Raw genomic sequence first — 121,896 nt, 5'->3', positions numbered from 1 at the left:
GCTGCTTACCATTTATCAAGTGACTGCGACACACGCGGCGTATGATTAATGCGACCAGCAAGGGAGCAGAAAGGAAACGAAAGGAAAGGAATGGCAGGCAAGAAGTGCTCCTTTTGGCAATTAGATTGCATTGCGATGCACGCAAGCAAACTGAAAGCAGCAGGAGGAGTAAGCTGAAGAGCTGGAGTCAGAGCGGGGGAGGGGTTTGACATTGACTAGATCTGGCTTTGGGGCTTCCCAAATGGCGCACATTAATCAGTGGCATTTATCGCGAGTCAAGCGGGGCTTCGACTCCGACTCCGACTCCTGCCTCGAGGGATGCTAACCTGCCTCGAGGGATGCTAATAACGTGCCATAAATTCTCAAGTGTGCCACCGATGCTGGCGACAACAACAAAGCGATTTGTGTGTGCCTCTGACCCAGCTCTAATCTGCGTGATCTGATCCACCTGATCCAACCCCATTGATTCGCCATTAGTCACATGGCCAGCATCAACAGGAAGGGGCTGAGAGCCCTGAGCAGCAGTGAAGCACGAGTAGCAGAAATCGGAGCACACAGCCACAGAGGTGGCATGACAGGGGGATGCCGGCACAGGATATCATTAGGCATACGGACGATTGGGAGCCGGCAGCCTAATTACACATTAGCATTTAGTCCCTGAGCGCGCGCTCTCAACGACATTGGGACTCGGCCGTCAATGTCATCCATTGATGCTCCATTGATGCCTGCCCCTGCCCCTTCCCCTCTCCACCCACCGACGATGCCATGCCTGATGTCGTGCAACATTGAGACTACAAGGGGTGTCCTTGATCCCCTGGAAGCTGAACCACACTGGTGGAAGGGCAAATGAAAATGCTCCGATTAAAGCAGGCAAACGATGGCAAAATGTTGCTATAAATGGATGCAGAATACCTTTAAGTGTGGATAGATATGTGAAGTATATCGAGTAACTATCGGGTAAGCATCGAGCAGTGTAGAATGAATAGAATGAACAGAATGACATCGGCACAAGGTTATGGTTTATGGTTCACTTCACACCACTGTACCCCCACATGGCAGTTAAGAACAGGACCAGCACGAGGACGAGCACCAGGACACTTGTACATTGCTCGCGGCGATGCTTATCTGACATGTCCCCCCCTGCACAGCGTCCCCTCTGCCACAGAGCGGACTTTCCCGCACTTGTGTCTCGATTTTGCATTTTGGTTTCTGTTTCTGTTTCAGTTTCAGTTTCTACCACACCGCTGAGGATACGAAAAAGGAGCCGCCACTCTCGCACTGCCACTGAGGGAAAAGAATCCCAAATCGGGAGTCAAATATTTCTCCAGCTTTCCTCTATTTCTTGCAGTGCAATTCTCAATTGCTGCTCGTGAGGCAGCAGCCGGAAATGGCTTGTTTGTACGCACACAGACACACCTTCGAGGCAGCACTTATACGTGTGTGCTTGTGTGTGTGTGTGCTACTCGGTGGGCGTGGTAAACGCCATTGTTTTGCTGGGCCTGGGCCTGGGCTTGGGCCATGCCGTGTCTTGCCATTTTCTGCCTTGGGGCATCTTCTACCCCAAAAAACTAAAGTCTGCTCAGCTCTTGGTTCCTGCTTCATTCCCTGCTTCATTCCCTGTCTGTCGCCCCATCGGAGAGTGTTTCCTAGCCGTTTCGCAGCATGGATAAATAAGCATCTTCAAGCCCATAGATGAATGTTAACACTCAGATGCCTTGTTCTTTCCCATAACCCCACACCAGCACAGGTGACGGCAGCTTAACTGCTGACTGGAATGATGCCCCATTTTTGGGGGCTGATGAAGCGCTTTAGTGGGTGGGTGGGGGAGGCACTGCTTGACCTTGCACACGTGTCCGGCGGGGTCGCCTCCTTTGGTCCAGTTAAGTCGTGTTCCCCGTTTCGCTGAGCCACGCAGTTAGGCGCCTGCCCAGCCTTAATCGCTTTATCATCAACACCTGTAAGAAGTGGTTGGCCTGGTGCTGGAGGGTAGGTTGGGATGTGGATTGGCATGGCGGGCTCTTTCCACAGTAAAGCCCACAGTCATGATGATAGCCAAGTGATGTGGGATTTCCATAGCACTCATGGCAGTCCGTTCATTCCGTTTAGCACTGATAGAACCAACGCTTGTTTGGGTTCCCTTTTCCCTTCTTCTTTTTCGCATTGATATGTTTACTCAGCCTCGGATAGGGTAGCACATACGAGTATGTGTGTGTCCTGGCTGTGTGTGTATACAGTTCCTGGTGGGTTGTGTTTGCATATTTCTTATGCGCATTTCCACGCGCCTAAAATAACGCCAAAAACGCAAATTGCACGGAGCCAAACAAACAGAGACGATGCGAGAAGCAGAGATGGAAGAAAGTACACTGAAGGAGAGATAGAGAGAGCGACAGGCAGAGCGAACGAGAGAGCGAAAAAGAAGTGAATTTCCAATCATCATGCTCCCCATTCAGCAGCCAACCAACCGCACAATGTCCTGGCAATTTGGCATCTTTTATCATTTACATGTAGAGCCAGGAGCGCCAAAAGGGAGCCGAAGCCATGGCTGGCACGGGATACTGGGAACTGGGAACTGGGAACCCGCGCTTCGGTTTCAATTTTCGAGTGTCATATTTATTTAGCAACTTGCTCACTCCCTCACTCTACTCCCTCGAGTAGAGGCGCCCAACTCCTCCCACTTGAAGCAAACAAATCCAAGCTGATGCCTGATGCCTGCCCGACTGGCAAACACAATTGGAATTTAAAAAGGCATTTTGGTATTGACAATTTGGCTTCAACTGGGTGGAGCGAGAATGGAAGCCGACTGGAAGCAGGAGCCAAAGAGCCAAATAAATTACGCAATTAGCCAAGAGTCAGGAGCCAAAGACAATGCTCCCGGGGGAAAACATTTTGTATGAGTGGGGAATACAAATCGTCAGTCAGTCATGGCTGCAATCAGCTTAAATCGTTTTGAACATTATTCGAACCGAAATGAATTATGCTCGGAATATAAAGAAACACAACAAATAATACAGCTGATAAATGGAGCAATTAAATATTGCAAATGGCTTACGAGAATTTATAGGAATTTACTTGTGGAATATCTTTGACCGACTAGAAATTGAATATAATTTGAGAGAGACTTTGTTGGGCCTGTAATGATCCAAAATTCATCGAATATATTCCAAATTTCAATGCAAATTTTCGATTTTCTGTGACTTTTTCTGGAGGTTTAAGTACTCTTAAATGGACTCTTAACAAATTGAATTTACCATGTCCAAAAAAGGCTTAAAACTATTCGCCGAATAAGTGAAACAAAAGTATAAAGCTCAGACTGAGCGACAAATAAAAGTTGAGCGCAGGGTTCAGGGTTCGCACAAGTGGTTTAATGTCTGATTGCGCTCCATTTATTTGTTAATTGAGAAAAATGGGGGTTCAGAGTGCTGCTCAAAGGTTGCTGCCACCCAATTCCGCTTCCAATTTCACTTTCATTTCCATTTGCTCCACGGCTTTAAAGTGAAAGCAGACAAAGACGGAGACGGAGACGCAGAGAGACGTGACCCAGTCCTCATCCCTTGCATTTCAATATGGATAGATAGATGTATTTCCATTCCATTCCGATCCATGTACATTTGCCATTAGCAGCAGCTTAGATTGCTGGGGGGTCAGATAAGGTCGGGTCAGGCCAGGTCAGGGCGTCGGGTCGGCACGGGTGAGCCTGGGTTTGGATTGGGTTTGGGTCGCAAAGGGTTAGATTTGGTTGCGTAGGGCTTGTGTTTCGGTTTGGCTGTGTTAAGGTCAAATAAAAGGACTGTGGCTGGGGCGGGACTGAGAGCTGAGAGCGGCTCTCAGACAAAGGAAAACGAAAAGCCAAACTACACAACCTCAAGGATTTATGAAGGAGGTTGCGCAGGGGTGTAGGGGGTGCACGTGCAACTTCATTGAGCAGGAAACTCGTAAAAACCGACATCATCCAGCCGAACTTAAAGATACAATTTGGGGATTAAGCCTGCTGCCAAACCATTCATGAAACACCACTTGAAGGTTCACCTCCTCTCGCTCTCGCTCTCTCTCTCGCTCTATCTCTCAGTAGAGTGGCTGTGGCGAGAGGACCTTCAACCTTTTGACTGCCCGCTCGCAGACCCTCCACCCCCACCCATACGCGTTCCCATGCCCTAAAGCTGTTCCCCCCGTACCCGAACCCGAACCCGAACCCAACCCCGAACCTCGATGGTTGGACGGACACTGTTTGATTTGCGTGCGAAACGCGTTTTGCATTTTGTTGATTTTGCTGTGGGTTACCTGCAGTCTGCGCCAGCGGAAGCCGACTCAGCCACCCCAGCGAGCCACACCGAGAGACCATCCGAAACACTCAAACCACTCAAGAGTTGCAATAAAAATGTTGGCGCCAGAGTGTTTTCCCTGCTGCGTTTTTTTCCCACTCTCATTCCCATTCCGAATCCCATTCCCCCAGTAACTCTCTCTCTTTCTCTCTCTCTGTCTCATCCATTCTGCGGCTTTATCGCTGTTTGGCCTTCATGGGCTTGGCCTGACCCAATGACTTGGTCTTATTTTTCGGCTTGGCCCAGACTCGCTGGCGTCGCAAGTCGGGGAGTTCGTTGCACTGGCCCATGGCCTAGTATCGCTCTGCAGTTTTGGGGGGAATACGGAGCACCACGGCCAAGTTTGACACAGCCCCACAGTGAGTGTTTTGATTCGAAGAATGCGCGCCAAATCCAAGCAGGAAGCCCCCCTACTGTCAGCGGACACCATCCCACCAGCACCTCTCAGGTGCACAAAGAGCCCGGGGGAGGAGCACGAGGCTGGGCAATCTCTTTTTTAGCTTTTGCGCATACATTTCCCCTCCAAGAAGCACGAAGACATAAACTTATTCAGCCAAAGCTTTAGCGCAGCATAAGCTGAGCTTATTCGAAAAAGCTTCGAGCTTGAAGCTGCCCGGCTGCGAAAAGCTTTTAGCTTGTGCTGGTACCTGCGTCTCTCGCAGCTTTCTGTTGGCAAAAGCTAACGGAACTTGAAATTGTGTTTGTTTGAGTTGCGAAAGCTCATGCCTCGCCAGGGGATCGTTTTCATGCGCATCCACTGGAAGCTAATTGCCCGCAGTTGGCAGAAGATGCAACGGCAGATGGGAAACAGCAGCTCGTTGCATGCAAGTCTTGATTATATAACACGCGGATAGGCAGGCGTACGTCCAGAAGAGTATACAGCACACAGACGAGTATAATATGGGTGTCCTAATCGAAACTGCCGACTCACTATGCTGCCACGACAGGTTGGGGCGCCCCATTAGCCAAGCACTTGCAACCCGCGCTACTGGAGGATGAAGCAATAGAAGTGTGCCGTGCCCCACCAGAGAGAGAGAGAGACAGCGACCCACTGAACCCATCTGGAGTTGATGCTGCAACTGAAGTGGCAGCGATTGCGTGGCATGCCACAAATGGTGTACATCTCGAGGATAGTAAAGAGGAAACGACTTTAGAGACTGCACGAGTAGAGCATCCAAATGTCAAACATTGAACACAGATTTTCATACACGATTATCTCTGTGCATTTTGTTTTTATTTTCGCAGGTAAATACATATGTACATAAGTACATGGATATGCTCTTAAATACATATTTAAATATGTAAATATGTGTAAGCAGACTTACTGTCGCTCCATGTTTAAAGTTCCACATAGCATGGAGGAGGAGCAGAGGCAATGCGACACCAGAAAAGGGCACTAGGAAGTGCTCACATTTGAGCTGCATTCTAAAGGGATAGCTAATAGATAATAGAGAAACCAAAACATATTGCCGTTTGGAAGAGTTGTTTATTCATCAGATGTCATGTCATCCTGAGTGCGCAGGCAAAGCAAATCATCGGCATGTCTGGCAGCAGCAGCTCTGCCCTGTGTGGAGTCCTCGTTCCAGTAGCCACAGTTCAGAGTGTACCAGTTTTCAGTCTGCTTGACAAAGCCATGCATCCAGGCCGCCGTCAGAGTTTTGTCCACATCCAGGCGAACCTCCTCCGCCGACTTGATCTCTAGCTCGGCCACATAGGCAACCACCTCCTCGAACTCCATCGGGCGGTGGAAGGCATTGAAGGCCTCGAGTATAAGGTCTGCATAAAGGTAGCGCGCCATCCCAGCCACGACGATCCAACAGCCTCCCAAAACGAAACGAAAATTTGGAGGAGCCAGAAATGACTTTGTCCGATAAAGCTACTTGGTTAAGGATTGATTCTGATCATGCCTGAACATATTCCATTCGATCATTAGAGAGGCTTTGCGTCTAATCCATTCCATAATGTGCAATCCAAAACCTGCAATCTATTCACTAAAGAACATGGATCTTCGCCGAGTTTCGACATGTTTTTTGGCCATCCATATCTGTGCATTTATCTTTATATTTATGCCTAACCATTTACCATATTCATATTCATATTTGTATCTAAAGTATTTTTGTATCTGCACATCCCTCGAATGTGCATATCGCAGCATGCATCGCCGGCGCCGTTTGATAAGAGCGCCAAACAAATTAATGACGCAAATTGGTCATAAAGTAAAAAGAATTGGCCAAACACCAGAGCCGAACCAGAGCCAATCACCAGCAACAACAAATACTGCGAACAGCAGCAGAAACAGTTACAGCCATGGCAATAGCCAGTGCAGTCTAGACGAGGCGCAGACCCAGACCCAGACCAAACCACAAACCTGGCCCAAACTGTCGAGCGTCATTTGCGGCTTAGTCAGCATGAATTGGCCGGGGTTGGGGGGTGGATTTGGGAGCTAATAGATTTGCATGCGACTCTGCACAGTGGACACGGGAGAGCGGAGTCAGAAGGTGGCCAACTGTGGGAATGGCAGGTGAGTGGTGTGGCATGGAGCTTCATCTTTGCCCAGGTTGCCCCACTGTGCGGCTCTTGGGGTTTTGGTAATTGCAATCTACACACTGAATATGCAAACAAGTCGCTAGTTATTGTCTGCGGCCCGTTGTTCGTGGTCCGTGGTCGTTGGTTCCGCGAGGTATTCGGGCAACAGGTTCTGGCCTGGGCCTCTCCGCCTCTGACTCTTAATTATTTCCATATTTTTGTGATTTATTTGGCTTTTCCCCTGCCCCGGCCGTTGCCTCTTGGCACCCTTTGGAACTCGAGTGCGCAGACTTTTAATTGCTTTGACAGCCATTCACTTTTGTTAGCCGAAACCCCAGCCGAAGCTGAGGATCCTTTTGCAATCGCACGTCTCCATCGATTGACCAAGAATGTGTGGGCCTGAGGGGCCATACAGTTGGCTTGTTTGATCGTCTGATTGTTGGTTCATGGTGCGGGAGGAGCGGTGGAGAGGCGACTCCTTGGCACACACACACACACACACACACACACACACACACAACTGAATTAATCTGAGTAGCCCCTCCCCCCTCGCATTGCCTAATTGCCTCTCTCTCACTCTCTATATTTTCATGTTAGTCACTACATGGGCAGGCCATCTAATTAAATTCTAATTAAATGCTTTACAGCTGACAGCTGGATGCCATTCAGGGTTAGACAATCCCAGCGCAGCACTTTTCAACACTGCCTGTGTGTATGGCAACAAAAATGTCACAAGGAGGAGCACAATTTCCCATAAATCTCACAAATTTCTGGATCAAGTTGGCCGTGACGTGACGTTTGTGGTGGTGTCAGTGTCCGTTCGACAAGCTACAGCTCAGTTCTCCATAACCCAAATCGTGTCCGGACGGCACACACAACACAAAAAATATCTCGGAAAAAATAAAATTTTCGGTAACAAAATTTTAGATCTGTTCAAAATTATTTGTAAAATATTTTCCAAGCAAAAAAAAACCTAAACTTTCGGCTGCACCGGTTCGCATTCGCGTATTTCGATTCGAGTTTGAGCCATCGCATTGCGGTGGATTGCGGTTGTGTGGAGGTGTCAAGAGGTGCCATCAAAGTCTGGTACTTTCCCTTGAAGTGCTGCTGGCTTTCAACCGCTCAAAATTGTTTCAGCGTTTCCCTTGCAGGTAAGTGCTGCAGGTGTTTATTTTCGGTGCATTGATGAGCAACGCGAGCCCACGGTTAGCTGAGAATATTCCCAGTTCACAACTCATAATCGAAATTAAAATTAAATTTCTTTGAGCAATATTGCAAAGCTAACTTGTCAGAGTTCATGTTTTTGACATATCTTTCGTATATCCTATTATGTCCCTAGATCTGACCGAAGGGAACGACTTGAGCAGCGACTTACCTGAAGCGAATACCTAATCGCAGCGAAAGAAGAGTTTGTTAGCTTTTCGCCATGGGAAAGAAGGGTAAGGGAAAGAAGGGAAAGAAGGGCAAGAGGAAGACCGCGGTGGTGGCACCAGTCGCAGCGCCGCCATGTCCGCCATGTCCAGAGATACCGAAGGTCATGTCACCGCTGGATCCATGCCCGGAGTCCAACGGCCCCCATGACGTAGTGCGCGCTCAGCCGAACCATTACCCGGCGCTCCTGCGCATCCCCGAGACGATGGCCGTGGTGGGGTCCGAGAACGGGTGCTACGACAGCATCTGCAAGCTGCTGCGAGCCGGCTTCCGGTGTGCGGAGCGTGTCTTCGTGATGGCACCCTGGGGCAACTATGTGGTGTTCCGATACCATAACAGCAGCGACTTCATCTACTTCCTGTACGACGGATGCACCTGCGACGTGAACCGCTTCCGCTACTTGGACCTGAGCTGCGGCACCGCCGGCTTCCTCTTCTTCGACAACATGCACGACGTCATCAGCTACATCATACACTCGCGCAAGACGCGCCTCTACCTGGAGAACCTCAACAAGATAGCCATCGACCAGATCGTGGAGGAGTATGGCGCCGTCACCTATACCCAGAAGGCCAAGTGCATGCGATTTGCCTAGGCACAACTCCCCTCTCTCCTTGACTGAAACTGAATAAACTCTGGACCCGAAGCCCGATGCCCAGAACCTGCCGGAAGCAGCCCAAAGAACATTGAAACAAAACCCCAAGCAAAACATAACAATGAATAGATATAATAGATAATAGTTAGATAGATTACTACACACTCAACAACTGCTTGCTCTGGCAAGTAAAACACTGATAGAAAAATAATAAAAATTGCCCAAATTGAACAGCAAATCCATAACGAGTGATTTATTCATTGATGGTTGTGCTCTCTTTTTCGAAATCATCAAGTAAAATGCATCACCATGGTTCGCTATTTTTCAATACTCACTGTACACTGTGCACGAACGGCAGCGTCCGTTCTTTCGTCTATCTATCCCACCTCCTTCGTTCTCGCGCTCTCTAGCTCAATTTCGTGCATAGCTCCAACGCTCTCTTTCTATTTCTCTCTCGCGCTCGCTTCTGCAAAGTTCTGCATTGCCCGTCGGTAAACTAACTGCTTTCGCTTGCAAATAAATTCTGCACCTTTTGTCGCATCGAGCCACCAAACATTTTGAGCAGCTAAAAGAAACGCTTAATAACTTAAAACTTTCTTTGTTCTTCATTCAATTTAATGCTCAATAATTTAAATCGCAAAGTAACATTTAATTGTAGCTAAAGTACATACATATGTACATTTATGTATAGTCTATGAGTCTCATGTATCCATATCCACTTGGTCGCTAAAGCACTGCAAAGACATCCGCATGCTGCTGCCGTCGATGGGAGGGAGATTTTGGGATTGGGCAAGAGAACAAAAGCGCAAACAAATTAGCCGGACAATGGCCACGTTTAACCCGCTGACTGCACAGGCATTGGAGCGTGAAAGCGCTTTGTGAACTCTTCTACAGAGACTGCGGAGACTGTAGACTAGAGAAACGAGCCAAGTGGATAATTGTGTGAATCTCGTTTAAAATACTTTATGATGGCGAAGAATGTAGAGCGCTCCTGCTGATCGAATTCCTCCCGCAGCCAAACGATACACTAAAATCAAAAGAATAAATCAAATTTATTTGCGAATTCTTCCTTTGTTTGGTTGTTGGTAGTTGGCAAGGCCCTCTGGGAGCTCGGGAATGAAGCTGAAAGGAGTTCAGAAGCAGTGGAGTTCAGGGACGAGTGAGCATTCCATCTCCATCATTGAACATCTCAATCCATTAGCTGCCAGCTGCCATTGGAGTTGTGTGTGCCTGTGTATCTGCATCAGCTTCTGCATCTATCTAATGTACCGATATCTGTATCTGTATCTTTATCTGTGTCTGTTTCTGTTTCGGCTTTGCTGTTGGTTTCTTTCGCTTGCAAGAGCAACCTTGCAGCTGTCTGTCTGTCTGTCTCTCTGCCTGTCTCTGTGTGTTGAATGTGCACTTTTGTGGGACAGGGACAGGGACTGCCATGTAAAACCTTAATAAATAATTATCCAAAAGCAAGCCATCGCAGTCGGAGCTAATAAACAAATAGCATTTGGAGCAGCAATGTTCAATGTCTCGAATGTCTTCCAAGCAGAGCACCGACAGACAGCCCCAAATGAAATCCGCACCGAAACGCTGAACGCTCAACGCTCAACGCTCAAGTATATCAGCCCCGTCTGCTCGTCCGGTGCACGGGGTTTTGGAGCAATTGATTTCTTGAGGCAAGTCAAGCAGCGCTGAGCTCGTTAATTAAAACAACAATCACTGCACCATGGGACAAACAGCAGGCAGCAGGCAGAAGACAGAAGACAGATCACAGAAGACCTCCGATGGCCCACACGAGAGACGCTACTCGAGTCTCACTCGAGCTGCCAGCCGTACTGCTGACTGTTTTTGTTAGGCCGTTAGATTGTAATTGAGAAGAACTTGTTTGCCACAGCCACACAGCCACATAGCCACAGCTGCAGACAGCCCAACAGCAAGGCGCCTCTTCTCATTCAAAGCCCACTGTGCGTAGGATGCTTCTGGGGCTTCAACTGCAGCGACTGCCACTGCTGCTGCTGCTGCTGCTGCTGCTGCTGAAACACTGGTTAATTGCAATCAGAAAATGGCCATAGAGCCATCACCCAAACGCAGACACTAAATGCAAATTCTGTGTGTTGTTTCTCCGGTCTGTTCTGTTCTGATTTGCTCTGCTCCGCATCAACATGGAATCCGAATGTGCATCGCATCTGATGTCGAGTCAGACAATGTCAAATGTTTGCCACTTGATTTAGATAGAGAGATATCGCTGACATGCGCACGAATAACTTGATTATTGAGTAACTAGAGGCAATCAGCATTGAATTCTGTCACACAGTTGCAAGCCTGGAGAACTGGTTCAGTTTGTGGTGTCGCAGCTGCCGCAGGAGCTTCTCCATCGACCCAATATTTTCTTCGTGGGTATTTATTCACTCGGAGCTCGCTTCTTTCACATTGAATTAATGCTCGACTGACAAGACAAACAGCCTCGGCAAAACGGAAGCTCATTAGGCTTTGTTTTTTCAAACGAGACATGGGCTGGCCCACACCGGCCCGGAGATGATCTCAGCCACGTTGGGCTCAAATGGAGACGCGACTTTTGTCCCAGCCACTGTCGCAATTAGCTAATTAAACGTTTTGTGGGGCTGGGGCTGGGGCTGGTCCCACGTCAATAGAAAATAATAAAATGGCAAATATTTACGCAAAGCGACATCACCGAAAAGACATTGAAATGCAGACAAAAGCTAACATTGCCGCAAACGCAAATGCAAACGCAAACAAGCAAAAACACATTTACAACAAAAAAGTAACAACAAATAACAAAGTAAAACTCACAAAATCAGTAAAAATATTACACAAAAAATACGAAAATTATTCAGCAGCATTTTGTTACAAATCGCGATAAGCGGCGGCCCAAACACGACGACGACGACGACGCGGACGACGATGATGGCGACAGGCCGCAGTGTTGCAGAGTTTTAGAGTTGAAATATGAAGAGCACCTCTGTGGCATGCAAAATGCCCCATGTTGTTGCTGTTGCTGCTGCGCTCGAAGAAAATGCCAACACAAATGCAAACAAAACTGAAAGAAAATAAATAAATAAATTCCACATACCTGCCCTCAGTTCAGGGTGCATGTTTTTCCCTCTTCTTGTTTTTTGCCAGTGTACGAGATGCTCTGGCCGGGTGACCCGAGAGTCTGAGCTTCAGTTCGACTCGCCATCGCCATCGCCATGGCTGCCTTTAGGTCTGGTCCGAGTCTCCGAGCCGCACCTCTTTGGCTCACACTCTCCTAACGGCCGAATGCCGAATGCAGACTGACTCAATCTCGATCTGCAATGATTTGCAATTGTCTCGCGTTTGCCCAGGCATTTGTATGTTGTTTTTATGCAAATTTATTCAGGCATTCTGTAGTCGCTGGACTTGTCCTTGATATGTGACAGTGCGAGGAGACGGCCACCGATGTTCCCCAGGCTCCATTTACAGCTATGCACATCTGAAGCACGGAAGCACATACGGTGCTGCCACATTTGGCTGCAACATTGTCCAGTCAATCTGTCAGTCCATCAGTTGGCCAGTCAGCGAAGGTGTCTTGGGTATGCATAATAAATGATTTGACCAGAAATTCTTGGCTGCCACAAGTCCACATCGATTGCTCAACGCACTCCAAAAGTTTTCCAATTTTTTTGCCACAGAATTTGGGCCTTTTCCTCTTTCCCTGCTCGGTTGGTCCCATTCTGTTTGCTGCGTTGGCGTTGCGCATAATTTGTCTGCGAATAGTTTGTTGGCTCCGATTTCGTTTCCTCACTTGAAGTCGGCCCAGGCCAGGCCAGGCCAGCGAGTAGCAAATTGCTTCCTTATTTGTGTGTACAATGCGAGTACTCGAGCTGCCTCTGTATCTGTGCTTAAATGGGGGAAAAATTGAAACCAATCAGCCAGCCAACCAGCCAGCCACCAACACATGCCTCAGGACAGTGGCTCGGGCAAGTGTGCGCACGCAGCCATCCAATGCAGAGGAAACGGTCTACAGTCTGTTCAGGAAGTACAGAAAACTCTACATATGGTGTGATAAATATGGAAAGTTAAACGAAGACAGTGACGGGGTTGTCTTGGCAGCGGAATATCAAAGAATGGAAACGCTTTGAGGAGTACGTAATGGAGAGAAGAAAATGGAATTATGACACGAAGAATACTCTTAGTTATCAACGAAACATAACCTTAAGGAAATCGGAAATTGAGACACAGAATCAAGTGTTAGTTTCCCCTCTTTCGCAGCATTATCGACCCACCACTGACCACTGTGCCGCAAAGTTGTTCTGAGTTGAGGAATGTGTGACCTGCACTTCCACATCCACATCCACTTCTGGCTCTGCTATTGGTATCTCCCTCTTCCAAGTCATGCTGGGAGCTCTACTCTGACTTCTCGGCTAAGATACGATCCAAGTGCTGTGGGCGTTCAGTTTTGGTTCAATTCGGTTCAATTGGCTCAGAGCTAACTGTTCGTTCGTTCGATCGTTCGTTCACTTTGGCCGCCCTCTAATCTTATCGCCCGAAATCGATCTCGAAAGCGGCTCCAAGAACTCCACTCGATTGTGGGTGCGCCAAACCGCCAAAAAGCAACCCACCCACCCTCTCCTGGCCAGCTCTCAGAATGTACAATGGATGCTTGGCGGGATTGATTATCGCGCTCTTTGAGTGGGCCTCAGTTTTGGTGTCCGCTGTCTGCTGTCCGCTGTCTGCTGTCTGCTGTCCGCTGTCCCATCGTCCATCAATCAATCACACTCGACGCGGCAATCAATGGCGGGGACATTGTGGGGCTTGTGGGTGAAAAGCCGAACCAAGCGCCAGGGGGGAGGTACGAGTACCAGAACGCAATTAAACGGTAATGGAAACTTAGTTTAATGGCAATTGTTGGTAATTTGTTTGGGCCGAATCGTTGTGTTTGTTTTCGATTCGGCTGTGATTTGATTTGATTTGATTTGGCTCTGCTCTGCTCTGCTCTCTACTCCACTCGCATTTTTGGCTCTCCGTATCGATGGCGCGATAATGCTTACCTTGAGATCATCGATGGCGGGGCTCTAATTGAACAGACTCAGAGTCGGAGTCAGAGCCCGAGCTAGTGCCCCTCCCAGCCCCTCCCTCCCCATGCCAATGGATGGGGATCGGCTGTGATCCGTTTAAAATGTATCTACAATTTGTACGGCATGTCCAATTGATTGACTGCAAATGTTTTTCTGGCTTCTTTTGTCTTGTCTATTTATTTATTGACTTTTGTTTCTGTTTTTATTACGGGTATGGGCATGGGGTATGGGGCATGGGGTATGGAGTACGGCATGCCCAAGTCATTCAACTGTCTGTCCACCTTTTATATACTCGTATTTATGTACAAAATGTGTGTCCGTCCCGTGTGGTTCGCTGACATTTGGTTTGAAAGTCAAGGTTAGTGTGCGGCGCAGCGCAATCGTGTAAGCCCAACGAAATTGTCAATTTGGCTTACATTGGGCATCGATCAATGATCAATACGCTATCGGCGATCTGCGATCAGCGATCAGCGTTCGACAATCAACGATCGAGAATGGAAAACGTAGAATTCTACGCTGGCGATGCCATTTGGCCGGGCTGTTGCCACTGACATTTCGTTGGCATTTGACAGCAAGCTGTGACAATGTTAGGACATTTATTATGCGATATGCGATCACTGCGATCATAGATCTCACATCTCACATCTCAGCTATCAAATCCCCAATCTGTGTTCTCCAATCGTCAGACTGTGTGGGGCGGCTGGGCACATGTCAATCGCTGGACTCGGAATGGCCAGCAGATTGATCTTTGCATCGTCTGACAGATCATCATTGGTTGGGTATTCTTTGAATTATGATCGCCGATTACTGGAACAGTTGCAAAAACCTTATGACTTGCAAAGTTCAGCTGTCCGTCTTGATCATCTTGAGCATCTGGCATTGATCGCTTTAAATGAAATTGTTCCCAGCTACAGCTTCATGCAGCTGCGAACCTTGAGCCGCACAAAAGACATCGAGGTATTACTGCACAAAAGTCCACAAAAGATCCAAAAAGAAGAAACCCCTCTTGAGCCCAAAAAAACAAAAAAAGGTGCAAATTTCCGTGCTACACGAATTGGGCAAGGCGAAAAACATTTGCAACAAAGTGGCAAACAATTTGCCAGGCCACACGATTCGCCTCAGATAGAGGGCTTCCACTAGAGATGGGAGAGAGTCCCCGCGTAATCGATAATACCATCGCTAAGTAAGCGACGGATCACATTTGATGAAAAAGCCAAAAAGAGGAAGGTTTGTATTCATCACAAGATCGATTTGGTGGCCATAACAGGGATATTTGCCATTTGATATTTATGGAAGTTCTCAACCAGAAAAGTATGGTCAGTCGTTGGATCTATCTGTTCTGATGTTCGTGCTTGAATGATGATTTCCATATAATATATACCAATTCCGACGGTAAGGTATCGATTCTGAATCCCAAAATTCACTTTCTTTGAGCTTCTGCTGTCCTTTGGCCTCTGCTCTTTCACCGAATACCCTCTGTACCCTGCCACTCTATGGTGTCGGCTGTCGGCTGTCGGTTGCCGGGGTAGGTCGTGTGCCTCATAACCCATTTTGTTTCGAAAAATAAATGGCTTGCCACCGAGCGGCATGCAGCTTTTTGACTGAGGTTTCTTTGGCAATATTTTGACTTGACATTTGGCTCTGCCTGGCTCTCAGGCGAACGTTGCCGGTGTGGCAAGTGGCAAGTGGAAAGAGGCAAGTGGCCGGTTCTGCCGATCTGATCCCTCTGACGATCCCCAGCTCCCCGTGGCCTGTACCATTCGCTCCTTTGTCTTGTCCCATTTAACATTTTGGCACGCCGAGTGCCATCGAAGTGGATACCCGAGCTGAGGCCGACTCTGTGGCACAGTCTGTGTCTTTGGCTCAACTTGATGCAGACTGCGTTGTTCCATCGATGTAGGTCTCTAGCCAGCCGTGGGGTGGGGATGGGGATGGGGATGGGGGAGCAGCTGTACGGGGCACGGCACGTTGACAGACAACGACGAATGTTTCCATTTGGAAGAGTTTTGTGCCCTTTCACGTTTGCCGACAAATGTCAGGCTGCGGATGCGGCTACCCGCGCCGCCCCCAGCCCACAAACAAATTAATCGGAGACGCCTCCCGGAGATCCCCCCCTTGACCCCGCTTCCAACCTATTCACATTTCGAAGATGGCTTGCCACGGCGCGGCATTATATTATGGCCGCTCGGCATCAAAACCAAGGAGCGGACTCCACCGTGGATTGGGGCTGTGCCGCAGCATGGGGACTGGCGGCAAAGCTGCTGCTGTTGCAGTGGCAAGCGGCAGCCTGCAACTTCGGTTCTATTGTTTCGGTTTTGGTTTCGTTCATAGATTGGATTTTTGGTTATTGTGGTTAACTTTTGCCTGCTTTATGCGCTTCATGCAACATTAGTCAATGACACTCGCCGATGGCTGCTGCTGGCCGTCTGGCTGCCTGACTGCCTGGCTGCCTGGCTGGCCGCCTGGTTGCTCGGCTGCTTTGCCGCTTGGCTGCTTGCAACATCATCTTGCGTCAGCCGCTGAAATGATTATATATATTCGCTTCTTTATTTAAGCATTCAAAGGGTACAGCGACTACGAACAGAGGCTTGCCCAGAGAGGGAACCACAGCTAAGATCTCAGCACTATACACGCCATATGGCTATGAGATCTGGCTGATCATGGGTACCCAAGGGTATCTGGCTAACTGTTCGTTTTAGTTCTTTGTGTGGCATGAAATATTTCGGATTGCTGGAGATGGCAGCGATGACAGTGGCCATTCCAATGTTGGGCAATCCCAACTGAGAGACCTGAGACCTGAGGTAATTTTTGTGTAGCAACAAACAACATCAGTAACAGTAGCTGAAAGCTAATTAGCAACATCAGGCAACAACAGCGGTGCCGGTGGCAGTGCCGATGCCGATGCCGATGCCGCATAATGTAAATGCAAATTAATTGCACATTAGCGAAATGAAATCAAATGACAGGAAGCCAGCGACAACGGCGAACAGTAACAGCCAGTGCCAGAGCCACGTTTCTCTCGTTCGCCGATTGCAAATTGTGAAAAATTGCCAACTAGCCACACCAGGGATCGGTGCTCGGCGATCGGAGATCGGAGGAGACTGCAAACTGCCAATACGACTGCAACTGGGATGGTAACTTGCGGGTAGTTTACGCGCTTTTGGCCAACAGGAAACTCGTTTGTTACTGCACTTCCCTTACACCATTCCAGCACGGCAAGACCAGACCCCTTGACGCAATGCAATGCAATCGCATCGCATCGCAACGAAACGAATTGAAACGAATGCCGAATCGAGTGCCGCCCGATTCGAGCTGCAATCTTCGTGCTTTCCTTTTCGTGCTTTGCGTCTCTTCTCTCCACTCCGCTTCCCTTTGCCACTCTTCTCTTCTCTTCTCTTCTCATCTCTTTGCGTTGCATCTTTTCTCGCGTGCACTGAGCGAAAGCAGTTTTAGCTTTCATTTAAGTAGAAATGTGGAAAACTGTTACAAAAATGCGGAATTGTATCTAATAAATGCAGAAAAATGCGCGACTACTCCTGCTCCTACGAGCAACAGTGTCCAACATGTCCCCCTGCGAGTGCTCCCATCTTCGCTTCATTTGTTTCTCCCAGTGTATTGTCCTGGTTGACACATCTTGTCAATTGCCATGATTATGTTGTCTCTGTTTTTGTTGCTGTTTGTTGCTTTTGCACTCATAACTAAGCCTGCCAAATTCATTGGACTGGCCGGCAAGTGAAATTGGTTTCACTTTCCACGTAAAAACGTGCGACTTTTCTTTCTTTTTTTTTGTCTCGAGTGCAGCAGCAGCAGCAACATTGATTTCCTCTTTCATGGCCGGTTGGTGCCGGGGCTGAAGCTGTTTCTGTGGCTGTGTTGAGGTTGTAAAATGTTTCCTGCTCCGCAGCAAATCGTGCGGGGAGCCAAACGGTTGTTCGGTCTGTCATGAGGGGGTGATGGGGGATGCTTGGCTGGAAATTGTCAACATTTGGCGAGCATTTTTCAATTTGCATGCCTGAAACCAGCAAACAACAACAAAGACAGTTTCACTTTCGCTCTCACCGAACCAATGACTCTCATCCAGCACTCAGCAACCAGCAACCAGCAACCCCAGCCGACAGACATCTTTGCGGCCAAATTGGCAGTTTTCTTGCACTCTTCACATGTCTCTTTCTCCAGTGCTCTTACTCTCACTCTCACAATGAACAGGCAACTGGCAACTGACATGAGCGCAGATACGAGTAAGAGTAAGAGTATGTCCAGCTGTATCCACATGTACTCGCACTCCAACCCTTATGAAGTCGATCCAATTTGGTTATCAAACAATCCTTGTACAGGCAATTGAACATTGAACAACTGTCAATGAAAGCATCGATTGTTCAATAGAAATAAATGTTCCCTTTTCCTTTTCTTATATACCGAAAGAAAGATGGAACTTGTCCTCTGTCTGAGACATTTATAATCAATAAATGAGGCGCATGGTGGCATCCATCGTTGGCTTGCATTTCACTCTCCTTCTATAAGAAAACCACTTTTTGGGTGTGCGAAATCAGCGAATGAGGGAGCTGTGGGAGGGACTTGTACTTCATTTAGATATGGGGCGATAAGTCTTGCCGCAAGAAGGTAGCAAGCGAAATCAGGCACAGACACAGACACGGACACGGCCAGAAAGCGAAGTTTGTGTCTTGAGTCTTTCGTTTTGCGAAATTCCCTCCATGAGGCACTGGGGGCATTGGCTCGTTAAACAAACGCAACAACGATCGAACGAAGCGATCGACCTGCTCCCTGCTGCCCCGTTCGCCACGAACAGAGCCATAAAGCATGGAGCATCTTCAATAAATTTCATGCAGCTGCCGACAAGATAAAGCTGTAGAAATTATACAACAAAATCAATTGCAACTCGGTGGTTGCTGCTGCTGCTGGTGATGTTGCCTCTCTTTGAGGCTTTCGCCTGCATGCCGACATCTGTCTTATATAATAACAACAATAATTGACATGAGTAATCATTATTATCGCTTGTTTGAACAATGACCATTAACACTTTGGCGCTTTTGTTGCACTCTGAAGAACTGGAAATGATTTGCGTAATGCCGTCCACCTCAAGTGAGGAAGAGGAACGCACAAGGAAGTGCTCAAGTGGATGGATGCAGGGGAAAGACTCGAAGCTTTGATCCGCTGCCGTTTTGGTTCCTTTGTTCGAGTGGAACGCACTTTTCCATCGAGAGTGGACAGACTTCGATTCGACTTCAGTCGCTCGGCCCGACACGTGCTGGCTGACTAAGCAGTTGACTGGCTGAATGACTGACTGGCTGACTGAATGACTGACGTACTGACTCATTGACATGTCAAAGCGCGGCCCCCGTCACATGTCAAACTTCTGCACTAAGCGGACAAACGCTTTGCGAGTCATCCGAACATCTGCGACATCTCAAAATTTACAATTCCAATTGCGAAGACAACAAACGATAAACGATGGCAAATGGCGGCCAGTTCGAGCCTCGGTTCGTTCAAGCCACAAAGGAATGTGTTGCAATTGAAAATAATTGTTTATGCTTGGCATTAAAATCATTACAAAACGACGACAAATACCGACAATTGTTTCGCTTGCCTCTTCGCTCTTGTCTGTGACTGTGACTCTGACTCTGGCTTTTGTTGCAGTTTGCTGCTAAAAATATTTCAAGTTTCCAGCATTAACATTGACAGTCTACAGGAGAGGCAGCAGGCACCAGGCACCAACCAGGCAACGGGCAAACGAGAACAGCAAAATCAACATTAAGCATTAAACAATGAACGGTAGCCGCGCGACATGGGCAAACAACAGATCAGATGAATAAATAACAAGTCAAATGAGTTTGAGCCACGAATGTCGCACACTGCACGCATAGTGAGAACTGCTTGCTGTGCTTACACTGCTTGCACTGCTTAGTAAATGTAACTAGAACGAAACGAATTTATTCGGAATTTATAATCGTCACGAATACCCAGTTACTTCCCATCAACACCATTGGCAATCAAGCGACAGACAATCGCTTCCCCTGCCAAACTCCAATCACCATCAAAGGGATGATGTTGATGGTGATGATGATGATGATGATGGTGATGGCTGCCACGATGACTCCAAAGTGTAGTCAAGGCGCACCGATGCAGCGTTGATGAGCAAGAGGAGCTTGACAAGTGACTGTGGCTCACAATTTATTTGCATTAGTTGGCAACAAAAGGCAGCCACGTTGGCCACGTTAAGCATTCGTATGCTAACCCAAGCGACTACGACTAGACTATCGACTGTGAAAGGCACAGAGACGAACTTCAAAGTTCGTTGGCAAACAGAAGCCGCCACCAACAAAGAAGTCATAGAATGGGAAGAGGAGATGATGAAGAGCCCCAGCATGAACATGGTTTGTCATGACTCCGCGACAGTTCAATTGTTCAGCCAAATATTTACCATTACTTAGGGCCCAAAGAAGATCGTAAATGGGAATGGGATTTGTTCCAAGGGCTCTAAAAAAGAACACGAACGGGTAGCAGTGGGTCCAAGGCCCAAGGCCCAAGGCCGAAGAAGAACTTTAATGGGACACGACGTGGAATGCAAGAAGACTATCTCCGGGCAGAGATCTATGAGCCAACAAATGCCTCAAGTGGTAAACGGACAGACGAACTGGAAAGGGATTGTGCATGATCCACAGATATCCATGGGGATCTCGAATGGGAGAAGGATTGGACGAGAATGTAATGAATTGGAGTGAAGGCCATGGCATTCTTGATTCTTGGTGTACACTTTTGGGCTAGTTGGGTTGCCATTAGAGGTTTCCACATCCACATCCACCTCCACAACCACCCACCAACCGATACGATACTGTCAGTCAGCTGTCGCCGTCTGTCACCTTAATGAGCGCTTAAATGCTAAATTAATGACAGCCCCGTTGGCTGATGGAGATGGGCGGGTCTCTGCCCCTGCCAACCCGAGCAGGGCTGGTGCTGCAGCCAGCAGGCTGCTCGTGACTCCATGTGGGCCGACTCAAAATCATTTTCGGTTGGTTCTCTTTTCCGAACGAACCTCTCCCTCTCTCTCGCTGTGTTCTTTCGTGTCAAGTGGCCATAGTTTTGGGCTTTGCCATAATTTTGTTTTCATTAACAATAAATTTCAATTAAGCTCACGATTTGTATATTCATAAAGTTTTCAGCGGCACGAAACGCAAATAGCAAAAGGCCCAAGAAAGGAAAAAACTTAACCAAAAATAAGGCCAGAAACGGAACGACGGATTCCAGTGCCAAGAAGTGTGTGTGTGCTGTGTGTGTGTGTGTGCTGTGTGTGCGAAAGAAACCTTTTGCCGCTTCGATGTTGTGTGTTAGCTTGTCGCCAGATTTGTCCGAGTTGAAGTTTCTCAGCTGGAGAGTCAAAGATCTTGTGCAGAGTTTCGTGGCCCGGGGTTTATTAGCAACACGAGAAACCGTCGAAACAAGAGACCTCAGGCCACAGCCGACTGCCGACAGGCCGTGTGGGTGTTCAAGTGTTTTTTTTTTGTTTTTTTGTTTTGCTTTTCAACTCTCTGGACATGGTTCTCCTATGAAATAAAGAATTTTCCGATTTCATTTTCGCTTGTTTTCCCATTATTTTGGCAGGGCGCGTTGACAAATGGCCTTAAAGAGCTGCCAGGTAGGAGTGCCTCTACGTGTACGAGCTGGAGAGTATGCGGTATGACATTTGGTTACCCTGCAAGTAGGAGAATGGAACTACTCGGAACAGTCAAAGAGGTCACCCTCCAGTCAATTCATCATTTGCACACCTTTTGCTCATACATTATTGTTGCACATTTTAATTGCTGTGGATTGTGCATATTAATTAATTAAAGCATTTGCAAGTCGAATCCAATTGCTTTGAGTGGCTGGCCAAACCCATTAATTAGCTTAAATACCGCGCTGATTGGAACAGTGGATTCATCGCGGGGGGTGCGGACTCTTACGGATTTTGTAATACATTTTATGCGAGGATTCTGAGATTCTAGACTCAAGAATAAATTCTTTTTTCTAGGCATTAGTTCCGTCTCCAACTAGTTATGCATTTTCCCACGATCCACCTTCGAAATGGGCGGCAATTGTTGGTTATTTATTAATTATAATTGCATTTTTCATCAGACCAGAGGCGAGACCGAGTCGGAGCTCCAGTTTTCCATACTCAGTTTTGTTCAGTTAATTGAAATACTTAGCCAAACAGATCGCTGCAATGAGAGTGAGTGCCCCTCGAACCTGATCTCTCTCTCTGTCTCTCTCTCTCTGTCTCTGTCTCCCCATACGCACCCAGTCTTTGCCGTGCAACAGATGGAAGTTGGGTCTTGGCTTTGGCATTCATATGCACATACATACATAGTACATAGTACATAAATGTGTACACGAGTGCGAGTACAAGTACGAGTGCTGCCCCTTACTTCTCTCCGCTGTTGTTGTGCTGGTGGAACTACGACTAAGGTGAGGCCGTAAATTAAGTGCCAGCCTCCAAATGTCAAAACATTTTCCAAAGTCGGGAACTGTGCGATAAAGAAACGCATTCAGAGACCAGCAAAGGCAGTAGCCAACTTCTCAAAGCACCAGCAAAGCAGTGCCAGTGGCTGGCCCACGGCAGTAAGAACCGCTAGCGGACAATGACCATGACTGCGACGGCGACTACGACTGCAACTGAGAGAGTGACTGTGACAGAGAGAGAGAGAGAGAGAGAGCGACTGCATGTGGGGGGACCAAGCAGTGAGGGAAGCAGTCGAAGCAGTGGGACCAGTCGTAAGACCAGCAGCAAAGTGATACCGTTAGCCATGACGAGCGCACAGTGGGACAAGGTGTGAAGGCCGAGGAATGCAAAAAGTGAAATGCAGCCTGCAGACTGATCATTGCTCTGCAAAATAAACTAAAACAGAAAAAAAGACAAAAAAAACAACAAAAAAAGAAGACAAGAAGAAAAAAGATTGGTGTGCGTCGGCCGGGAATCGAACCCGGATCAACTGCTTGGAAGGCAACTATGCTGACCATTACACCACCGACGCCGCTTGAATCTAGTGGGAATGCACCCAACATAACGTTACTCAGAGGAAGGATCACTATGGAAATTGAGGGATGAAGATGGATGAAGATGGATTGAATATATAATTTATCGCCATTATGCCAGGCCTCGCGGTCCAAAGATATCCTGGTTTAATGGCGGCAGCTTCTGATCTCTGTGACACGTGTGCCAAGTTACTTGAAGTTTAATGTAAGGATTGAATGTCGTTGCCTGTGTCGAAGGTCTCTTGTAAATGGCGCATCGTCTGTTAATTAAGGCATTACCATTGGGGCCATCTGTTACCCTCCAGATGGACACTGACCATAATATTCACACGATTTTTTGTCAACCACTGTGCCCACAAGGCTGGCTGCCCGGTTCTCGGTGCTCTGGTGGCCAAGACGTTTAGACGGACAGACGCCTCTGGCATATAATTAAATCATTTTCCAGGCCGCGCCAGAGCAGACCAAGTTTATCCGGTGTGTGGGACGCGGGGGGCAGGCAACGCAAATTAAATGGTATTTACGGGACCAATTAGTCGATGGAGTTTTCCAAAAACTTTTCAACGTGCAGCCAATGACCCCAACCCCAACCCTACCCATTAACTCAGCGATAGCCGGAAATACTTTTGACACCCTTTTATTTTCTTTCCTTTCGTGGAGTCCTCATTTTGGATCGAAATGTTCAAGCTACTGGCCGTCTCTCTCGCGGATCTGTGGACGCAACGGTTCACCTTTGCCCGCATGGGCCTCGACCTGCAGCCTCTGGCGGGCACTGGCGATGGCGTTCTGCGTAGGCCCATTCTATATGGGATTATGGTGCTGGCCACCAGCTTTGAGCTGTGCACCGTCTGCGCCTTCATGGTGCACCATCGCCACCAGATCGTGCTCTGCTCAGAGGCGCTGATGCACGGCCTGCAGATGATCTCCTCGCTGCTCAAGATGACCATCTTCCTGGCTAAGTCCCGCGATCTCATCTCGCTCATCCACCAGCTGCAGGAGCCCGTACCCAGCCGAGTGGTGCGTCGCGGCCAGCTGCTGGCTGCCATCTACTTTCTGATGTGTGCCGGAACGAGCGTCTCCTTTCTCCTGGTGCCACTGGCCCTGACCATGCTGCGCTTCTACCAGACGGACCGGTTCGAGCCGGTCAGCTCTTTTCGTGTGCTGTAAGTGAGGATCAGACCATCGGATCAGCACAGATAATTGTCCCCTCCCCATCCCCACCCACAGACTCCCCTACGATGTGACCCAGCCGCATATCTATGCCCTAGACTGCTGCCTGATGGTCTTTGTGCTGACCTTCTTCTGCTGCTCCACGACTGCGGTGGACACACTGTACGGCTGGTTCGCCCTGGGCCTGAGCTCCCACTACCGCCGCCTCACCGCCCAGCTGCAGCCTCAGCTGCTGCAGTCTGATCCATCCCGCTCCGACCTGGGCCTGGGCGAACTGTTTGCCCAGCACTCGCGTCTCCTGGCACTGGTGGCACGCTTCAATGTGGCCTTCCGGGAGATCGCCTTCGTAGAGGTACTGGTCATCTGTGTGCTCTACTGCTCCGTCATCTGTCAGTACATCATGCCGCACACGGACCAGAACTTTGCCTTTCTCGGCTTCTTCTCGATGGTGGTGACCACACAGCTGTGCATCTATCTCTTTGGCGCCGAGCAGGTGCGCCTTGAGGCGGAGCGTTTCTCGCGGCATCTATACCAGGAGATGCCCTGGCAGCGCCTTTCCCCGAGCCATCGAAGGCTGCTGCTGCTGCCCCTGCAGCGTGCCCAAAGCGAAATGGTGCTGGGCGCCTACTTCTTTGACCTGGGCAGGCCTCTGCTCGTTTGGGTGAGTTTGGGTGAAAGAAGCCGCAAGGGAATAATTTATATAATTATAATGTCCACAGATCTTCAGGACAGCTGGCTCCTTTACCACACTGCTGAATGCGCTCTATGCCAAATACGAGACAGCTTGAAGGATGAGAAAATGAATGTAATGCTTTTTTGTTTGGGTTTTTATTTAGTTTTTATTTAGGTTTAAGATTACATTTAACAGCTGATTGGTTTTTTTTGTCGATTTCTCGCTTTTATGTACACACACAAACATAACTAACAAATTATGCTCAATTAGACAAAAAAATACATTACATTAGATACGCATAAAGATACATATATAAAGATAAAGATAAAGATAAAGATACACATAAACATAGTGGACTACGGGCTAAGATTAAGAATTAACAACTTTGATGCAGGACAAACAGACAGACAGACAGACAGTACAAAAAATAAAATAAACACACATTTGGATGGGATTGAAAGGGATTTCGCCTGGCTGGCTGGCAGAACTATTGACGATGGGGCAGTGGCAGTGGCAGTGGAAGTGGCAGGGGAATGGAATGAAGCAGAACATTTGGGTTGCAACTCGAGGGGGAAACTTAAAAGTTAAACGCAATCGATTTGTGGGGGGGATTTGCATTAATCTGGAAATAAAATAAATAAAACTAACAGTGGAGAGAAATGGAAATGATTCGACTGCCGTCACACAGCGGCACACAGATCGGATCGGAACGGATCAGATCAGATCGGATCAGATCGCACCGCTTAGCTGAGAGCCAGGAGCGGCTCCAGTTCGAGTGGATCCGCCTTGGGACTCGCCTTCTTTCGATACTTCTTCTGCAGCTTCGTCTTGGCCAGCTTGGACTTGGACTTGGAGGTGATCTTGGCTTTGCCAGCGTATTTGCCGGGCGACTGCTTCTGCCGGGCCGACTCCTCCTCGAGGGCCTTCTCCCGGTCGAGCAGCTCCAGCTGCTCAAAAATGTTCTTCGGATGGGGATGTGTGCTGGGTGCGGTGGCATTCTTGGCCGCATACACCACCACGAACTGGGAGAATGCCGAGTCCGCTGGGGTATTAATGTCGGCAAAGTCACGGAAGTTGGCAAATTGCTCCTCCGGGTAGGTGTACTTCTGGACAAAGCCCTCGCTGGGCCGTCCATGTCCGTTGTTTGCGTCCCCGTAGATGTAGTCGCTGTTGTCCTCCGGATGGTAGGGCATCTCCTCCTCCGGGTAGAAGGTGCCGCCCCTCAGCACACCAAAGTCACCGCTACCCAGAATGCTGGCATCGAAGTTACGCTGCTGCGGATGCACCTGCGACTGCTGCTGTGGATGAGGATGAGGATGAGGAAGAGGCTGCACCGGCACCTGCTGCTGCTGCTGCTGTTGCGGGTGTTGTCCCGGCGCCAATAGCGGCAGTGGCAGCGACAGGGGTGTGCTCTCCGAGACGGTGCCGTGTCCGTGTCCAAAGTAGGGCCGCGAGTGGCCCAGTGGCGGTGCCTCGTGGTAGAACGGGGGATAAAAGTTCTGGGCCGCCTGGCTGTGCGAGTCGGCGCCCACATCGGAGCGGGCCACCAGAGCCACTTTCGTGTTTGGATTGGCAATGGGACGGAACTGCTCCTGCTCTGGCTCCTGCTGGATGGGTGCCTGGAACTGCCTCGGCTGCAGCTGGGTGCTGGGCGGCATGTGGAAGTGCTGCTCCTGCGAGCGCAGCACCGTAATGGGGGTAAAGTCGTTCGGCTCCATCAGCATGTCACCATCTTCCTCTGGGAACTCCTCCGCTGCAAAAGAAAAGAGAAATCGATCAGCTAGAGACTACTGCTTCAGTAGGTGGGAATGTGGATGTGGACTTGACGGTGGAAGCCACTCAAACCGAGTGCCGCCACAAGTGCTTGCTGCCCGCGGCTGCCTCGAGTGGTGCGTGGCGGTGCAGAGGAAGACTCTTAATGTCTTTGTGATGATGTTTGACATCAAGTGGTGAAATGTGTTGCCGAACATGTGCTTGTGGGTCCATCATAGCCATAACGACGACGATGACTGACACCACGACAGAGACAAACGCTGACGCTGAGAAGGAAACGAAAGTTTTTCGACATCATTTCCGCTCAGATGAATCCCTAAAAAAGGTCACACGGAAATGAACTTCAATCCAGTCGATGGATTTTTCTACAGTCCGCTGAACTATCACGATTCTCTTGTAATTGGAGACAAACTTTGCAAATACATTTAAAATTAGGAGTAAAATTCATCTTGGAGTCGTTGAACGAACTGCCCAACTTGTTGTCCATTTTGGCCTGGAAATTCTTTGCTAATTTTATCTCAGGTAAGGAACCCGAGCCCCTCTGTGTGTTGTTGACTCTATGGAAAATTCTTGTAGCAGACTTGGACAGACTCCGGTAACTCGCCGCGAAGTCGTATGCCAACTCAATTAAATTCGTCCAGCGAGCTCTGGTCTGGCTCTGCGTCGAAGTCCGAGTTCAAGTCTGGTTTGGCTCTGGGAACTGGGATCTGTGCTGTGTATGTGCATGGGGTCTGCTCAAGCAGTCAAATGTCGTATCGATAAAAGTCGATAATAATGTGAGCCGTGGCAGCGGCAGCTGGCATAAATTGTAAGCCGTCCCGTCCCATGTTCTAGGCATAAATGTTTTGGCCCCTCAACCTCTTCGGCCCCACTCGGACTCGGACTCGGACCCCACCCTCAGCCAGGAGCTGGAGCCGGTGCCGGAGCGGAGCGCCTGCCTTTCATATGCTGCCTGCCTCCACTCAATTTTTGGTTTCAACACAATTGTTGTTGCTTTTAGTTGTTGTTGTTTTTTATTTTGTTTTGTTGGTGTTTATGTCTCTTTTTTTCAGCCTCTCTTTTTGTTTGGAATTTTTCAGAGTTTTCACTGCATGCAATGTTGGCGGCAATTTCTTGGCCTGACACCCGCTGGTAATTTCTATACGCTCTCTCAGTGGGTATCGTGGCATTAGCAAGCAGTTCCATTGAAGCAGTTCCCAAGCTAACATAATCTCAAGCAGTAAGAATTCGAAGGCACAGCGAGAACAAGTGCACTGCTTGATTGGTGGTCACTGATTTCGCAGTCTCCCTGCCTTACATTGGAACTGCTTGCAGTTGATTTCAAATTCTTAGATTAACTATTGATTTGAGGTAAAGTTCCTATGACATTTGTGATTTATCGGCCATGAAAGCCAGTGGCTCCGCAAGAGTATTCGGTGGTTCGGCCTCTCCATGCCGCAGTTCCTTTAATGTTGAGAGCTCTGCGACTGGCAAACGCTGAACATAATGAGTTTGTTAAGTGTAATTGGGTAGTGCTTTGGCTCTGCGGACTCCCGGCAAAAAGTCCGAGTATATTTTTGGCTGTTGGTGGTTTTTTTATGTTTGTTTCTTTCTGTTTTTTCGAGCGATGCCTGATAGTGTTCGGTGCGCTGCCAGAAATGGGTCAAACACATCGAGCGATATGTCGTGTGGTAAGTATAGATTACTTTATTATTATTTATTTGCCTTGGTGGTGGCTAGGGGCTGGTGCCTGGTGCCTGGTGTGGTGGCTGCTGCACGTTTCGACCATTCGATTTGGCTAATTTAGAAAATTGCCTCGTTTTGTGCCTGGTGGCTGTCTGGCTGCTAGCTGGTGCCTGCTGCCTGCTGCCTGGTGGGATCTGAATCTGGCCACTGCCACACATAATCGATCAAAAGATACAAAAGACACCCAAAACAAATTGGAAAGCCATCGATCTGTGTGCATTTTTAATGCATCCAGAGCCAATAAACAGGGACAGGCATTCGGTGGCGACTCCATTGTAAAATCAAATCAGACAAAATTGTTGTGTCCAAGAGCATAAATTTGTAGTTTCTGTGTCTCTGTTTTGGGGTGTCTCATCAATCATCATTCAAAGCGAAAAGAGTTGCGACTGAAGCGAAAGAGCCAAAGCGGCTGCCCAATCGTCAATAAAAAGTGAATAAAACAGACAAAAGTCCCACAAAAAACAAATGAAATCAAAGCAAATAAGACGTCACGAAATAGGGCTTTCTCCAGTCTTCCCTGCAGCTGAATTTTCATCTGATCTTCATGTGAGTACCACACAAGACTCTTTCTTCCGAGTTGTTTTCATTGCATTGATGTAGGTGAAGTGCAACAACATGTGTCTCAGCTTTATGCTTAATTGTAATTCATTTAATTCATGAGAGATCCAACAACTATTGCTGAGCTTTGGCAATTCGTCCAACAACCCGAAACTCGCGAGTTGTCTAATTAAAATGGGAATTATGAAAGTGCTAAAAAGACAAAGCGCCATAAAATCAGCCAAAAGGAAAAGTGGAGTAAAGCAGCGAGAGAAAGGCATGCGAGGAGAAGGCAAGCAGAAGGTGCACGAGCGTTGGATATTAATTATAATTATATGTTTATACAGATACAGATACAGATACGAGTGGGAAAAAGAGGAGCAGCAGTGTGGGGCACTTGTAACATGATGACCCTGATGACGATGTTGTTGCGTTCGAGTCTCTTGGCACGACTCGCGCTCCACTCTGGCCTGGGTACAGTGGGGCGTATATGCGTTAAATTGAGCGCGTCGTGCCCACAACCAAACATCCAACCAACCCATGGGTGTGTGTGTGTTCGAGTGTGCTGTGAGTGTGTGCAAACACCATGACATGGACATGTGTTTAGTCATTTACTGGCCACAATCCAGCGAAAATTGCACATTGCGATCGTCAGAGTCACCCGGCAGCCCGACAGCCAGCCCATCGTCTGTCTGTCTTCTCGATGAGACTTCTTCAATTTCAGTTTTTGCTGATTGTATCTGATTGCTGTCAGCTGTGGCTTTCGGCGTGGGCGTCAGCCGTATAATTAACACATTGTTATTGTCTGTGTGTGGATGTGTCTCTGTGCCTCTGTGCCTTGCCGCACATCTGCATTTGCATTCGTATCTGTGACTGCGTATCTGTCTCTGTGTGCTGCAATGTTCGCTGGTGTTTGGCTGAGCAATGAGGCAATTGGGCATGGGGGGAAGCGTGTCTAAGTGGGCGTTAAATGGCCGCCTCATTGCGTCCACCATTATCGTCGTCATCATCATCATCATCGCCAGCCTCTTGGGCAGGCCCACTTATCGCCTTGCACCAAGCGGACATATAATAAACGATCCCCAGCTGAAGCACCGCCGACGTCTGTCTGTACAAAGATGCAAATGAGCAGAGTCCAGGAAGAGTCGCAGCAATCAAACTGCTACTTGGCATGCCCAATGCTTTTAGAGTTGCAGAAGTGAACGAAGATGGTTAAGCAGTGCTGAAAAACGGCTTTATGGGGGATTGCTTCTGGGACATTGATTAGAATAATTCTTAGCCTGTAGTTTGACAACCCACATGAAGAGCTAGGATTACAAGCACAAACTCACATTGCCAGAAAGCTGCTGACGTTAACCAACACTGACAGTTCTAGTGGTACTGTACAGAACTGGAGAATATTGCAAAGACAGTTTTATTGAACGATTTCTGTTAACTTGATAACTTTTGTGGAGGGGTAACACTTCAGGGAGGACTCTGCCAGCTGTAGCAAGGAAACATTCAACTTATTGCAACACTCTCAGTACTTGGTCTCCCCTTCAGATTCCCAGCCTCCTGCTGCCATCGTCGAAAGACATTCGCCAACACTTTCGTTGCATTTCCCAAGCCTCTCCATCACTCATTCAGCTCATATTCATTTCAGTTTCAGTCTTATCCATTTTCACCATCGCATCGCCTGGAGCTCCAACTTGTGGCTGCGGCTGTGGTCTTGGCTGTGGCTGAGTTAGCGGCTTGGGGGCACTCCCCAGTTAAAGTATACCCGCCGCTGCATCCCCTGTGGCAAGTCATCAGCGGGTCTATGAAATTTTCCGGCACTTTGTTGGCACTTACAGCACCGCATGCGTGTAAACACACCGATCAGGTCGTGGGTTGTTTCTTGTCCGTCTTCCAGTCTATCTCTGTCCTGGTCGCTGTCTCTGTCCCTGTCTCTGTCTCCATCAGCGTCTCACTATCTCAGTTGCTGTCTCAGTGTGTATCTGTGTGTATCATAAATTTCAAAATCAAAACGAGCTGCAATCGTCACTTTCACTGCTGCACCGATCCACAACAGGTTGGGGGTATTCAAACAACATAATTATGGGAGGGAGAGAGGGAGAAAAGTACCGGGTATTATTCGTTTCTGGGAGCTTAGCTTTGACCTTTTGTCAGTCAATGTCAGGCAGCCAATACTTTGACAGAGAACTTTCACTTTTCAGCGATCACGATGGCATAACCTTTTGTGCCCCATAATTCTGGATGGAGTGCATTTATTAGTCGTGGTCGTTAGACCCACTCAAGTTGGGCAGCGGGGGAAGACTATTAAATGGTAGATGGGGTCGGGTCTGGTCTGGTCTGGTCTGGCAATGACAACTGTCATCGTCGTGTCTAGGTTATTTATAAGGTCGTTTTCCAGCAGTGTCTCTTGCATTCGTAACGAAATGTTGGCAATTAGCTGCTTTTTATGTTACAATTTAATGACACTTTTGTCTACGTTTCTGTGCACGTACATACATATACCCCGGAGTATCTATCTCTCTGTCTCTCTCTCTGGTTTTTTCGTGTCATGTTTTCCGCATTGAGGCGAGCCAACAACCTTGAAGTCGAAGCTGCAGTCGCACTTCATTTGTCTTCATTTGCAATTCGATTTGCACTTGACTGTTTGGCCGAAAAGAATCTGGCCAGAACCAGCCGCAGCCGCAGTTACAGCATCAGTCATGATGATAATGATGATCACGACGACAATTATGATGATGACTCAGCTTAAGCTGGTGCTGGTGCTGATGCTTAGCCGGCCGGCTATGCAGGCGGTCAATGTCAGTTTTGGTTCAGGGTGGGAGGCCTCACATATAATATATGCACACAAATACACATGGATGTTTGTTTGGCTGAGAAAATGCAATCGGACGAGTCGTCGAGAATCGCATTTCAAGACAAACCACTTGCCAGGCAGTCAGCCAGTCAGCTAGTCAGGCAGTCAAGCAGTTGGCCAAGCACATGCTGCCCATTAATTGTCAATAATAATTGCCGACACTGAGAGAGATGCGGCTCGGGGTTGCACGATGCTCGATGCCCGATGCTCGATGCTATAAATTACGAGGTGAGGGTGAGGCTGTGAGTGTGGCTTCAACTCCAACTCGCAGGTCTCTTGGTGTTCATTATGTTAGAATAAATGGTTTCTATGCCATGGTCTGGGACAGTGCCAGGCAGTGTGTTGGAGCGGCGGCGGAGTGACACCAAAAAGCCAAGCCACAACAACCAAATTCATGAAAACTGAGCAGCTGAGCAGCTGAACAAGCGAACAAGTAAACTTGACTGCCATTTACGATGTTTGTTTGCTGTTTGGATCATAATTAAATTTGCATTTTTCTCTCATCGCTGTGAAAAAGCGTCGGTCGAGGTTGCAAGTCCAACTACAGCAAGGGGCACGCCCCAGACTGCTGCGTCGCACTTACTCATCTCGAGACCAGCTCGAAGGTCTCCTCTATCCATCATTCTGTCTCTTGGGGAGTGCTCTCCCAATCAATTCCTGCTTCCGCATGGGTCAAAGGCAACAAACAAAATGTGCGGGCGGCCCGGCCCAACCCTGTTCGGAGTACGCAGAGGAGCGCACATCTAAGTATCCATAATTGTCAGGCTTTTGTGTGGTGTACACTTGAACTTTAAAGTTCAGAGCGAGCAAAGAGAATGACATTTAACTTGACCAGCAGAAGAGCTCAGAAGAATTCTGTGCGAAATGTCAGGCAGCCGAAAAAAAAGAGAGACAAAAGACTCAAGACACGAACCCACAAACCACAAACAATGATTTGTGGCATGGGAGTGGCTTTTGCTGCATCGATCGTGGATCGTAGATCGCCGTTCGGTTGATATATATGTATATATGCTGGATCCATCTTCGATTCAACTCGATTCCGTATTCAGTCAGCAAATTGGCATTCGCATTCAGTCGTACTTGTAGAATTACTTATTTCAATGCTCAATGCTAGAATGTATATGGCTTTGTCTTTCAGTTTCTGTTTCAGTTTCTGTTTCAGTTTCTGTCTCTACTGATTGCTCACCAATTATGCCAGAGAAGAAGCAGCTTAAGACTGACTGACTGACTGACTTGATAAATGAGTCTGCTCCGATTTGTATAACATGATCTAACTTTAGCATTGGAGCTAATTTCTACACACGCGGCAATTAGCCATCTTTTAGCCATGAGCCAAAGCTAATTTTGGTTTCCATTTCAATTTCTGTTTCAGTTTCAGCTCAAGCTTTGTGCTCCGATCTTCGTGTCTGGCATGGCAAAAACATGATCTCCATAAGCTATGCATAAGTGATTCGATTTTATGTGGTCTCTGTGCATGCCCCGACTGAGCAACTCCGACTATCCCGAGAGAGCGAACTACAATTCCTATAAATCTTCCACTCAACGATTTGCTGGCTCATTGATTTATGTGTCTGCGGAGCAGCAGGCGTGTATCCATCCATGATCCACCCCCTCCTTCGGGTAGCCGCAAACAAATGCCTTTATTTATGACAACTTCAGTGCGGAGCCGCCTGCACTTAATTGAGTTGCCATTGCCTTGTGCACTCAATCTTCGAGCAGTTCGAGAGTGTATCGCCGCTCTCTCGCTCGCTCGCTCACTGCCTCCGCTACTGTGTTGCTGTGGCTGTGTTGCTTTAATGGCTTTCCCCCTAGGGGAAAAATAAGTGACATTATAAAGTCATAAAATGCATTCATTGGGTTCGCGTGGAAAGACTGCCTAAGAGGATGTTGGGGACCACAACGCTCCTCAAGGTTAACGCAGTGTCAAGTGTGCGGCATTTGTTTTGGCTATAAATCCACATATAATTATATGTCCATTATCACGAACATTAGTTCTAGTTACTGCTCTCGTTCCCTTTGGTATTAAAAACATTCCAACTACCGGATTCACCTTCTTTTAATAGCAATTATTCCTCCGCCAGTTGTGGTTATAAATTTGGCTATTACAAGATCCCCCATGCCTCGATTTAAATGGCAGTTGTAATGATGTAACGATGATATTTCAATTTTAGAACCCATATGTGACTTCCTTCCACCTGCCACAGAGAGATATGCACAGCCTTATGACTTCAGGAAGTATCTTTCGCACTTGGGTCAAACTTGACTCCAATTACCAGTCACCATTCTCCAGTTTAGTTCTCATTAACCTCTCGCTTGGGCTGTGAGCCGAAACTCTGTGTGTGTGTTATCATTAAGTTGACTCTGGGTCTGCCTCTGACCCCGGCATCGTCATTGAAATGATTCATTAAGCTGCAGTTTTACGCCAGACTGAGTTTTGCTTGTAATTAGAGCTGGGACTAGGGCTCGGGCTTGGGCTTTGGCTTGGGTCTGAGCCCCCCCATGGGGCATATTTCCGGCTGACATCAGGGCTATTGTGTTGGTTAATGGCTTACAATGCGTTAAGTGTTGTAATGACTATGACCCGAGGCGGGGCCATGAAGCTGGAACTGAAAATGGAGCTGAAAATGGAATTAGATCTGGGGCAGGCACCTGTTCTATAGAGCCACCTGATGCTCTCGTGCAGCGGCTCAGGCGTTTGGCCATAACTCAATTTGTTAACACAATTCCCCAGCTGACAGAATGAAGCGTTGCATGCCACGTTTCTGCCGCACCATTTGCCACACGTCAACCGGAGATGGAGACGGCGACAGGGACAGGGACAGGCAGGCAGCCTGGCAACTGGAAGTGGAGACTGAGACCTCAGCCTGACATTGGCCGCCCGATCGACTAATTGAACATGACATTTTCCAATAAACAACAATTACTTAATGTCCGCTCATTCTTTGCCTTTGCCTGACCTTAGCCAGAGACTCTTTTTCGAAATCGTTTAGCTCTAGCTCAGCTTTTGTTTTGTGTTCTGTGTCTTTTGGCTCTGTTAAAATGCCATAAATTATTAGCAGAGCAGACCAGCAGCTCAGCAGCATTGCTGTCGAACGATCTCTCTGTACTTGGGCTCTGCGATGAGCTTCAATGTCAAAACCAAGCCAAGAACAACAATGCCAAGCAGCTAAATGTCAAACATTTTGCCAGCGAATTCTTGGCCAGCATCTGTTCGCTGGCAATTCAATTTGAGGTACGGTACTCGTGGAAATGATTTGTTATGGCTTTTCACGAACATCAAATGCCAGCAAGCCAGTCAGCCATCGTAGAACAAGGCACATTAGCTGCTCCATCCGATCTGATAAATCAAATTTGTTCTATTCAAAATTCAGTTAAAGTCAGCCTGGTGTCGGGGTCACCATTTGGCAGGGGGACAGCATCGCGGAGATTATCGAAATCTCCGCGGCAGTGTAAAGGATCTTAAAGGTTCACAAAAATATTCCAATGACAATCAGAGCGCTGCAATGGATCATCTCAAATCTCTGCAGACTCTTATGATAAGTGGAATTATCCTTAGGCGATTTCCCTTAAGTACAAATTTAGAATCTATTCCGCTTGAGAGTACTACTCCTTCTTTTTAAGATCCCAATGTTTTGGCTGTTAAAATGTGCATCAAAAATAGATATACTTCAATGAGAAAATGTGGAGGAACTGAATCCCGTATGGAGTGTCCCGAATTGATCCCAACAAACTCTTTCTTTAACACCAACCCATGAAGCAGTTGGGTTACAAAATACACTTTTACCTCACTTTTTCGTTGCCAAGAAACCAAACAAATTTCAACAAAACTCGCTGGGAAAGATCATTCATTCAGTGTAGGTTTCTTAGACTACCTCAGGAGCACAACCAGATCAACCATTGCTTTGATTAGGAAATGGGACTAGTAAAGCATTTCAGATTATAAAAGGAAAGTGCCTGCGATCCAAGGATGTAATGGGAAAGCATATAAAACCACAGCGGGAAAACCCTGGGCTGAAGCTGAAGCTTCGTGCATCTAAATTTAATTTTATGTCCCATAAATAATACGTATAAATCGACAAGCGACCGAATGCCGTTGAGCCTAATGAAATATGCAGCATGCAAATGTTTTATACATGTATTTAATGCACAACATTTTAGAGCTTGGCATATTTCTTGTCCAGTCTGATTAAAGGGTATACCTGCTGGCCTGCTGCTGCCGCTGATGGTGCCAAAATAGAAATAACAAAACAAAAAGAAAAGAAAAACGTTGGCAATCCGCTTGCCAACCACTTGATCTGCCATTATGTGTATTGGTTACCATTATTAATCTAATGAAACTGCCAGTTAGTCACTCACGCGGTGGCTAGAGTGCCAGTGCTGGCGCGATCGCTCACCAACGTGGCTCAGCAACACTCTTGGCTGCAATGCTCTTGGCCAAGAGCAGTTGCAATGGCAAAACTGTGCGCTTTCCTGTGTGTATTTTTACTAGTTTCTGTCGCAGTCTGTGGGTCTCCGTTTGAGTTTGAGTTTGCTTTTGAGTTTGTGTTTGCGTCTTAGTTGCTGGCAATAATAGCATTTAAATGGCTCTTTTAAATATTATTTATGACTTTGCTAACTGTTGCATGACATAAATGTGTGGCTCGGGCTGTTGTCGCTCCGTATCGCTGTATGTGACCCTCGAGCACTCTTCCACACATAAGAACATGGCCGAGGGAGTCACAGACAAACGGACAGACAGACAGACAATTACCTTATTTGTAAATTATGTTTAGATCACATCAAATACGAGTACTCGTAATCGTACGAGTACTCGTAATCGTACGAGTACGAGTACGAGTCTTTGCCAATGCCTGGCCACAAATGTGTAATAAATTACTGTATCGTAATCATTCTCGCAAGAACTGTTCCCATCGTTAAGTCTCATTAAAGTTGGTTGCCTTTGTCTCTGTCTCTGATTCTGACTCTGACTCTGGCGTCCACCCGCTAACGTTCTTCCCTATCGCCATCATTCACATCATCAACAACAACAACCACAACAACAGACACATCATCAGTATCTGAGTGTTGTAGAACGAAGAATAAAGAATTTGTAGAAATAATTATATATAATGCTGACTGGCCAAGGACGGGCTAGTTAGTTGCGTTTTGTTTCTGAGGTTTTCCCATTTTCATACTTTTGTTCTACTGATTGACTAACTGACTGAATGACTGAATGACTGACTGACTGAATGACTGACTGACTGACTGACTAACTGACTCGTTGCATGCCTCACTGATCATTGTGCAGCGGCTGAGCGCTTCGTTGGGCATCGCATTTGTGCGACTCTACACTCTGAATGAAGTGTGTCTGTTTGTCTCTGGGTCTGTAGAGAACATATATGTATGGAGAATAATGTTTGTAGTATATCCATTCTATGCTCAGACCTATTCCATGTACTTTTCTGATCGCTTGTGCAATGCACTGAGCTGCGCCTTCGAGTGGGTGCCGTCAGTCGGTCGCCGATGCTGAGACAAAGGCAAACTCGTCTCTCTGTGGGGGCGATGGGCGGTGGTGGCTGGCGGTGGGGCTTGGGTTTTGGCTTGACGATCAGCCAGGGGTTGAGGTTGATAGTAAGGTGCGGAGGGGGAGACCTGGGTGTTTTGAGGTGGCGTGTGGTGCCAGCGTTCGTCTCACATATGATTGCATGTGGCAGCCAATCAAGTGTTGAAACAGATGTGGAATAAATAACCCGAATGCGGTTCAAGTTTTCACTTCTCTTCAGTGTTTGTCAAGCAAACAAAGGTATTGCTCAAGCCCCGCACAACACTCTCTAAGAAAGAGGTCAAATTATAAGAGTGCATTGCAAAGGATCTCTAAGCTCCCCAGGAAGTTCTCGAAATAATCTATTTAGAAGTATTTCCCCCACTGACGGCACGTGCCGCTCGAATCGCTCTTCAAAGAAATTCAGCCTGGTGCAAAAACAATCGCAAATGTCTAATTATAATTACAAGAAAAATGGAAAGGAAAAGGCATCAAAACCGAATCAAAACGAGAAGGGACGTGTGAGACGCTTCTTACGCGTCACAACTTTTATACCCGGCACTCAGTACTACATCTGCACTTTAGCGGTTATTTGTCCAGTTTTACATTTTTTCTTCATCTGTCATCTACATCAACAACACTACTCACACCAACACGCTCCTTTAGCTCGCCACCCTCCCCTAGAAACTAACTGCAGAGTCGCGGCAGAGTCAGCGGCAGAGGCAGCGGCAGAGGCAGAGGCAGTGACGTGTCAGGGGCCAGGCCATAAACAGCGCGAAGCAGAGTGTAAATGCTGCGGGGCGGGGTGGGTTTGGCCACTGCAAACTAATTTCTTCATTGTGGCTATAATAATGATCCAATCGGATCCCAATTTGGTGATCTGATAGATATGGTCATTCCCTACGGAATGGCGTTTTTAGTTTTCTGTTATCTTCAAAATTGTAGATTTGGGAGGTTTTCGCCCTTTTGCGGGGGCGGAAGGGGGCGGGGCTCATTTTTGAAATACACTGGTTTCAGTGTGAGCATACAGCAGTCTGGTGCCAAAATTTGGTGGCTCTAGCTCTTATAGTCTCTGAGAACTAGCCGACAAACAAGACGGACGGACGGACAGACGGACAGACGGACAGACGGACAGACGGACAGACAGACATGGCTCAATCGACTCGGCTATTGATGCTGATCAAGAATATATATACTTTATGGGGTCGGAAACGTTTCCTTCTGTGCGTTACATACAACCGTTATCCGCACAAATACAATATACCCTATTTACTCTTCGAGTACCGGGTATAAATACATCACAATAAACGCCAAACAATCAGACAGCCATCGAGTTTAGATCGGATGAACTGTGCAAAATCCAGCTATGATTAACGATGCGGCTTTTGATTTCATTTGATTCGATTTGATTTGATTTCTGCTGATTTGATTGGCTTCAACGGCTGTGGCTGTGGCACGACCCTTTCAAAATATTTACAGACAAGGGCGCACGCGCCCGCGCCCTAAGATTTGTATTGTTGTTTTTTGTTTTTGCAACATTTGAAGGTCACCGTGTGGAGAGTGGAGAGTGGGAAGAGCGGGGAGTGGGGGCAGTGGGAGTATCGAGTGAAATGGAATCAAATCAAATGGAATGAAATGGTGAAAAAATCCATTATCATTACCATTACCATTGCCAGATCAATGTGTTTTTTCTCCATGTCTGAATGGCTAATTAGGTTGCAATTGCACACTTGGCGTATGCGTGATATATCAATGATACCGAATATCTCTGGCTGTGGCTGTGCCACCAAAAATCATTGGGAGCACTGAGTCAGCACAATGCGGCCACAAACACGTTTCCAGGCCAAAAGCCCAAAACTGGCAACGGTGCGCGGCGATCCGCGATCTGCGATCCGCTGCCTGGAAGCTCGGGGGCCATGGCACGTTCAGCGGTGGGGACAGTCGGACAGTCAGACGGTGGACAATCGGACAGCCAGACAGGCACTCAATGTGCAGCAAACGTTTTACTCGTAATTCGTTTTGGGTTTTCTCTGTCTGTGTGTTTGTGAGTCTTTTTGGCCAACAAGGTGAAGGTTAGGCGACAAAAGCCGCCAGCTTATACGAACACAAAAAAACAGCAAACCAAAACCGCTAAATGCCAAAACTGTCGCCAAAGTTTTTTGTCGCCAATGCTCCGTGACCGATAGCGACCAACCTGTAATGGATACCCTCGATACCAGCCCATAAAAAAACCTAAACCCAATCCAAGTCTTATGCAAATTGCAGCTCTTTGGCCTGCCAAAACAATTTGCGCTCCGAATGCTGAGCAATTACATACATTTGCAACTTCTATATAGTAAGTATAAATGGATATATATACAATGTATCTATGGATACTTTTTCCGCTTGGCTCTTGTGGCGTTTAGTGGTAATTTGTTATGCAATTAATCTAATGACCGCACAAAACAAAACAGAGCCACGAAATTGCACAGAGACAAGTGTCTGGCTGCGATCGGGCAGTGAGGATTGAGGATTGAACTAGATAATGTGGCATGAAAGTTCCCCTTTTGATCACCCAAATTGTACATCACGCTCAATCAAACCCGAAAAGGAAGCACTCGGAAAGTAAGGTTTTAACTGCTGATTGAAACAATGCTGGAGTCCATTTAATAATCTCCAATCAACTGAGCTTCCCCTTCGTCGCTAATAAAGATGTATTTTTGGGGGCTCTCTGTGGAAACATTGTAATCAGAGTGGAGCGCACTTGATGCCACGGCAAGAGAGAAAGAGGAACATTAAAACAACACTCGGGCCAGAGGGCAGTCATCAATATCAAGTGGCAACATGCCATAAAGCAAGTACAATCGCAATCAGAGTCGAAGTCGAAGTCGAAGTCGAACAATCCCAATACCCAATCCTGAACTCCAATCCAAATGATGGCTGACATCTGTGAGCGGCAATGCAAACAGAGGCCCAAAATGATTGTTTACTCATTGGTTGGTTGGCTCATCCTCCGACTCTGCGGCAGCTGCTAAACTGATGTCTGATTGATTTTCGTTGGAGAGAGGGACAGGGACTGGGCACTAGGCTGTGGTCACTGGGCACTGGGCTCTGGGCACTGGGCTCTGGGGGTGATTACAACATTCCCTAACTGATCATTATGGGCATAACGCAATTTGCATTTAAGCGTTCAAATCTGTCTGTCTGTCTATCTCTCGTTTCTATCTGTCTTGTCTAACAGCTTGGCTGGCTTTTTGGGAAATGGAACGTTTGTTTTGTGATTGATTGCAATGGCCAGCGGTGCGTGTCGAAAATGGCCAAAATGTCCAGTGGGCCCTGCGCTGGTGCGCGATCGGTGCGATCGGAGAGCGAGCAATTACGTTGTTTTCACTGCGAAAGCGAAAGAAGACATCATTAAGTTCGTATTAGTCGCTTGCCACATCGTCAGTCAGACACACAGACAGCTACATTTATCCCCCCATTTTGTTGAACAAATTGCGCCAAATATCCGACACACATTAAGGAATAAATCAAATAAAAAAAGCATAAGCCAAGAGTTTAACGCTTGTAACTGCGATCACAGTCCGAAATGTTAGGACGAAAGCGAAAACACACAGACACAAAACGCAATTAATCAGTGAGCGGACCTTCGGCTTGAAAGTCATCAAAACGAAGCAGGATTGCTCTTTCCGAAAGGGCACTGACCAACACTGTTGCGAGGCATGCTTTAGGAGGGTAATCAGCTCGGATTTATGCTTTTGTTACTAACAAATACCAATTGGATCAATATTTAATGATACAGAAACCACAACTAAGGATTGAAATGTCATGGAAACATTTCAGAAGCAACACTGACTGGACATCAAAGTGGCATCCAACAGAGGGGAATACAGACAACACCTATTCCCGTAGCTCATATGTATATCCTCAAATAACTAGTGCCAAAGTCTAGTCGCGACACCAACCTAAATCGACATCGAAGATACCCTCTGGAAGGGCATTCGTAGTCAATTTATGTATAAATCTGTGGCCCAGCATGTCGCACATTTTCATTAATTTATTTAATGTTGCAAATAAAATGCAATGGGAAGGAAAAAAAATGAAAAGAAATAAATTTCAAATGTGCCGCTCCGCCGCGTGGTTCGCTGTGGATTTTGATTAATTTGCGGCCGCCACTTTCGCCCAATGTGGAGCAGATTGGAGGGACTCCAGCGATATTAATGAGTTGAGCTAATTATGCTATACACCCGCCACCCGGCACCCGCACCTGCCTCTCCGATTATATAAGCCAATAATACTCATCGATGTTAAACTGGAGTGTTATCGATCGTTGGATTTGCATAACTCGATGATCTACGATCGATTCAGTGTGCCCTCCTCCAGCCCCCAATCGCCAATCCCCAATCCTCACTCCCCAAATCCTAATCGCATTTTGGGTTGTCGCTACCGTTCGGCGATGTCATTTGTTTTCCTTGTCGATTGCGGATCGTATCGCATTGGCTCGACCCATTGCCCAATTGAGTCTTGCCCTGGCTGATGGATGGCGGCATTTCTTTCATTCAACGTTTATTAACGAGTACATTTTGATTTTGGTTTTTGATTTTGATTTGGACTCCAATTCGCATTGCACAATAACGAAACGCAAACACAGACCCAAAAATGTGTGTAATTACACTCAGTCGGGCACACTGAGGCCCACCGCTGCCCACCGAGGCGGTCTCCATTCAAACAGTTTGCCGAATTTAAAGGTTAAGCCTCACCATTTAAATTTAACAGCCCACCAAAAAAAAAACAAAATAAAAAAAACAAAAAACAAAAAACACAATGCCCCAGCCACGTCAAGCGATAAACGAAATGGGGCTTTGTTCCAATTTTATGCACTTACTTAGTTTGTTTGTCTGTATAGTACGGAGAAGTCTGTCTGTCTTGTCTCTGGCCAAAGTTCAAAATGTTAATTGCTGGCAAAAGGCAAAACGCCTTCACGGCAATGGTCAGGAGAGCAGCCCACAGACCACGGCGAAACCCCAAACCCAAGCCCGTAAACAAAAATTAAACTACAAAAGCGGCAACATTAAGTCGATCAAGAGAACCGCAAAAAATACTTTGAAATGTGTGAAAGCCATTTCGGGCTGAGCTGGGGGAATCCCCTACTACGGTGGAACTTACTGGCGATGGAAAGAAAACTCAGGGAATATATCCTCGGGGAGTGTGAGGAAAACGAGAAGCAAAACTGCCTTTTGCTTGAAGTCTGTCGATTAAAATGCAGCAATAACATTTGCATGGCATCTTTTCTCACTCATTTTACAGTTTTCCCAGCCACCCGCCAAGTGTCTCTCAAGATCACGTCAACAAGTCTCGGTCTGTGTCTGTCCCAAACTCCTTTCGAGTATATCACACTCTCTCAGTGTATCGATTTTCCGCAATACAAGTTCAATTTTGGTGCCAGCACTCTTCTGGCCACCGCAACAACGCCCACAGGCACACCCACGGGCTGCCACAGCTGGCTGCAACTGCAACTAGAGACAACAGCCAGAGATACAATAACAGCAACAGTAGCCAGAAAATTAAACTCCAACGGTAGCCCAAGAAGCGAAGTGATACAAAACACATGAAAGGGATATAACATTTAGTTTGGGAGACGCCGAAGATTGTATGCGCTTCAAATGAAGAAGAATTTGTTACAATTAACGCAGAATGTCGTCAGATTTTTAGCATCTGAAAGGGAGGTTTTCTGCATTTTATAGTTTCAAATCAATTAATACTCTAATAGGAGTATTCCTTAATTCAGTTAACGATTTCCCATGCAGTTGAATGTTTAGGTTGTGCATAACTGCTGACCCCTTTTGCTGTGGGTACTCGGAGAAGATATTCCTACAAATATTTACTATGGTATGACATGTAATTTGCCATAGATTTCGAAGGATGCATTCGTCAGTGCATGTACTCTCTGGTAGAGCATCGTCGTGCTCGCTCGTAAACATGAAACCATTGACAGGCCCAGATCTGTCTCCCTCAATGTGGGCCCCCAGGCAGTCGATCGGCAGTCAAACGGCAGTCGTTGTCGATGCTCATAAATTGGTTAAATAATAAATTGAATATTGTGCGAGTACTCGTATGTACATACATGGATATATGGATAAGAATGAGTATGCCGAGCATGTGTGTGTGTGTGTAACACACAATACACAAATAATGTTGCATGCAACATCGATTATATGGTTTTGGTTTCGGGATTGGCACTGGCTATGGCTCTACCTCCACCTCTACCTCTGTCTCTCGACGATTACGTTATACATGATTTTTGTGTACGTTTTTTTTTGGGGCCTTTTCACTTATTATTACTTATTATTTGTATTATGCGAGGCGCGCTCATTAAATTTCATTCATTGTGCAAATGAATGGCAATTGTTCGCCTCGTTTTACGGACTTCAAAGCGAGCATCTGCGTGGATGGCTCGCAATGCGCGTTGAGGTATGCACTACGAACGAGTAGGTGATGTGATTATTACATGTCTGAGAGCTAACCCAAATTGGGGGCTGCACACTCCCACTACCCCCCAAACATCATTACCATCAGCAATAGCAGCATCATCATCATCATCATCATTATCATTATCATCAGGTCCAACATCTTTGTTGGCTTGATGGTTTTGGTGGCTCTTTGACAACTCATGGCTGGGAAAACTGTCACAAGGCTTGCGGTTGGGGGCTGAGAGCTGTGATGCAACCTGAGGTCTACTTGGGTTTGACTTTGGCTCAATGAGTTGCTGAATAAAAGTATATAAAGATATATCCATGGTGTACCCACAAACATACTCATGTACATCTCAATTCTATGTCTTGCAGAGCTGATCATCTTCAACTCCATCTTCAGCGCTGGCTGCATCTCCTTTGATTACAACACACAACCGTATCGAGCATTGAAACGTAACTAGGCATTGTTTTTGAGCAGAGAAAAATAGAAAATGTGTCTGGGAAAACTTTTTAGCAAGGAGGATGGATGTACATTGTACATACACTCGAACCTGTGGCACACTCACTCGCCTCATGACATAATGACACAAAGAGAGAGACAGCGGCGAGCAGCCGCAAAACAGATGCGAATGCAGATGGAGTTGTCTCGGAGTCGGGGCTGTGGTTCGGCGAAGAGGCCACAGGCCATGACAAAGGAAAACATACGGAAGCAAGTGCAAAATGCGGTCTGTGGGTCTCCCTAGTCACAGTTCCAGTCCCAGTCTCAGGCTCAGCCCAATCTCGAAGCTCTCCTCTATTCCAGTAATTGCTGAAGATGTCGTAAGCGCGGCGAGATGTCTGGGAAAATGTTATTTGATACCCGCCTTTGTCTCTTTCTCTCTCTCTCTCTCCATGTCACAGTTCCCTCGTATATCTGCCTGCATCTTTTTATTTTGATTAATTTGCTGCCTTTCTTTTGATGCCATCCGTCGGCTTTCGCCCTTTTGTTATATGGCTTGTTGGAGTGTTACTGACAAATTAGCAAGTTGGGCTTACGAGTATTCCCTTCCTTCCTTCCTTCTGTCAGCTCTCCCCCTCCACAGCAAGTGTGCAGTGCGGCATGTGAGCAGTTAATTGAGCTTAACACCCCGAACACAAATGCTGTAATACCCATTACCGATAATGATGAACCCGGAATGGGTATTCGAGCGGAGAATATTAGATATAAATTCAAATTAGTTTTCACATTCGCTGAAATTTTGTGGCCATTTCTTCGAGTTCATAGAACTAGTCTGTGGCTGAAACGAGTCAACTCCGGATCCGAAAATCGAAGCAGAAACAGCAACAACGAAACCTGCAGCCAAAGTGAAAGCGTCGGGGCCACAAATCAAAGTCAGCAGCCGCTGCGGCGCTCAACTTGACACTGGCCATTGGCCATTGGCCGCTGATGGTCGACGGTCGACGGTCGGCGGTTGACGGACTTTATGCGCCATAATTCTCAGTTACGAAGACGGAGACAATGCCCAGATCAGCGTAAAGACCGCGCCAAAGGTATATGGAGATAGAGACGCTGCTTAGAGATAGTTTTGGGGGGATGGAGAAAGAGAGTTTCACTTTCGCAGGCAGCTCTAATTAAGTCTCAGATGCAGAGGCTGATGCTGAGACAGACAAAAGTGGATGCAAAATGATTGGACTTACCATTTTGAGTGGCAGCTGGCGCTTCCTGCTGGGGCATGCCCATGGCCAGGGTGGCCACGGACAGCAGGGTGAGCAGCAGGCAGCCACCGATTAGCAATCGATTTGTGGCCGCTCTTGTAGCTGCTGTCGATGGTGATTTTGGCAATGTTATTCCTGATTTTCTGCTAATGGAAGCTGCACTTGTTGTTGGGGCTATGAGGCTCTGGCTGCTTCTCGGGCATCTGCTCCTCGTGTTGGCCATCATGGTCGCTGCTTCTGCTCGATCGCTTTTGTTTGTGTTCTGCTGTTGAATGAATTCTCGTTATGATTACGTCTGTCGTCAGCTCGATGGCATTTCACTTTTCACACTGATCGAGGAGCGAGAGTTCGAAATGAATGCCAAGCAAAAAAAAACACAAAAACAGTTTGCAACAGCAGGGCAGCTGCAACATCAGCGGCAAAAGAAACTGCAACAAAAGACAACTGCAAAGTGAAATTTCACTTTCGTGGATTCAAGTGGATTTGGCGATGCAGAGTCCAAGAGCAAGTCGTGCCACAGACTCACACACAAGTACTGGTATGTACATGTATGTGTATGTTTATGTGTATTTGTGAGGTCACGCACTCCAGCAAAACGAGCGGTTGATACCCTCACTAGCTGGGAGTATGAACCAATCCTTTCAATCCTACCAATACCAAGAAAACCGCGTAAATTAATTCGAAAATAGACTTTAAGATGGAAACTTTGAAATATACGTAAATAGAAGAAGACCTGCAGAAGACTAGGACCTGTAACTAAGAGATTCTCGAATGGAGCAGAAGATTTGATGGTTCCGATTGTGATTGGGAAACTCTTTCCATATTTTTCCCGCTCTTGGGAGTTATCAGTTTTAAAATGTACATTAATATTGGAATATTTACATTTGAGTTCCAGATTCCGGGAGCAATCTGAAAAGAGTTTCTTTCCCAGCCTGGAGAACTTTGGAAAGTTTAAATTGCTCTCTTGAGACTTTAAAAGACTTTAATCGCTTATGGGAAAACGTATCCTTGCAGCGCTTCCCGAATGGGGATTGGCGTGAAACTCTCTTCTAGGGTATTCGCACTTCGTTGCCGCATAGACACGTTTCTAACGTTCACCATCCTTTGGCTATTATGTTGTGCAGTTTTGCCATTGCCGTTGTTGTTGCCTTTTGTTTTTGCTTTTTTGTTATTGCAGCTACAGGTAAACTTTGCTCGTATGGCTGTCATCCTATCGACTTCGCATAAAAGTCATAAAAATAAAATTTATTTTGTTAAGCAGCAACTTGACTTGCAGCAGCTGCTCCCTGCTGTTGCTGGTGCTGGTGCTGGTGCTGCCACTGCTACATGCAACGCCAGGCGGCAGCCAGCACTTTCGCAACAATTTTTGTATTTTGGCCAGTTTTCTAGTTATGGCCGCCTCGGCCATTGTTTAGTGCCGCTGTGCAGGAAACTATTAGCGCGGAACACACACAAAATCAAATCAAAAATCAAATCCAAGTCCGAATTCGACTCCGACTCGGAGTCCGAGCAGCAACAACAACAATATTCCATTCGGTTATTTGTTCAATTGTACTGTAATTAATTTGCATTTCGTTATAATTTCGAGTGGTGCTCGTTGTAGTAATTATTTTTTTGTTTTTGTGTTTTTTCTCATTTTTGGTTTCTTTTTGGATTTTGTATTTGTTTTCTCATAATTTTTCAAGCACTTTTTCCTCTTTTGGGCAGTTCCTGAAATGCGGAAATGGCGCGTAATCACGAATTCAACTTCAAATGGGGCAAAACACTCCAACAAAAACAAAAACATAAACAAAAAACATAAGCTAGGAGAAGATGTGGCAGAGGAAAGCGGAGCAAATGCAGCGCCTGGCAAACAGATTCTAAACGCGTTCAAATCGCGCCCAAAACGCGTTACGAAAATCGCTAAGAAATCGCTAGCAAAAAGCTAGGGAACCGCTGTAACTGCACAAAAATTTCATTCTAAAACGCGCGCAGGACTTTGCGACCGACTTCTGCTGCTGCAGCTTCCCATTTCCGCGCTCCTCACACACACAGGCACGCAAACGAAAACACACGCATACACATACACACACAGGCACACGCAAAGTTTTGCAGCTCTTACGAGAGGGGGGTGGGATGTTGGGCGGGGGGGCCGGCGATAAGGAACGAGCGTCGAGCGGTCGACGGACGATGGCGGCTGAAAAAAACGCGACGTGTCTAGCGCTCGCTACGAACGCGGTCTGAACGGCGCGCAGGCGCCGACGTTAGCTTTTAAGGCGGCAGTGGCAGTGGAGAGCGCAGCGGCCGAGCTAGACACAGAGAGAGCGCGAGAGAGATAGAGAGCGAGAGCGAGCTGTCGCCGAGAGCCAACCACTGCCGCCTGCTGTATTCATGAATGAAGCACGGAAAAGAGGCAGGCATCGGAGACACTCACTCGATCAGCTGTGGCAGCCCCTTAGCTTCTGCGTCAACGTTTGCGGCTGTTGCTTTTGCTCTTGCTGTTGCTGTTGCTGTTGCGGCGCGTCTGTTTCTTCTCGTGCCCCACAAACCGGTAAATGTTGTACAACTGTTTTGTGTGGCTACTGCTGCCGCGGCAGCTACCGTTATGGGCGCTCTGCTCCGATCTGCTGCGGTCAGCACGTGACGTATCCGCCAAAACAGAACCGTTATGGGGATAACTTTTGACCAGCTGTGAAGAGCGAGGGAAGGGGAACTAAAACCAGGAAGAGAATGCAGGGCAGAACGGCGATTGTGGAGAAACACTCAGTGAAGAGAAGGGAAAAAGGAAAGGGAATAGACGAAAAAGCGAAAGCAAAAATTACCTTTGAATATCCGCAGGGAAAAACCTGCAGAATAGGCTACCATGATTCACATCCCTAAACCATCTGTCCAGCATTGAATGTTTGATTTAAATTATAAATAGATAAAAGTGTTTCAAATTTATAGAACATAACTAATCCATTAGAAGTTTGTTAGGAACTACTCGCTCTCTCCTTACTGGACTCTTCTTTCTTTTCCAAAGCGGATCTCATCCTGAAATCAGGAACTCTACTTGGAATATCTTACCATCAGCCCTAAGGGGCGTCGGTGGTGTAATGGTCAGCATAGTTGCCTTCCAAGCAGTTGATCCGGGTTCGATTCCCGGCCGACGCACATTTAACTTTTTTTCAATTTTTTCATCTCTTTCTGTATTTTTGCCTGCTTTCTATTGAAATAGTTCCTAATGGTGCTATTATGTTATTCTTTTGCAGAGGAGTTTCATATGAACCTCATTTTATTTGAGTGTGTTTGGCGTATTCAACAGGCGGGAGCATTATCTGATTAGTTTTGATTCATTTGTCTTCATATTCTACACTTTTCCATTAGCTCATTGGTTTCCCAAGACCCAATGAGGGCGAACCCTCAGACTATCTCCCGATTGCCAAATACCCAATGAAGCCCTCAGGCTGACTTCGGCATTCCCCCCACATCTGATTAATTTTGCTCACTCAATTCTGCTCTCACTGACTAAACCGCCAAAAGGGACAAGTTAACAGGCCTGTCAGGTTTCCTCAGCTTTTGCACAAGCTCTGTGCCCGAATCGATGGCCATAACGAGCCGGCGAGGAGCTAATTGATTGGCCCACGACAAGTGCTGGCAGAAGAGCCATTAATCGGTTAGCCAGCAACAAATTTGAACTCGGCAGCGAGCACAGCAGCCGCTCGTTGCTATATTTATCCTCAAGTTCGGCTCGCAGTTTTCTCACCGATTACACACTCTAGATGCGCATCGAACTTGGACTAGTTGCGACGTCATTAAAACTCCTTCTACACCATCGACTAGCTACCATTTAGCTCCACTCGTAACTCGTAACTCGTAACCTTTACTAACCCGGGGGCCATGCACTCTTCGTAGCTGAGAGCCACTTCAAAAGCCAATCAGGTGTATTCAAATTCGGTTAGCTTGACAACTGAGAGCAGCCAAAGTAAGCATCTGCATATCGGCAACGAATCTCCAAATATTAGGAATTCTTGATACATCCGGAACATATTTAGTACCTTATTTCAGATGATTCCTTCCTTTCTGTTTCTTCCGACTGGAATCTGCCCCCGCCTTCGCGTGCCTTCGGGCGGATACACTCTATTTCTGTTTATGTCTTTGTTTCTTCACAGTTTAGCCTGCCTTGGCCAGGAATTTATCTTGAAAGTACTTCAATCTTTGGTGAGACTTTTGAGACTGTTGAGACCTTTGTCCCTTCATTCTGCTCAGGCTTCTCCGTGCCTTAAGCTTTGTCGTCCCTTGAATAACTATCCTCCTCTGCGTATCTCAACCTCCAGCTTATATGGTCATGTGGGCGGTCTGGTGCTTGCGATGTTTGTGTCTTTGAGATACTTGGCCGACGACATGACGATATCGGTCTCTTCCGCCAAGGCGCCGCTGGCTCTGAGCTCTGATCAGCTCCGCTTTCGGGGCTAATAGTGGGGCATTTTCCACTGTCGGGTGGGAACGGTAACGGGAGTAACCGGGGGAGTGGGGTGGTAATGGCAGGCAGCAGTTTGGTGACTGCGGGGAGGGAACTTCGGGGAGTGAGTGAGGCCAGGGCGTGCCTCAAATCAGGCTTAAAAAGCAATTACGCACTCTTCGCAGTTGTCGCCGATGTCGATGTTGGAGTTGGAGTTACAGTCAAAGCGACTTCCTGCTCCAGGCCTCGCCAAATGTCTTTTTGCCAACAGCCACAGCCAACCCCATTCCCATTCCCATTCCCATTCCACATTTGGCCTGTCATTAAAAAGATAGTTTTCTTTTCTGTTTTGGTTTTGGTTTTGTCTTGACGTTTTTCTTCACTTTGGACAAGTTTTCCTCTTGGACTTGGGCTTTGGGGTGTGCGCTTCCCATGGCCCATGACCAATGCCTCGCGTATGTCTGTATTCATGTCCATAAATTTGCATCTTTCAGCCTGCCCTAGGCTGCAGAAGTAGAGTCTAAGATTTATGAGTCTGCATAAGATATTAGGCTCAAAGTTGGGGCCACAGCAAATTGGCAGAAAAGAGTGCCATGAATCAGTCGCCCGACGGCGAGTGGGCGTGGGCGTGGGCAATGGAATGGCTCTGGTGGGATCCATTTTGAGGGGAAGTCAAAAGCCATCTCCATCCCCGAGACGACGCACAGGCAAGGGGGAATTCCATCGAACAGGAATCAAAGTGCAATCGAAACTGCAACTGCAACTGCAATTAAAGCGGTGAAATGCGTGTGTGGCATAATCATAACCGAGCCCCACCCCACTGCAATCGCAATCTCGGGGCGCTACAAAAAACAAAAACCGAAATATAAATAATAATTGTGGCAGAAATTAATGAGTGCAGATACAAAGATGAAAAGATACAGAGACAGCGTCGAATCGGGCCAGGACTGGGGAAATTTATGATTCATACGATGCAAAGTGAGGGAGTGAGCGCTGTTCATGAAGCAGGGCGGGTCTTCATACGTAATTTCCTCTGACTATACTCGATTAGAATATGAAGTGAAGAAGTAGAACGAAGTGAAAGACAGGGAAAAGGAAGGTGCAAATTTATACACTTCTATAAGATGGATTCCTCCACTCTCAACAACATCAAAGTCTTCCAGCACTGACCCCTACTCAAGCGCCAAATTCAAACTCTTGAATTGCGGACTTAGCCAACACAGAAGCGCTGCATTGACATGAATTCATTTCGAACTTTAAGCCAAGGCGGGCGACAGTGCAGTCGAGATTAAAACCTTTAGCTAATGCAGTCACCATCCAAAGTTGTACACTGGCGCCATCTTGCGCGCGCTTTGCAAAGCAAATGGGCCTTAACAGTGTGAGGGCGTAACAGAGAAATGTAAAAAGCTTCTGTTATCGTGTGAAATGAATTTAAGTACATTCATATGTACATATAGATGTCCAATTCGATCTACATATGGTACCTGAATCTTCTCTTGGGGAATGGATTGGACTTCACAATTATTGGGCTACTAGTAACTCCCTTCTCTACGGCCATTCACTTTCGATCTGTCGGCCGATGTATGACTCACGTGCCAATCCTCACGAGAGCTCCTAAATTCTGTCTCCGTTGAGTGCTCTATCATCAGTCGCTTAGCCACAGGCAGCTGCTGGTATTGGTATCGCTGTAACAACTGCAGAAGTTTCAACATCAGGCAGTCATTCTGGTCGCCAAGTACTACGACAACAGCTGTGCAACAGTTATCCAAGTGCCCCCCTGCCTCCTCTGAGTGTCATTGCATGCCACACTGCACCCACGCACCAACACACACACACACACACACACACACAAGAAGAGAAACGGGATAGCGACAAAATGCTTTCAGAAGTCGAATAACACAGTACCCTCGGAATATCTGGCATATGTAGACATAAGCAATTGAAATATCTTAATTTTGTTTGCGTTTCAAACCTGCTGTCAAAGTTATCGAACCTTTGGAAAGTGTATCTAGGCGGGGACACACACACAAATCTAATAGAGACACAGACGGCGTCGCCTCCATGATTCCCCATTCCAGCCGAAGCTTTGCCCCTGCCGCATGCCTTTTCTTGCCTTCACCACCTTCTTCTCCTTCTTTTCTGTTTCCCTATTTTACGATTATTTTGTTTGTTTTTCTGTACTTATTTTGTTTGGCTTTTCTTTTGCGACTTTTTCGAAATTCGAAACATTAACGGAAAGTCTGTGGAGGTAATTGGACGCGTTTAAAAGCGGTGCGTGATCGAGGGGGAGTGTCAACGAGTGGTTCCGTGCTTCACTGGGTAAAAGTCCCAGACCCAAGGACACTTCAAATATAGATGAGCAAATCTCTGAAATATCGGAAAGAGAAATGAAAAAATTAGTTATCTTTCGGTTTTTATTTGAACATTTTGATCTTTGATTTGTATATGATTAAAACTAAATTCAAATTTCTTTTTTCTTTTTAAAGTTCAAAACTATTAAATTCGTTTTTTTTAATACTAAAATAAATGCTCTGTTTTTTATAACAATTCTTTCAACACGGTTCTCCATTTAGTTCGGTGCTGTATATATCGTCAGACTACAAATATTATAGTCTTATTTAATCTGTAGAAATGTGTGTAAGAAATTTGTGTTTGCATTTCAGTTTCAATTGATATATTTTTTTAAAGTGGTTTGTTTATTTCGCATTCATTTCAGGTATCTATGTATTAATTATTCGTTCTCTTTTCAATACGTGTTGGTGTCTTCATTTATTTTTTAAACGTTTCAATCGGTTTTATTATTTTTTTACTGTTTCGGTATGTTTGGGGAAGTCAAAAGGGATCAGTGTGCCCAAGTGATGTCCACAAATATAAATGATGACCGCATTTGACCCAGTGATTTTGTGTTGCTTTGTTTCCTCAGATATTCAATATCACATATTTATGTACTTTGAAAGTTCCATAGGTTTCCAGTAGTTTATAGGAGAATAATCATTTTTGTATGGCAATGTCACAACTTTTTGTGTGGTACGAAATAGAGGAGATTCTTTTAATTATTCCCATGATATTCATGCTCATAAGCTAGAAATGCAAGAAAAAAATCCTCAAAATATATTCATATCTGCCATTCCCATTCTAAATAATTCATAATTCCAAATACATTTGGATGCATGAATACTCGCAGTCTTCTTTCTTTAGGTAGAGTATGGGAACCCCTCAGCATAAATCCAACAACATACTCGTATGTATCCAGGGAAAAACGATTGGTCTTTATCAGTACACACACAACACTTGCATGCAAGTATCGAAATATATGCACTCGTATGCATTCATTGTCCATTGTTATTGCGATCCGATCATTTGTTTAAATGTTGCCAATTTCCAAAAGAAAATACACACACACAGACCAAAAGAAAAAGACTTTGGCGATTGTTCAATAGTTGGACGAATAATGAAAGTCGTTGCATTGTTTGTTTGTTGTTTGTTGCTTGTTCGGCTGTTTGCTGTCGTATGTCGTTGTTCGGGGGCAAGTAACAAGTTTTCCAATCAACAATAGCAACATTGACATTATCATCCACAACAGTAGCAAGAGTGGCAGTTGGCAGTTGGAAGTTGTCAGTGGCAAGATCAGCAGAGCCTCGATCAAGGCTAATTGTGTCAGGAAAAATCATCATTCGCTCTCTGTCTGAGGATGAGTGGGGCACTTCCCCTTTTTTGGTCTGAACAAATCTCGTTTGGCCAGCAGTGATCAGTGATCTGTGATTGATTCCGAGTTATGCCTTCGCTGACATTCCACTCCCAGATTTCTATGGGGAAATGAAGACATCAAAAACACAAATAAAAACGAAACCAGAAACGGGGCTTGCTTGCCCAATGATCAATGATCGTTAATCGATAATTGCCGACCGATTATGACCTATCTATAGTGGAAGTACAGTTATCTTTCACTTGTGTTATGTGTCTGGGTTATCCCTAATTGATGTCAATTCAGTCCCAAACATTCGAGTCTGTGTGCGTGTGTGTTTTGGCCTCACTGCCACTCGCACTGGGGGCTCATCTTTCCACTTTCATCGCAATTAGATGTGGCCATAGCCATGCACTTTCTTTCTCGATCACTCTCCCTCTCTCCCTCTGTCTCTCTCTATGCCTCTCTATTGGTCTTTCTGGCATGCAACTCACACACAAAAATAGAGATGGACAGACCCAGCCAAAACTGATTTAGTGCCCTTCATTTTGGACTTACGTCAGCAATCGAATGAATCGCTGTAGGCAATGGCTTCGTCTTCGTTTTCGTCTTCGTCTTCGTCTTCGGATCCGACTTTGACTTGGATCTCGCATAATTAGTTATCAGTGTGCTCCGCATGCCAAATGCATAACTGGATCCGCTGGATAGTGGATAGTCCAGCCGTGGATCGTTGATCGCTGTGGCTCGACCACTTAACCCAAGCGAAACCGAACCGGAACTGCTCAAAAAAAGCAATTCAACTCAAGCCGATCGGGGCATGTTGCGTAGGTGTTGACAAGTAGATCACGAACCTGATCACGATCACAGACCGCTGATAGCAGCTTACTCACCAGAGCAACAGCATCAGAGGCATTTATTCTATGAACTTCTTGGAAAGACCCGTCCGAGCCGCCAAATCACCCAATCACCGCATCACTGTCCTCCCAGAAGAGAAGAAATATCACCAAAAGACCGGATCATCGCCTGAATCTAGTTCAACTAGTTAGTTAGCATATGACCAGAGCATACGACCATTCGTTTGGGCTTCGATCTTCGGGCTTCGGGCAACGGGGTCTTGGCCTTGAGCGTCTTAGTATTTGCCGGCCATTAAGAGCGATCATAAAAAATAGACCACTGAGCGACAAGCTCGACGATCACTGAGAGTTGGTTTTTTTTTGTTTGCCAATGCAAAATAGCAAAATATTTAATGAAGTTGTCGACAAAGTGCCTGAATCCGCATCCGAATCTGAATCCAAATTTGCTTTCGATTTCAATTCCAAGAGTTATGCAGCGATGGGTGGTGGAAGTATCATCGCCTGTGGATGCTGTTAGATGATCAATGATGATCGTCACTGCTGGGGCCATAATGTCAAAGTGTTAAGAGGCAAAAGAAAGGCCAGCACGAGGGTAAAAGAGAGACGGGAGAGGTGAGTGGTGAGAGGAGTAGTGAATGGGAGATGGCAGATGGGAGAGAGAGGGAGCTGAAAAAATGCTGTTCACCTTTTACGAGTACAGTTTTGCCTGGGGTCTGACTCTGTCTGTCACTGCAGTTCAGGTTGCTGTTCACCTGATCGCCAACCAACAAACACAGACACAAATGCATACATGCACAGCCATGGCTACAGCTACAGATACAGGGACAAATATACATACATACATAGATACAGATACACACACTTGTATGCAAATGCCAAATGGTTGTTTCGTCTCGGTTGCTTCAGGTTTTTGGCTTAAACCCTCGCCATCACCATCTCCATCTCCAGCTTCAGTTCCCTCTCCCTGTCACCCTCAGGTGCCTCTTCTCGGCAGCGTTTTAATGCCAATTTATGTAACTTTTCGACTGCGCCGCTGTCCGCCGCAGCTTCGATCTCTGTCGCCCCCAGCCGCCAGCCTCCAGCCTCCGGCCTCCATCTGCCGCTCAGCCTCTCTATATCGCTGCCACTGCCTTACTGCCTTTACCCCTGCGTGACTCAATTTCAAGTTAAACAGTTTAAAATTAAACAAATTTTCGTAATAAAAAAAAGCCGCCGTAACAACACCCAAAAACTCAAAACCAAACCCAAATCAAGCCAAACAAGACAGAAATTCTGCGCTACAAAGTCTGGCTTGAGATACTCTTTCAACTCGATCGTTCCTATGGAGCTGTATAGTGTTAGGATTTTATATTTGCTGTTTTATAAGAGTTTTATCTGCCCAAAGGCTACATAGCTGAGAGACTATTTATGACCTCCCTTGGTGCGCTGTTTGCAAACATTAGTGGTGAATGATAATACCCGCTCCAAGAGTATTAAAACCAATCAAAGTGGGTCACAAAATTATTACAAAAATAAAGAAAACATACAGAAAATAATATTAAAACTTTACAACTACAAAACTTGATCATAATTTAATCATCAAGATGTGATTTTGGTATTTATCTCGGTCTGAGTGCAGGGTGCAGGGTGCAGGGGTCTTTGAGTGGGGCTGTGCCACTCCACAATGCTGCATAATTTCAATGGCGCTTTGATTGATGGATGTATGGATGGATGGATGGAGGGAATGACAGCCATGGGCAGGGTCAGCCAGGGGGAAATTGAGATGCAGACTCGATTTTGAGGAATTTATGGAGAGAGGAGTGATTGCTGTGCCAGAGTCTCGTATACTCTGATAGATACAAAATTGTTGCTTTGCAGAAGATTATACATTAATGGAGAGATGTAGATGGATAAGTAAATGTTAAGTAAATGCTATGGAAGATGGAAGCTCATAAGGTGGTAATTCTATCGATTAAAAGATCAAACAGCGGCTGCTAAAAGAATTCACTGCACATTCAGATCGGTGTCAGAGACTCTCAAAGTTCTGGGAACGCATTTAACGATCATATCATGAAATTAAATGTTCTTCTGCTCATTGTGGAACATTTAAGTATCTTCAAATAGTAGACTTTGTATTCATAGCTTCATGCAAAGCCAAAACCAATGGAGCTCCACCTACTGCCGCCTCCAACTAACTGACAAATGATCGCGACAATGCTGCACTCCAAGCTCAAGTCTGTTTCTAGACTCCAAAGTGACTGCTGCTTGGGATTTGTCGACTTGATTATGCATGCACCGATCGGTCGATCGATCGTTCGGTGTGGAGAACCACTAAAAAACGGTTTATTCAAGCCGGAAATTGCTGGAAGGTCGCCCCGTCTGGGGCTGTTCAAAGTTCTCAAAAGTGGCAGAGCGTACAAAAAACTCTCCATGTGAATCATTTCGTTTAATTGCAGCCTACGTGGAAGCCATTCCATCGTCAACAGCATGATCACCATTGAAGTAATGCTGATCGTGATGATGAGCCTCTTGTCATCGCCATAATATTGGAGGCGTTCTTGAGGCCACAACAATTGACGTACATTGAACCTGAAGTCGGTGGCGGATGGGGCTGCGCCACTCCTCAGAACCGATCCCCAGAAGATTCGAGAAGAAAAAGCGGTAGGAGGCCTACAAAGCCATCAAACAATGAGTGACAAAAAAGCATTAAAAATATTTTCATTAACCAAACAACGTCGAGAAGTTAGCTCGAAGCGGTAAAAGGTACAAAAACTTCTTGCCAGAGTTCCTCTGCTTTGGGGAGGAGAGCGCTGGTTGTTGCTGGAGTGTTGCGGGTGGAGTGGCGAAGTGGTGGGGTGGTGGTGCGGGAGAGACGTGCTCCGATTATGCGAGTGGTTCGGATCGGTCCTCAGGCTCGTGGTACAGAAGCGGCGGCGGCGAGGAGGTGGCAGCGAGAAGTGTTTATAGCTTTGGCTTTGGCTTTGGTCGTACGCATGGATTCGGGTATTTCCTGATTGCCTGGCGAGAGGAGCCGCAGTCTCAGTCTCACTCCCTCTCCGAGGCACACACACACCTACACACACACAACTCTTGCATAATAATTGACAGTTATACATTTTACTTGACTCCAACATGCGCCCAGGGAGTGAAACCAAAATGGGTGCAATAAAGACAGAAAATATTCACAGACAGAGACAGAGAGACAGAGAGAGAGAGAGATGAGGGTGTGCCTAATTCTTTTGGCTGTTGTCCAGTTTTCGGACCCCACTGGAATTCCCATATTTACCAGGGCATTACACTCCATCCCACTCCACACCACTCCAGACCCGGGAGCGAGCCCTAAACAAAAGCTCACGTAATTGGCAGGAAGGTGCGCAGGGAGTGCAGGGGAGGGCCTCCAGTCTCCAATCGAAGAGAGGGAGAGAAAGATTCGGAGAGACACAGCCTACGTGCTGAGCCTCTTGGAGTTTTGGAGATCTCGTAGCCAGAAACGCCAACCCAAGCGATACGATTGGAGCGCATTAACATTCCGCATCGCGGCCACTCCTGTTTGCGCACATCTGTATGCAGATACGGCCATGCGGCATACGGCAGGCGGCAGGCGGCAGGCGGCATACGGCATACGTTCAGCACTCGACATGTTGAATAACAGTTGTTGTTTTGTACGCTTTTCTCGCTTGCTTTGCTTTGCTGTGCTCTCTGCTGTGCTGTGTGCTGTGCTGTGCTTTGCTTTGCTGTGTGTTTTTATTACAATTTTATGATTTTTGTTGTAAAAGAGTTGCCTGGCAGGCAGGTAGGCTGGGTTAGGGTAGGGTTGGTACCTCTACCTGCAGTGTCTGTGTGTCTGTCCGTTCACATCTCTCTCTCTCTCTCTCGCTCGCTCTGCTAAGTTCCTTTGTACTTTCCTGCTCCTCGTACTCGTAAGTTTCTTTCTTTTTTCGCTGTTTTCGTCTTTATTTTCGGCTCATGAAATGTCAATTTGAATGTCAAGTCATTCGCTGGAATTGATTCGAACTTTCGCAGCTGTGGCTGTGTGGGGGTGGCAAGGGGGGTGCCATTTAGGTGCTTCACAGATGCTGACAAACCCAAGATCGGTCCAAAATTTGAGTGGAGCCCAACTAAGGCTCCGCTGAAAAGTGCAATCTGTGAGGACAACTCTAAAGATTCTTGTAGGACATTCCTGACAGTGTTGACCATGTCCTTGAAAACTCTGGCAACCCTGGTAAGCCCTTGCTGCCTCTTTACGACCCTCCATTCCGCTGGAGTCTTTTTTCTTGGTTCTGCTGCTCTGACTATAGGCCCCTCTCTTATGCAATCTCCAAATTGCTCATCAGTGAAGGGTAAAACATCATCATTACCATCATAATAAGCATTCTGACCTCCGCCTGTCCTTCGATTGTTACGCCCCCCTCCATTAGTCCTGTTTTCGAGTTGCGTCTGACCTCGGAGCGGCCTGGATCGCTCCCCTTGATGATGATCTTCGTAGGCTTCGTCATACACTAGCAAAGGGTAGCAGGATTTTTCTGCGCGTTATTTCAGAACCTAAGGAGCCCATTAAAATCCATCGCAATGATGTAAAGTTATTATTCAGATCATTTCGATTTATTTTCGCACAATATTTCATGTATTTACGATAGGAACGAGAGTTATGCAAGGGTATTTTACGGTTGGGCCCTGCAGATAGCCTGGGGACATCATTTCTTGCTTTATTTCGGCTGGGGTTTTTATGGACGGATCGTGGCATCCATGGCAATGTGCTTGGTGATGGCTGGTAACTTGATCAACGTGACCTCGGCATCGCTTGACTCATTCTTCTTTCCTTTCGCAGTCGCAGTCGCAATTGCAATGTCGCTTGCTCCCTCCCTGTCTCACTCCCTCTCCACTCGATTCTTCTCTTGAAAATTCCCCAACTAGAGGCTCCTCCACTTGAAATTCAATCAGTTCCTGCAGCTGCTGCTGCTGAAATCCCCAAGGCCTGGCGAGAAGAGCCCCATTACGGAGAGACAGCAGCTGTCTGACGGAGAGGTTGGGCTAAAGGGTGTCGTGTCCCTAATTATATGGACCTCCCATTAAGGACTACTTGTCCGCACTTCCTGGTTCGCTGCACTCTCGATCAATGCAACAGATTTCCACAAGGCAGTGAAACAAATAAATGTAAAAAGTACTGCTTTCCAGTTTATCGATCAATTTTAATTAGAAAAACCATCGATCAGTCGCTCAGCGAGAAAATAAACAGCCAAACAAGAAACAATCCACAGAAATGCACATACAAAATTGAATCAGAAAGAGCCATGGAAGTGAAGGTTGCAGCAGGAGCTGCTTAGACCAAGAATGAGGGGAAAATATTACCCCCAAATCATATAACCACAGCGAGAGAAAAGCATTTCTTTATCCACTATTCGACAAGGAGATATCCTTTGGACTGAAAGTTTTAGTGAGAGGATTAGGGAGAGTATCGCCAAACTTCAATGATGGTTTCAGAGATAGCTAATGGATCCCTGCATGAAAACATACCCAACGAACTAATGATTATGTTGCAAATAGACAACATACGAGCACCATTAAGTGGAGTGCATCCTGGATACCCCAATAGTAGAGGGTATGAAAAGGTGTCACTTGGACACTGGCCAAACCCCCGTCACACAGGGTGGAGTCCCCTGTTGAACGAGCGATCCGAAAGCTGCAGTGTAGTATCACCACACACTCGCACACACATCACAGGCGGGTGGCGGGAGGTTGGGGGGTGAATTGCATAAATAAGCAAATGAGCAACGGTTAATCAATAAGCTCACAGATTGGATAATACTCGTAGTATCTACATCCGTAGCAGCAGCAGCATCAGCGCCAGTAAAAGCGGCGGCAGAGGGAAGGGAATGTTGTGTGCCCTGCTAATTGCAGTTGAGGCGGCCAAAACGGTCGAAGCGGCGAACGCTGCGTATGTGTAATGCGGTTAATCAACAAAGGCGACGACGACGGAGACGTAGATGTAGACGGCGACGGCAACGGCAACGGCGACGTCGACGAACGGCCTTGAGACCAGCTGACAACCAGTTTTTGGTCTTATGAAATAGCCAAGAGGAGATCAGCAGAGAAGCGGCCAGAGCCACTCGGGGAGAGTGCGAACGAGATGGCATCCCCCCAAATGCAAGTGAATGTCGATGTCGATGTGGATGGGTTTTGCCCCGGCCAGGCCCGTAACCGAAACTAGTGCATTTTTTTTTTGTTTTTGTGTATTTAACACTTTTTTCTCTCAACCGAGTTTTAAGGTGAACTTCCTCGTTGCCAACGCCATTGAAACGGGCCACGGCAGGTGTGAATGATTTAGTGGTTAACACGGCCATAAGCAAAGTATACCAACTCCTGCTCCTACCCGAACGACGATCGATCGATCGATCGACCGACAGATCGACCGATCTATGGCTCGGTTCATTCTCTGTCTCCGCTGCGGCCGACCCACGAACCGCAGTCGATGGCACGAAGCCCAGTCGGATCGAACCGCCAGCAGACCCACGAGACGAAGCTCAGTCGGATCGAAGTGGTGGTCCCCGAAGTCAGAGCGCCGGCGTCGACGCTGCCATCGGGCCGGCAGCGAATGGTTTTCAATGGTTGAGGCGTTCATTATTTTGCCATTTCACGTTCAGCTGGCAGCGAAATCGAAAGTGACTGCTCTCTCAAGATCCCCAGACCGAAGCGGAGACCGAGACCAAGACTGAGACTGAGATCGAGACCGGAGCCCCCTCGAAGACGATCGACCAAGAGGCGACACTTCCAGTTCATGGTACCCATATATCCTACCAAGCTGCAGCTGTGTGTATATGTGTGTGTGTGTGTGTGTGTGTGTTTTTGTGTGTGTGTGGGATTCGTATTCATATAAAGACAGAGGTCCATGTGGATCAGGCCTGGCATTCGCAGAAGCAGTCGGAACCGGCAAAAAGTGCACCAAGAAATAATTTATTTTTTTTTAATTCATTTTTTTTCGTAAGTTATTTAGTTTGAGTGTTAAATTAAGTAACACACACACACTCACGCACTCTGCTGCCCGCGCGTATGGGTGTAAGCACCTACACACAGAGGGATACACAAATGTAGAGACAGATCTGATAGGCGCTGTCAAAGAAAAGAAATAGATACAAAAGAGCATAAAAATAGCCCCCAACGAGCAATACGAAAAGTGAAAAGTGAAAGTGCAACTAAAAATGACCAAAAGTGAACCACATTTACAACCAGCAAATAGCAACAGCAACAACAAACTACAAAAAGCAACAACAAACTGCAAACAGCAACAGTAAAAGCACCAACAAACATGCGAAGTGTGGCCAATATTTAAACAAATCAAAAGTGCATAACAATTAACAATCTTTTTCGAAAATCAATTTCTGTCATTCAATTACAGTCTGTCTGTCCTTTTTGTTTTTGTTTCTGTTTCTTGTGTTTGTGTTTGTTTTTGTGTTGGTTTTTGTTTGTCATTTGCTTTACACCACACTCTTTTATTTTCGTTTGAAGCTGAAGCCAAAAAGCTGTTGACTTTCAAAAGTGTCAATAAAATTTATGTTAAAAAACAAGTTGATTGAACAACAACATTGAACAGCAACATTGAACGGCAGCGAACGGCCAGCAAACAACAGCAGCAGCAACAGCAACAACAACAACAAGGAGAGCAACCAGCAACAAAAGTGAACCGCCAAAAGGAGCCACCAAAATGCTGCTCAAAATGTAAGTATTCAAAACACTCACTCACTCGCACTCAAAAGTGAAATTTTACTCATTTCACTACACACATTAGCCGGCTCAAGGTCAACATGGGTTTCGGCCCGATTATGTAAGATGATCATTGAGGATGAATATCATCAACATATTTTATTTTGGTAAAAGAGACCGACGAGCACACAACTCTTTCCTTTATTGATTACAATTATATAATAAGAAAACGCAAAATTAGGATTTGTTCTTTGAAGACTACAGAAACAACAAAGAATGCATTTTCCACTCGAAAGATTGGACTTTCCCTTCCTTAAAGTTGCGAATAAAAAAATGCTTTAGACATTTGTGATTATTTCCATGGCTGTTTTTTTATGTCACATTATTGCAGAACTGATTTTTATCTAATCCTATTTTATTTATTCATCATATTTGAGTTCACTTGATCCATCCAGCCACTAGTCAGTGTTTCTCCTTAATGATAGAAGTATCTTAAGAAGTTACTTAGTTTGCACATTGTGTCTAAAGTTAGTGGAATGAAACTTCCCGAGTACCAGGCTTGGACCCAATCAGCTACCGTTTCAGATACAGATACATTGGAATTTGGCCTGCAGCAGAGTGTTAACCTTGGCCAGGCCGTGCCCGTTAGCGCCGCACTGGCAGTTGCTGCGAGTATGCTTTGATCTGTGATGTGGTCTGGTTTAGGTCTGGTCTGGTCTGGTGTGGCCAGTGAGAGACAGTCAGTCAATCAGTTGGTGGCCGACTTGCTATGGTCGGCTAATATGCATGAAATGTGGCCTAGGCGAGGCGTGGCAATGAAGTTGCTTTTTGTATGCATACGCTTTTTTATGCCAAAGGTCAGCCCAGAGAGGCTGCGGCACGGCGATCTCTCTTTTTTTTCGGAAAGGTCAACTATGCAAAACCCAAATGGAAAAGGAGGTAAAGTCAACAAACCTTTGACGACGCATCCACTTAACAATGCAAAATTTATTTTACTTTACATTTCATGGCTGCTAATATTGTTGCTATTTCTTGGCCGATGTGGCTGCTGTTTTATTGTTATTACCGCTACCGCTGCCGCTGCCACTGCCACTGCCGTTACCGTCTTCAGATTGCCGCTTCACTGCCTCTCGACAACGTCAATGGCCTGAAGCTGAAGTTTGAGTCGAAGCTGAAGCTAAAGTCGATGCCGACTCTGCCGCCGAAGCACTCCACGCATGCGCCAAAAAACAAAACAACAAAAAACGTTTTCATCTTTCTTCTTCTGCACAGCAGACATGCATTTGGCCGGGCAGAAATGAATTGCCAAATTTTAATACAAATTGCATGCCACACCCAGACAGCACAGCACTCCTCCTTTGAGCAGTGCAGAGGCAGTGGCAGAGGCAGCAGAGGCAGCAGAGGCAGCACCGTCATGGCCTTTCCAACCCCAACTGGCCAAGACAATGGGCCAGATCAGAGCGGTGGATGGGAATGCGAATGATGGTCGGGCCCGGTCATGTCACTCACTTTACTTTGCTTCACTCATTCATTCAGTCAGTCAGTCACTTGGCAATTATACTCGTAGAGTACTTATAGGGTAACCCAAAATGTTAATAGTTATTAAATGCACAAGTGACTTTAATCAGTCATTCACTTTTTGGTTATAGACTGATGCAAATTTACATTAATTTGAGACAACTGAGGAAAAACTTTGCATGGAAAGCGAAAAGTTTCGAGGCTCAATGTGGCAGCTGACTGGGAATGCATTTAGGGTCAAATCTTATTCGTTCTCCTCATTTGTGCCGCAGTTGTGCCTCACGTTGAACACCCTTGCGGATCCAATTATTTGTCTTTTTTATTTTTTCTCTCTCTTAGTATTACAAAATAGTTTGGCATTTAGTTCAGCGGACTTGCCGATAATTAACTTCAAGGCAAGCCTGCCCTGATTGAAGCCCATTTCTTGGAATAGATAGATACCAGTGCGAATTTCTGACCAAGTTCAGATGCTTTAATTGAAGCTAACAAACGCGGCGTGCGATCAGACGAATGAGTCAAAGAGTGGCAACGGCTACTGAACAAGTTTAAGCGGAACAAACTGAAGTTTAATTAAGCAAAATTAAGAATCGGATGAGGCATAACTATTCTTGAGCAGAATTAACCAACGTCATATGTGGATATGATGGTGTGTCCTTCTGTTTTTTTGACTGCTTATTTATTAGCTTTTTATAGATCGAAATAGCTCATAAATCGAGTCAGTAAATGCTGCTCTTCTCCTCCTCCCATATTCCTGTGTTCCCTCCTCAGTAGGGGGCTGAGGCTTAGCTTCACGTTTCCACCAACTTAAGATCAACTTAATAGTCTTTCCCTGTGGCTAAGACGATACTTTGCAGTTTGGGGATTATTTTGATTGAATAAGACTTGGGTTTGCAGCCCACTTCCTTGGGACATCTTTCAGTGGTTGCCTGCTGCTTGCTACCGGTGTGGTTGCTCATGTCTTCACGAGTGTTGCAGCAATTGTGAATGGGAAACTTTGGCTGTGTGCGGTGTGTGGCGATGTGCGCATTGTCACCTCATGCATAACATGCCCAAAGTGGCAGACCCTTGTCCGAGAAGACACCAGCCACACCGGCAATGGCAACATCAACGGTAACTGCTGCTGCTGCTGCTGCTGCTGGGGGCTCCGTTGGCAATTTGCACGATGTGGCCATAATTATAACTTTTCTTGAAGCCATAGCCACAGCCACAACCATAGCCATAGCCATTGTTGGGCAGCCCGTTTTGGTGCTGTTGCAATTAAAATAAGTTGAAGTTGTCTACCTTTACAGAAAGCAACAGCAACAGCAGCAACAGTCAGCAGCAGCAACAACAACAACAAGGTGTTGCCAGTCTTGTGGCAGTCCCAAAACTTGTTCGACTCAAACAGCATATAAGAAGAGAAGCGATGGGAAAAAAGCGAACGGCCTGGCCGAGTACGATTTGAACATTTTGCGACTTGCACATAATTCAAAATGTTAAAAGTTATCGTCAAGAGAGCAACAGAGTCTTGGGTTGTCCCGATCAGATCGGGAACTCTACACAGAGACCGGGACTGTAGAGAGACTGCAGTCACTGCAGCGACTGTGACTGTGAATATCGAACACCCGGGTACTGGATGTCTGGCGTCTGTTGTCTGTTGTCTGGGGTCTGGTCTTGGGCTCGGTCTCGGATCAGATCGGGTTTTAAGCGCATTGCTGGGCATGCCAGCATATTGAAATGGGTTAACACCTTTTGTTTCGGAAACCTGTCCGGGCTGCCTGCCATATGATTCCTGGCTCTAGTTTCCCGATCGACACGCTGGAACGGTGATCAATTTCGAGCGTTTTGCGGTTTGCCTTGAGCATCAGGCAACGTCCAATCTCTCTCCCTCCCTCTCTGTCTCTCTCTCTCTCTCTCTGCCTGTCTTTCTGGGCCTGCAATGCGGATTCGCAGAGCCCAATGAACTATTGTTGCTGCGGATAGTTGGCGTTGCACGATCGAAAAACAGCAATAACATTGCTGCTGCTGCTGCTGCTGCTGCTGCTCGAACCCATGGCTAGACATGACCAAATCGCATGCGCAATCGCACTCTCCCCACCCGGTCTCCCCGTCGCCCCACAATCCGCCTGTAGGTATGTCTGAGCCGGTGTGTGTGGCTAATGAAATTGTGAAAGGTTTTTCATGCCAGATTAGAGACGCCACATCAGATGAGGCAGCACAATGAGCCAGCAGTTGCAACTGGAGCTGGAACCGGCTAGCCGTGATCGCTGATTAAGAGCACGCGCTCTCAACGATCACTTAACGCGAACTGCAGCTGGAGTTGGAGCTCTCGAGTTGGAGCTTGGGCTGCATCCAGTGCTGGATGCTGAAATTTAAGCTGCAACTGGAGCTGGAGTGGCTTTAATTGGGTTAACCATTCGCTGACTCAACGTGCAAATGGTTTCGCCTTGATCTAAATGTCTCAATTAAAGGTCAGGTGTCACATTAACAGCAGGATAATGAGTCATAATTGGAAGTCATCTAATGCAGGGGCAAACCACGCAGGTAGTCGCATGTTTTGTGTGCGCAGACAACAGTTACGAAGTCCAGTAACGGTTCTTGCTATGATGCAGTGAAACTTTTTTCACTTGTTTCCTTCTTCTTTCATTCTTAACTTCTACAACAACAACGAAGCCCAAGAACGTTTCTTGCTTCTCTGCCGCTGCGGGCAGAGAGCGAGGGATCCGAATATGATATGTTCCTCTGCCGCTGCGGCGGTTCTCTCTTCACACGAAGTGCCGACTGCGCTGCCCGAGAACTTTTTGCTATGCACAAAAAATCCGACGCAAAAATATAATCTCTCTCTTTCTAATGTGCAGCTGCATACTGGGCCTAGGACTGGCCATGCTGGTGACATACCATCCCGCCGCAGCTGCCGCTGCAGAGCCACTGCCACTGACACTTAGCGAGAGTCAGCGGGCAGAGGAGACGGTGGCCAGCGTGCCCTTTGAGACGTCGCACAAGCACCCGGAGGCCCACAGCGAGGATGGCTTCCATACGGCGCACCGAATCAGCGTGAGGGCCACCGACGCTGCCGACTACTCGATGAATCTGCTGCCCACTAAGGAGCGGCCCGAGCTGAATCCCGTGCTCAGCGCTTTGATCAACGAGGACGTGATGAAGAGCATCGAGGCGAAGCGCGCCATCGAGGAGGAGGAGCTGGCCGAGGTGAGGCGCGAGATCGAGGAGGCGGCGCTGGCCGAGCTCGCACAGCGGGCCACAGAGGCGCCAGTGCCACAGCTGACAACGCTGCCCTCGGCCACCAAGAAAATTGACAATCTGGAGGACGAGGTGGTGGTGGATCCGCACGACGACTTCGTGAACCAGAACTTCCCGCTGGAGGGAGCCGGCAGCGAGAACAGCAAGAAGTCGCGCATCGAGATCAAGAAAGGACCCAACGGCCAGGACTACGAGTACGAGTATGTCTACTACTATGATGAGGACGAAGATGCCGCCGCCCCGTCCAAGCCGACCGTCGTGGAGGCCGCTGGCGACCCGGACACCCGCGGAAAGACTCGCTACACCAACATCGAGCGCAGCACCCCAGCCAGCCCCAGCGAGAACAGTCTGCAGAGCGGCAAGGCCAAGGGCCGGTCCTCGTCATCGTCCGTCGTCAGTGAGCCCGCCGAGGACATCGAGCTGGAGCGTCTGCCGGTGAACACGCGCTTCCCCAGTCGCGGCAAGAACATCGACGTGCCGCCGACGCCCGCTCTGGACTCGCTGGAGACAGCCGCCGAGCGCAAGAAGATCAGCGTGAAGCGCCCTAGCCTGGAGCTGGTCGACAGCGAGACCTTCAACACGGACGAGAAGCAGCAGAAGGGCTCCCGCAATGGCGACAACGAGCTTAAGCCTGTGATTGCCGTCGAGCAGGAGCAGGCAGCCGCTGCCGCCAAGGAGCGGGAACTCAAGAAGCAGGAGGAGCAGAAGAAGCAGGAGGAGCAGCAGGCGCAGGACGAGCTGGCGGGCATTACCGATGAGGCTGAACAGACGACGCCCTCAATGGAGAAGGCGGCCCTCGATCTGTATGCGATCCTCACCAACGAGAACCTCAACAACGAGCAGACGACCTCAGCCGATGGAGCGCTGGAGGATGCCACCACACTCAGCCCGGACACGGCCAGCACAGACGAGGATGACGGCAGCCTGACGACGCTCCAGGAGGAGCTCTCGTCGACCAGCAGCACGACCACCAGCACCACCACCACCACCACAGAGGCACCCACCACCACCACGACGACGACAACGACAGCGACACCCTCACTGTACGGCGGTCGTCGTTCCGGACTGAATGGCCTGGCCGGACGCAATCGCTTCAAGTTGCGCGAAGGTGGAGCCGCAGCCGGAGCCACCAGCACGACCAGCACCACCGAAACGCCTGCCACTGAGGCCACCAAAACGGGCAGAAGTGAGTATCCACCGGCGGGTGGAATCCCTAAGGAATCGTTTTATAATTCTCTCCCTTAACAGACCGCTTCTCGCGTCCCTCAATCGGTGGTCGTTCCCGTCCCGGTGCACGCACCACTGCCAGCCCCGAGTCGAGTTCCGCAGCCGCACCTGCCGCTGGCGCAGAGGAGGAGGTCGTGGCCGTCAAGGAAGTGAAGCCCGTCAGTTCAGGGTTCGCACGCGGCAGACGTGAGTCCACGATCCACTGAGAGTGCCCCACATATTCTCATTTCTCCCTACCGCTCTCTTTACAGCCCGCAATCGCTTCAACCTCCGCGGCTCGACCACAAGCAGCACCACCGAGAGGTCCGCAGAGGAGGCAGCCGATGGATCTGCCTCTCCGGATGCTGTGTCCTCCACCACTGCACGCAGCACACTGCGAGGACGTCCTGGTCTTGGACTGAGAGGACGCAGCCGCACCACCACCACCAAGGCGCCCGCAGGCGAGGGATCCACCGCCGATGAGGCCACCAACTCGGAGGAAGGCAAGGCCGCCGCAGCCCCGGCTGCAGCTCCAGCGGAGGGTGTGCGCCCTTCGCGCTTCAATCTGCATCGCGCCGGAGGCAACCGCCTGCTGCCACGCGGCAAACTCGGCCGCGCCGGAGTAAGCACGGAGGCTCCCAAGGCTGAGGCACCCGAGGACTCGGCGGCGGACAGCACCAGCCACCACAACGATGTAAAGGGGGCCACCGTGGAGGCCACCGAGGGCGCCGAGAGGACTGAGGGCGGCGATGCCGCTGGCGCCGCCGCAGGGCCCGTGTCCGGCTTCAATCGCCTCAAGAACCGGCCGCGCCTGAATGCTCTGCACAAGACTGATGCGGCCAAGCCGAAGGCAGCCGCAGGCGCAGCCCCCTCCCCGGCGGCGGTGGCGCCACGCAAAATCAACCCGCTGCTAGCCAAGCGTCGTCTGCACCTGGGCGGTGCGGCTGCGGCAGCAGCTACCTCGACCACAGGTGGGTTGCAGTGCCCCCCCTCCATCTCGAGCTCCACTTTTCATTCCCGCTCCTGTTGCTTTTTTCTTACAGAACTTCCCACTGAGGAGGAGCACGCATCGTCGGACGGTGACTCCGCAGAGCACACGGGCAAGGAGGAGTCAAATGCCGGCTCCGAAGAGTCCGGCTCGGACGGTGCCGCCAAGGATCAGGATACAACAGAGGCCGCGGAGACCACCACCAAGCAGCAGGCCCGCGGTCTGGGTCTGCTCGGCCAGCGTCGTCGCCTGCCACTGCGCAAGCCCGGCACAATACTGTAAGGCCGGACAGGATGGATGACGACTGGCCCTCGACACTGAGTGCGCCCAGAGGCACACTCTCTGCCCGGGGAGTACTCAGGCTCTGCCTACTTTTCAATCCTGAATTCCGACTCCTAAATCCTGAATAGAATACTCGTCCTACTTTTGGGTGGTTTCAAACGCGGTGTACTCGTAACTCTTGTGGATCGCTTGCGATATTTTCACTTTAAGCTTCTTGTCCCCTCTCCCCATTTCCGTTCCCTGTCCTCGGCCCTTGTCCGTTCCACGAACGCAATTAGCTTTGTACACATTACACTAATTACTATACTTATGAATACGAAGAATACTATTTAAGATCCTTCGCGAAGTCACCAAACGAGAGAGAAAGAGAAAAGAGAGAGAGTGCGAAAGAAAAGCGAAAGGAAGAGGAACGAGGAGATCTAAGCCACTTGTAGACCACTAAGCCGAGAATGTAACTGCAATGCGATCCCCCCAAATGCTATAGCCGCGTCGCCACGGATATGCCGTGCATTGCAGTTACATTATCTATTATATTTTTTTTGAGATACATTTATAAAGAAACGACTTTTAATTATATACTAAATAAAAAAACAAAAAAACGTAAGGAAAAATAATTCCACGATTATAAATTGTATTTCCTTTTGTTGAGGTTGAGTCACAGTGCCTGTGATCGATAATTACTCTTAAGTTTTCTTTGATCCATTCCAGTTACAATCTTCCATGCGGAAGGCAGTTGAAAAAGGGTCCAAGTTTCAAACTAATTCATTTCATTTTGCCGCCTCTTTTTGGCAGAGGCCCCACTGTGCGACGTTCTATTACCATTATTTTCTGTACTTAATTAGCTATTTAATTTGGAACAAACTTTGATCAAATTTGGAACAAACTTAGGCTCTGAGGAGCTGCGCTGCTGCCACCGCCGATTGCTCTTATCTTAACCTTGGCGCTCACCACAGTTCTCCGATCTCTGGCACTCTCGATTTCTATACTTTTTGTTTCTGTTGTGCTGGCCAAACATTTACCTAACGTCGGCAGACCCGCTTGGCGCTACATAACGTGGTCTGTGGCCCGAGAACTGCCAGCAGTGGTTTGGGTGGGGCTGGGGCTGGGGCTGTGGCTGGTACTGGGACTGGTGGCTCTTCAAACAGAAGCCAAACGGTGTCAAGACTCAGCCAGCATTGAACCGAATAAGCGTAATGCCTCCCACGCCACCCATTACAAAACACATATACACTTATGTATATATGTGTATGTATGTATCTTTAGAGATACGAAGTAGATCTGCTTATGGGAGCAAGATCGCCGCATAAAAGCTGAGGGCATCGCATCGAGCAGCATTAGAAATGGGAAACAGTTTCACCATGCAGTTTCGATGGATCATTTCTGTGGCCGTTTTGGCGTCTCTGCTGTCGCGCTTGGAGTGCAAGACTCCCACCTCGATCGTTGACTTCGATGATCCAGCCATGCTGCAGCGCTGGAATCGCGCTCTGCAGGCCATCAACGCTGCGGAACGGCAGCGGCAGCAGGACAAGGCACAGCCCAATCCCGTGCCAGTTGTCAGGCAACAGCGACCCAACGACAAGCGCCTAAGATGGCGCAGCAACAGCAAGCAGCTGCGACTGCATCCCAGGAGGAGCTTCGCAGGGCAATCAGCTCGTGCTGCCGCCACGTACACCTCCACAATAAATGTAAATGCGCCGAATCCGACATATCTCGATGTCAAGGACTACGTGCGATCTGAGCCACCCTGGTGGTTCAACTGACACTTCAAATGTCTACTCTCTAGCTTAAAGTATTATTGATTAGTCTCTTTTTTTTTGTACAAGTTAAGTGCTGCACAGGCGGCAATAAAGGATACAGTTATCGTTTACAGTTTATTCCTGTACTTATTTCTGTGGGCAGATGTTGGAGATCTGATCAGATTTACCAATCATATACCTTATGCGTTATGTGATTTAGTTGTACAAACATTATCTGTCTGCACAGCCAAACCATACGGACTGTCAGCGGTCGGGTAATAGTTCATTCGGCAGAAGGGACTTCAGTAGATACATCAGACAGCTCTTCAAACATTTAAGCCTTGCTTCGGCAAATCAATTACTTGTAATTAATTACATAACGGCAAATCTAAGCAGCACATGCATGGCCTGACCGCTTACGGCGCAGCTCATTAGCGAGTCACTCAGAATGGAGTAATGCTTTAATTTTGTTGCCCATATGTAGTTAAGTATCTAAGCTAAGCAAATTCAAACATGGCATGGCATAATAATGACACTTTCGAGTCATATTCTACACTCAACTGTCCCGCAATTCGACAATTACTTAAGCTTTGATTGCTGCCGCTCCATTTGGTTTCTTTATTCGCTGCTGAGCTTCTGTTTGGCCAAGACAGCAACCTGCACGCCAAGACTTTGCAGCACTTTAAGCGCTGAGCCAATAAAGTGATCTCCACTGAAGACCCGCAGGTAAAAACCGGTTGCAAGCGGCACCGAACGGAACTTGGGGCATGACCTGCGATCGAGTTGGCTCCCGCCTCCGTTGCTGCTCGACGGAGATATGTTTCAATTTGTTTGCTTTGATTCGATTCGATTCGTTTCGATTTGATGGCAAAGTGAAATGTTAGCATTGATTGATTGATGGATGGATATCGGCTCGGAAATAATGGTACGGCAATGGTAACGGAAACAGATTCGAATTGCGTGGCCACTGTCCAGCAGCCTTGTGGGCAGAGGGCCAAGATGGGGTGTGGTCGGGTCAGTTATTCGGTTACTAGCTCACTTTGGCACCTCTCTCTGCCAATTTGCAATTCTGCAAATCGATTTGAATTGAAAACGCAAAGGCAGCGCTCTACACTTTGGGTCGAATCATTGTCAACCTTGACACCGGGGCGTATACGTAATCGCAGACCCAAAAGCTAAGTGCAAACCCCAAGCGGAACTCAGGGCTTTGTTCAACATAAAGGTTTGTGTGAGGTTTGCTCGAAATTTCCGATTAGCAATTGGCCAATGGCTAAGTGGGTTTGGGCCAGGCCAGGCCAGGCCAGGCAATGCCATTTTGCTGCAGTGTTTCGATCGTTTCGATCGTTCTTTCGGTTCGGTTGTTGCATTTTGGGCTGTCGTCAAATGGGGAGGAAGCAGAGCGTGTCCGTGGCAAGGTCAAACGCTTAGCACAGTCGGAGCCATCCAGCCAGCACCAGCGTTGCACTGAGAGAAAAGAAAACACTCACAGCGCAGGGAGCTGCCAATCATTGAGCTGCTAAATCTGTGTTGAAATTTACTCCCAGTGTAGAGTTGAATCCCTCCTGCCACAAGAACTTCGTTTAGCAGTTCTTCAAATAAGAATTAGCTGGCTTGTTCAGCTTCAGTTGATAATTATTATTAAATTATTAAATTAAATGTTGGTGGCTGCTGCTGCTGGCTGCTGCCTTTCCATCTGCCATCACCAACTGAGGTTTTAATTAGCCAAGACAAAGGCACAGTTTTTATGCATAATTAGAGGCTTACAATTTGACTTTCAACACACGCCACTGGTAGTCCTTCACATTGCCGACCAGATAATAATATTCTCGATAATAAAAACTGAACGTAATTACATGCATGCATTACGGGTTGGAGTGGGTTGGGTCTGGACAAAGATTTCGTTTTACAATGATGATCGGAAGTCATCTCTGTGTCTGTCTAAGCTCTCCTGAAGCTGTTGCATATTTGCGTGCGGGAAACGAGACATTTACGTTTACCTCTCTCCGCCCCAACTCCACTCCTCTTCTTCCACAGTTCAGTTTAAATACCTTTTAATTGAAAACTAATTGCATCGAGTGGACTGCCAAAGCGAGCGACGACAGCTGGACGACATCGTTGTGACATTTGCAGCTCTCTTTCCAGCTGCAACTCTTTTTAGCCACTCTAATTGGCAACAGTCAAAACAGCGGCAACAACAACTTTTCACCAGGAAACTGGCCGAATGCAAAAACGAGTCGCACCTCACCCCCCCCCTTGAGGCGCAGGGATGCCCACACGGCAAAAAAAAAGAAACATGCTGCAAAATGAAACACGAACTCGATATTAAATTACCTCATATCAGTAAATATCAAATCTCCGTGGCATTTTTCACACATTTTCTGGAATTTCCATACACATAAATATAAATTTGAAACACGAAACTCTTAAATGAAATCGGATACCCTGCTGGCGCAGCATTTTGTGACATTTCTCTCTGTGCAGGCAATCGACCGGATAATTGAAGCTACCATTCGTTTATGATAATGTTTCGCATAGTTTTCGATATTTATTTAATAAGATGTTCGATAAAAACATCTGTTTACGCGGCTCAAGTGCGAATTATTTAATGAATTCGGGCAATCAGAAGTGGGTCTTTATGTGGCATAATTTTCCACACATCAATGGAGATACTTTATGCAGTGGGTACAGAATGATAATCCAGTTAAAACCACCTCCCCAGTAGCCCCATTTTTTGACTCATTTTGGCGACAAAGAAAGGCAAACACTTCTGGCAGAAATAACCCAAACTCAGACTCAGTCTCTGGTAAGTGTCAACAAAAGATGTTGTCAAAACGTGAGCCACTTCTAGTTTCAGATCGCATATAAGACTCGGCTCTTTTTCATCACAGTCAGTAGACGACTTTCGCTCTCTGTCAATCGTGAATCTCTAATCTAATCATGAAGTTGCACTGGCAAATCATTTTTGGGCTGATGCTCGTCTTCGCTGTGCTGGCATCGATGGCTGTGGCCCAGCCCCTGGAGGAGGATGACGTGGATGATTCTGGCTCGGATGAGTCTCTGCTTGGTGATGATGAATCGGACGAGGCGCAGGCAGGAGAGGCGGGCAATGTGCAGCAAGATTATCTCAATGTGGCGGACTACACCCGACCACCGCCCCCTTGGTGGTTTTAAGTAATTCTTGTTTGAAATGTACCAAAGTTAATTGAGGTTGAACACAGAGCTCTTAATTGAAACTGGAAAATGCCTAGCAAATTTCAACATTTCACGAGGTTTCGGCATATTAATGAGCTCATTTAATACCAGTAAAATACAAATATTTCAACTAGATTTTCAAGTCATTTCGTCATGGCTGCAGCAACAAAGTGTGCCTTGTGGTTGTACTTCGAAATTGTGGTTCACAATTTTATTAGCACGCTACATTCGCACAGGAATTGTTGCCTCAACTGAAACTCTTTGATGTCAAGTATCTCTTCTGACTTTAGCTGTTGCATTGGTTTAATTTTTGTGGGCACAAACGTCAATTGAAAAGAGGTTTGTTCGGGAAAGTTCTCGAAGCTTTGCTCAGTGTATATTTACATATATTCATTTGCAATATTAAATGAATCGCAAAGTATGGAAGGAGGAGAAATTCTTTGTGCTCACTCACATTGATATCAGAATCCACAACGAGCACTTTGAGAGGCAGCTGCTGAGGCTAGACTTGCTTGAGCAGCGGCAAGAAAGTTCTTACAACAATAAACCAAACCACAATCAGTGAAAGAATACATAAATAGATGCACAGGGACACAAGGCAACACATTGATGGCTTTTTGTGGTTTTTGTGCAGACGGACTCCCCCCATAAGACGCACAAAATATGAAATTGCTCAATTTGACCGATTCCCAGTTAGTTAGTCACTCGGCACTTTATTTCATGGTTAATTGGAAAGCTAATCCCAAGCGAGCCAGAGCAATTAAGTGCTCCACTTGCTAATGATGTTTGCCTGAACCAGAGCTAATAGTTTGTGTCAGTTAATTAATGAGATTTTCCAGCGGCCGATCTCGTTTATTTGCATATCCACGAATTATCGACAACACACTCGTTGGGTACAAGGCATTGCTGTGCTCCTGTCGGAAACATCGGCTATTATTAATCGGTTACCGAACCGCATACTTTCATCGCAGAGTTTATGTTTGCTGGGTTGTGCTGTGCTGTGAGGTGAGATTTGTGATTTGAGCTGCCAAAGAGAGTGAAAATGTGCTCGCAGACTAAGACGATGAATGCACTCCACCAGCAGCGCCAGATCTGTTGTCCAGATCGATGGTGTAATCCCCTTCATGACATCATCGCCGCTTCCTCTACAACGGGTCGCGTGACAAGTGGACTTGCAGTGGCAAGCAAATAGTGTCTGAGGTAATCGAACGAACCCCGGCCACAGGACAGACTTTATGTGCCTGGGTGGCATATGCCTGTAAGCAGGAAATCAGCGGCTGGCCGAATAAATCAGGTAAATGGTCAGCCGATGGAAACACAACAACGGCACAGGCCCCAGACAATAAACTTGAAATCAATGGAAAATGCAGTCGGAGCTAAGGTTACGGTGGAGTTGGGCAACAGGTTTCCGCGCTCGAACCCAAAATGGCAATGAAAATTTATGGAAAAACAAAGGAAAAATGCATTGGAAATGGCAAAGAAAAGTAAATATATGAAACCGTTTCCCATAATTGGATATTTGGATGGAGGAGCAGCCCCCCGACCAGACCAGACCAGACCAGCACCGGGCAATGTCATTAAAATTGTGTTTAAACTTGTCATATCTCTCGCTATTGTTTTCCGCCCGCATTGGCTTTATCCTTAAGCTTCGGCTTTGTTGTTGCTGCTGCAGCGATTGTTGCATAACTTTAGCAGCGTGTGGCAATTATGCCAAAGAGTGTGTGCGGATCCATCGCAACATTTGGCCACTTAGTCGGCGACCACTCGACGACGTTGTTTTGTTTCATTTCGGGCTGGAAAAACTCGTTTGAATTATTAGGAAAATTATGAACGTATAATGCGATCAAATCGCACCAGACGGACAACAGCAGGACGGGAATTGCTGGCTAAATATAAAGCAAAATGTACATACATATTTATGCATGTACAAATATTGTGACCAGTAAATCAAAGTGGATCCGAAACAAGTGCAATTTCTGTTCATAGCTAGGTTTGGCGTCGACTCGATTATTAATTGCACTTTGTTTGGGAGAGCTTTCCCCTTACACCACCGCCAACCGGTGGGGCGTTGTGTAACATTAACGGAGACAGTAGATGAGAAGGCAGCTTCATTAACAGACGGAGCAGATGCAGGAACAGCCACATACACACTAACAGACACAGCAGCAGCAGCAGTAACAGAAGCATTAACATATTCAGCAGCATTAGCAGACGGGAACAGCAGCAACAGACACAGCAGGAACAGCAGCAGCAGCAGCAGCAGCAGCACCCAGCAACATTCACAGCAGCACTCACAGATGCTGCAGCAAAACCAACAGATACCACCACAGATAGCAACATTCACAGCAAGAAAAACATTCGCAGCAGGAACAGCATCGACATGCAGTTAATTAATGACACGCACAGGTTGTGCCACGTGTGGCACCTTATAGGCTCGACATGCGGCCAAGAATTATGCAACATTCACTGAGAAACAGCAGCAGCATCTGTAGCAGCAACATTCACAGACACTGCAGCACAACAGCAACATTCAGAGACCTGGCTGCACCAGCATTAACATTTTATTAATTAATAACACGCACAGGTTATGCCTGTTGCGGCACCTAGCAGGCCACATTAGAGGTAATTATGTGGTTCTGTGGTGGGCAGGCGCTAAGGGTGCCTCGGGGCGGGGTGGGTGAGTAGGTGTCTGAATCGCAGATGGCAATCAGCAATCACCACCACCACCAGCAGCAGCAGCAGCAGAACGGTGCCACAGGATCAAGTTGAACCGCTTCGACTGGTCTCTTTGGATACTTTTGATATCAAACTAATGCGAGCCACTTGCGAAACACTGCAGCCTAGCATTCACTGGCTGTGGTTTCAGTTCAGATCTTGGCTAACTAATGCTCCCCCTCCGTACCTCCATGCCTCCCTCCGCCCGACGGCAGCGCACTGTGCCATGTGCATAATGCGTGGCTGGGTATGGGGCTCTGTGGGCTCTGTGGGCACGGGCCCAGGTGCATTGACTCGAGAGTTATGCCAACACTTTCGGCTGACTTGACCGCATTTACATATGCGCATTCGGCGTGCAGTCTGTGGCAGTTTGTGGACCCATTTGAACCCAGAGCATTATCCACGCGTAAGCTCTTCTCCCCAATGCCGAATGTAAAGCACTTCTGGATGGCAACTGGTGCAAGGCCCAGTGGCAATTATCGGGCTTCTAAAAGCGGAAAGCAACCGCATTTGACCCTCGGCAATGGATCGTGGTGAATCATCATCCAATACATTCGAAACCTGCCCAAGTAAAATCGCAAAAAACTGCCCAAGAGAGCAACACAGCGAAAGGTGATCGGTGATCGGTGATCGGTGGGGCGGTCGCTTTGGGGTCTCGATATTTATTAAACGGAACTAAAGCGGCCGCGAAAAATGCGTAAAAATCAATCATGGAAGACAAAGACACCCCCATCCCCGCCAGCCACTCCTCCGCCATCAACTGCCAGAGCGACGCACAGTCCCCCGACGCGAAGCTCGAACACACGAACCTACCCAACACCACACGAACCACACGAACCACTCAACGAACCTTAACGAACCGCTGCCAAATGCTGCTGCCGAGGAGGCGACCACGCGTTTGCGCCTTCGTCTATGCAATCGTCTCGTTGCCGATGGAACAAAAAAACTTCATATAAAACGTGGTCGACAAATTATGGCCAACAGTCGTTAGCGCGCCACGGTCCACAGAAGAGGATTAAGATACAAGAACTCTCCTCCATCCATCCATCCAGCAGCCTAGAACTCAGGCTCTGATTTTTTTTTTTTTACTTGCTTTTTGGTTGGCCATCGCCAACTGTTTTGTGTTGACTCCGTTCCCCGCCAGTGCTGATTTGTGCTCCAAGATTAAGGATTTTCCGCCGCTGCAACGACACCACCATGCACGCCCAGGACAAAGGAGGAATCCTGCCAGCGCTCTCACTTCTGCTGATTGCTGTCGCCATGGTCAGCCCATCGCAGGCCGCCTACAAGCTGCAGGAGCGCTACAGCTGGAACCAGCTGGACTTTGCCTTCCCCAGTGCCAGGCTCAAGGAGCAGGCCCTGGCCAGCGGCGACTACATACCCACGAATGCCCTGCCCGTCGGTGTCGAGCACTTTGGCAATCGCCTCTTTGTCACCGTTCCCCGCTGGCGAGATGGTAAGTGCCACACCCCCTCCCCATTGGGTCTAGGCTGCCGTTTTTGGGCATCATTAGCAGTCGCTAAAGCGAATGTGTTAAGCTGTGAAATATGTGTAATTGATTAATTTGCGATACTCGATTTGGGAAAGATCTCTTACTTGACTAATTGAGCGTGCGACAAGCGCACACGTTGGCTGCGGTGCAAGTGAAGTATGTTTGCTCTCGTCTTAGAGCAAGTTCGAGAAAGAGGACATCGATCTTAGAATCTTTAAAATAATCTTCCATCTTCCCCACTAAACATAAATGGCAAAGATCCTTCCGCCTGGGCAGACTTCACATGGTGCGGCACATGTCTGAGTACTTTCAAATTGTTCAACATTTACTCTTAATTCCACAGAAGTCTATTCCCATATCTATTCCATTTGTAGTGCATAGCTGTACCTTCTGGCAGCTTCTGTTGATTCTTCGAACCATCCCAATTGCCATTCACAAATCGACTTCCGGGCACCCGGGTTGTCACACTTTTGTTAACCTTAGTTTGACCTCTCCAAAATCCGGTTAATTCGCTCAGCGCATTCAGGTGTTGCATTTACATTTTCAACAATTAACCGTTGTAAGCAGCCGAAGCGCAGACTAGCGGCATTGGTATTATATGACCATAGCGAGTATATATTTTTTATATTTTATATTGTATGTGGGGGTATTATATCTGGCAATTGTGAAGGCTTCTTCAGGGTCAGCCAAAGGCCCAGCCCCAGCCCCAGTCCGAGCCCCAGTCCGAGCCCCACTCCGAGCCCCACTCCGAGAGCTGGCTCTTACAAATGGAAACCCAATCCAAATACAATAAACTTACAATATTATGGCATTATGCCATTAACCAATGATTAGCTTTCAGTTCAATCAAAGTGAGAGTTGCACAAAACAGCCAGCGACGACGCCACTCGTCACGAATCATTCGAACACATTCAAAAACACACTCGTAAATCAGCCTTTTGGATCGCATTGTTCTGCGCGAAGAGACAGGGGGGATTATGATGGTAAAAATTGCTAAAAGCTGGCAAAAACCTTTGGGGAAATTACCATTACCATAGAGAGTCCCTCCTCCATGACGTAAATCCGACATTCTGGCCCAGCCTTGAGGGAGATTCGAATGCCCAAAAAAAAAACCAGAAGGCCGAACCAGCAAATAAATAATAGCCAGCAAAAGTACACAGAAATTATGGTAAAGTGAAATATTTGTGGCACGCTCCAATGGATAGGCAACGGCCCACAAAAGTCGATCAATTAGCCAAACAAAATCCGCGGTAGCCCGGCCAGAAATCACTCCAAAGAGTCAAAAAAAACAGAGGCAGGTGGGGCCAGGCCAGGCCAGCTGCAGTTGACAGTTATGAGCGATAGCTTATAGGCTAATAACGATGGCTTTCAGCCCAACCAGTTCAGCTATGCAAAGTGGCCTGGACCCACGCCAGGGCATTCCACGAGCAAGCTGGCGGAGAAATGCACTCTGAAACGAGTCGAATCGAGTCGAATCTTACCGATTGTAAGATCAGTTCTGTCGGCTGACGGTTGGCTGTGCGTTGTCGTTCCCACATATCTAATGAGCCTCCCATTTGCTCTCTTACGCTGACTTGGGCAATGCGAATGGGTTGGCCATTGATTTGCAATGCGACAAGATTAGCAATTGAAATCGAGCGGCAGACTGCAGTTTGCAGTTGAAAACAAAATCGGATTAAGAATGCAGCTCAGAAACTAAAAACTGAAATTAAAATGAAAACGAAACTGCAACTGCAGCAGAGACACATCGGTGACATTAATTGCAACCGGCCAACGACACTATTTATGTGTGCCCCGCCTCTTGAGCGGGTTGGGGCCGGGGATGGGTGGGGTCCCAGGCGGGCTGTAATAAAAAAATGATGTGTGGACCACTGGGGGGTAATTATCATGGATTGTCATAAACCGTTCCACATGCACTCCACAATGCAGTAATTCAGCGGTCAGTGTCCGAGCACAGCGGGATCCGATTGATTGGATTGAAATGAAGATTGTCTCTCGGAATGTTGCCCGCGCTCCTAATGCTTTTGCATCCGTTCGTAATTGCGCGTATTTAACTTTGTTTACTGAAAGTACAGCGCAGACGTGGTCGCAGTAGAGTTACCGAAACTTGTGAGTTTTAGTGCTTTCAATGGGGTATTAAATTGGGGATTAAATCATAAAATTAAACGCAAGCTAATGGCCACTTTTGTAATTATGCAAAGTCCATTAGTATTTTCCTTGTGCGAGTCTCTCGATGGAACAGTTGTGTCAGAAACATTAGCTTTAGCTATTGGCATTGTTAGAGATTATCCCTCAACAGATTGTGTCTTCCTCCTCAAGGACTTACGAGACAGTTCTCCATGCGCCTCAAGAGCCGAGCAACTACAGTGACGTTCCTCCATCCTCTCTGTGGGAAAGCAGCAGCAGCGCAGTGACTCATTAATCTTGCTGCAGTGGACATATCGCATTGGCAACATCGTTTCATTTGGCTCGCAGATAAGCTCGTTTGGATAATCCATCGTCACGTCATGGACTTGGCTGCAATTCCACATAATTTACACAGCTAAAAAGGAAGCTTCGAATGCATGTAGCTAATCATGCAACAGGTGTAAAAGCGATCTATCTGCAGTGCAAGCCTTCCATTTTCATGTCTTGATAAATATCTCTGAAAGCAGTTTTCAAAACATTAATTTGTCCACGGTAATTTCTTTTTGCTCAATGTAGACAGACAGTGAAGACGCGAATGAACTGCTCGGGCGGGTAGTGAGTAATTCCGCTAATCTGTGGACTGCGCCGACAAAGCAAATTGAGTTGGATAAATGGGATTTGAAAGGCGTTGGCCGGGCGGAAAGCCACTGTCATATATCTCTGCTCGTAAATGGCTGATGGATTTCAGATTTGGAGTCGCACGCCCGCTACTGTTTGACTGACGAGACAGGTCTGCCAGTGTGGTCTGTCTAAGTGGCCCGCGTGTTGGCCAAGAGATGGAAGAGCAAGTGCTGCTCGAATGCAATTGGAGCGGAAATCACTGACGCTGACGCTGACGCTGACGGTGACGTTGACGGTGATGTCAGCTCTGGGTGCTGGTTGCCTCAGCCGCGGCTTGTTGCGGCTAATGACATCGGAAATTGCACGCAAGCTTGCCGCGTGTGGCACGAACCCAATGAGCCAATACTAGTCATTACACGCTGCATTCTCCACCTCCATTTAGCTAAAGCTGTGCCCCCCGCTCCTCTCTCTTTCAGGAATTCCGGCTACGCTGACCTACATCAACATGGACCACAGTGTGACGGGCTCCCCGGAACTGATTCCATACCCGGACTGGCGGGCGAACACGGCCGGGGACTGCGCCAACAGCATCACCACCGCCTACCGCATCAAGGTGGACGAGTGCGGCCGTCTGTGGGTGCTGGACACGGGCACTGTGGGCATCGGCAACACCACCACCAATCCCTGCCCCTACGCGATCAACATCTTCGATCTGGCCACAGACACGCGCATTCGGCGCTACGAGCTGCCCGCGGCAGACACCAACCCGAACACTTTCATAGCCAACATTGCCGTGGACATTGGCAAGAGCTGTGACGATGCATTCGCCTACTTTGCGGACGAGCTGGGCTATGGGCTGATCTCTTACTCCTGGGAGCTGAACAAGTCGTGGCGCTTCTCCGCGCACTCCTACTTCTTCCCGGACCCACTGCGCGGCGACTTCAACGTGGCCGGCATCAACTTCCAGTGGGGCGAGGAGGGAATCTTCGGCATGTCGCTGACTCCCATACGCTCCGACGGCTACCGCACCCTCTACTTCAGTCCGTTGGCCAGCCATCGCCAGTTTGCCGTGTCCACGCGCATCCTGCGGGACGAGACGCGCACCGAGGACAGCTACCACGACTTTGTGGCGCTGGATGAGCGCGGTCCCAATGCCCACACCACGTCGCGCGTGATGAGCGACGACGGCGTGGAGCTGTTCAATCTGATTGATCAGAACGCCGTCGGCTGCTGGCACTCATCGATGCCCTACTCGCCGCAGTCCCATGGCATCGTCGACCGCGACGATGTGGGCCTGGTCTTCCCCGCCGACATCAAGATCGATGAGAACAAGAACGTGTGGGTGCTGTCCGATCGGATGCCGGTGTTCCTGCTTTCCGATCTGGACTACTCGGACACCAACTTCCGCATCTACACAGCCCCGCTGGCCACCCTCATCGAGAACACCGTCTGCGATCTGCGGAACAATGCCTACGGCCCACCCAACACCGTGTCCATTCCCAAGCAGGCGGCACCCGGCCACTCCGCTGTCGGACCGCCGCTCTACACGACCACCAACCAGTATCGTCCCGTGCTCTCGCAGAAGCCGCAAACCAGCTGGGGCCCCTCGCTGCCCAGCCGCAACTATCTGCCGGCCCTCAACGGCAATCCTGGCATTCCCGGCAGTCGCAACAATCTCAACAATCTCGGCGCTCCCGGCCAGGTGGTCTCCAGCGTGAGTGTCTCGACGAACACCGTCGGCCCCTCTGGCATTGAGGTGCCCAAGGCCTATGTGTTCAACCAGCACAATGGCCTCAACTACGAGACCAGCGGGCCGCATCTCTTCCCCACCCTACAGCCGGCACCCTCCCAGCTCGGGGGTGGACTCAAGACCTATGTAAATGCCCGACAGTCGGGCTGGTGGCACCACCAGCAGCAGGGCTAGGCCGGCGCCACAGTCAGAGGCGGTGACGGAGACCAACTCAACTCGATTTTTGTGTAGGATATTTAGAGAACGGGAACAAATGGAATTCTTAAAGCCACACCACAAAGCACACGCACACACGCACACAGACACACACACTAGCATGATACTCGTCTGCATGTATGTGTACCTTCCACACACATAATGAAACAAGATTTTCATTTAATTCTAGTTTGAAATCTAAGCAACAAATAAAGTTATTTTTTTTTTGTATTTACTTCGCTGCCTTGGAGCAAGTTTTGGGGTTTCTTCTTGGTTCGTTCTACGCTCTTTAAGGTAAAAGTCAAACCCATCCAATGCCCATGGGTCTATCTAGGTCTAGCCTAGATCTATATGGATCCGATATCCAGCCAGAGACAAAGCCAGAAAGGGAACTAGAATGTGCTGGAATGGTGTGTTTAATGCACTGTATTCCCTCTCATACCCGGTCGCTGTCTCTGGGAACTCATCGATGTTGCTTGTATGCAAATCGGAAGCTGAAGCTAGCAGGCTTTGGCATCAGTGGACTCTTTATCTGTATCTAAACTCTGGAATAGCTTTTTAAACTTACACAGTTCTAGTAGAGACAACATCCACTATTCTTTTTGGGCTACAAAACTCAAAGTTTGAAGTAAGTGCAGACATATTTGATTTCTGTACAAATATGCTTTGAAAGTAAACTAAAGTGAAGGTAATGCAATGTTTTGAGTGCGCGCAAAGATTAAATTATCATAAAAAGTGAATAAATAGTCAGCGGAAATGAATTTGCATTACAATTGCATGCATAAATGTTCGCACCAACGCGCAAAAAGTACCAACAGGCAGACATGTGGATTTAATTTGTTAGTTCATAAATAACAATTATTTAATTATGCGTAAAATATTAGCATGTTTTTGATGCTGGCAAGCAATTGAAATGCATTTTAATGACCAGCAGCGGATACATTTGATTCATTGATTGACATTTACATTGGAATTGGACACAACATGAAAGGCCTTGATGACGATTTTCACTCATGCAGCAACCAAATTGCAGTAGGATTTTCCATGCAGCTTATACAGAAACACTAGGAACAAAGCAAGTAAACACTTTTGTCCTTTTAGTGACGTTAATTGTACCATAATTATATGTTTGCACCATCAGACTGCTCTGCTCTAATGATAACTCATTTTCAATGTTAGTTCGGCGTGGTACCGGTGCCCCATGCGAGGGAGGGGCCTGTGGATTGCACCCGCTATACTCCAACACTCCAACACAATAAGACTCAAAATACTGGCAAATATTCTAAGCGTAAAGTTATTTTATTTGTTCTGTAATAAATATTTGGAGCCGAAATATTGTTTCCATTTTTACTCGCGGACTTCTCTCTGGCAGTGCAGAGCTTCTGCTGCCTGCCGCTGGATGGCGCCACACACACGCCCCTTTGATGCTTCGATTTTTTGCCTAGAGTACTTTGAGGGTCGCGGTATACTTTCGGGGTGAACTCGTTGCTGCCAGACTGATGTTTGGGGACGCATGCAAATACGAGCATAATCCCAGCCGCACCCCCACGCCCCACACAGCAGTCTGCTGCGAATTCCACTTGTAATTACCAGTGTGGCCACATCGAGGCTCAGCTAAATGGTGGGTACAAAAACACCCAGCCCAACCGAGCGCAGGAGCCATGATTTATTCATTCGAGGGCGTGGCAGCGTAAAACTTTCGAAAAACAAACAGAAGGGGGGGCTGCTCGCGAGACAACAAGACAACATTTATTTGCTTTTTGATTACGGACAGAGCACAGCTCCTTCTCGCGCAAGCTGTGGGGACACGCACGGTGCATAGGGGAATGGTGGGATGGGGGGATGGGTCTGGCAGTGTGTGCGAAACACTTAACGCCGAAAGTGAGCAAAACAACACTTGCTCTATTAACACACGCCAGACGGCAGACGGCAGACGGCAGCAACTGGACTCTCCGCTCCAACTGTCTGAAATATTTATTGAGAAACATTAAGGAAGCCAAGTCGCAGTCCCCGTCCATGTCCCTGTCTCTGGTCTGTCCCTATGCTGAGGCTTAACGAGAAACCAAGTTGGATATTCGTACGGGTCGGACGTGTAGCTAATTTGCGGTCCGAGTTTAGGCCCAGATCTCAACATGATTTACATAGCCCAAAAAAAAGAGGAGAGGAAACCGCAGTGGCGCATGCAAATTATAGAAATTTTGGGCTGCAGCCCAAAACAAATATTGTGATAGTCGATGGGCACAATGCTCCTTGCGTGGTTTGGCCTGGGTCGTGGGGCTATCATTAGGCGATCCGATCCGATCCGTTCGCTAAGCAATCTGGTTATTCAAATGCAATAAATCCAGCCAAATAAACGGCCCTAATTTCATGTTAGACGCTTTAATTTCACGCTGCCATTTGCGGCTTCCGTTTCGCATGAGTTTGGTTCTCGGGATAGGGGAGATATTTGCATTCGTTGTGGCTGTAGCTGGCCCTTCCAGAAAAATTAAGTTGCAAGTGGCAGGGCAAGGCAAGGCATCCTGTGGCGCAGAATATCCTCAAACGACTACACTTTTGTCTGAACTAAGCGGCCATTAAGTGATCCTAGTGGCGAGTAAGCTGATGATGATGCTAAGGCTGAGGCAGTGCATCCAGCTGATAGCGGGTGCGGCGGCTTCATTAATAATCACACACAGAGCATCCTCATCAACGGCTGCCGCTTTAATTGGAGGCGCCAAAATCAGGAGGCATCATAGTTGAGAGGAGCCACCGCTGTGCCACGACAAAGTCGTCTCAAGCTGTTTGCGTCGCCTTGAAAATTAATGCAAGTGGAAATTGATAAAGGGAATCGGGCATGGGAATGTGCTTGAGTCTGCGTTGTAACTGTAACTGTATCGACGAGCAGGTACCGAAGGTTACAGTTACATACAATTTGAATATCGTCTACGGCTCTCAATTTACTGCAATTTTGCCAACATTCGTATGAAGGAAAGAGAGAGACAAACAGCGGTCGTTGCTTTAACTGGCGAGATTGAGAGAGTCGCGAACGAAGCAGAGAGAGAGAGAGTAAAGAAGCTTGCAGACAATGCCATCGGCTGCACGTTGAGCTTTCATGTGCGTTTTGTTTACACTCTGCAGAATTTTGCATGCAGCTTTGATCAGACTGAGGGCAGAATGAGAGAGAGACATAAGTGGCTGAAAAGCTCAAAGCAGTTGACTAAGCGCAAATATCTTAATCGAGTTGATATTCTGTGCATCAATGAGACTTTGTGAGTGAAATTCTAGGGTATCTCTTGGACTTGGACTCTACGACAGCGCGCAGCAGCTTCTCGATTTCAATTAAATGCCTAGCAAATCAAAACTTTTATGCATATTAATCAAAGACTTAATTGATTCCGCAGCAGCGGCAGCAGCAACAGAAGGTCAAAGGGAGGCGTGAACGCTGAACGCTGAGCGCAGAGGAAAGATCTGCAATTAATTGCAATGGGAACGAGAATGGGAATGGGAATGAGAATGAGAATGGGAGCAGGGAAAGTCAATTTTGATCGCTCAATTAAAGCTGAGAACTTGCAACGATATACGATGATCGAGTGATGATCGGATGTTCGGCTGCACTTGCAGCTTGATGACCCTTTTATGGGTCCATTTCATGGACCCAGACTCGAATCAGCGAAATTGTTTGCATTGCATTGGCTGGGGGGCACTCATCCAGCTATTCCTGGTTGGTGGCAATCCCATAAAACTAAAAGAGAGTGACCAAGAAACTGTCGTCCCTGCAGATAGCGGAGCGTGTAGCGTGTAGCGTGTAGCCGCACAAACGGAGATACAATTGTATCTGTGCATCTACCGCTGGCTGTGGCTCTGACTCCAGCAGGTAGAGGTTGATGCCTCTGCCCAGCCAGCCAGTGCCTGCAGCTGGGCAAAAGACCAACTAATGCACTTGCAATCCAATCTAATCGTTTGCCAAATGTCAAACGAGTTTCATTCATGAGAGATACCCATTCCCATTCCCATACCCATAACCATTCCCAGTTCCTATCACATTGCTGTGAGAGTTCATTCAGTTGGTCGATAAGTCCGGTTGCGTTTTCGATTCGTTTCGGTTTCGAGAGTTTCATTTCCGATATGACAAACACGCGTGAAGAGCGTCAAACGTTTGGATGCCTTATCTGTGGATACCCCGGCCATGGTTTAATTAAAAGGTTATTCTTGTATGTCGCCGGCTTGGCAGGATAACGGCTCAGTCCCAGTCCCAGTCACAGTCTCAGGAATATCCCCTGCAAGATACCCCATTTGATTGAGTTGTCTGCCCCCTCTCCCTCTCCCTCCCTGCCCATGTGTTTGTTTTCCCTTTATCTTAAAGAGTTTCTTTACTCGATTGCGACCCCGACCTTGCCGCCGGCCGAGCCACACTGAAAACTGAAAGTCAACCGCAGCCCAAAGATACAACTTCGTATGGGATATGCTCTGGTCTCCAGCTCCAGCTCCAGCTCCAACTGCGAAGCGACCACAAATATTCGCTGCACAGGTGCCAGGTGAGAATTGACAAATTTCCATTTCGTCAATTCAATCAATAAAGCTAAAGTCGACCCAGCCAAACATCGGGGGCAACACCTCGGGGACGGGTCTGGTGGCCTGGACGCTGCAACGGCAGCGAGTGCCGCCAAGGCCGCTCGGAAACCGCTTTCAATTAAATTGGGGCACACTTTTGCCTGCGGTCTGGTCCCCTGCAACATCATCATACCGATCATCATCATCATCATTGCTGTTGCTGCTGCTGCTGCTGTCCCCTGCGGCCACTGTGTGCCTCCAGTGTGAAAATGAAATTGTTGCCCAAGGCGGTGGCAGTCCCCAAACCAATCCAAGTCCCACTCCAAAGCGATCCCCAGGCAGTTTCTCATTCTCCTCAACAACAAAAATAAACAAAAAAAAGCACAAAATTATGAAAAAAAAACCAGATGGAAAGATGCAGAAAGACGAAGCTCTAAATACTCTCACAGAGCCTTGAAAAATAAAGAAATCCCTTTGGTACGCAGCCTGCCTCAGTCGTAAATGGAATGCTGTATCCTTTGGACTGAGAGAAATTTAGTTCTGGAATGATAACAAATCTCCATAATCTCCCCTTTGGACTGTGCTTTCTAAGTGTTTTCTTTGCTGAGCGTCAGCCCATCTGATCAATAGCGTTAAGCCCTGCGAAAGTGTATCAAAAGAAAACAAAAACAAGTAGTGAAAAGGAAAGAAAAACTGGTAGTTAGTACTTTTACCAGATCGTTGACAGTATGGAGCTGGTGCGGGGTGTGGCGGGAGATCATATTGAAATTGAAACTGCTGAAACTGCTGAAACTGCCTGCAACTGATGGAAAGTTATGGCAGTCGTGCCTCTGTTATGGCCAGATCGCATCCAGCACCGAACGATGTCCAGCAGCATAATGATGACGAGCCACGATCACCGCGATGGCTCCAGATTATGGGGCGGCCCGTCTATTCAATCGATCACATATACATATGCTACTGGGACAGAGCTCCTAGAGGGTGAACAAAAAGGGCTGACAGAGAGAGAGAGAGAGAGAGAGAGGGAGAGAGTCGTTAAGTTTCTGGACAGGAAATATGAGAACGTGTGAATGAGATCTAGAAGAAATTGAGTCCACTCAATGAGTTAATCGATCAGCGGAATCGCAACCAGCAGAACCACATGGCTGGCTAAGTGTTCTCGAAGCTCGATTAGCATCAGATTATGCGATTAGATGGGATGGTAGAAAGAGTAAGACTCCTTAAGGGATCGATCTCAGAAAGCTGTACTTAAGGTTTTTACTGCATAAATGACTCAAGTGTTATTGCAGATCGATTACATAGATATGAGATGAGCAGAACCTTTTATGCATCTGCTTGGGATTGATTGGCATTCAAATGGCTGCTCAAGGGTGCACATTTTTGTGATGCAGCCTCATGAATTCCTTGAAAGTTTCTGCCGCTCTGCTTCGATTGAAATATTGAATAAATTCTTTGGTTCAATTCTAGTTCAATCAATGGGCATACAATTTATGCAAAGCCCCAAAACCAAACACAGGAAATCATCCATGGAATGTTGTCCTTAACTTTGTTGTTCCCATCATCATCAGCATCCCCATAATCGTATTCTTTGCTCTAATAAACCAAGCAATGCCGCAATGCGGAGGCTACTGTTCTGTCAGGGGGAGACTTTAGGATTCACTTGATTGGGGGTACTGGAGCTGCGTGTGCACCAGTGACCCTGCGCTGTGTGTCTTGTCGTGGCTTTTTCTCAGTTACGCGCGGATTGCGTGCTTACCGCCCAAAAAGAAGCACAAAGAAGGGCCGAGGACCATTCCATTCCATTCAGTTGCGTTGCGTGCCTCATTGCAGCTTGCCGCAGATCCTTGCCTCACCCTCTGCTGACCCAACAATTTGTTAACAATTAGCGCCCGTCTATGCCAAAAGTTGGAGCCACTTGCCGCTGCCCGTCTGTGTGCGAGTGCTGGTGGTGGTGCTGATGCTGCTGCTGTTGCTGCTGCCTTTTAAGGTGCTGCACATTAAGAGGCCACATTCCATCAGCGTACCACCAACCGCTGTTGGTGGTCCGGTCTGGCAGCTTCATATCCATATCCATATACATATATGTGCACCATATCCATATCAATCATGCCGTCGTTGCCATATGCTAATGATGGCAATTAATCAATGAGAATCAGTTAAGACGAACGCTCGCCGTCCCGGACAGCACACGCAATCGGCCCATTCACTTGCCACAAGTGGCAAGCGCCGCAAAATGAGCAAAATCAGCAACAGTAACAATAACTAAAACACGGCAAAAATAATGAGAAAATGGAACGAAAAATGTTAACAATATCCCAGCCATCCCAGTCATCCCTGCCATTCATCTCATTCATATCTAATGATGTGTTGAAGTTGCAGTCCCCGACGGGGCCGGGGCCGAGCATTTGTAATTGCCAAAGGACTGACCCATATTAAATTGCCGGATAGACGGACGGACAGGATAGGCAGGCCAGAAAGCCTCCTCCTGGCACTCCTCTCTGCTGCATTTGCGTGGTTCGTGGTTCGTGGTTCCTGGCTAATCCCGAACCCGCTCACAGCGTGTGCTGCACTTGCACCTTGTCCGATCCGATCCCATTCCATTCCATCACTAACGAGCTCTGGTCCTGATGCCAATACTGACCCCGACACTGACCCTAATTGTCCACTCCCCTCTGCAGTGATGGCTCAGCCCTCTTCTAGGATCATGCTCATCTGGGGCATATCTAGTGCACGTGGCAGGGTCCGCCATCTTCCATCCTCTATCCTCTATCCTCCCTCCTCCCTCCTCCAACCACCAACCAACGGGAACCAGTTCGACACAGCGACAGAGCCACGGAGCGCATGCAAATAATATATAAGTTACTGTGTCAGGCTGGCCATGCAACAGGTGAAATTGTCGTCGCCGTGTGCCCCAAGTCCACAGTCCACAGTCCCCACTTATCCGCATATCCCTCAGCCCCATTTCCATTGGCATGCCCCTACCGCTCGCTCTGCTCCGCTGAGTCCCCCAGCTCCAGTCAATGTCAAGTGTTGCCCTGGACTGACTTACTACAAAAGTTAATTGCACTGCACGCGCACGCCAAGAGGCCCCAAGACTCAGACCCAAACCCAGACCCAAACACAGACCCAAGACGATGACGATGACGACAGGCCGCAGCCCAATCCCAGATCCAGGTCTCAGGCTCAAGCTCAGGCTCAGGCTCGGGCCACGACTCGTGTGTGTGCAATATCAAGTTTCCATGTCAACTGACCATCGCCGTGCACAGTGGGCCAATGAGTTGTGAAAAATGAATATTCACAACAATAAACTTACTTCCATACCAAAAATTAGACTCCAACAACGCATATGATGCTATGGTGAATGCAATGCCATGGTATAGTGAAACTTTCTTTTCTTCTTTCTTTCTTTTTTCGTTCTCTACTTCCACAACAGACGCAAAGTCCAAGAACGTTTCTTGCTTCTCTGCCGCTGCGGCTGTTGCTTCTCTGCCGCTGCGGCCGCTCTCCGTGATTAGGCCGAAGCCACGCGAAGCTTTCAAGCTCTGCGTGTGCCGACTGCGCTGCACATAGTAAACGCCGCTGCCGGTCTCTGCATTGCGATTATAAAATCCACGAAAAGTATTTGTCTTGCTTTGTGCAGCGTCTTCGGCCCACTGTGACCACTGTGACCACTGGGGCCCAGGGCCTGCCACCGTGGTTGTCATTAGGCCGCTGCACTTGCTGTTGTAATTGTGACAGGAGCAACGAGCATGGATCGCTAAAGGGTCGAGATCGCGCTTGAAGTTGCAGTTGCAGTTGCAGTTCAGCCTGGGAGGACGCTGCCACAGCACCGATGTCGGAGGTTTAAGTGGGGTGTGGCAGAGAGTCGGGTTTTTCTGCTGCACTGTGGATTGGCGCGTCGTGATCGTGAGTGCCAGAAGCTGATTTCAGCACGGCTACCGATAAGCGAGGAGCTGCCACTGCCACTGCCGCTTCCAGTTGACAGACGCGTTGATTGGTTTTGCCGGTCACCGACGGGAGGGTGTGTGCCGGTGCAGGGCAGACATGTAAATTGCTGAGAGCTCTCGGCCGGAAAATACCAAAACTGGTACACATCTTTTTTTTCGGCAATATTTTGTTGCTGTTGTTGCTTGATTATATTTTGTTGATAGTCATGCTTGTACACGCCCCGTGCCTCCTGTATTTGACAACTTTTTGCATAATTGCAATTGCCAGCAGATGAAAGAGCAGGCCAAAGGACCATCAAGAGCAGCAGCAACCGCAGCAGCAACCGCAGCATCAACCGCAGCATCAACAAAAGAGAGGATGATCACGATGATGATGATGATGATGGTGCCGAGGCCATGGACCACCATTCATAAATTTCGAACCCAACACGAATCCATAAAATACCCGTGCACCTCGATGAGGTGTTGGCCCTACTACTCGCACAACAATCTCACGCCTGGACAACAGGAGCAATGGGCCTCCTTCTCTCTCGCTCCTTCTGCTCCATTCGGCCGGGGACGTCTGATTTAATGCAATGCCACAACAAATTGTTTTGTTGGAGCCTGCTCGAGCGCTGGCCCGCAATTAATCAAAGTTCTCGCATTACAATTAATCAAAAATTGCTGCCACTGCTGCTGCTCCCCATTCCGCTGGGGCCAGCGACTGGGCCAACGCCCGAGCCAATCCTGTGGCCAGTGTCAGTGCCATAAATATCACTGGGGCAATACGGCGGCCAAATAGAATTGGCGGCGTCAAAAAGCGCACCTTAGATGTCGAGCCCTTTCGATGACACTCTGCACATAAATCAGATAGGGATCACAGCACAGCACACCATAGAGTGGGCGCGGCTTTTCGCCTTTCATCGTATCGTATATCGTTGCCCATTCCCATTCCCATTCCGATTCCGATTCCCATTCCATCAACCCGATCACGATCGTCAGGCGGCAATTTGATGACCATGAACAATTGACAGTTGACTTTTGATCGCCGATCAAGCGAGCATTATCATTTCATCAAAGATTGCCAATGAACCACAGCAGAGATCTCAGATGCTTTCGGAACGCTTTTCTAATAAGCAGCGATAATAAGTGCAATTTATTTGCATTATTTATTATGTGATAGATGAGGCAATCCCATCTGTACAGACTCGAAATTTGTGGACGCTTTGTGCAAAACCCTGCGATCATCCAAGTTAGAATCTCAAGTCAGTCCTCTCAGAGAACTTTCAGCGATAAGTGCTCAAGGATCGTTGGCGTCTGCAATTGGTTTATTCAATGATCGGTGCAACATTAGACTTTCCACAAATCAGTCATTAAAATATGGACTTGGCGCGTCATGTAGTTGCCACCGCTCTTTAATCTACCTTTTGTGTGGAGAGATCCAACGATCCCCAATGCCCGATCGTGAGCCAGCGTTTTCGGCGATCAAAAATGACACAGACAGACACAGAAATGTGATTCGGGGCTTATGCAAAGTGCAGAAGGGGCGAGCCAAGTCGAGTCAAGTCGAGTCGAGAGTAATGACAACAGCGCGACCTTGGTCTGGGGCGCAATGCCGAAACAGTTCCCGAAAGTGTCCGCTAAAGTTCGGTAAATGTGCAATGCAATGGCTCGCCTCGCCTCGGCTCGGCTCGCTTCGGAGGTTTTTGTCGGTCTTCGAGCGCGTCTCTTGCCGCCAGCCAGCCTCTGGAGTGCCGCCTCAGAGGAAGTGTGGAAAAAATGATGCGATGTCAAGTTATTGACAGGCCGAGTCGATATTAATGACGACTTCATCTTCGCTTCACTCGCTGCCTATGCCACTGTCGCAGTTGCTGTCGCTGTCTCTCCCTGACTTCGTTTTGCTCTGGCCGTGTCTTACCAGCAATTATTGAACTAGTTAGTCGGCCCCGAGACAGAAACGGATCGATCGGAACGGCGGCTCGGCTCAATTATGAATACGATCGTACGCGGATCGTAAGCAAAGCAGCGGCAGCCACAAAACCGGAGAGGAGAGGGCAAAAGCCAAAAGGTCCGCGGCGAACGTACATATTTAAGCCAACATGTCAACATAATTTATATTAAATTTTTGTGTCAGATAATGATAGCGCCTCCTGCTGCCGATCGCCTTCGGATTGAGCTGCGGATCTTCTCCACTTAAGCGTGCCGAATCGGCTCTGGTAGCGCTCAAAATGTGAATTAATTTACAACTTCTGCAGCGATTGGATGGACATTGGACTGGACAGACTGATCCACAGCGAATTTCTATTGCATCAACAGAGCCCGCACCGGATACGATCGATTCGCTGGACTCTGGCATGGCCCATGGACTGTCTTTGACCATCTGGAGGGGATGCCCGTGCCTTCCAGTCTGTCCCGACCTCTCACCTGACTCTTGCAATGCGATGCAATCTCCCGCCGCTACAGCAACGAAGTGTTAAACGATGCCCAGCATGGGTCTGTCCAATGTCAATCGACACTTTCGGCACGGTTGTCTAGCGTGCAACCAGAATGGGAAATGGAAAATGGCAAATGGCAAATGGGAATGCCCTGGCTGGCGGCACAATGGAAGCCTCATCCAGCAGAGAGCCCAGCAGCAGCATCCCAGTTCGGGCAACAATACAAAAATGTGTCCCCTGTCCTTCTCCGCGCTCTAAATGCTTTCAAAATGCTTTCGAGTTCGCTCTACAGCCCATGTCCTCGCCAGCGTCCTCGTCCTTGGCTCGACGGGTTGTGCCCGGTGCCCTACGCTTGGCATAAAGGACCGCGGGGCATTAGGAGAGTGTTAATAGAATATTGCCTCCGGCTGATCAGGATCAGGCGAATGGATGGATCACTGTTTGAGGTGTTGACGAGACCTTGAGCTCTGGATCTTCTATTACAACTCCACTCCCTCTACCTCTACCTCTACCTCTGCCTGTTCTTCCTCCGCCCTTGATTTATTGTGGCTCAACTATTACGGCCATAAAAGTTGGTCTCCACTTTCATTAGGCGGCTGCACACGACTCAGTGGCTGTAGGAGCAGAGGAGGAGCTGAGGCTGGTAAGTGGGGACGAGACTGCAGACTGCGGACTGGGGAAAACATCCATGAAACCGGTTGGCAGCCGGCACGCGACAGTCCCAGAGCCAGAGACACGACCGATCCGAGCCCCAGTTTGGGGCTGCAGGGCAGCAGACAGGCAGCTGTAAAAAAACGAACCAAAAACTGTTCTCAGACAGGGAACACTCAAAGCACTCGGCACAGAAGAGGCAGCTGCGAGATGCCCGAGAGAGAGAGAGAGAGAGAGCGAGAGCGAGAGAGCAAATTGCGTTGCTCGTTTAAGAGCGCAACGCTGAGAGATTGAGTGGAGTGAAGCGGAGGTAGAGTGTGAGTGAGAGTGTGAGTGAGAGAGTTCGGATTGAGTGGTCCTTGAGTGAGTCACATTGATGCTGCACCTTTTTGCACCTTTGCTTCCTGTGTGTGCGCGCGCACGCGCAGGTAGACGACTCTGCAGGTGAGATCTTCAGCCAGGCCGGGGCTCGGGCCCCTATAAATAGCCCGAGCGGACCGGGGAAGGGCATCAGAACAGAGCCAGCGCTCGCAGGGAAGACCCAGTCAGCCAGTCAGTCTACAAGTCTACAGTCCTCCTCCACACATCCAACCAACCATCCATCTATCAGCCATGGCACTGGACAGCGAAAACTCAAGTCAGGACATGTTCGGCTACGATCAGTACGATCAGTTCGAGCAGTCGCTGGAGATTGGTGGCGCCTCGGTGGTGCGTCGCAATGCCCGGGAGCGCAACCGGGTCAAGCAGGTCAACAACGGCTTCAGCCAGCTCCGGCAGCACATACCCGTGGCCGTCATCGCTGACCTAAGCAACGGTCGGCGGGGCATTGGTCCGGGTGCCAACAAGAAGCTGAGCAAAGTCTCGACACTGCGCATGGCCGTCGAGTACATCCGCCGTCTGCAGAAGGTCATCGATGAGAATGACCACAAGCGGCAGGAGCGGCAGCAGCATCCTTCACATCATCATGTCCAGCAGCAGCAGCAACACATGCTCTTCCAGCAGCAGAACTTGCAACTGCAACACCAACAGCAGCAGCAGCAGCAGCAGCACTTGTACGCCCTGCAGCAGCAATTGCAGCTCAGCTCTCCCACCGGCAGCGTCAGCTCCTGCAACAGCAGCGACAGCAACAACAGCAGCAACAACAGCTCCTCCTATTACAGTGCAGCATCGGCGACAGCCGCAGCCGCAGCCATGGCCACTTTGCTGCAGCCAACTGAAGTCACAACGAAGCTGGAGTCCAGCTACGAGGACTACCGCAACAACTCCTGCAGCTCCGGCACCGAGGATGAGGACATCCTCGACTACATCTCGCTCTGGCAGGATGACCTTTAAGCGGATCCACCCAACGATCCACCGCTAGTCGCAACCACACAACGAACCATTGATTGGCCCGCCAAGTATTATATACCTCTCGCACCAGCAAAGTATTCTATTCTATTCTACCCAGGCACATTCGCAGCATCCTTTTTTTTTGCCTGTACAAACTAGTCCGTAAGAGCGCTGCATGTGCCTGGTTATTATATAGTTTATAAGACTGTTCCAACCCTAAGATCTAGCTCATAATGGAAGACAATTTACTTTTAAGAATATCTTTTTTTTTTTTAACAAACAAACATGGAGGACATTAAACTGATAATATTTAAAAACGAAACTGCTTTCAAGACTTCTCAATGGGAATGGGTGAGGGAAATCAAATGGGAAAAGCATCGGAAGAATTTTTGGGAATTTTCCGGATTTATGGAGTACCAAAAACAGTGATAGATTTCAGATTAAAGAAGTTAGATCCAGCTTGGAAAATATGTGCCACATTTTTATCAACTTGGAATTGATCTAAGATATTTGTTAGTTGACTTTACATTTGAGATTGGAAGTTATATTTTTGCAACATTTTTTCACATTACTTAATCACTTTTGTGCATCATTTTTGTGGCAGAACTTCCCACGAAAACCACTCGCTGGCTGACTCTCAAAGATTTACCACTCGAGTGTAACGTAATTTATAGCAGCCAACTCAATATTGATTATGTGGTGCAGCCCCAGATAAGAGATAATCCGGTGACTTGTGTACAAGCTTGTACCGTTAAATTCCCTAGCGATCGGCCGTAAATTATCCAAACAATTTGTCAGCGTTCAGGGTACACTTATTTGAGAGCAAAAGCAACATTAAGTTAAGTAAAGTAAAGTAAAGTAATTTACTTGCCGCATTTTTGCATATGTTCATGGTCAGAGCAGAGTTAATCAGAGGCGGGATGCCGACAATTCCAAGCGATCGATCGATCGATCGATTGATCCGCGAATTGTCTCCCATGGTATACGCTGCTATCCTGCTGCTGCTTCTGCTGCTGCTTCTGCTGCTGCTTCTGTTGCGGCTGAACTAATTTTGAGTTATTCGAGCAATGTATGCAAAACATGAACCAAAACCAAAGGGATTTACACTGCCAGAAAATATTACAGGAGACTCAATGGAGATTCTGTGCTGCAGTTAAATGTTACAAGATATTTCGCACAGTGCAGAGATGGCAAAGACATGGGCACACAACGTTCAACGTGGACACCAGTCGGCAATTGTTCAGATCGCCCCCGACAAAGGACCACAGCAAACAGGCTGCAGGATGGGGGATGGGGCATGGGGCATGGGGACAGGCAGTGAGTGGGTCTCTGTGGGGAAGCAACGGAAGCTGCTGTTGGGGCCAATGAAATGCCCTGCGATGGCATTGCCAGAGATAGCGGATGCCAACTGAAACAACGACATGGAACATGTGCTGGTGCGAGTACAGGTCCAGGTCCAGATCCAGATCCAACGAACTATTCTCTCTATATGCCAGCAGCACATCCGCTCCAATGGGCGACTCCCACGCGCATTTCCTGCAGTGGCCGGCCGTTGGAGCCTAGCCGCAACTGAAGCTCATTAATAGATAAATGAATTGGGATACGCACTTCCGTCAATCCATTGTGCCATGGGTTCGCCACAGAAGAACGAACGCTCTGTCGAACGGTTCTTGCGGTCTTCTTGTGGCTGAGCCTGCCCCCGTCTTCATGGCGCATTTATCGAATTATTATTTCCGGCTTTTTCCTGTTTTTGCATTGCATATTAACAGACTGAAAACTGAGACAGAGACTGATCTGCAGATGGGGGCAAGTACGATTCCGTTGCGAGTCGATCCGTTTCGTTTCGTTTCGTTTCAATGCGATTCGATGCGATCCTCTCTGGTGGCGGTCCCATTGGACGACATACGACAGTGTCCGGCGACAGCAAACGGTGCAAAATCGAACGCTTTTTGTGTGAAGTTAATAATACGTTTGACATGGCCCAAAGGGAGCCCAACTGCACGATCCAAGGAGTTCAGAGGGAGCACCAATATATGCAGAAATATGTAGCGATCCGCTCCGCTCCGATCCGATCAGGCCAGGCCAGGCCCTGGGGCCGATCCAAACAGAATCTGCTGCCCCTCGGGGTCCTCGGGCTCTCATTTATATATGTACATTCATACGAGCACAAGTATATGTATATATTTGTTGTGCATTTTTGTGGCACTCTCTTTACATGCAACTGCGAGTCTGGCAGGGCAAGGCAGAGCAGACTGGCGATCGCCGGATCAGTGCGGTGCTCCGCGTTCGGCATTCGGCGTTCGGCGTTCGGCCTCTGGGCGAATAAATTTATGATTTATTAAGGATGCTCTTATTACAACACGCCACACAGCCAACCTCTCGCGGCCCCATGGCCCCATGATGGCCCCAGACACCGTCTGATGCTGACTGATGTCTCGTAAATAACGTATCAGGGAGAGGGCTACTCAAGAGGAGGATCTCTCCAGAGGAGAGAGCGCCGAGCGGGCAGCAAGTGAGTTATTTGTTTAACATGAACGCGTTTTTGACTCACAAATGTTGACAAAGAATAATGTAATTTATGTTCGTCCCTGACATCTTTCCAGGATTTCGCCCAGCGACACAGCGACACAGCGCCTCAGCCACAGAGCGACAGAAGGAGAGCAAAGGAGTGGGGGCATGGCAGACAGATACGATCGCATGTCGACCGCATTGCAATTAGAGATATTCGCACCGATATGTACCCAGTGTCTATGCCCATCTATCGCCCTCAAATGAGGGGCGTGCTCACAGCGAGATGACAGCACAAGTGCCGACAAATCCATTGTTGGGCGATGTCTCCCTTTTCGAGAGAGCGAGAGTGCGGGAGAGCCAATTCCGATCGCGTGCACACACAATTGTCCACAAAATGTACGATGTTATGCAACTTCTTGCGAAATACTCCTCGTACGCACAAGTGCACTCGCACATGGAGTGGCGATGCCTCAAACAAAGGTGCACTTGTCGCAGAAACCATCGTAAAAATTCTATTCCATTTTCGGTTCATTGTTACAGTTTCTGGGTTACAGATTCCCACCGATCTCCGGGCCCGAGCAATTAAAACGCCCACCGAAATCCATCCCACGAATTCCATCAAAGAAGTAGACGAGGGCCACAGGGACATGGACAATTGCGTGTTTCATAAGCTGTATCCTGTATCCCAATTCCTAGGGATCTAAATTGAATTGTTTCGTTTCGTTTTTTTTTTTTATTAGTTAAGCTGATTATCGATTGACAATGCAGCTGAAATGATAATGATAATGATACTCTCACTGTCGTTTCGGTCCTCAAAAGTAACTCAAAAATGTAGGCCAAAGAGTGGCCCTAGAAGGGGATTACGATTACCGATCACCGGCCACCAATCACCTATTGAGGGTCATTAGAAATTGTGAAAGAAGTGCGAGGAAACAGCCAACCAGACGGTAAATAAATTCCAAAGAAGTCTGGAAAAGGGAGAGTTAATTTCACCCTTTGGTCAATGGCTTAATTACCCCACAAAATGTCTCAATTTAACCGCGAGGCTTTCACTTTGTCTCGAATTATTTAAATTAATTACCCTAAAAGCGGCGTCCGGCATTCATCAAAAGCGTTCTTCTTCCTTAATTATAGACTCATGAGGAGCAGCACATTTCTTTAATTGCAACGAACCCAAACAAACAAATGCAGCAAAAACCCCCACAGAAATGGGCCAACGGGCGAAGGGAAACTTTCGCGTAATCTTCGCTGCGAGGATGATGGTAATTTGGTCCGTTGGGATTCGTATGGGATCTACATACATAGGTGACAAATAAGCAAGGAAAGACCACCCCATAATCTACCAGAAAATACTTTAGATACATTTATAGACCGATGCCACAGATGTGTTTTATTGTGCATAGTCGCAGTCGGTTGATCTGCATTAAAATGTGCCTTAAAAATTATTCAACAATAAAAATGAATATACCAGGACTGCCCTACAAGCGTTTTATGGCACAAATCAAATTTTTGAGAGCTAAATAAGTGATTTATAGACATGGAGTATCCACCCATAAATGTGCAAATGTCAGCCAAAGCGCTTCTAGCGGCCCTAGACTCCGTCGGCTGTCCAAGTGCAACAGACCCATGCTTCTGTGTGAGAGGGAGTCTCAAGGTAATTTAAATTATGTTCACAGAGCCAGGGCACTGGGACTCGTCATATTGCAGCTTTTATAATGAAATTTACGACATTTAATTGGAGAAGAGCCAACCAAACGCTGGCGGCACATTCCAGGAGTGTCTCTGCCTAGACGACGCGTGGCATTATATACAATATCGTTATATGTATATATTTTATATATGAATATTCATATGGGATTCACCATTCACTGCGTGACTGAGCTAATTAGTCGCCCTGCACTCGCTCTCTCCCGCTCTCGCTCTCGCTCTCGCTCTGCCTGTTGGATTCTCCCCTTCATTCCCTGCAGCGGAGAGTGGAGTGCTTTTCCCCCTTCACTGCAGCGGAGTAGAGTGTTTGTGCCCCTTTGCAGCTAGCGGACGACAGCGGAGTTCATCTCGAAATTCACTTTTGATTTCATATGCATTTCATCAAATTGCCGCTGCGCACGCGCATGCCAAAAAGCGGCACTCGAGACCCAGAGTTTTTGGGAAGGAAGGCCGCCGATAAGAGTGGCAACTGGCGGACACTCGGACCAACGGACAGCCGGACGAGCGGAGACCTTGGTTTGATTTGAAAATGACTCGAAAAAATGAACTGAAAAACAGCAAAAACGGGTTGCAGCCAGATCCCAATTAAATGTGGTTCAGCCAGAGTCTCCCTGGCCCCACACTCTTTAACCATATATCTCTGTACCCCTCTATCCCTGGGCTACCGCATCCACATCATTCGGGGCACGGGCATCGTTGTCATTCGCCTTGCGACTTGCGGCTTGCGACTTGCGACTTGCGCCTTGCGGTGCACTTCAAATGGGAGACGCGCGCGTCCAGCGCCAAAATGGCAATCTTTTTGAAATTTATGATGAAAAAATGAACACTGTCGCTTTTTTGAACATTTTAATTATACACTCACTCACACACACACACACACACACACACACTAGCACACAGAGACACACATGGTGGCAGTGCAGCGTATTTTTCGGAAAGATTTTCGGAAGATACCAAAATCCAATATAGAAACGGGACAGAAGTCGCCACCAGCCGATGCTTTTGATACACTTTCCCAGCGATGAGTCCCAGGAATAAACATGAAAGTTCAGCTGGGAATATGTACAGAAACTTCATGGAGTCCTCGTCCTAAAGTAATTGACATAAAATTGAAGAAATACTGAAACATAAATGGGGGAAATAAAGAACTTGGACAGTACACAGGAGGTGTACGAACACCTATTAAAAATCCAAGTACCTTCTGCTAGGATATGCCTGACACAGGGCAGGGCGCCCTGTCTCAACCGGTAGCCGACAGGCAGGCTGAGGCAGCTCCTGCCGCCGCCAGCGGACTGGAGTCCAGTGCCAACTGCTGTCCCATATTTAGCTCCAGTTTCATCTTTAGTTTCAGTTGTCGGGGGCATTTGGCGAGTAATTAATAAATTCGCCCTGCTGCCACAGGATATTTGCATAAGAAATTATGGCAATGAAATGTTATGACCGCGCCCGTGACAGACAGCCCAAAGCTATTGGTGCGCTGCTGCTCCTCCAGTTCAGGCAAGGTCAATCTTCACCGGCAGCGGCCCTCTGCTTTGATGCATGGAATACTCATAGGCATGGTTATGGCCGGGAGCATAATGGATTGCATAAGTCCGAGCATAAGTTCCTGCCCTCCAGCTGTGTGCCGGCAGAGACGGAGGCAGACTGAGCGACTGCGATAGTGCCAGACATTGTGACATTGTGACATTTATGCATATAATTTTCGGGCAATGGGCAAAGGCCAAGGGGACAATTGGTAAATGAGGCACGCGCAGCGTGTGGTGAATGTCCGAGAAACCGATGGGCACAAAACAAACGCATCCTTTCCAGGACAACACGCTGCACGTGGCGGCCCATAGAATGAATGCTGCAATTCCCTGATCCTTGCTTTCAAAACTCCATTGTTCAATGGCCCAGGACACTGATAATGAAAAGCAGTCAACGCAAATTACATAAGGCTCTCCATTCTTGCCATTCTTTTGCAATCTGGACAGCCGGACAGTCGGACAGCGGGCCGAAAATTGTAAGGCGTTTGTAAGCCTCTTCAGAGGTTGCGCCCAAAAGATGTGTTTCTAATTGACCGGACCTCAGCCTGATCCTTAGGACACGCGGCAGGAGCAGAAGCCGCAGCCGTCACCAGGCCAGGGCTGCTCTTTCAAGTTGCAGCGCCTGCCCCTAGCACATTCCACCGAAGTCAGTGGGTAGCCAGTCGTAGCCCCTCAATCAAATATCTATTATGGCTCTGCGATAATGAAGCCAGAGCCGAAGTTCCGCCGAACTGCAACTGCAAATTTGCGGCCACAGATGAAAGTAGTGCTCCCAGAAACCCAGAACAAAAACGAAACCAAAACAGTTCATTTCCAATAGCCAAAGCGCCATCTACTGTGGACCACAGGGTTACAATTTATTAAAAATAGTTTCCCTGAAAGAGCGCCGTTCCCTAAAGGCGGACTTGAGGAATTTTGTATGCAAACATCCAAATTTGAGCGATACCCTCCATAAAAACGAGCATATCCGCTAATCTGTGCATATTTTTTTCCCTCAACTGGAACAGTTCTTTAAACATTCGACATCCCCTAACGGCCCGAACCGATCCAACGTGCGTGTGAATCTATTAAAGAAGCAGCCGTCCCTCCCCTGCCCTACACAGAGTAGGGATTCTGTTCTCGACTGATCACAGGGCTCTGACTGCTCCTCATCATCATCCTCATCCTGATCGCAGGCGATGTGCCTGCCTCCACCTGGAATACAAAATTCAATTAAGCAAATCGAACGCATTCGAATCAATTTCGATGCAGAGCGTTTCTACGAAAAGTGGCCCTTTTAATGGCCTAGACTGTTCCTGCATCGCTGTATGCCAGGCACCTGTGGGTACCTGTACGGGGCACGGCACGGAGGCTGGTGTGAAAAATGGAAACGCTACTAAACACAAATTATAATAAAAACAGGCAAATTCCAAAGCCAGGAGACCGAAGAAGTGCCAAAAGGGTTTCAGTCTTTTGATTGTTATGCTGATGAGCTGCCGTTGATGCCGCTTAGGAGCGGGCTCGGCATTGGTATTGAGATCGTGGGGATCTGGGCGTAGAAATCAATTTTGAGGCAGTCAGTCAGTCAGGGTATCGATCGGAAGTCTGTTGCTTTATTGATTTTGATGTGGGTTACTGCCAAAGATCCGATCCGATCCGATCCGAACCGATCGCATGCGATGGGCTCTCCCCCGTATTTGTATAGCTGTGAAAACCGCTAAGAAATCAACCGTTGAGCGGAGAGGTGTGGGAAGCAGCGGATAAAGATCGATGGAATTTCGATTTCCGGTTTCCGCAAAGGCTTATGCAAATATTTGGCCAGAGCCGACAATAGTGCCGCTAGCAGAACGAATCAGTTGGATAAACATCCTGGCCGGCCGAGCGCGAAGAGTAATCGTGGGAATCGAATCGAATTTGGACACAATTAATGGATGGTTTACCATTTACAATTCGAATGGCATCGTGGGGGCATTGGCAACTGTGAAACAGTGGGGCGTGCAGTGGCAGGACAATAGGCCAGCGCGTAACAAGGACACCACTCGCACTCCACTTGTTCACGCTTCGGGGCGACATCAAAGGCGGCCGAATGCACCTGATCCCGATTCCGATTCCGATCCGGCCACAGAAAGGTGCTAAATGGGGCGTACTAATGAGATCAGAGCGCGCGAGACAATGCCCCAGGCGAAATAGGACGCAACGCACCGATTAGAAAGCGGTTTATGACAAATACAACAAACGATCCTCAATCACTGATCGCTGAAAAGAAAGGCGATCGATCGAACAATGGCCCCGGGAAATTGTACAATAATTGGTCGCATTCAGCGGCCGCAGGATAACTGCATGCTGTCATTATCCTTGCGCAAGGATCGTTAAATGCGTTCGATTGGATAATCATGAATAATGACTTTATTATTAATGGAGCGATAGAATGGAAAGCGAAAGCGGTGACTTATGAACTCAACTGAAGGGCTCCGATCCCCGCAGCAACCCAAAGTCAAAGATCAGAAAGTGTGGCCTGGGAGCCGAACACGAGTGGTGGCATGTGTGGCATACCAGCAGCGTGTAGCTTACCTCCCGGTCTCAGGTCTACCGTGTTTGATCGAACATTAAGCACTGCCACTCGAGCCGCTCACTTGTCACTCCGGCCACTCAACGATTGCCCTGCCCAGTCGGCTTCAACTTGTCAGTAAGCGGCTCTGTCCAGGATTAGTGTCGATCACTTCGCATCTCCGTAAGCTTTCCCCCATTCCGGGGCACATGGGCATGGACATGTACACCACCCAGACGCAAGACGAGAGACACGCACTGGGAGAGAGAGTGACAGAGTGACAGAGAGAGAGCGAGAGAGTTGCAATCTGTGCTGTACGCTGGGAAAAAATAAATTCTACCTGCTGCAGGCGAAGCTGTGCTGAAGCTTTGACCACCTTGAAAAACGAAAGTGACTGCTAGCGAGGCAGGAGACCAAGGGAATTATTCTAATAATTACAACAACGTAAGTACAGCAAACGCAAACGCGCGCTTGCTCTTGCGCTGCGCACTCTCTCGCGATCTATTTATAGATTTGCGCTCTCTTGCTTGCACATGGAAACAACAAATTTACACGCACACACACACACACACACACATGTGTATGCATATTCTCTATGGCTGTGGCTTCTATTCGAACTTCGCTCTCGCTGCAACTTTTGCATGTACTCTGTGACGACTGTTTTAGGCGCTCTCTGACAGGGTGATTTTGTATCTGCCCACTCCACACCCTCCTGTTCGGCGCACCCTGCGCTGAGCTACCACTCATTTATTCTTAGTTTTGTTGTTTCTTTTTTTTGTTTCCTTTTTTTGCCAAGTCAGCAAGGTGCGAGAACATTTAACGCCTCTCCTCCACCGATTGAAGGTTTCAGGTGGAATTTTCGCGTTAATTGGACGAGTGCGGGTCGCGTCGGCGGCAGGATTCGTTAGCACATTTGCGGTTGGGCACAGGATAACAAGGATATGGCAGGCTGGCAACTGGCGGCGTCGTCGCCATCGGTCGGCGGTTTACAAAGGCAAACTCGCGGCACTTGTTGGCCCAGCCTCTGAACCTGGACGAGCTCTTGGAATTTGAAAATGCAACATAATTGCGCTGATTATGAGGCCGGCAACAGGCAACTGGCAACATTCAACAAGCAACTGGCAACTGGCAGTGGTCGGGGGCACCATAAATGCCATTAACAAGCCAACTTAGCCGCTGCGACGGCCTTCCGAGAACCAAGATCCTCTCGTACCCCTTTCGCGAGGCCAGGGAGAAAGTGAAACGTGTCTTGGCTCGGCCATCGGCATCGCCTTCGCCTTCGCCTTCGCCGCGGGGCGTGCCCACATTGGAAATTGTTTACAAAACGTTGGGCCCACAAAATACATATGAATATCGAATGTGCGTAGCTCTAGCTATATTCCAAATCCCACCATTTCGTACTATCTGCTGCTCGGATCTGATCAATCTCTTTTTTGTGGTTTTTGGTGGGCGTGCGAGTATTTTTATTGTGATTTGATTGTGAGGGACTTTCTCCAAATAGAGCAATAAATTCTTAAGTGTTGACATTGATTTAGTTTTGGGGGCGTAAACTTCGCCTAGTCTGAGGATACAATTTATGATTTAATTATTGTTTTGGTCGGAGACAAGTCTCGGCACCCGCTGAGCGTTAAACGCTCTCTAATGGTCAGCGACATCATCAAAGCGGCCTGCAAGAACCCCAGAGAGCTGCAGGGCCGCAGAGCCAAAGAGCCAAAGAGCCACAGAACCAGAAACAGAAACAGAAACCGTCAGGGCTGCAGGCCTGGAGGCAAAGACTCGGCCCAAGTCCAGCGGATGCATAAATCGATATGAAAATCACCAATTATCTTATGCAATGCCACAAGCACACACACAGAGAGAGAGAGAGAGCGAGAGAGCGAGGGAGGAGGCAAAGCTCGGCATGGCACAGCACTGCACAGCCACAGATATTGACAACTTGTCGCGGAACGGAATAAAACGAAATGGATGGAATCGGTGTGGTGCGGTGTGGTGCGGTGCGGTGCGGGGCGGTGGGTTGCTGCGGCTATGCAGTTTGAATGAAATCAAGCGGCGCATGATGATATACAATAATCGGGCAGCGGCAGCGGCAGCAGCAGCAGCGATGAGAACATTGCGCTAAACGAGCAACTTACCAGAAGAGAAACGAGTTTAAATCTCTGGATCTTCGACCAAAAGATCGTGCCCGACCCATGGTTGCTCTATCTTGAGTAGAAATAATACCGATTTCAAGGGGTGAAACATCGTGAAGACCCCCACAGCAGTTCAGAAGTGTTTCGCATGAGTCATTTGTTTTCTCATCGAAATAAAAGACATCTTTTACTACTCATATTTGCAATTGCTCCAATATTGACACCCTAAATATACTCCGCATGTACTCTACACCCCTTTAGCTCCTTCTTATCTCAACCCACAATTTGCAGCTAAACTTTCTTCATGCACATTTCCTCTGAAGTCAAAGGTACTCCACCTTGAGGAAAGGGGCAACTTCGATCCGCTTTGGCGCTGGAAATGATGCAAATGCTGAAGGCAGAACGATAACCGGCGATGAGGCAAGAGATGTCCAAGCAAACGACAACATCCAAGACAACACAACGACGACGACCACGATGAGGCTGCCAAAAGCCCGTTAGTGCGGAGGAGAACGATGATGATGATACTTGGGACTGGACAGGACAGCACAGCACAGCACAGCATTGGACAGGGCTCAGATCGGATTGGATCTGGTCAGGTCTGGTCTGGGATCTGCGGCAACAAAATGCGTTCATTTCCCTCTCAACTCAAATATACAATGATATAATAAATTGAATGACATTCATAAATAAACAATATATGCCTCTCCCTGCTCTGCTCTGCTCTGCTCTGCTCTGCAGATGGAACTGCTCCCTTCTTCTGCTCCCTGCCCAACTCTTGGCCCCGCACAGTCTCTCTGTCCCCCTTGCTAACGTGTGTAACTCTGTCTCTTTCTGATTGTCTCCAATGGGGAAGCGTAATGAAGACATTAAAACATCTTCGTGTTGCCTGCCCCTTCGTTTCTTTTTTTTCCTTTTTCGCACAGTTGCAAATTGTGGGAGCCTTGGTGTTGGGATGGGGAAAAGAAAGGGTCCCTCACTGTGGTGGTATTATGTACATGCAAAAACAACAACTCCAACATCATTATCAATAATAACACCAACAAGTGCGCCCACCCAAATGAGTTCCCCCCGGCCCAAAGAGAGAGATTCCCAATCCAGGGGATCGCATCGCATCGCATCCCATCGATCCCAACCGGTAGCCGACTTCAGATGGGGTAATCCAGTTTGCTGCTGCTGCCGGACGAAGACGATGATGATGATTGGGTAGTAGAAGAACAACCAAAATATCCATGCTCCCAACTTGGGACCCTGGACTGATGTCTCATTTAACTAAGCAGCGGGACACCCAACATCAACAACAACAACGGCAATGAGACACAAAAAAACACCACAAGTTTTTGGCCCAAAATGCAATCATAATAAATGCGCTGCCTGGGTGGTGACGACACAGAAGACATCCTCCAGAAGACAAGCAAAACGGGAGCGAGAGTCAGAACACATCCGAAGAACATGCAATCCCAATCCCCCGATTCAGTTCTGCGGCTGCTCCATTTGACTACATGGAGGCCCCGGCATTAACATATATCTGAGTCTGAGCCAAGGCCTTGCAGGAATGATGATCATCATCATCGTCGTCGTCGGAGGAGTGGAGTGGAGTGGCAGCTCAGTGGATCGCTTGATGAACTTAATTGACAACTTTTTTGTCAGCGCTCAGTGTGTGCGGATTATGATTGCTTTTATGTTAAATACGAAAAAAGAAACAGGCAGACAGACAGGACCACGAAGAACCGCACTTGCAGATACCCTTGGCTGGGACACTACATAAAGTGCCCTGAAAGTGTATCCTCACGGGAGACTCCAACAACCTGAGTCCGTGTTCGTTTGTGGCCCTCAACTTTGTTAGTTTAAATATTGTGCAGACCCCCACAAGACATCCGAGTTCTGGCCATTGAAGCGCATCAATTTGATTGATTTGATGCAGACGACGGGCACGACTTTAGTCGGACTGCGACTCGGACTCTGGCTGATGAATGCAAAAGAAATGAGCAAAAAGTGATCCCTGTCGGCGGGGGATGGGATGCCATTATAAACCTTTCCTAATATGTTAACAAAGCTAAGCGACTTTGCTGGCTAATCAGCGGCTGACACGCCCACACGTGACACTGGGCTTGAGCCGCAAAATCGGATGTGGATCAACACTCCGTTGTGCTGGTTGTGCTGGTTGTCCTGGTTGTCCTGGCTGTTCCTTATGCTGTTCGGTGGGTGAGAAAGTCAAATCCCAGATGTTGACAAACCCCGAGGCCCGAGACAATTCGTAACCCAATTTGGCTCAATTGAAGTCGGTAACTAGATCAGCACAGATCTAGACAGATCTGCAGAGAGGCCACGATAGATCATCGACCGCACTGTCCAGGCTCTGGCCTGGTCTAAACCGCTTTGCACGCCTCCGAACGGGGAACAACGAGAGGCTGGATGAATCCTAATTGGCCTTTGACAAAAGTAAAACAAAGAAAGAAAGAAACATAAAGAGGACCTAAGACGATTGGCACGGCATCCGCCCACGGGACAAGCTGGCCCAGCGGCAACCGATTCTGATGGCTTTCGAGTGGGCCCAAAACCACAAACAATGCCCAATGCCCCGGAATGACCCAGACCCACGAGCGGACAATGGCCAGAACAAAGCCGCATGTGTGTGCATGTGACAATTGTCCGTGCGGCACGCATCATGCATCACCCATCCACAAAACTCGCACACACTCCACAGGTCCCACATGGACATCAGGTCCTCGGCTCTCGGCTCTCGGTCCTCGGTCCTCACGCCCCGAGGCTGACCAGCTGGACATGGATGGTGGACAGCTCCTGGAATTCGCTTGGCCAAAACATAAATGTAAAACAAAAGTGTAATTATGCGATTGCCTTTGTGTCTCTGCTGGTGCCTGGGCCTGCCCAAAAAGTGGGCGTTGCACAGTAGTCGCCGACTGCCAACGCCAGTGAAAGCCGCCGCCGTTGTCAGCATTAGCACGATACACTGCCCACAGTGGCACAAATATATTTTATGGGATTCACGAATATAACTAAACAAATTTTAGACATTACAAAGCATGGATGGAATGTTGTTCTGGAAAGAAAGTTCAAGAGAATCGAAGAACCATCCCAATAAATGACATAAAGATACATAAAAGAGAAAGGGCTATTAAAAGTCTCGTCTTAAGAGTTTTTGATATAAATTATAGCTTCTTGAAATTAGTTGATTAGTTGTAGAATAAAGTGTAGCCTTTTCAGCGTCGAAAAGAAAGAAATAATATTACAATTTCACAACAAAAATCACTCGATTCCCTTTGAGCACTTCTCTGCATGTCTGCAAACATAAAATAAATTCCACATTCATTTTTGTATCTAATGTGACTTATTTATTCCGGATTTAACCACCGAATGCTGGCTCACTGTGCAACTGGCTTCGTGAAGCCGCGTGATGAATGTTCATGGGGCACAGAGAGCTACAAAAATCCAAAATCACATTAAAAACAAAAATTATGCATTTTTCTCACGCTGAGTCCGTGTCTTCATCTCCATCTCGTATGTTAAACTGTCGCTCGCAGCCAAATTGCAATTAAACAAAATTCACGAATCTTTCAATGGAGAGCAGCAGCAGCTCCGGCAGCAGCCTCACGAATCTGAGAACTGGAGAATTCTCTGGGGGTTTTGGGACAGAACAATTTGCAGAATTATTTAATTGTTGGAGCGAACGACTTAATTATTTTGGCAGCCAGCCCAAAATCGGCCCAGAACGTCACAGAATGGCCTCTGGCCAATGGCTAACTGCAGGCGTCCCATCCGGGCCCATCAGTCCTCAAAGGGGAAGGACCCCTCATGGGTTCTCGGAGTTATTGGACTTGCACACTTGGGTTCGCTGGTTCCTGTTCTTGCAGGAGATTGCAGGTTCTTGTAGGCTTTGGCGGGAGATGGCGGATTCATGTGTCTCGGGGTCTCCGGGTTCCGTTTGTGACTTTGGACTCCAGGCTGACTTTTGCGGCTGCTGATGTTGATTCGGATTCTGTTGATCGTTGTGGTCCTGTGGTCCTGTGATCCTGTGATCCTGTGGCCAGGTTTTAGGTTACACACAAACGCACACATGAGGGTTTTTGTAAACTGTTTTGCATGCAAACAAATTCCAAAACATATCCTGCAGCCGTCGGCAAATGACCTCTCCCCTCTGGCCGCAAAGCAAAGAAAAACCTCACGAAAAACCTCCGATCATTGTGTTTTTCTTTCGCCAGCCCCTGAATACGTTTTCCCGGGAAGCGAGGTTTTGAAATTTCGCCGACAACAGAGAGCACCCGAAATAGAAACAGAAACAGAAACAGAAATAGAAACAACGAGAACAACGAGATCGTAATGAAAATCTCACGCCTAAGAGCAATGTTTAAGCCGCATTTAGTTGCGGCTAAGCCACCGAGCAACGATCTCCGATCTTCCGGGCGTAATCTTAGCGGCAATCTCCAAGGAAATTTGCATCATTTGCGGCTGGCGTAATGCAAATCCCATACAGAACACGGATCAGCAGCCAGACCACCACCAAGCCGCCAAGCCGCCAGCCTACCAGACCACCAAACACACAAACACATAAAAATCGTCGCTGCAATTATGACAAATGAAAATACACTGAGCGAAAACAGAACAGTGCAACAAACGGGCATTAAAGTAGTTCTTTAGGAGACCACAAATGATGGTGAAACTGTAGATTTTGAATCGAAATGTGGAGATTCTTTAGTGAATATCTTTGAAGACTCACAATGGTTGAACCTGCCCAAAAAATAAGCTCCAGATCTGGCACTTTTCGTGTGGTGTACTATCTGGAAACTATGACAAATACAACCAGTTATGTGAGAGGCGTCCAGACAGCTCACCTTCTTGCTTTTGGAGAGTCATAAAAAGTGGTCGTCCATGGGGAGGCTCCATCACCTGGCGGCGGCTGCTCGTGTTCCTTCTCTACTCAACGCAGTCTTTAATCGCTGGCTGGCAGCAACATTGTTGCCTAACCCTAACCCTAACCCCCTACCCCTTACCCCTTACCTCTTACCCCTTCTTACACTTCTTGTTGTTTCCTTCCTGTTGACGACACAGATCCATAATCGGGGGCAAGCTGCAAATGTCGTTGCACATGTCGGGGGCGTTCTTGTCAACTGGCATTTTGTGACGATTTTGATTTTGATTCTCGATTCCCGATTCCCGTTTGCCAACTTCGATTTTTATGTCATGGCAAGGTGCAAGATGCACACAGTGTGTCTGTGTCTGTGTCTGTGTGTGTGTGTGTGTGTGTGTGTACGATGGGGTTAGCGACAGTTGGGTCTCATATTTGCCTCGAGGAGGAGGAGGAGGATCGTGCGTGCCAGGACTGCCGCTGCACTCTGATTCCGATCCACTTCTCGGGTCTATCCCTTTATGCACCGGGACAGCTGATATTGCCCTAGTGTAAATTAATATTTTCTTCATGTCCTTTTCCCTGTCTGGCTGTGTGTGTGTGTTTGGGCGCGTTTCTTATCACTTGAGACGAGGCGCACGCGTTGCACATTGGCACGTCTTCCTGCCTACCCCAGACAACAGACACGATCCTCCTCCTCCTTCTACTCCTGCTCCTGCTCCTGCTGCTGCTGCTGCTGCATTTGCAGCTTGTCTATGACGCGTGTGTGTCCTCCCGGTACTCCAAAATGAATATTGTTTGTTTGCTTGTTTGCCTATCCTTTGCCACAGACCAGACCAGACCAGACCAGGCCAGGACAGACCAGGCTGATGTTTGCACAGCTTTCAGTTGTGACACTCGCTCTGAGCATTTACATATTGATTTGAAGTGGTCGAGTCGGACTCAGGACTCCCTGAAGATTTTAGGGTAGATTTACCGATAAATGCAACAAAAATTAATTGAAAGATCGGCCCAACACTTGTACGAGTATGCAATCAATCGCTGATGGACGAACTTTCATCAGTTTTTGATTCATTTGATCGTTGATGGGCTACATCGGATAACCAGTCCACATACAAATGTTCTCCTTGAACAAAGTTAGCAAAGATCGTCCAGTTTGCTGCTAAAATTACCACCATGCATGATCCGGGGGGAGAAAATTAATGGTTAGCGAGATGTTCTATTAGGCCAAGACCGCCAGCGATCATCTGCTGCTAGAACTAGATATGCAGAGAGAGGTGAGGCAGCGGCAGGGCGGGATATCACTAATGGATGTCGCTGATGAACTGCAATCTGCATTGATCGATCGGACCCAAGGCACTGCCACAGCCCAAGCCAGTGCCAGTGCCAGTGCCACTTCCCGTGTTGCAGCCTGTTATTATGTGCAATGCTGGCGACCTTGATCGTGCCACACTTGATTAATATTTTGTTGAAATGATGATGCTTTTGTTTCTTTTGCACAGACCGCAACCGGCACTGGGAGCATTTTCATATTGCAAATTGATAATAATTCATTTAAATTAATAATTTCATAATTGAGTATTTAGAGCGAGCGAGCGGGGACAACGATCGATGCAGGAACGGGCCCAGAACGGGCAATGGCCAGACCCAGAACCAGCCACAGACCCAGACCCAGACCAATTACAGACTAATCAAACAAGCCTGACAACAATTGCCATTCAATGGAGGAGCAGCGGGCGCCTAATTGCCCTGAGCAATGTGTCCTTGCGCTTGACAAATTCCAATGGGTCCAGAGTCCAGCCAGAGTCTAGAAGGCCTAGAGGCAGACTAGCCAAAGCCTGACTAGCTAAAGCCCGACTAAACCGACAAAAGCCACAAGAAATGCTTTTGTTCTCCACCGCAGCTGGGTGGGACCGACAAGTGTTTAATCGTTGCTAATTATACCAACTAGACTGAGGATCGCTTAAGGTTTTGCTAGTGCAGAGCCTGCCTGCCGGCCTGCCTGCTTGCTGGCCTGCCTGCGCGTGTCAATGTCAGTGGAGCAACAGTTGGAGTCGTGGAATGTCAAGCGTCAATTTAATTATGCGAACAATACAAATTGCGGTGCACAAAAAGGGAAATGATTATGTCGCCGGCCGTCGTCTTCTTGTGGCATGGCCAACAAATTGCAGTTGGCGACCATGCAGTCAGCCATCCAGTCAGTGCCTCAACTGTTTTGGGATCTCTGTCCCGGCTAATGGTCTGATAAGGGGCTGCACCGGCAATAATAACAGGCCCCAAGAAGACGTTCTACAGAGAATAAATCAACAGTTGGCGGCGAGACAAATTAACACATAAATTCTAGCAAAAAGGGAGGAGTGACAGATCAGAGTCACCGTCCCCGTGCCCGTCCCCGTGCCCGTGCCCGTCCCCGTGCCCGTCTCCGTGCCCGATCCAGAGCTAAGCACGATCGAAACTATGGCTATCCAATTAATAATATGCGAGTAACTGGCACGATGACAACCTCAGATACACGTAATGCATGGCGCATTACATACTCAATGTTGTAGCTCCGATCAAGATCAGTTTTTTTTCTTTCTTCTTTTTCTGTAGCGTCGTCGCGCTGCACCGCGTTGTTGCAGCGATCATTGATCATCGTCCGACCGATCCCGTAGTGGAAGTGCAAGTGCAAGTGCTCGATGGCATCGGCGGCGTCTGCTTTGGCGGCAAGTTGCCCAGTAATCCACTGTCCCTCGCATCCACGGTCCATCTGCTCTTCCGCCCAGCAGCAGCGTCGCAATCACGATCAGCCTGCTGCCAAGATCAGAGTTATCCCCGCCACCCGCCCACCCCTCTGGGACCCTCCTCTATGCGTCTGAATGTGATTCGAAAATTTCATTTTAATTAAATTGTTGAATGCGCCAAAGTTGCCATTTAGTTTGGAGCTTAACATCAGATGATCCCCTCTCCCCTCTCCCCCTCCCTGTCACCCTGTCTCGCGGTGATCTTCACTTATTCGGGTGTTACTTTGCCGGTCCGCTTCGCGATAATATCAATGCAACGGTTTATTACGAGGCATGCCGCAAAACGCGAAACATTTTGCTCTTCAAATTACATTTTAATGAGCTGTGAAAAAATATTTGCACCAGCCGCAATGTGCCAAGATGTTGGAGTGGATTTTTCTTGATGTATACTCTGCCCAAAGCTGTTTGTATTTTCATGTAAAATGCGGCAATAAGTCCTTGAAGAGTGAACACTTGAAGTGATCTTTAGAGTAAGAACTTCTGACAGAATCTTCTTCGCCTTTTGCTTTCGTTTTTGCCGAAGCTCTTTCCATGGGTTCACATTATTATGTGGCACCTTCTGCAAGGGTATTTCAGTTTCGATTTCGTTTCCATTTTCAATTATTTTTGCTGGGGATTGGCCTCAGAGATTTTGACTGCTGTTAAGTGGAAGCAAATTACTGGAACTTCAGCTGTGGCTGTGGCCGGGGTTGGAGCTGGTGGCTGGTGGCTGGTGACTGGTGGCTGTGGCCGGTGGCTCAGTGTGAGTATGTTCATGATGGGTTAATGAGAGTTGGCTTTTAACAGCAGAGTCCTTACACCTGACGGTGGCATCTCTCCCACAAAGAGTGAGCAGAGCCTGCAGCCAGAACCTGTAGCTGTATGGGGGATGGTGGATGTCATGCAAATGAAACTATCATCGAAGGATCATCAAAGGATATCGCTGGCAAGCACAACAAAGGGCTGGTCCCATCAAAGTCTCGTTGGTGCACACAAATTTCCAGCCACAATGCAGGCAGACAATGCCACAAACATGGAACGGCACTCGAATGGCACTTGGCATGATTGACTTATCAAAAGGAGCCCAAAAGGAGGCACTAGTTGGAGCTGGGGCTGGGGCTGGTGCTGAGGCAGGGGCTGGGGCTGGGGCTGGAGTCGCACTGGTAGTCTGGACTGCGCAATGAAGTGTTGACAAGTGGCAAGCAAAAGGAATGTGTGCCGTGGCTGAATCAATGAGCCGAGTGATGACAGCTCCAGGAGAAGGGAGCTGATTGTGTGTGAACAGTTGGATGGCGGATGGGGCATGGAGTTTCGTTGCATGAAAGAATGAGCGAGCTTGCATGGGCAGCAGGACACGATGGACGATGGACAGGCGACGTGTTGCATGCAACGCAAACAGCACAGCTCCATATGGAGCTGGGACTCCTCTGAATTATGCGCACGCATTGTGCGCACGTCATGACAGCCGAACGCAACCAGAAGCAGCCAAAAGAGGCAGTGGCAGTGGCAGGGACAGAGGTAGGGACAGGGGACAGGGGACAGAGACTTGAGGCAGCTACCAAAGTTGCAGTGGCAACAGGCAGCAGGCAGGAGGCGGCACTTGTGCAACGCTTCACAGTTTCGGATGAAATTTACAACAAGTGCAAGAGGCTGAAAATGCTAAGGAGACACGGGACATGGACATGGACATCGACATGGAGATGGAGCTGGAGCTGGAGCTGCAGTTTGAGTTTGGGGAATGGAGACTCTCTGAGCTGGAGATGGAGTTGTAGTTGCAGTTGGAAATGGAGTTGGAGTTGGAGTTGGAGACGTTGTCGCTTGGGTGATTTATGATGTGCTTCACAGCGCCTGCCTGTTGCTCGGTTCGACATCAAGTGAAATGGCATTGATCGCTCCAAAGCGCTGTTGTGACAGGGCGATGCGGTCGGTCCCAGGAGCGGGAGATGAAGAGCTGAGCGCTGAGCCCTGGGAGCTGAGACCTGGAAGCTTTCCTTTGCAGACGCACTGCCGTTTTCTTAATTAAAATGTAAAGCGCAGTCATGTAAAGCTCTTCGAAACTAAATAAAAAACTGAACTGCACTGAACGGATCGGAACGGAACGGAACGGAACGAAACGGCATTGCAATTACATAACTCAATCAATTTGTAAGCATCGTAAGCTTCGCTTAAACCAGAGAGATGCTATGGGCGTACGGTGCGTGTCAGGAGTGTAATGACAAGGCCCCAAAGTCATACTTTACGATGCGTTGTGCAGCATTTAAATAATTATCCTTTGGATAAATGACAAAAGGATTAATTATACTGCGTTTTCGTATTAAAACGTTCTTTAGAAATATTCAAAAAGACTTTGAAGAAAATACACAAAGCTTTTGCATGCACAGACAACAGCAACGAATTCAAAAACGTTTCTTGCGATGATGAATGCAATGCTGTGATGTGGTGAAACTTTCTGCACTTGTTTCATTCTTCGTTCTTTCTTTACTTCCACAACAGACGCGAAGTGCAAAAACGTTTCTTGCTTCTCTGCCGCTGCGGCAGCCGAGCAATTGTTGCCTAGGAAATGCGAAGTTGTTTCTCAGCCGCTGCGGCTGTTCTCTGTGCATAGGCCGAGGCCACACGAAGCTTTTACGCTGTGCATGTGCCGACTGCGCTGCCCGAGACCTTTTTCTATGCGACGCTGTCGGCCGCAGTGCTATGGCAAATGAGACAAAATAAAAGAGGTAGAAGGTAAAAACGAATTCATTTCATTCGCTTTGCAGCTACAACTTCAAGCCTCAATGGTAACTTTGTAGACCGAGCCTATACCTATAGCTGTGAAACGCACTGTATGGCTGAACATGAAATCTTTTTGGCAATCACTTAATCTCTGAGCCGTAGCAACAGCAACAACGACAAGCAAAACAGATCGCTTTTAAATGATTTCGACTGCCGACGACGACGACGACGATGACGACGCGACGGCGATAAACGAATTTATTGCAACAACGCACACAATAATTGGATCGAGCGGAGGATCTCTGGACAGGAGATCGCCAGATCGTCAGAGATCATCAGATGGCCCCGATCGACCAATCGACCCGATCGGATCCTTAAATTTTATTATTGCCTCTTCGTTGGTGTGCTCCCGCTGCTGATGTTCCTGCTTCTGGTGCTTCTGATGTTGGTCCCATTGTTTCACTACACGACAACAGAGCCATAACAATAAGCGAACCGATTGAAATTAAGTTGCTCCGACTTGGCCACACACCACAGAAAACGAGAGAGACAGAGAGAGAGACAGAGAGAGAGAGAGACCCAGTGGCAGCTCCAATTCTTGAACTCCAATTTCAAGCCTCCTTCTGACTCCTGGCGTGTAATATATCACGTTCTTTATTAGCGACAAACTGAAAAGACAAAAGATCCAGCTCCCCCTCATCTCATTCCCAGCTCGATGGCCGTTTTAATCGATTAAATTCAGTTCAGCGATCTGCCAATGATCATCCCCCCCTCACCACGGACAACCCATCGATCGGTGTTTCGTAAATTAGTGCCCAGTCAGAGATATTGTCAAATGTCGGGCAGCAGAGAGACTCTCGCATACGGAGCAACAGAGTACACAGGGAGTACTGGGAGCCACAGATAGCTGCTAGGCTGGATCGTAAAAAATGGCAACAACATAATCACGATCGCTGGCCCGATCGACGATCGATCGATCGCCTATCGCGACATTGCCGCCGCTGCCTATTAAAAATAAGTAAGATCGATATAGGCGTGCCATTACGGACTGTTTGATACCTCAAGTCCTTGAAAGGGTATTTTAGTTTTCCAGCTACACTGACTATTACCATGCTCGAACGGTTACACTGGAATTACTTCATTCAATATGGATTCCAAATCTGTACTCGGGATACCCTGGGAATCTGACTTCTCCTCTCTTTACTCTCTTTCGTGGGATCCCATCGAGATGATCAGTAATGAATGAGTTGCCCAGAGAGTCGCAGGGTATCATGAGGAGGCAAATGTATAATGAAACCCATAAACTGACACTCGCTGAGGGATGGGTTGGATCGTGGCCGGAGAGCGCCGAGAGCCATGATCAAAGTCATCATGATCAGCGACGACAAGCGGTGCATATAAAATTCATCAAAACGTTATTAAAATGTTGGCAAAAGGCCAGAGCTGTAAATTTTAAATACAAATACACACAGCCCGCGAACGTATGTAGATTGGTGGAGCGATGGAGCGAAGGAGCGATGGATCGATCGAGGATCGATAATCTGTGTGTGTTGCCGGCAACAGGCACAGGTTTTTGTGGCTGTTGCCTGGCCCTGGCATACTTTTGCTAACGCTAATTTAAACGACGATCGCCGACATTTCGCCGGAATAAGCCCCGCCGCATAATTTGCATATCAGCTTAATGTAAGCGCAGGATCTGCACTTTGTAAGCCAGTGCCTTATCGCGTCGGCGATCATGTCATGACGACAAAACTGCATAAATGCTGCTCTCAGTCGGCGATGGGATGTCCCATGGGCTCGGTATGGGTCTCTGGAGGACAGCCCTCTCCCAGTCCCTCTCCCAGTCCCGCTGCCTGTACAGCCCACAGTTTTATCTTGTCGCTGGTGCCTGGTCGCTCTGTCGCTGGTTTAATGAATGCCACAGGCTGACACTTTAATTTTCAATTACAACAAATTGCCTATAATGTCTATCCTTATCGCCCCCAGAGAGCACAAGTGTGTGTGTGTGTGTGTCTCAGTGAGTGAAGGCTTTGAAAAATGCTGCCTAATTGCGATCAGTGCGATCTAATGACAGCTTACACTTCGAGTAATCTTCGAATATCGGTGGCAGGAGCAAGAGCAGGAGCAGGAGCACTCTGACCGTCTCTTATCAAAATCTGAGCAATCTGAAATCAATTCATCAAAATCAAAAGTTACAATTGATTTTGGTCGCTCGCAAACGCTCTTTGCGTTTTTTCTCTTGTCCGTTGCGCAGGATCCATAAATAAATGTAGATCATTCTGCGTGTGCAGCATATCCGGTCGGTCGATCGGTCTGTCGGTAAATCGGCTGCCCTGCCTCATCAAATGTGCAAAAACGTAGCAGAAGCCTCCTCTTAACCGAATGATCGGGCGATCCAGTGATCCAGCGATCCAGCTATCGAGCGTGCCCTATAATAATGAAATGGCACAGGGAACAAACTCGAATCCCAGATCGCTCCATCCCCCCACGATCGCTGTGTCTCTGCCAGTGATCGATGTGGCAATAATTTTTAAATAAATGATCGTTGCCTGTAAATGATCGCCTCGTTCGGGAAGTGGTCCAGGTCCAGACACAGACACAGACACAGAGCCAGACCTCCTCGCTCAGGGTCTGCACTGTAACTGCCCCATCCCTATGATGGGGCAGGGATCTCTGCGGGGCAGAGAGCAAACTGTTTTGTAGGTGTTGTCATTAGGTTGCCGGTTAAGTAATTTGCCATGTACAGCACCAAAAACCATTAAGCCCGGCTCCTCCATCCGCCAGCAGACATCCTACGATGCATCCACTGCAGCCAACGCGGATGCGATGCACCAACAAACAAATAAGTAATAAAGGAACAACTTTTTCACACCTTCACTGGGTCCAAGAGTGCCAGTCGAAATCGCAGCTCAGCTCCCTCCCCCATCCAGACAGCATTCAGCTGCCCGCGGCGCTACCGATTCCGAGATGAAATCCAGCCCCGAACCTTCAGTTCCAAAGAACAGACCAGACCAGAACAGAATCACAACTCAACACCAACGCCTCCGCATTCGAGTGGTGCCGAGTGGGGCATGCGTGACCCGTCGACGACTTAATCCAATTTAGGTATATAAATTATGGCCACGAATATACAAATAACAAATCGCTTTATTAACCAACGCAAACATTTATCGCAAAAAGTATAAATATTTGTTATTGCATTAGGCAATCCCTCTTCCATTCCCCTCTCTCTCTCTCTCTCTGCATCCATTCCGCTTCCAATCTCGCATCCCAGCGTTACTTTAGCCACAGAATGAAGCAAGCACGAGGTTGGCTTTGTGGCATGGAGGAAAGTTTCACTCTTCGCGGTATAGTGATGACAATCTGTTGAGCAGAAAGAGCACGGACCCCTGGCCGCGGGGAATGGGACTCACCGCCACTTCTACTGCAGACCCATTGGTGAATCGGGCAGGAACCCAAGAGGAACCCGCTCTTTATGTGGTGAAGCCAGACCAATAGAAGGATAAAACCTTGCTCAATCGTAGACATAGAAAACTGTTTTAAGCCCTGGTAAAACTCTATTAAATAGTATACCTCGAAAGGCTGTCAATTGTTGTTTCTGTTGCAGTAAATTTCCTATTGGCTTTGAAGGCAAAATGCGTGGCAAACACCTTAATTATATATGCAGGAACCGCCACGGCAACGGCAGATATACATATCACCACAACGAGGACCAAACAAACGAGAATCCATCCACACACGCAAACCAAGTGGACCCGGGCCAGGGCCCTGGGATCCATGGAGCAAGTTGATCAGTGTGCAGCCCCAGCTACGAGTATCCCTAATCAGAAACAATTTGAAGGCAGTCCCCGGCTGACCATGGGCAGGGATCAGACCCATAAAGATTGGGAGACTGACTGTGCGAAGGTGTTGAAAGTCTCTTACATGCTCGACAATCGGGCCGCGGGCATGCGTTCTGTCTGTCTGAGTGTCTCTCTGTCTGACTCCATTCTAGAGGCTTCTCCTGGCTGAGTAATTCTTTTGCATATATTTCATGCAATTTTATTGGTGAAAATTGCAAGAAATTCATTCCGCCCCAGCCCCTGTCTGCTGGTTGCATTGTGGCGACGAGACGTGGTGAGGAGTGAGTGGGTGATTGGCTGGCCTGGACGATTGATTGATGGCCACAGCTAAAGCCTCGGAGTGGATCCAAGTATCGAATGATCGGGCATCACATTAAAACCCTTTTGCCATGTCAACTTCGTTTTGGGCATTGCGTCAACGAGCGTAACGTTTTAATTTCTCGGCAATCAAACGCACCAGACACCCAGAGATCATCATCAGCGGGTCGGGTCCATCGATGGGGACCACGTCCAGACAGTGGCTCAAGTTTTTTGCTGCTGCCGATCCAGACACTGAAGTAAATCACCCGAGCTTTGACATCTTGTGACAAAAGTACGTTCCCGATCCGTTCGGCTCGGTTCTGTTTCGGGGCTGGGCTGGGTTTGGTGTTTGCTTTTTGAGGAGGACTCTCTCTCTCTCCCTCTCTCTCTCTCTCTGTGGCTTTGGTGCGTACCGTTTTTATGGGTCTGCCTTAAAATTTATAATGTGTGGTCGTTGAATAATTTGAAGGCACCTAAATTGGTGCATGTCTAGATTTAATGGTTTAATTGGCCCGGACAGCCCCAGTCCAAGTCGCAGTCCCATCGAGGATGCAGGAACGCTGGATCCGCGCATCGCGGCCTCGGGATGGAGGGTCGGTTTGCTTCTGGTTAATGAAGCTGCTGCTCTGCTCCGTTCTGCTGCTAATACTGTCGATGCAGTTGTCTTGTTGAATATTGAGTTTCAGTTTCATTTTCAGAGCTTAAGGCTGGCCCATAAAAGTGCGTTTGCCGTTGGAGTCCTAGAGTTGCGGACACATTTGCAAGGATCTGCAGAGAGAGAGAGAGAGAGAGAGCAGAACGGAACAGAACAGAAAGCAGGCGCGGGTTCCAAGGTCAAGTCAAAAGGTGCTCCTGATGAGTGATGATCCATTAACTTGGCGCCAGGATCAGGGCCAGAGTTCGCTCGGGCTCGCTCGAGGCAATTTCCATTTTGGTAGGCGTGAAATTCATAGAAATTAGCTTGCGCTCGGAATTGGGCTTGGCCGCAGGACCATCACGGGCCGCGCCCTGTCCTGCCTTGCATTTACCAAGAGAGAGAGAGAGAGAGACAGAGGGAGTAAGAGCATGAATGGGTAAGGGTAAAGGCAAAGGCAAAGGCAGCAGGGACTT

The 121,896-nt window shown here is 47.8% G+C and overlaps 9 protein-coding genes and 2 non-coding genes across 14 annotated transcripts; 8 read left to right on the top strand and 3 right to left on the bottom strand.

Annotated features, from left to right (window-relative positions):
- Positions 1-5,796: 5,796 nt before the first annotated feature.
- Positions 5,797-6,179, bottom strand: LOC117895847. The gene has a single exon (XM_034803812.1). It carries the CDS (start codon positions 6,115-6,117, stop codon positions 5,806-5,808), a length of 312 nt encoding a protein of 103 aa, XP_034659703.1. The 5' UTR covers positions 6,118-6,179; the 3' UTR covers positions 5,797-5,805.
- Positions 6,180-7,688: 1,509 nt separating this feature from the next.
- LOC117903097 lies at positions 7,689-8,943 on the top strand. Its single transcript, XM_034814909.1, has 2 exons — positions 7,689-7,996; positions 8,185-8,943. Exon 2 carries the CDS (start codon positions 8,272-8,274, stop codon positions 8,866-8,868), a length of 597 nt encoding a protein of 198 aa, XP_034670800.1. The 5' UTR covers positions 7,689-7,996; positions 8,185-8,271; the 3' UTR covers positions 8,869-8,943.
- Positions 8,944-22,873: 13,930 nt separating this feature from the next.
- Trnag-ucc lies at positions 22,874-22,945 on the bottom strand. The gene has a single exon. It is a non-coding gene; the product is annotated as a tRNA-Gly (tRNA).
- A 676-nt stretch (positions 22,946-23,621) lies between these two features.
- Positions 23,622-24,901, top strand: LOC117892692 (odorant receptor 1a). Its single transcript, XM_034799106.1, has 3 exons — positions 23,622-24,106; positions 24,171-24,774; positions 24,833-24,901. The coding sequence occupies exons 1-3, from the start codon at positions 23,622-23,624 to the stop codon at positions 24,899-24,901; spliced, it is 1,158 nt and encodes a 385-aa protein (XP_034654997.1).
- Positions 24,902-25,115: 214 nt separating this feature from the next.
- LOC117902200 (developmental regulatory protein wetA) lies at positions 25,116-47,551 on the bottom strand. Of its 3 annotated transcripts, XM_034813424.1 has the most exons (4): positions 47,439-47,551; positions 45,320-45,666; positions 38,631-38,632; positions 25,116-26,534 (listed from the first exon to the last, which is right to left on the bottom strand). In XM_034813424.1, the coding sequence occupies exons 2-4, from the start codon at positions 45,561-45,563 to the stop codon at positions 25,530-25,532; spliced, it is 1,251 nt and encodes a 416-aa protein (XP_034669315.1). In that variant the 5' UTR covers positions 45,564-45,666; positions 47,439-47,551; the 3' UTR covers positions 25,116-25,529. The 3 variants fall into 3 exon arrangements, with proteins under 3 accessions (XP_034669315.1, XP_034669296.1, XP_034669307.1); XM_034813405.1 differs by lacking the exon at positions 38,631-38,632 and having other exon boundaries at positions 25,116-26,539; XM_034813416.1 differs by lacking the exon at positions 38,631-38,632 and having other exon boundaries at positions 25,116-26,539; positions 45,320-45,602.
- An 846-nt stretch (positions 47,552-48,397) lies between these two features.
- Positions 48,398-48,469, top strand: Trnag-ucc. Its single transcript has one exon. It is a non-coding gene; the product is annotated as a tRNA-Gly (tRNA).
- A 12,427-nt stretch (positions 48,470-60,896) lies between these two features.
- LOC117892304 (mucin-19) lies at positions 60,897-69,818 on the top strand. Its single transcript, XM_034798454.1, has 6 exons — positions 60,897-61,053; positions 61,779-61,988; positions 66,329-67,914; positions 67,977-68,141; positions 68,207-68,905; positions 68,978-69,818. The coding sequence occupies exons 2-6, from the start codon at positions 61,975-61,977 to the stop codon at positions 69,202-69,204; spliced, it is 2,691 nt and encodes an 896-aa protein (XP_034654345.1). The 5' UTR covers positions 60,897-61,053; positions 61,779-61,974; the 3' UTR covers positions 69,205-69,818.
- A 726-nt stretch (positions 69,819-70,544) lies between these two features.
- Positions 70,545-70,964, top strand: LOC117892685. The gene has a single exon (XM_034799094.1). The coding sequence runs from the start codon at positions 70,545-70,547 to the stop codon at positions 70,962-70,964; it is 420 nt and encodes a 139-aa protein (XP_034654985.1).
- Positions 70,965-73,845: 2,881 nt separating this feature from the next.
- LOC117892296 lies at positions 73,846-74,274 on the top strand. Its single transcript, XM_034798442.1, has one exon. It carries the CDS (start codon positions 73,878-73,880, stop codon positions 74,109-74,111), a length of 234 nt encoding a protein of 77 aa, XP_034654333.1. The 5' UTR covers positions 73,846-73,877; the 3' UTR covers positions 74,112-74,274.
- Positions 74,275-77,893: 3,619 nt separating this feature from the next.
- On the top strand, positions 77,894-83,193 carry LOC117892289 (protein yellow). 2 transcript variants are annotated; one of them, XM_034798429.1, is made up of 3 exons: positions 77,897-78,303; positions 81,564-82,737; positions 82,774-83,192. In XM_034798429.1, exons 1-3 carry the CDS (start codon positions 78,045-78,047, stop codon positions 83,009-83,011), a joined length of 1,671 nt encoding a protein of 556 aa, XP_034654320.1. In that variant the 5' UTR covers positions 77,897-78,044; the 3' UTR covers positions 83,012-83,192. The 2 variants fall into 2 exon arrangements, with proteins under 2 accessions (XP_034654309.1, XP_034654320.1); XM_034798418.1 differs by having other exon boundaries at positions 77,894-78,303; positions 81,564-83,193.
- An 11,878-nt stretch (positions 83,194-95,071) lies between these two features.
- LOC117893744 (achaete-scute complex protein T5) lies at positions 95,072-96,191 on the top strand. The gene has a single exon (XM_034800478.1). It carries the CDS (start codon positions 95,187-95,189, stop codon positions 95,904-95,906), a length of 720 nt encoding a protein of 239 aa, XP_034656369.1. The 5' UTR covers positions 95,072-95,186; the 3' UTR covers positions 95,907-96,191.
- Positions 96,192-121,896: the final 25,705 nt, after the last annotated feature.

The sequence above is a fragment of the Drosophila subobscura genome, chromosome A (assembly GCF_008121235.1).
Source record: "Drosophila subobscura isolate 14011-0131.10 chromosome A, UCBerk_Dsub_1.0, whole genome shotgun sequence".
Classification (NCBI taxonomy): domain Eukaryota; kingdom Metazoa; phylum Arthropoda; class Insecta; order Diptera; family Drosophilidae; genus Drosophila; species Drosophila subobscura.
Note: the sequence above shows the minus strand (reverse complement) of the source record. Positions and strands in the feature narration are given on the sequence as shown.

What these genes read in the sequence shown, in the direction of transcription:
- LOC117895847 (XM_034803812.1), bottom strand. Translation starts at nt 6,117, where the DNA reads ATGGCGCGCTACCTTTATGCAGACCTTATACTCGAGGCCTTCAATGCC.
- LOC117903097 (XM_034814909.1), top strand. Translation starts at nt 8,272, where the DNA reads ATGGGAAAGAAGGGTAAGGGAAAGAAGGGAAAGAAGGGCAAGAGGAAG.
- LOC117892692 (XM_034799106.1), top strand. Translation starts at nt 23,622, where the DNA reads ATGTTCAAGCTACTGGCCGTCTCTCTCGCGGATCTGTGGACGCAACGG. An exon ending in GTCAGCTCTTTTCGTGTGCT is followed by an intron (nt 24,107 to 24,170) that starts GTAAGTGAGGAT and finishes CCCCACCCACAG; the next exon opens with ACTCCCCTACGATGTGACCC. An exon ending in GCAGGCCTCTGCTCGTTTGG is followed by an intron (nt 24,775 to 24,832) that starts GTGAGTTTGGGT and finishes TAATGTCCACAG; the next exon opens with ATCTTCAGGACAGCTGGCTC.
- LOC117902200 (XM_034813405.1), bottom strand. Translation starts at nt 45,563, where the DNA reads ATGATGGCCAACACGAGGAGCAGATGCCCGAGAAGCAGCCAGAGCCTC. An exon ending in GCCAGCTGCCACTCAAAATG is followed by an intron (nt 26,540 to 45,319) that starts GTAAGTCCAATC and finishes TTTCTTTTGCAG; the next exon opens with CGGAGGAGTTCCCAGAGGAA.
- LOC117892304 (XM_034798454.1), top strand. An exon ending in GGCCACCAAAACGGGCAGAA is followed by an intron (nt 67,915 to 67,976) that starts GTGAGTATCCAC and finishes CTCCCTTAACAG; the next exon opens with ACCGCTTCTCGCGTCCCTCA. An exon ending in AGCAGCTACCTCGACCACAG is followed by an intron (nt 68,906 to 68,977) that starts GTGGGTTGCAGT and finishes TTTTTCTTACAG; the next exon opens with AACTTCCCACTGAGGAGGAG.
- LOC117892685 (XM_034799094.1), top strand. Translation starts at nt 70,545, where the DNA reads ATGGGAAACAGTTTCACCATGCAGTTTCGATGGATCATTTCTGTGGCC.
- LOC117892296 (XM_034798442.1), top strand. Translation starts at nt 73,878, where the DNA reads ATGAAGTTGCACTGGCAAATCATTTTTGGGCTGATGCTCGTCTTCGCT.
- LOC117892289 (XM_034798418.1), top strand. Translation starts at nt 78,045, where the DNA reads ATGCACGCCCAGGACAAAGGAGGAATCCTGCCAGCGCTCTCACTTCTG. An exon ending in CGTTCCCCGCTGGCGAGATG is followed by an intron (nt 78,304 to 81,563) that starts GTAAGTGCCACA and finishes TCTCTCTTTCAG; the next exon opens with GAATTCCGGCTACGCTGACC.
- LOC117893744 (XM_034800478.1), top strand. Translation starts at nt 95,187, where the DNA reads ATGGCACTGGACAGCGAAAACTCAAGTCAGGACATGTTCGGCTACGAT.